The sequence below is a fragment of the Tachysurus vachellii genome, chromosome 3, assembly GCF_030014155.1.
Source record: "Tachysurus vachellii isolate PV-2020 chromosome 3, HZAU_Pvac_v1, whole genome shotgun sequence".
Taxonomy (NCBI): Eukaryota; Metazoa; Chordata; class Actinopteri; order Siluriformes; family Bagridae; genus Tachysurus; species Tachysurus vachellii.
This window is the reverse complement of record NC_083462.1, coordinates 27,264,525-27,371,094: the sequence shown is the minus strand read 5'-3', so window position 1 is coordinate 27,371,094 and position 106,570 is coordinate 27,264,525. Positions and strand designations below refer to the sequence as shown.

The following is a 106,570-nucleotide window of genomic DNA, read 5'->3' as shown; positions in this document are numbered from 1 at the left end:
ATGATGCCTAATACTTTGCCTTACAAATAAGGCTGCTGGTCATGTGACAGCGCACAGCCAGGGATGTAATACATAATCTGCATTTGGCAAAGCTGAGGTGGAGTGAGAGAGCATGTGTCTGCTTAGCTCTCTAATCTTACTTCTCACTGAGCACACTGCAACGCCAACACTGCACTGCAAAAGTCCCTTTTTTTTTTTTAAACCTTACACCTTCATGTTCCTTGTTATATTATGACTCATCATTTCTCACAAAGGCTAGAATATGCTTTTTGTTTAACCTGCATTAAAATGCAGTGAGGTTTCCCTGCCTGCATGAAACCATACAGAATAATATGTCATGTTTCACATCCCCCTCACCTCACACTCAGTGGTTACAGTACAGGATTCTGGTTTAATAGGATGCAAATGCTTTGGAGTCAGTGAACGCCTGAAGTCTGGAAAGAACAAACATCACCAGACACTGGCTTTTTGCCCTAGTGATGCCCTGTCAGGTATTTAGTGTTCCTTTTTCCCCTGCATTCTTCAGCCTTTGTTTGTTCTTGTTCTAGTAGATACACATTGCACTTATTTGCTTTAAAGATCTCTTCGGTTGGTTTTCAATGAATGCTTTAGGTTATTATCTATCTGCACTGTAAGCTCTTAAAGACAACAGAATTTGCAAAAAAACTATTTTTTTTTTAAAACATTAATCATTCCTGTCCCTTGTTTTATTATAACTCATCAGTATTTCTCACTAACACGACTAGATTCTGTTTTCTGCATAACCTACGTACATTAAAATGCAGTGACATTTCCCAGCCTCTGAAGGTTTCGGCTATGTCACCATGCAGAATAACATCATGTCGTGTGTCATATCGCCCCCTCAAACTCAACCGAGACTAGGTCAATATCCATTTTCACAATCCTGCTGTAACATACACTGTTTTTGTCTCCTTATAAAAAGTCACATTACAGAAGATTGATCTGATTTGGTTTCAGTTGTCATATTGACTTTCAAGAGTAAATCTTGATGAAAAATGAAGTGGAGCTTTTTACTGTAATTGATATTGTAGCATTAACTCTCCTCTTATTGCCTTTGTACATTCAACTTGACTAAGGTAGGTCAAAGTGGTCTCTTCTATGCAGATATGCACACATAACACTTTACAAAACTCCCATGCCTTGTAAATTGACCCAGCTTGGCATCTTCATGCCTCGTGGTTCCCTTTTATTATTCATTACTATACTGACGCTTTATGCTTTCTACTGCATTTCTATTCGAGTCACGGCTACGGACATTACAGTTACTTTAATGTCTTCTTATTGTCCTGTTTATTTATTTTTTTGCTATGGGGTATTTATGCTCTACTGACCCTCTGTATACTCACCCTTACTCTTTCTCCTACTCTCTCAGTGCATACTTTATTTATCTCATGCCAGCAATGTTTATATCATACATGTAATGTCTTTCAGCTTTGGATCTGGAGAAACCATAATTCATCACATCATACACTGCACATTACACGTATACGGCTAGGATGAAAATGAAATTGAAGTCTACTTTACCTGACTTAATACTTGTAGTGTTGATAGATTGCCTTACCTACCTAATGTTCACACTGGTGCACTGAGATACATTTTCCCATCTGCATGATTTAATGCATTCCTTTCTTAATGCTCACTTGGTGTTTGTGTCACTTTCTCTGCTGGATGATGAATCATTAACACCTTTACTCTAACGGTCAATGAGATTTGATATGCCTCCATTGAAATGGCGTTAGAGGGAGAGCTAACAGGGAGTGAGCTTCAATTTCTACTAGCACTCCTACTACACTACAATGAAGACACAGCTCCATATGCAAGCAGATTGTGTTCACCGAGAGTGATTGTCTCATTTGATCTCACACCCTGGCAGGAGACATGGAGACCTTGTTGCGTTTGGGCTCTGTGTATGTGTAAACGTAGAGATGGCATGGTTTTCAGTGTGTGCAGATGGACTGCCAGTGGGAGGCCTTTTTATTTGCCTTGCAGCAACTAATAACACACAGGGTCACTGTCTTGAATAGAAGACTGTATATGAAATACTTCATGTCTGCCATGCTTGTATTATATTAGCAAAGGCAACACAGTCAGGGAAGTGAGTTTTGATTAACTTTTACTTTGACTGTCACAGAAGAAAATAATGCTGAATATATATGCTTTCAGAAGTCTCAGAAATTCAAGTTCTCCAATGCAATGTTTCGCACAAGCGTTCTTGAAATTCTAATCGGCGTTAACTTTTCATCCCAGCAATGGTCTTTTGAATTTTTCACGTTTTCCCTGTGTTCATGTAGGTTTCTTCTAGGTTTCCTGTTTTCTTTCCACTGTCCAAAAACATACAAATAGGTGGACTAAATTTATCTAGACTAAATTGCTTGTAGGTGTGATAGGAGTGTGTGGATGTTTGTGTGTGAATGGTGCAATGGATGGTGCCCATGGTCAATTCTCTTATCTTGCACCTATGGAGTACCAATGCTCCAGATCCACCATGACAATGCCCAGGATAATTTAGTTACAATAAGATAAAAATGAACAGATTATTAGTTTACCAAATAAGATGAGGCTAGTTAACTACCTAAGGTTTTCAGTGCACTTGAATGTAAAGAATTTATAATGGCAAGTTTCATTCATTCATTCATTCATCTTTAGTTACTGCTTTATCCAGATCAGGTAGATCTTGAGCCTATTAAGATAGCTTTGGGGCTGCGCCACTTACTTGGAGAAGTAAGTTGGAGAGCTTAGCACCCTAGCACCCTTGGAGAGCTTAGCACTCTATTGAAGCTGATATTACAAATGGTAAACAGTACCATCTGAAAACATGACAAGCAATTATTGTAGCCATACACAAGAATGTAGTCTCATTTGTAGATTCATATATATGTAGGTTTCTGAGTCAACTATTGCAGATTGTACCTCTCGTCACACACACACTCGTCACACACACACACACACTCACACACACACTCACACACACACACACACACAAACACATAGTCGTTCACACTTAAATTCTCCCTCTCTCCAAATCTCCACAATCTTCAGAGACCTTCACTAGAGAGGTGAGAAGAGTTACTTGCGTACAGCCCAGACACAGAACGGGAATAACACAGTGGTGGGAGAGTGTGGTGACGTGAGAGAGTGAGGAGAAGGAGATGGAGAATCATGGAGGGGCAGATAGAGGGTAACTGAGAGGTCCTGATAAAGCCTAGCTGTGAGGAAGAGATAGTGGCGGATGAAGCATACAATATAGAGATATATACAGATAATGGCGGATGAAGCATACAATCATGGGTACACGCTGCTGAGCTCCCTTTGTCAAAGTCTCTGTCCCCTTCTGGATTGTGTTTAGAAAGCTCCAGTTTAGCAAGCTACACTGTAGCCAGATACACAGCTATGCTATGCAGCTATCGCAGGTGTGTCTAAATGTGTGTAAAAGCCTTGGCCAGAGCTTGGAAATGCCAGACCAGAGCGATTATTTGCCATGTTGTTATAAAGCCTTAAAGCAAAAGCTAGTTAGCAACCTTACTTTTTACCAATGTACTGTATTATTTGTGCTTTTTTAAATACAACTTTATTGATATTTCTTTTGTCCTGTCTCTTTTCAACTGTTAACAGACAAGACAGGTAGGACACTGTACAGATCTGAATTACAACCCTATTACCTCCAAAGCTTAGCTAATTTCTAAAACTGAGTTTAAAATTAATCATTATGCAAATTGTTAGACTGGATTGCCTGAAGTCTTGATGAAACTGTAGCTAGTAAGTTAAGCTATACAGTAGCTTACTGTAGATTTGGCCGGTGTGCTAGTTAGCACAGCTAATAAAATAAGTTCTTTAGGGTTTTAAATAAAGCTAGATTACACTGTTACACTGAGGGGGTTGTGACTAAATAAGATAAATAAAATATCGAATAAAATAAGATACTTTGCTAGATTTACATGTTACACACACTAATCACTCAAACACTACAAAAATATTGTCTTGTGTGTTTTCTTTCATGTTGTACTCCTTGATATCTCCTTCAGTAGGATTTTAGCTTCCCAGCAGCTAAAGACCTAACATGAAAAAAAAAAACATCCTCTGTCTTTGGTTATAAAGAAGAATATTGCATTATATAAGTTCTTTGATTCTATATTTCTAATAAATCTAACCTTAATTTTCAGGTAGTGTTTTTCAAAAAAAATTAACAATGACGCTATGTGAAAATGTGCCCTTTTGAACAAACACTGTTTACTTGACTTTGTGAGAAATCATCTCATTGGTTTTGCATTAGAATGCACGGCATTTATCAAAGCTAAAACTGAACCGATTTTGACTCCATTTCCTGGTCCGGCTCATTCATCCAAACACTTAATGTCGTTAGCGAAGAGTGAAGCTACTCTCTCGTCTCTCTCTCCTGAGTGGGTCTCTCACCCAGACACATCTACTCCAGACACAAAGACACGTCTGTCTGCCTGTTGGCCTGTTCATCCCCCAATCGTCTGTCTACATTTCACCTTTCGTTCTAACTTGGATGTTGTCACTGAGCACCTTTTGAATAAAATCCCATCTTTCACATATGTGTGTGTGTGTGTGTGTGTGTGTGTGTATGTGTGTGTGTGTGCTTCTATATTTCATGTGAATAGCTACATTAATAGAAATTAATCATGTTTTGAATACTTATTTCCTCCACTGTAACGGCCAACAAATTTCGAGTGCAGGTTTTCCGTTCTTAAATGGCTGAGCTTTCACATCTACTCAGTTCATTCAGGTTATATAGGACTTTCACTAATACACGCAGCTTTAAATAAATATAAATGTAACTGTAGATTCCTAATGAACAAGTTTTATACATGAGGAAGAAACCATGAGCTGGTGAATCATCCCTCTATTTATGCATCATGTAATGTATAGCTGAAGTTATGTCAAGGTCTGTCTATATGTGTGAAACAGTGATAAGACCTGTTCTTTTATATACAGTCTGTTATCTGAAGTGAAGTCTACAGAGCTGGTGGAAAATGTAGATCTGGAGCTCACTGCTTCCATGCTGACTGTGTTCTGAGCACCAGGACCAACAATCAGCTCTTGCTCAATGGGCCGTACTAAAATGCGACTGGTACATTGTCACTCTTCCCAGACTGATATCGATCAGATTCTTAACGCCTGACCAGGCGCTGGTTACCCTGCATGTCCTTTTTCACTCACAAAAAAAAAAGTGATACTAGAAATGATATAGGAACCTACATGACTGGGCATTTATTGCACATACAGCCTGGAATAAAATGTTCATAAATAATTTAGAACCAGTCCCCAGTCAAAGGTTTGAAAAGGGCAAGTGGTTGTCTGTAAAGGTCGGGAACGTGGATTGCTTTCATTTATTTCATTTTATTTATTTCATTTTTCATTTATTGTCAGTCTTTTATTTCTGACTCGTCATTCCTTAGATGAGGTGAAATTAGTTGTCCTGCTTGTTGACTTGGATGCACATCACCCTATTTGCCTGTTATCATATTTCGGTTTATATACAAATGGCATAAGCTTTGAATGAAATTGATGACTGAAGTATCTGGCATAGAGTCAGACAAGAACATGACCTCAGCTTTTTCATGAAGCTAGCGCTTGTTGTCTCACAGAATTCGAATCAAATTATTAGTCTTAATGTGTACAGTAATGTGTTGGTATGATGAACGTCAGTCAGTTGTATGAGCATTACATCGAAAAGGAGAATATTTGTTGCATCACAAAAGACATATCTAAAAGCTCTAATCACCATCAGGAGAATATATTTCCCAAATGTGTAAATAATATCTAATATCAGCTATTATTAAAGAGCTCATTCAACCATTAAATATCTTACAGTAATGAATATACAGAGGGTTTGTAGAATAGATCACCTATCAGGAAAAGGGATTTGTTTTCATTCTAAGTCAGTACTGAATTGTTACAGCATGGCACAGAATCCTAACTAGACTGCAGCAGCTGCACCTCTGTGCCAGGTTTAAAAGCATGGTGTGTCTATGACTATGTCTGTGTTTTGTCATTCAAATCCAGCTGTGGTTTTCCATGTGTCCACATTTTCCATATGCGTTTGTGTTTATGCAGTAGACTTTCACAGATGCACGTGTTTAGGCATTTACACAAGAGAGGCCTATGCGAGAGGTCCAGCTGGACTACGCTGAGGTGATCGTCCTCCAGCTGTAACCTTCACACAACACACACAGACACACACTCGCATGCACTGCTATTACAGATGGGCTCATATTTTAAGATACCTATCTTTGTTCTGTTAGTGAAATTATAGAAGTAAAGACAATCCAGTCATAATCTAGTTACAGCAATGTGTAACTTATTTAGAGCTCAATGAGACACCCATGGGACACTGTTGACATTATGGTAATTTGGAAGCAAAAAAGTGCATTGTGTGCAATACGTTAACTTCACTTGGCAGACCCGGTATTTTTTGCTTCACTTCTTATTTGATCGTGTTTGCAAACTCCAACAGCTACTATTCTCTTCCAAAGTCTCTAGTGAAACAGGAGATTTATCAGAGCACTGAAAAAGTACATTTGAGATTATGGCATTTATATTAAATCCTTCTTTATTTCCTTCTATCCATAGTGTATGGATGATTATCATGGACAAGACATTTGCAACTCTGTTTCTCTGACTATGGAAAGAACAGGAGTCCGGTTTACTCAAAAACCACTTATAATCGCAATGTTGTCTTTGAAGTAATAATAGTAATAATAAAAAAAGGAAACCTGTTGATTAAACGTTAACATCCAAGTGTATTATGAGCTAAATTGACAATGTTAATTAGCTTTGATTATGCAGGGTTTTCGTACTTTTCTCAGTGACGAGAAACAAATAGTTTTAATGCCTTATTTATTGCCATAGTTTTATATAATGTCGATAATGTGTACTCCACAGATGTGGCAGCAGAGATCAGGTTGAAAAACTAAATTTAGCATTACATTTACAGCATTTAGCAGACACCCTTAGCAGACTTACAATTTATTTCAAACTCATGACCTTCCGATCAGTGGTCCAACACCTTAACCGCTAGGCTTCCACATCCCTTCATAGTCCCTTCCCTTCACATCCCTGACATACAGTACAACATACAACACTGTTTTGATGTCCTGCTTCTTTAACCTGCACTGTATGTATTTATTTTTTGTTCTATGTGTTTATTGTGTTTTCATCCCAGATGCACAGTCATTTGCAGATGCTCTGTTATATACAGTATCTGCCCTTTATGATGTCCTGGGGAAAATAACATTTCATTCTAATATATATGAGCTATATAGAAGAATGACAATAAAAGTCACCTGGACTTGAGTTGACCCTGAACTGCATGTCTTTCTGTAAGAGCGTGTATTCCAATGTTATTCTCCCCATCTGTAGGGTATGGACGATTATCCTGGACAAGAATGTTGCGATTCTGTTTTCTTAATAAGTATTAGGAAGCTCCTTCCCTTACATCAGTTTATTTACCGTAAGAGCAACAGTAGAAACTTCACCTTATGATAAGCACCAGACATTGTGTCGGTTGTAAAATATTTGTGTACAGAGGCACAGAAACTGGAAGTGCCACAGGTTGTATCTTAGTACAAAAATGAATCAGCAAGAATGCAATATACCCCAGTATTTGTTTGAAATGAAGCCAAATGTTTTCTCATTAATAAGAACAACCATTGTCCTGCAGATGCAATATGAGGATTTAAAGCCATACTGGACTTTGAGAAGATTTTGGACATTGTTTAAAGGAGTTTAATACCAAGTTCAGCACCGGTGCCTTCCATCAGTACTGAAAATAGTATAGAGTTGTACTGAGAGCAGAAAAGTACAGTCAAATTAGCGTAGGAGTTGTTAGATCCTTAAATTTGGATCCTCGGATCATTCTGTTCTCTTTATATAACGAGTAGTTTTGCACCCTGAGTGAGAGGAACATCTGTCACAAAGTCTGTCTTGGAGTTGTAGTGTATAATGCCTGTGCCTTTGTTTACTGCATGCATCGTGGAAGTGGATATTTCACAAACCTGGCACAAGCCAGTTATATATTTTATGTACCAGTTGGTTATGCATCAGTGCCTGGTGGACAAATGACAAAGAAAATGATACATACTTATTAATTCAAGGCAGACAAATGAAATGTTGGGTTGTGGCTGGAATACACCTTGCATACGATGCAGGTCTATAGCGACACACAATGCGTTCTCATTTGCATGCATTCGTTCACACTAAGGGGCAATTTAACATATCTAGCCCACCTACTGGCATGTTTTTTGGAGGAGGGATTAAACTGGAGAACCTGGAAGAAACCCAGAGAGACAATGCGAGAACATGCACAGAAACCCAAGTTCAGGGTCAAAGCAAAGACCCTGGAGCTGTGAGAGGCAACATGACCACCCAATGCGCCACTGTGGCGCCCTGTTAGCTCCAAAGAATCGGATAAATAAATAATAAGTATGCATTCTGGATATGTTGCATGGATGTTCAGCTTAGTATCTGTATCCTGTATACATAACTTTGTGTATATATGCCTCTAGGATGTAAACCCAGCAGAATTTCACACACTGCTTGACCTCTCTGAATGACTGAGGCATATCAAATTAGGATATGTCCATTTAAAACTGACTCTTACTCCCCCCACCTGCAGCACCCACCCCCACACCCATAAGCACACATACTTCCCCCTCCAGTTGCCCCATCTGGTGCTGTCGAATGTGTTTTGGTTTCAGCCTGGCTTCTCGTCGTCATGGAGATGCCTCCTCAACACAATGCCTCTGGCTCATTACTGATTCTTCCTAAAACACCACGAGTCCTGCGTCCTGATCTGCCAGACAGCCTGGGGTGTGCGCTTGTGTCTCTGTGTAATGTGCATATAAAGCTCTTGCTAGATATATGCTTTCTGTGTATGAGTAAAGAAGAAAATTATTTTTGGCAGCCATGGAATATCTTCCATGCATAATCATGGTGTCATTTAAATTTAATTTGTTACCTTTTTTTGTATTAAAATGTATCAGTGATGAATTTTTGAATTTTTTACATTTTATTTTGAAGGCTAGAGTGTATAGGGATTTGAGGAGGGAGGATATCATGACATCATCGTACAGTGATGCTCCCGGTCATTGAGGTAACTCTACAATGGATGAAGGAAACACAAAAGCTTCCTGAGCAAGTTTAAAGAGGCAATCGAGTCCTGAGAGCCAAAGTCTCCCGTTTCAGAGTGGCCTGCTTTTGTGCTGTATCTGAATAAGACCAGTGTGTATCTGAAACCTTTTCATATGCCGCTGGACAACAACTAGCGTCCGGCCTTCAGCTAGTGCTGATCTGAGTTCAGCTTTGTGTTTTCTGTTTAAATAATCACATGTCCTAGGTGGGTTCAAAGAGGGCAAAAATGTTCTATAGCTGCCTTTCTTATGACCTCTTTTATGAGACAGCATGAGAATGCAGATCAGGGGAATGGAGAGAGCATGGTGAATGTTATACACACAAGACAGGATAGAGCGGAGGCGTGAAGTAAACAATAACACATAGTCTGATGTTTTTCAATTCATCTCGTGTTTCTCGACAATCCATTTGAATCTCATTAGCCTTTCGACGAAATGTTAATTTGTTGTTTAAGTCCTAGGCAGCGCATGCAAACAGCTCATTGCTCATTTTATATGCTGGTAGCTCATGAAAAGCTTTCTAAAAAATGATCCTTCCTACAGCACGTTTACTGTGCTGGTCTGCAGTGCTTTTATAATTATAAACACAATGACAGTGTGGTAAGAATGATGGAGATGAAAATGGCGTTTCATCCCCTGCCCTGTTCTCACTGCTCCCCGTATGATGCCGCTTCATCATCAGCTGAGATGACGTCATGAGCCTTGTCCTTCTGTGCTCTTGCTTGTGTATGATTTTAACCAACCATCTAAGTCCATTAGAGGACACATAACAGTGCCTATATATAGTTGACATGGCCAAGGTTCTCATGGTCACACTGACCTCCATCTTCTCCTATAAATCAATAATTGTATTGACGTGTAAAGCATCCGATATTGAAAGAAAGATCAATTAATTGTATAAACAAGATTACAGACATTGTGGTACATCAGAGATCTACCACAGACATTGTCTGGGGTGGACATTCAGACTAGTGGATGTTGGAGAAAGACGAGCACAGCGTAGTGACAGAACTCCAGTCGGGCCACTAAATTGAGTGTGTAATTTGCTTCGGAAGTAATTAAACTAATACATTGCTAACATGACATGACATTTGAACTTTTTAAGCTGCCAGTTTATCGTGTGAGCCCTGGATGCAGCTTCAAACCAGCAGAATTACACAGAGATGTTTTAGTTACTTATTCAGGCTCCTTTTTAAAAATTGCAAACATCCCATCCATGAGCCAGCATGTGCTTTCATGCATGACTGTACAGTAGTTGTGTAACACTGACCTTCTTGGTGTGGCTGTTCTGGTCTGACGTATTTCTTTATTTCATAATCGATTTACATTCCTTCCCAAATTCTTTATTATTATTTTAAGTACATCCTTGGTAACATCTACTCAACTGTTCATATGCATGTAATCAAAACACACACCTACACTGATTGTGTGATTGCTAAAATCATTTTTGTACAGAGATTTCATGATGTACAGCACATCCAGAATGGCTGAATGAAGCAGAGAGATGAGAGGATGCAGGATGCATACTAACACCCAGGCTGCCACCTCCTCCTCTTCCTCCTCTCCTCACAGCTTCTGGCTGACAGATGAGCCTGTACTCTTCTGTCTAATGTTTCAGCATAGAAGACATCTTGAAGACAGGACAGGGAAAGATATGTATGGACGGTGGGTCGTGTCTATATTTCGTTTGCCTGACCGCACATATAGTGTATAGTCCATGGGCATTACATAACAAGCTTTCTAAATCTACAGCAGTAAACAGCTGAGAGGAGGAGTGTGCTGTGTGTGTGTGTGTGTGTGTGTGTGTGTGTGTGAGAGAGAGAGAGAGAGAGAGAGAGAGCGAGAGAGGAGGGGAATGGGTTCAGTTTTGCAGTACAATGGAGAGTTGCTTTGCACAGTGGGGTGGGTTAAGTAATCTGGGACAGCCAAACCATGTGATTGTCGCCATGGTAATGACGAAGACTAGAAGGAGAAGAAGCTGTGTGTGTGTATGTGTGTGTGTGTGTGTGTGTGTGTGCGCATATTTTACTTGCTGTGATAAGTACACCCTCCACAGTTCATTGATGTAAATTTGAGTAATGGGAAATTGCAAAACAGTGCCAGGAAATTTAGTGTCAGCATTCACTAACATAATGACAAGCTCACTGAGGGTTACTAGTTTTCTAGCAGTTTTTAGCAGTTAATTTTGGTACAGTTAAAAAGCTGTATGCTTATGAAGATGTGTTTGTTGTACCATAACTAAGACACAGCAGCAATGATGTAAAGCTCATCACACATACACACACACAAACACACACACACATATACAAAGAGGAGAAAAATATTTCTATATATTTCTGCATCCTGTATTTTTTTCATGTCCCTGTAGACAGCCAGGCAAACCGAACATGCCATGTATGCTTACACACTACTAAATAGATAAAGTGCTATATCTGAAACATGTCTTAATGTAAGTAATAGCAAACAACCACAAGGGTGCTGAGCTATAAGAAGGATTCATCAATATTTCAAAGCATTAAAAATAATTTATAGAGTAGTAAGAATTGTTTATGGTTTTAATGGCAGTGAAACCTGAAGATTGCTTCAGTATATCTTTACATTTCTACTCCTATTACAATAATATGACAAAATGAATATCAATAGATAACGCATGATTAAATGAAGATAAATATTTTGTGTCAGTACTCAAACTGACATGATGCAAAACAACAGACCTCATGTAACACTCTCCAAACCAGTGTTTACACGAATAGAATTTTTCAATAGAAAAATATGAACTTATTGCTATGCTAAAAATAAACTAAGCCAGATTTAAACGTATTTATTCAAATTCAGTCGTGTAGCGAAAGAGTTCAGGGGTAAAAATAGGTCCTAATAGAAGAGTGATTTAAAACAAGTGGAGGTCTAAGAGAGAATTTGTGGTGGAAGAAATACGTATTATATATATATATATATATATATATATATATATATATATATATATATATGTGTGTGTGTGTGTGTGTATTTATGTATAATAAATATATTAAAAAATTATCACATAATCCCCAGTGCTTTAAAATATGTAAAAAAAGTTTTTCAAGTGACTTTGAGTGTAATAGTCTGTAGTCCATTTATGAGCCAGTTTCCTCTTCACCTCTGAAGTAAACAACGAAGCAAAGCACTCACTTTAAATTGCTGTTCATGTTTTTTCGTACACAAACACACACTTACACACCCTCCCAAATCAGATAGTTTGGGATGACTCAAGGTTAGCTCTCTTTCCTTTGACCTGTACAGAGCACAATGCTGAATCAATCCCCACTCCCATGGGGTTCAAATATTGATCACTCAGTTGCTGCCTATCAGTCCATATGGGTCCATCATAATTACTGTCCACCAACAAGAAATGGCAGGTTCAGGGGAGAGGTTGGTCTCTGTATGATCTCCTCCTCATATACATGATTACAGTAGAGGACCAATGGAATGTACATTTTGTTTGGGGTTATGTGATTTATTATTTCCTCGAATTTTGTATATTCAATGATAAAACTGTCGTGGAAGTTAATGCCATGCTGTATCTACTGCCTGCTCTGTCTGCTGTCTGTGTCTCAAGGGAACCATGTCCCCAAAGACAAGTGACAGTGATTGCTCATTGATCATTGAGCTGACAGATATGTCTATCCATCTCAGCAGTTATACAAGAAGAAATATATAACCCGTGTACAGCAGATAATCAATGGCAACCTGCTTTGGTTTGGATAAATACAGAGAATGAGTTTTATAGACACACAACGCCCTCTGCTGGTCAGCTTTAAAATAGGTTTTAGTACATTTTGACAGACTTACAGAAAATTAAAGGTAGGGTCTCCGATGTTTGAAAGCCAATGTTGACATTTGAAATCACCAAAACAAACACGCCCCTAACCCAAATAAGCCCCACCCCTGTATTGATAGCTCCGCCCACACATACATACGGAACCCAGGCAACTAATGGAAAGAAATGTGTCTTTATCATATATAGCTGAAGGGAAGAACAATACGATTGCAGATAAACAAACAAGCAAAAATGACACACAAGCATAATCATGCAAAGGACGGCATATATTAGTTGTGTGAAACAAAGCAAAACCAACGTTACTCACCTTTCAAGAAGGAAAAAAGCACCTCGGGGTCTAAAGTTATTATATATACTCGTATATTCACAGATTGGAGTTTCCAGAGTCAATAACTCCTGAGCTAAAAGCTGTTACTACACAAAACACGGTTGTATCTGCGTCTCTACATTACTACGACAGAAAAGAGGTGTTGTTTGTGTAGTAACAGCGTTTAGCTCAGGAGTTATTGACTCAGGAAACTCCAATCTGTGAATATGTGGCCAACTTCCTGCTCCTTAAGTTCTCTCCAGTGCTGGAAAGCTGATCCTATATTAACACGGGTCCTACTTCTTACCTTATCGTAAGCCTTTCTTTGCTTTCTTTCATTGTTTTTATCCTCCATGTAAATGTTAAAACCGCTTTCTGCTAATGACACACATGCGCACTGAACACTCTCTCCGCCCATATTGACAAGACCCGACCCCTTTCTGCTCATTGGCTACACGTTTGTTTTGATTTTTGTTTAGTTTGTCGCTCCGACTCATTTTCTGAAGCGTTTCTCAAACATCGGAGACCCCACCTTTAACTATATTATGCTGTCAGACAGAGACAAAATAGTGTTACCAAAATGTCGACTCGTTCTAACCGATTCGTGATCTTTAATCACACAATTATATCTTATATCTGACATTATTACCCTTTAATATATAACTGACTTACTATTTCATAATGAGGGATTATCTTAACATTGACTTATATCATAGTTATGATGTAGTTTCTTGAAATTATGACTTTCGCAAGCAGATTTTTGACATTTCCTGTCAGGTGAATTTTATTTGCTTGGTCTGAAGGCACATTTCACTGGAAAAAAAAGAGCATCAAAAATCCTAAATGTACAGCTAACCCCTGGATTTTAGCACCTCTGTAGATGTCACGTTTAGATCAATACAGAAATCATCATCCCCTGTTCCCTCAGCATGTATTAATACTAATATTAATACTATAGATATTCTGAAATGGGTTCTTCTTCTTTTACACTTTCATTTTGTGGTGTTAAGTCATTTAAGTGCTTTTTACTGTACTTGCTTTAATTTACATGATCTTTTGGCCAAAAGAAGCCGTTTTGAGGTCACTTCATGACCTGCTGGAACAGACCCAGGACACGCTGGAGGGCTTAAATGTCACGATACTGATGTGAGAAACTCTGGGTATCCCTGAGAAGAAGCTGGAATATGTACAGTAGGTGGATGTAATGTTTGGACTCAACTTGTCAGCCTGCTATAGAGCTGCTTTGAGAATTTTACTTCATAACATATAATATCTATGAATATAAAATAAAGTTTATTGACAAAATCAAACATATATGTATACAAAAAGAGAATATAATTATTTGTGTATTTATTTTAATACGGCTTCTCAGTTATTGAAGTCCATCATCCCCAGAAAATCTTATTCTTTTCTCTAATCCTTTTTTTGTTGATAATGCTGATACTATTCCACGCTTCCTTCTTGTGTGATTCCTCTAACTCCTTCTTCCCAGACTCCACACAGGCAGCTCGCTCGAGCCAGGTGAGGTGCAAAAACCACCTCTAATCGGCGTGCAGCACTGGTCTGTTCCCCTGATCTTAAACAGCGTTCCTGTCTCCTCAGCATGAGACGCACCATCACCTGATTGGCCCAAGTAATACCCAGAGCAGGAAGCACCTTACTTTCCACCAGTCTGTATAGGGCACAAACAAACAGGCACGATACATAAGCATAAGCTTTTACTACCTGTATCCACTTATACTTGGGAGAGAAAATATAGTACAGACAGAATGTATTTCCTTACTGAAGACAACTCACCCGTAATCACAGCGGCCTGGGTTTGGTCCATCTACAACGTCTGACACCTAGAGAATGGGGATAATGATTAGGAAACGTCCAATATTTTCACTCGTCAATACTGTGTCTTTGATGTGCTGCAAAAGTAGTACTTTAAAATCTAATCTCTGAACAAGGCTTTATTGTGATCAACAAAAGAAAAAAAAAATCCACCCTTTTCTGTACTGCTTGCCCTACACAGGGTTGTGGGTGACCTGGAGTCTATACCAGGGGACTCAGGGTGCAAGGTGTGAGGCACCCTGGATGGAGTCAACCCATCGTAGGGCACAATCACACATACACACACACACACACACACACACACAGAGTTTAAAGCCTACAATACATGCCTTTGGACTTTTGGAGAAAACCAGAATATCATGCAAGCTCCAAGCACACAGGTCAGAGACAATGAATCGATCCAACAACAGAGGTTCAAGGCAAATGTGCTAAGCACTGCTTATTTTCATTCATTCATTCACTCATTTTCTACCGCTTATCCGAACTACCTCAGGTCACGGGGAGCCTGTGCCTATCTCAGGCGTCATCGGGCATCAAGGCAGGATACACCCTGGACGGAGTGCCAACCCATCGCAGGGCACACACACACACACACACACACACACACACACACACACACACACACACACACACACACACACTCTCATTCACTCACGCAATCACTCACTAGGGACAATTTTCCAGAGATGCCAATCAACCTACCATGCATGTCTTTGGACCGGGGGAGGAAACCCCCAAGGCACGGGGAGAACATGCAAACTCCACACACACAAAAAAGGTGGAGGCGGGAATCGAGCCCCGACCCTGGAGGTGTGAGGCGAACGTGCTAACCACTAAGCCACCGTGCCCCCTCATATTAATTTTATTATTTACAAATATAGGATTCTTTTTTACAAAAAAAAAGTGTGTGTGTGTGTGTGACAGACAGAGAGAGACAGAGAGAGAGACCTGGTTAATGCAGAAGACTGGTGCACTGTATGTATGACTGAGTCGATGCAGTGTGGCGGAGAAGGCCAGTAGGTGACGTGCTCTCTCTATGGCCTCATCAGCCTGGAACTCACTACGAAACAGAGCAGCCACTGAGTCCACCACAATGAGGCGCACTAGACCTCGCTCCAGTAGTGTGCGCACTCGCTGTGTCACACACATCTGCAGGGCTTCCTGTAGAAACACATATACCACCACATCACCGTGATCAGAAATATTAGTGCTAATTATTTATATTATTAGTCTTTATTGCGGCATGAATATCGTACAATGTACTATAAGAGGCACAACCAGGATCACAGCTTTCACACAGAAATTGTTTTTTTTTTTTAACAATTTTTTGAAATTTGTCTAGTTTAAACATATGCTCCTTAAGCTCATGTTTAATTACAGATATTCAGAATGGGATAAAAGTGTAAGTTTACACACTTAGTGCCGATTATGTACAGAAATACTTCTCTAAGATTGAGAGAGGGAAAATTAGATTATTGAGTGGATAAATTATGTCAAAATTACTTTATCAAAATATTATTATTATTATTAACATGTGTACTTGAGGAAATTCTGCTAAATCCTGGTGACCCTAGGACAGCTCCTCTTACCAGGTCTGCAGTGTGTTCGATGTAGATGTTGTCACTGAAGCGGATGGCGCGGATCACAGCCGGTGGAACATCTGGGCGAAGCCGAGACTGCTGGGTAATTAGTTGCCTCAACCGTTTGATGGGAAAAGGGTCCTCAGTGCAGATATATACAGCTCCTGTTCACAAATGACAAACAATCAAACATTTTTCTGTCAAATTTAGCAAACATTCTTGGTATTTCTTGACTATGTAGTAATACACTGTGTGGTTGTAGTTATTTGTAAGGTATAATTTGATTTATATTCAGTGATTGATAATCCCGATCAACAACACGGTGGTAAGGTGCTTGATTTTAACTCCATTTAGATTTCAATCTACATGTTTGCATTAATATAGTCAATTTCAATATTAAGTAAACATTCCAAGTTAAATGGTTAGTGATCAGCAACCTAGCCATTATCATTCAGACAAAAGAAACCCTAAGGTTCTAGTCTTACCTGCCCCGAGTCCCCCATGCTCACGTGAATACTGAACAGACAATGAGAGCTGCAGACCGAACTGGGTCTTTCCAGCAGCACTTTCGCCTGCTAACTCTGTTATCCCATGCAATGGAAGTCCACCGCTCAAGAGATCATCCAAAACAGGACAAGCAAAGGAAAGCTTATGTCCAGGCTCCAGAGAGGGAAATTCTCCGAGTGTCAGCTGTAAAGCTGTAAAGAGCATGTGAGAACATGTACTTCAAATAGGAATATTTTACAAGCACCTGTTTGGTTTCATATAATTTAACTGTATAAAGGAATGTATTTTCTCAGAATTGTGCTGCATGACACATCGTGAGATTATAATAGTTATTTGCTCTACATCAACTTTCTTTAAGACATTTAACTCTTTGTAAACAGCTGCCAAGATCGGAGAAGCGCTAAGAAACGGAAGCAATCACCTTGCTTGAGGATTTTCTTCTATCTTAAACATACAGTAAACATTAACATCTATTCCTGTATTCCTAACATCATATAAACCGATAGGATCAGGGGAATCTAGACATGTAAATAAAGAGGGTTATGTGTACGTTCTGCATAGCGGCTCTATAAAGGAGATGACCAAACACACAAAACATGTCATGTTTTATCGGTATAGGTTTTGTTTACTACATCATCAATTCACTGCTCTTATCAATAAGCTGTATGGAGATTAAGACACTTCTGGGAGGTTTTTTATTGTTAGGAAGCAAGAAGCCTGTAAAGTCAGTTTGTCTTCAGTGTGACTAATTACTGTGAAATAAACTATACCTGATTTGCCTATTAAATTAAGTGCATTTATATGAAACTTTGGTTTGTCTTGCAGTTATAGTACACGTGCTGTTATACTAAATAGAGTATTGCAGTTACACTTAAGTGTCTGGGGATGTAGCTCAGTGGTAGAGCGCATGCTTTGCATGTATGAGGTCCAGGGTTCAATCCCCTGCATCTCCATGGGTGCTGTTTTAAAAGTAGCTCAGAACAGCATTAACTGACCTGTTTAAATCCCACTGAACACTGTAAAGACTTTCTACTGCTCAGATGTAATTCTGTCCCAGTTGGATGTCAGTCACTAAATTGATCAGATAAATTCAGTGTTCCAATATTGGTGATATTTAATAACACCACATGGACATTTCAATGTCAGTATCATGCCACATGTACTTAAAATGACAATTCTAGCAACATCTCACTACACTGAAACTGTTATTACACTCAGTACAAGCCGTCAGTCAGTCATGCCAACACACAGTGTCCTGTTCAGCTATGGCATTTTTAAATTTTATGGAATAAAAAACTGTCTGTCTTATGGAGTAAAAAAAGTAAAAGCTGTCTGTCTTTTTTTTTCTTAAAGATTAAAAGTTTATTTTTGTCCGTTACAGAAGTTTGACACTTTAATAATAGTTTAACAGAGTGCTTGTCATCCGCAAGGCCAACTGCATTGTGGATGACCCCACACACCCGCTCTTCACCCTCCTGAAGCATTCGGACCCTCGCGATCAGACTGTGTAACAGTTTCTTTCCACAAGCCATCAGGCTCCTCAATAACTCAAACAAACACACACACACACACACAATCAACTGAATGGTCTGTAAATGACCCACACCAAATACACACTCTTCCAATTTACATCCATGTCTACAGCACCATCATATCAAACTGTTTACATGCTGTTTTGCACACTATTTTTACTCTTTGCACATGCTGTCTCACATTTCATTCGAGTGCTGTTTTGCACAATACTTTACATTACCTCATGCAACTACTACTATAATATTGTTTTCATTCCAGTATTTCTGCACATGCAATATTGATTAAACATACAGTATGTACACTGGTCTGTGCTGCTTTTGTGTAATGTCTTTTATTTGTTGCCCTGCACTGTATTTTGTCCTGCACTGTCCTGTTTGTCTGTCCTGTCCTGCACTGTTTGCACCAGGTTGCACAGATGCACTTTATGTATATAGGACTAACTTACCAAGTCCTTATAGCTCTGTCTTTGTTTTATGTAGCATCATGATCCTGGAGAAACCTTGTCTCATTTCACTGTGTACTGCATCAACTATATATGGTTGAAACGACAATAAAAGCTACTTGACTTGCATCAATGCGAAGTCGTGCATTGCTTCTGAACATCTTGCTCAGACACGTGGGGATGTAGCTCAGTGGTAGAGCGCGTGCTTCGCATGTATGAGGTCCAGGGTTCAATCCCCTGCATCTCCATATGAGTGACTTTTTAAGTGCAATGGGCTGCTGGTCAGAATGTCATGAAATCCCAGCATCATTCCACTTTCTCAAACTAATAGAGAATGTGGTGCAGCGTCTCTGTGTAGCACGTTTACCTGTCACAGGTGGGAGTGGGCGGTACAGAGCGGCCACTGTACTGTGCACCAGCTGGACCTCAGAGTCACTCAGGTGAAGAAGTCTCTGCAGGTCAGGAGCAGGAAGACTCAGAATCTTTTTCGCCGAGTTCAAATTGGCTGAAAAGATTTCAATCAAAAGAATCAAATAATAACATTGCAGAAGTGAATCATCATAATAAATCACAGCGTTACTTCATTTCGTCTCACGTGTGTAGCTGGACACGTGTGTACCTTTCTTTAAAGCAATAATAATCTTTGGATTCAGTTCCAGTTTCTCCCAGTCCATTGTATCTCATGACTCTCACTTAAAGTCTGGTGTTACGCATATTTAGAGTCACAAACCTTAGAGAAGTGTGTAAAAAAAAATAGCAATAGTATTTTGGTAGTGTATTTAGTATCTCCAGGTGAGAATCAACCTTTCAAGACCCGCCAAAATAAAAGTCCCTGTACGTCTAAACTTATAAATAAATAATAATAGATAAACAAGCGTATTTACTAAAATGTATTAGAAAAAATGGTATTTCATAAAATATTGATACGTTTCTTAATCATATCTAATATACTTAAGCAAACTGAAAAAAGTGCGGCTGGTAGTGTCTTTAGTATTTCCAGGTTAGAATCAACCGTTTAACACCCGCAAAAATAAAAGTCGCTGTACGTCTAAACTTGAAAAAAATTAGAATAATGAGAAAAAAAAACTAAATTTATTTATTTAAATGTATTAGAAAAAAAATTATTTCATAAAATATTGATACGTTTCTTAATCATATCTGAAGCAAACTGAAAAAGTGCGCGGTTTACATTTTACTACGAAGTACGGCAATGGTATACGCCAGTATGGGGGTGTGTATTCTTGTTAATTCGTTAGATTGCCACATATCATCACATGCGTATAAAATGGTACTTTTACAAATAATAATGCATGTATAAGGTAAAAAAATCTATGTTCACTATTAGATTTGTTCACAACAAATTGATTCTATAGACTAAAGCTATTTCTTATACACCCCTACTGGGGCAAATTTCGCTCCTTCCTTCTTTAACTGTAGAGCTTCTGAATGAAATCAACCAACTGACACTAAAACAAAATGTTTCAACGGTATTGAATTATTCTGTTTTGAGTTCATACAGGATGGATAATCAATAAAGTCTTTCGAAGACACTGCTTTGTAGCTTTTACTTCTGTGCTTGGTGAGTGGCTAACTAACAGAAGAGCATCACTTTGTGTTCTATCATAGATAACTGTAGTGTACTATTAGCAAAAGCTAGGAGGGAAAGCTAACAGCTAACTTAACCGCTGGGGTCAGTTTATAATATAAACATTGTCCGTTAGGGTGATAAATAACAGCATAAGTACAGATAAGATACAATATAACCCATAATAACAAGTTTCTGATTGAGATTAAATCAACTTAGGTTAAAATTCCAGCTAGCTTTAACGCTGGCTATGTTTACATACACTGTTAATATTAAAGCATACAAGCAACGGTCAGAAATAAACCGTTTAAACTGGTCATAAAATACAATAATAAACCATATTGCGGATATGAAATGTATTGAAGTGCAGATAAGGTCAAGGACTAGTGAGACTTTACTGCATTAGCAGGAATATGAGCTGTGCTGTGGTGTAGCTGAGCGGCATAATAGAGCTTCCTGTGGACCAGACAGCGTGAAGGCGTCGGTTCGAATCCCAACCTATGCACTTGTTGTTGAAAAACCCCAGAAGCTTTAAAGAGGTTTTTTGTTTTTATTAGGTTGATATTAATTAGGTATAAGATTGATTACGACATATTCGTTTTAAACGTTTTCTATCTTAACTTAAAGTACAGCTCGTATCCGTTGTTTTTATGTTCTTAGATATTAAGTGTAAGGTTTGTGTTTCCAAATCTATAATCATATTTTGTCAAATATATCAGAGGAAACCCGTGATTCAGACGTACATAGCCGTAAACCGTGAACCTTGACTTGACCGTGTACTTTGCTTTCTTCTCAGGTGCCTACCAGCATCTCCTCAAGAGTCAGGATGAGTGCGAGGCAGTGTAAGAACTGTGGTGGAGCAGATATAGACATAGACCAGGCACGTGGAAGTGCTGTGTGCACCGCCTGTGGTTCTGTACTTGAGGACAACATCATTGTCTCTGAGGTGCAGTTTGTGGAAAACAGTGGAGGAGGAGCGTCTGCTATCGGACAGTTCGTGTCTGCTGATGGTACGTCACTGCTCTGTATCTTGAAATGAAACAGGCTGGTATGGGAAATTAATCAGCAGCAAGTGCAGTGCTGTGATCTACCTTAATGTGAAAGACCTGTACGACTACAATTTTCTATTAATTAACAAACACCACATAATACTCATTATTCATTTAGAATTCCTTTTAATGCTTTGGATTGATACAAAATCTGCAAGATCTGCTTTCCCGAAGACTTTTCTGTATCCGTAGGTTAAAAGTGACAGCTTTATTTCCTGTTACAAAGTTTTGACATGATAATGCTAACTTATTAGATGAGAGCATTAACATGAACTTGTGATTTGCCTGGCATCATTCATTAGTATCTGGATTTCAATCATCTCCCCTGTCTGTGGGGATGTAGCTCAGTGGTAGAGCGCTTGCTTTGCATGTATGAGGTCCAGGGTTCAATCCCCTGCATCTCCATAAGGTGATCTTTTAAGAGTTAAGTAAGGCATTGGTTTGCTGATTAGAAGGTTGTTTAAATCCCAACACCATCAGCTGCCAAGACCCTTTACCTTCAACCTCTCACTTGTATTCTACTTTAATTGCAAGTCAGTTAATCAAATGAGGTAATTGTACAACATTTAGTTCTGGATCACTAATTTGATTGTTCCACCAGTGCTGATATTTAATATACCACCACTGGGGCATTATACTGTCTGTATCATTCCACAGTCAACAGTGTGTGTTGTATAAAAGCAGTAGCACACATTGCAGTGATGTCGTTGTAGTGATTGCGGGCACTGCCGTGCTTAACCGCCTCAGAGTTGCGGCTTGCGTCGTATTGCTTATTATATTAAACTTACAAATAATCATTTTGTTTTTGAAGACCATATTATTTTCTGTTTTGAATAACGTATCGCTTGATGTGGCTGTTGTACAAAAATGGAAGCCTTTGTTTTGTCACACATACATAACAGCACAGTGAAATTATTTTTTTTTTTTGCATATCCTAACTTTGGAGGTTGGGGTCCGACATGATGCAGCACCCCTGGAGCTGAGAGGGTTAAGAGTCTTGCTCAAGCGCCCAACAGTGGCAGCTTGGCAGTGCTGAGGCATAAACCCCAATTCTCTGATTAACAACCTAGAGCCTTAAACACTCACTGAATACAGTCATTAGAAAACAAAAGGACATGACAGAACCAAAAAGTTCAATGAATATGCTAAATTTAAACTCACCCATCCTTACATGTGCCAGCCCCCGTTCCTGATACATCAGTGTAATAACAGTAAATACAGTAACCACTTACATGGTTAAGGTGAGCAATTTTCTTTATCTATCCCATTTCTTAAAGAAACCCTTTAACAATAAGACTGAGCAGCAAAGCATTTAAGCAGCCAGATCACAGTCCAAGTCTATATAATAGCCATAATCCTTAGTCATGGTTTAAGTGCAAGCCATGAGTTGATACAATTCATGAATTAAAAGCAATAAAAAAAAATCCACATTTTATTTATTAAATAAAGTAAAGCCAGGTGTAATTTTGTCTGTTTAAAGAAGGTAACCGAAAAATTAAAAAGGTTGGACAGAGTTGAACAGTATTGCATAGAATATTTGTGTAGTTTCATAATGACAAGAATCCTGGAGTCTCGCACTGGAGATGATCCTTTAACAACATGACATACCACATTTTATGAAGCAGTTAAATGACACCGTCAACTAATGCAATATGTAGACAAATAATTCTGTATTGTAACAGATTAACACTATAGTCAGATATGTAGCTAAGACATTACTAGTCAAAAGCTTAGACACCTGATTCAATGTATTGGGTATGATCTTATATGTTAGCAAAATCCAGTGCAGGCTGCTTCTATGATAACAGCCGTATATATATATATACACACACACACACACACACACAAAATATTAGAAATTTCATTTTATGTTTTGAGTCTGTTGTTTCAAATTTGCACATATTGCATATTGGAGTACAGTCAAATACTTGCCTTGCTTTTCTTGTTCAACAGCATATTGATCCACATTAAGTATAATGTAGGGAAACAATTCTGTCGATGTACATGTATTTGGTGTTGCTAAAGAAAAGGTAATGTTATGCTTGGCAGCATTAATACAGAGGAAGCAGTGACTTTTTTTTCTTGGGACTTTCTCTGCATTTTCTTTCTGTGCCTGCATTTTATTATTATTATTATTATTATTATTATTATTATTATTATAAAGCCTGTTATATACCTTGACAAATACGAGCTTTTGAGTGTAAACAGAAATCTACAAGAGATATATTTTTATTTCCCTTTTTGGTATTTTCTGTAAATCCTTGCACTTATGTAAAGACTGAGATAATTACTTAATGCCCAGCATCCTCATCATCAGCTTTAGACATTAATATCCTGATATCCATTAGTTCCTGTTACCATCTATTTTATATGCTATAATCAGAATCAGAATCAGAAAGAGCTTTATTGCCAGGTATGTTTTCACATATGAGGAATTTGTTTTAGTGACACAGAAGCTCCACAGTGTAACAGCTTAGTCTATAAACAGTCATTCCCTCTCTAGCTTTGTCATGTCACCAAAACACTGCAAAGTCACCTGTCCTGAAGACTTTCCTGTGTCCGAGCGTTAAAAGTGACAGCTTTATTTCTGACTGTTACAAAGCTTTGACGTGATAATGATCTTATTAGAACCTGTGAGCTGTTTAATGTTTAATGTTTAATGTAATTTAGCTCAGTGTTAGAGCGCATGCTTTGCATGTATATAGTCCAGGGTTCAATCCCCTGTATCTCCAGCTGCATGTTTTTAAGGGTAACTCCCACCATGTGTGTGGATGGAGTTTGCATGTTTTCCTTGTTCCCCAGGAGACAAACCCAGGCACTCACTCCAGCCCTAACCAGTCCAAAAACGTGCATTGTAGGTTGAACGGCGTCTCTAAATTGGCTGTAATGTATAAGCTGTATGCACTGACATTCTCTCCAGTGTGTTGTGTTAGGAGGCTGAGATGAAATATTACACCACTTTGTTCTACTGAGAGCCACCAGATGGAGTCAGTGCAAAAGTACAGCCTGGATAATGCTTTCCTTTGTGCTGCTTAATGATTGGGTCATGATTATAGTCAGTCTTAACACATACAACTTGAAGCCTTGAAAATCTGATCATGTTTGAGCTGAGCATGTTCTTTTGTTATGAACAATAATCAGGCTTTTTCTGATGTAGAGAATGGAACGTTTCATATTTCAGGTGTATTCTTATGTGTATAAAGAAGCATCTATATATGCTGAAATTCATACGCTACATTTGTATACTGATTGTGCAGTTAGAAAGTGGCACAGTGCGTATATTGTCTACAACAGATTATTAACATAATATGGAGGGTAATGCACTTATACAAGGATATTCAGGGACAGAGACTGATATCAATAGCGATATGATGAGTGGTCATGATAAACCAACAGACTAGCTAATAACAGCTAGGTGAATTGCTCTCTGATAAGCCAGGACGTGTGTTTTGTGCAATTTTATTCCACTGCAGGTCCTACGAAGGCCCCGGTACTTGGGACCGGCTTCCACACAAGTCTTGGGAAGGAATCACGTGCTCAGACGCTTCAGAACGGTGAGCATGTAACCCTTTAGTTCTTAGGACTAATGTTCATGCTGTTTCTGATTGGCTTTTTAACTCAAGTTTCATGTTCTATACATCACTATGTTACTATGCTCAATAATCATGTAACTTACTTACACTTCCATGCAGAAGTTTTCACCCCTTACTACACTGTATAATGAATCTGTATGTGGAATGATCTTAATTGCGATTATATGCTCAGTAAGACAGCACATCATATTAAAGTAAGTGCAACATTTATAAACATATAAAAAACATAAGTAATGTCTGCACCAGTATTCAGCTCTGTTGGTGTGAGACCCATGAATTATTATTTTGCAACTAAATGCCAGAATTAATAAGAACTTACAGAACCTAAAAATTTGAATGGAGTTTATCTCTGTGCAATGAAAGTGCCACGTGATCTTGTTATAAATTCATCTGGTTTAGGATAAAAATTACATGAGGTAGGTCATTAAAAATCCAACCAAAAGGCAGCCAACCAAGCTGGAGACATCCAACAGCTCATATGGGAGACGTTTTTAAGAAGTAGTAAATAAAAAGCAAAATTTTTCCTTTTTTGTCCTGAGTGGGTGCTCATCACGCTGAGAACATCTTCCCTTGTGGTGGTGCTAGAACGTTGAGGGAATGCTTTTCATCAACAAGGCCATGGAAATAGGTCTGGGTCAATACCAAGATGAATTAGGCAAATAACGTTCACTCCAAGGGGGCACGGTGGCTTAGTGGTTAGCATGTTCGCCTCATACCTCCAGGGCTGGGGGTTTGATTCCCGCCTCTGCCTTGTGTGTGTGGAGTTTGCATGTTCTCCCCGTGCCTCGGGGGTTTCCTCCAGGTACTCCAGTTTCCTCCCCAGGTCCAAAGACATGCATGGTAGGTTGATTGGCATCTCTGGAAAATTGTCCGTAGTGCGTGAGTGAATGAGAGTGTGTGTGTGCCCTGTGATGGGTTGGCACTCTGTCCAGGGTGTATCCTGCCTTGATGCCCGATGACGCCTGAGATAGGCACAGGCTCCCCGTGACCCGAGAAGTTCGGATAAGCGGTAGAAGATGAGTGTTCAATCCAAGAAGAAATCCTGTTCCTAGAAAGTCTAGGGCAGAGGTTCCCCTTCCAGCAGGGCAACAACTTTTAAGCCTATAAACCCCAAACTTACTGGAAAAATCTTTGTTGGAGTGGTTCAAAAAAGACATTTGGCTGCTATTTATTACAAAAGATATATTTAAGTTATATTTAGTCTAGTGACTGAGACTTTTGCTCCACTAGGAGATTCAGAAGAGAAAGACAGAGAGAGAGAGAGAGAGAGAGAGAGAGATGGCTAGAATCCAGCCAAAAAGCCAAATTTACTTCATTGTGGTGATGTAATCCACCTGACACCTTTACATGAGTCCAGGTTGCAGTGGCCGTGCCCGTTAATCCCGTGACACGTGCAGCATGAAAATCACTCAGTGCACTGGCTGGCCTGAGAAGTGTGAACACAGTAAAGTACAGGGTCAGCAAACAGTGGCTGCAGAATCCGAATAGATGGATTATGTTCTTCAAAGCTTTCTGGGTTATTTTTAGTGTTTGGCACGTTGACACTACACTTGGGAGCTGAGGCATGAATTCCACCTTTTCATCTGTCTCTGTCTATTCCACATCTGCTTTAATACTCGACTATGATACCTGATTCCCACTACCAGGAACAGATGCTTTAGAAGCCTAGCACTAAAGTGCTTATGTGTTTTTTTTATTTTAGAAGAAAACTATGCAAATCAGATTACTGACCAGATTGTGCACCATACGTTTAAATGTTCATTTCAATAAACTAATCACACACCACCATACTGTGGGATTTCTCTGGACTGTTATATTAGACGTCTCAAATGAATTACCCTGGTGTGGTGAGTGTGTGAGCAAACACGTGAATACGTTGAGAGAAAGCAAAACGAGGCTGCAGATGGTCTTACTCCAGGGACAAAAACAGCTGTCTGTCTGCCCAGAGAAGCTCAGGGAGCCTGTCTAAATGTGCACCATTCTCATGACATCAGTGCTACTGGAAAACTAAACACCTGCATGTGAAGTCATGCTTCATGTTGATATGTGTGTGCGCACACTCCTGTGTTTGACTAAAATCGTGTATGCGCCTGTATCCTGTCTCTAGGGAAACGACAAATACACAGCCTGGGCAGCCAGCTGCAGCTGAACCAGCACTGCCTAGACACAGCCTTCAACTTCTTCAAGATGGTGGTGAGCAAGCATCTGACAAGAGGGCGCAAGATGGCCCACGTCATAGCTGCCTGCCTCTATCTGGTGTGCCGGACAGAGGGCACCCCTCGTATCCTTACTCATGCTGTCAATTATATGTTATGAGCAAAACTGCATTCATAGCTACCATGTTCCGTGCGAGACGTTTACTGACATCAGGTTACAATTTACTTTCAAAGCCTGATCACCAAAAACTACAAGAGAAAATAAAGCGCTTTTTGTCCTAATCACTGCAACAATTTACCGAAGTGAAACATACGTAATATGTAACGGAACCCTGTGGGCAATTCTCAAATTCAACCAATAAACACTTAAAATATGTCACTATGAATTCATGAGACATGAGAGAATATCTTATCAAATCCTGCCCTTATGTAGTTTACCAAACCTTGTGACAGGGATTTCCAACTCAATTTCTACTGGGACCAAATTTTTATATGCTGTTAATTAATACCAATAATCTAGGCTCTGATTGTAGCAGAGGATGTTGCTAAGAAAAAGAAAGGCAACAGAAACTGTTCTATGGGCATTATTAGGATTTAGCCCATTACTATTTGTTTTTGTAAAAAATCATCAAAAAACTTGTTTAAAAAAAAAAAAAAAAAAAAATATATATATATATATATATATATATATATATATATATATATATATATATATATATATATATATATATTAATTATTAGATTATACTAATTATGATTTAAAATAAATATATATATTAAAATGAAATATTTATAATAATATATATAAATTATATATGTATGCGATTTCAAATCTCACAAGGGCTTAGTTTTGCTCTCCACCTGATCAACACAGCCATATGTAGTTCTTCCCCAAACTGTTTCCCTTCACAGGAACTAAGAGGCCCTAACCTGTTCTAGCATGATAATATCCCGTGCACAAAGTAAACACAATGAAGGTTTGTCAGGTTTGGAGTGGAGTGTCCTGCACAGAGCCCTGACTCCAGCCCCACTTTGTGTTAGGTGGAATACTGAGTGCACACCAGGCCTCCTTGTCCATATGTAATGTGTGACGGTCAGGTGTCCAAAAACCTTTGGTCTGTCTTTAGTCTCATGAGGTTCTTGTCGTCAGTCTTCAATGCTTTTGTCTCTACACTAGGCGATATGTTTAACAATGAATCACTCTAAAGGCCTCAAATCCTTTATTAGATGCAGATCTGACTCGACTCATGTGCAGCAGATAGGTGCTGATTTTTTATTGCCCAAATATGAGCCAACCTGGTGTTCGCTACGCTTTAGATATGGTGTAAATTTTAGATAATGCGAAAAGGTTTCAGTATGATTTTGTACAAGTTTGAGCAAGCTAAGTGAAATGAGGCACTGGGGAGTGTTTATCCTTCAGGCCCCAAGTACTGTATGACACCTTGTCTGTAGCTTCACAATAGAAATTCCTACAATTTCTTGCAATCAAATGGAAAATTAAACACTTCCGTGTGTAATTCGATCCACATTGACTATGATGGTAATCCATAACAAACAGTTCTTTGCTTTTAAATTAGATTTAATGTTAAGCTTGATTTTCCAGTAACGTTGATGGATATATGAGCGTATAATAAAGTGTTTTATGTGAAAACACATCACCATCTGCCCTTAGGGTTTCATCGTAATTGAGTTCATGTAAGTGGGATTATTTTTCTTTTATCAGTATATGGAAATGTAAAAATGATGGTCTGTGGCAATTACATGTATCCTACAGATGCGATAGTTTCGTTGGAAAAACACTGGCATGCTGTATTTCATTAATGATACAGGAAGAATAAAAAAATCAGTTTGTCATGTGGAGAGCCTGTGGGATGAGTGTGACAGGATTATGATTATTCTGAGTTGTTCTGCTGAGTAAACTATGGTGCACAGACCATCTGCTCAGTTTCCTCTCAGGAATGATGGCAGAGGTAATATTCTCTCTTTTCTCTGATGCACCCGAGGGTTACAACAGAGCATTTACGGTAAGAGGGTACAGGAAAATAACCCACAATGGTTATAATTCCAAATGGTACAACATTTATTAATAATAATATATATCATCATTTTATTTATTTTAATTATACAGATTCTAAGGGGCACGGTGGCTTAGTGGTTAGCACGTTCGCCTCACACCTCCAGGGTTGGGGGTTCGATTTCCCCCTCCGCCTTGTGTGTGTGGAGTTTGCATGTTCTCCCCGTGCCTCAGGGGTTTCCTCCGGGTACTCCGGTTTCCTCCCCCGGTCCAAAGACATGCATGGTAGGTTGATTGGCAATTGGATTGAATGAGTGTGTGTGTGTGCCCTGCTATGGGTTGGCACTCCGTCCAGGGTGTATCCTGCCTTGATGCCCGATGACGCCTGAGATAGGCACAGGCTCCCCGTGACCCAAGGTAGTTCGGATAAGCGGTAGAAAATGAGTGAGAGTGAGTGAGAGTATACAGATTCTTATAGTTAGCTTTAATGTTGTGGAACATCCACAAATGAGCAAGTTGGGTAAACTGATTAAATCCATTGATTATTCTAAAGTAGCTCTTTTAATGTGCATTATTCATTATTATTTGAAAGGAAAATGTAACCTTTTAGTGCCTGCATTCGAGTTATGATATAAAGTAGAGAATGATGTCTAACTGATGACATCTTGGCAGGAAGTTCAGCCACCTTACATCTGCTTTTCCTTTATTTTCTTTAGTAAAACTTCTTTTTTTTTCTGATGGAAAGCTTGTCAGTTTTTTTTTCACAATGACAACGAGCCGTTCTATTCTTCCGCTGCACACCTGCTCAGTGTTACATCACACACATCCACATACTCATATGCACGCAATGCCTTGTACTGTATCTCTGTCCCACCCCTGGTCCCTGAACTGTTGTAGTGAAACACTGAGTTGGATTTGTTTACGTCAGGGTGAGGCTGCCTGCCCCTGAGGCCTGGGAAGGGCTCATTCGATAGAAGGGCTTAACCTCTGCTAAGCTCAGCTTTAGCACAAGCCACGGTTCCATTTCAGACTTTGCTGTGTGTAAAATGCTGATAAGACCAACCCCTTATTTAAACTCTGCGAAAGGTATCTAACTCCCAGTATTTGCCTAAACATTATGCAGAATTCCATTGGTAGCTCTAAACTACTCCCTACTGAGGTAAAGGGTTATCCTTATCAAAATCTCCAGTGTAATTACTGCCCTTAGACTAATCGCCTTCACTACTTTTTGTTAAGACAGGATCAACCTTTCTTTTTTCAGTGGTACTAATCTCTCCCTAATGTCCTTAGAGGGCATTAGTCACCATGGAGACATACCACCGGTGTCTGTATGGTTTTATGAATGCGGGTCAGGTGGTGCCAGGACAGATGGACAGGAACAATCCATCCTCACTGTAAGAATCAAATTTTGCTTAAGGCCTCAGTGGGTGCAGTGGTGATTTAGTGAAAAAGGTGAAAAAGATTAAACGATTAAGATCATCTAATGTGACAATTAACAAAAGCAGTTAATTGTCACAGATTTGCATTAATGACTGGGTAAAGCCAGGCGGTGAAGACATAATAAAACTTGTTAGCCCTGTCTCTTGATTAGCAGCACTGCCTGTCTCTTCTTGTTTGCTTTTTTTAATCCTTCCTTAACTCAACTGCAGACATGCTCCTGGACCTGAGTGATCTTTTACAGGTTGGCTTTCACTTTTTTTTTTTTTTTTTTTTTATAATCCTTTAATGATGTGAATCAAAACCAGATGGGACTCAGGGATATGGTCATGTAGCTGATACATATTCAGATCTTTTAAAACACATTATAAGATGACGAGGAACAAACAAAAGAAACGATTATGTACAGCCGTGACATTAAAACCACGGACAGGTGAAGCGAATAACATTGATAATCTTGTTATAGTGGCACGTGTTAAGGGGTATGAGATGTTAGGCATCAAATAAACAGACAGTTCTCAAAGTTGAGGTTTTAAAAACAGGAAAAATGGGGATGCATATGGGTCTAAACTGCATCTCCAAATCAGCAAGTTCTGGAGTAGGGTCTGTATAATGTTAGGGATATGGTAGCTTAGTGGTTAAGGTGCTACTTAGAAGGTTGTGAGTTTGAATCCCAGGTCCACTGCTGGGTCCTTAAGGCGCTTAACCCTCAATTGCTTAGTTGTATAACATGAGATAAATTGTAAGTTGTCTGCCAAATGCTGTAAACCTTAGGCTCATGGCTGATCAGTGTATGTATTGATGGGTCACAAAATTATGCATCTCTCTTATTTCTGTATACACTTCACTTTCAATATAGAATTTTAGAATAGAAATCAAAACTAAAACAAACCTAAAAAAAATGAAATTAAGCACTGTTGACTCCGTCCAGTTTGTATCCTGCCTTGATGCCCGATGACGCCTGAGATAGGCACAGGCTCCCCGTGACCCGAGGTAGTTCGGATAAGCGGTAGAAAATGAGTGAGTGAGTGAGTGAGAGTGAGTAAGCACTGTTGATGATGACAGTTATACACACTGTTGCTACGCATGCAGCTATTTGGAAATCCTTCACAAAGCTCCTATAGATGCTGACTGCTTGTTGACTGCTTTTTTTCCCCAGAGTTATATCAGAAGAGCAGTATTAAGCAGTTAAGGCTGTGCAGTGAACGGTGCTGGTGGGATTGACTTAGCAAGTGACAGGTTGATATTACAGTTTGTTTTCAGACTATAAATAATCCGTAATTGTACAAGCAAACGACTGCTTGCCGAATCAGTCCTGCATGCACTCTACTCTGCAGTGGTTCCAGGGGGAGGCATTTCAGGGCTACACAGCTGGTGTTGCATTTATTTTTACTCTTCCAGCTGTCCTGGGAGTATGGACCCTTGAACCGTGTCTGGCACTGAAAAGATGTTAAGAGGGTGGGTTACAGCAAGGCTGAAATATGCAGTGAATCCTAAGCAAGTGTAGCCACACCCGGCTTAGAGAGCACCGCACCCTGCTGGGCCTGCCAGGCTAACTAGAGACCTGCTGCTGAGGGCTTGACCTCTGTACTTTACTGCAAAGCCCAAAGTGCTCTAAACATACCGTATAACTGTTCCTAGCCGGAGAAAGTGAACATTGTTTATAGTGTGAATATTATGGCCTATAATGTAAGACTGTAACGTGTTAGAAACTACCAAGGTCATATCATAGCCATGAAATAAACATACAGGTATATTGCCTAAAAAAAACCTTACTTATCATTTCTCTTAAGTCTCACATGCTCCATATGTTTTCCTCAGGTGAACGTGTACATCCTGGGAAAGACTTTTCTGCTGTTGGCCAGAGAACTTTGCATCAACGCACCTGCTGTCGGTAAAGTTGCATTTTATTTTACTCCCTGCATACGAGGCACTGAATTGAACTTTATCAGTCTTTTGGTAAAGTAAATAATATATACAGTATCTATAACATCTATAATTGTGTATTACCCCGACATGTTTTAGCTGCTAATTGTCTGGAACATGCTATACTAATCTGACTTGAGTTGTAGTCGTATTCTCTCCATGGGTCAGTGCACAGACCTTTATACAATTGCTTTAACTTCACCATATTAGGCTAATGAGTGCAAATTAATTACCCATCTGTTTAAAAGATTACATACACACAGTTGCAGTCTGGCTTCAGGTACATAGGGGGCACCATTATGTCTAAAATCAATTCAGTTCCATCACATAAATCATTCTGAACCAAGGATTTGTTTGCTTCTCTTCTTACACAAGAGATAAATAACGTCTGTTGTTCCTTAGATACATCAAAGTAAGCAATCCTCGTATTAACGAACGTGGCAATTCTCAGCATCCGGACTGATTAAATGTGTTTTCCATGTGTTCCAATTTTCACATTCAGCTGCTTGTCTTGACAAAAAAATCTGCCATTTTATCATCCCTCATCTGCCTTCACCAAATCCTCAATTAGAATGCAAACGACAGCACAGCAAATTCTTTGGGCTCAATTCAAACAATCTCCCCATTCAGTTGCCCCTGCAGCCTAGCAAGGAAAACGGTTTCCTAATGTTGGCTATGGAGATATTTCTCCACTTCACAGCAATCATTATCTTATTAATACTGTTCAGGTTTGCTGTGACAGTCGTATGTGTGTGTGTGTGTGTGTTAACGAAGATTTCATATACCTCAGTGTCGAAACCTAAATCCCAGTCGTAACCCAAATAAAACAGCTCAGATCTTTTATGCTAAAGTGTCTACATCTGTTTTCAGACTCCCTCGGTACAGACGAGTGGTTTTTAATATTCCAGTTCAAAGACATCACGAGTCAAAACAAAAAGGAGTTCGACCACTTTGTAGTTTAAGTCACAAAAAGTTTTATGATCTGCAGTTTAGTAAGCTGCACACTAATACAAGACATTTCATCAAGCTGTAAACAAATTAGACTCAGGTTATGTACAAAAAAAACACGCTAGTGGTAATAAACCACCAGAAGTGCAATACATCAATTTCTTTGTTTATATATATAGATTTATTTATTTGTATATATATATATATTTATAGGTCTGCATGCTGCAGCATTAAAATGAAATCAAATATACTTTTCTCAATAAATAAAACAGAGGAGCATTTTTTTACTCAAGCTTTGTCAGAGGAGAGTCTGTTTTATAAACAGCCTGTCATTCAACTGTCCTCCACTGCTACACTGAAAAGAAGGCAAAAGTGTCTCGGGACCCTGTACTCCCCCATGTGTTCATTGCATCGAAATACAGTGGGTGGAATGCACTTCAGCATCACTGTCTTTGCACCTTTCATGCGTAGAAGACCAGCTCTGGGATCTGGCCCCCCTGCACACCAGTTCCATTCGTACTGTCTGAAGAGCACTGAAACTGAAAGGTCACTTTACCACACTGCACTTCTGTCATTCCCTCTTGCCCAAAATAGCTGAGCTCATTCCCATCCAGCACAGCACTGACTGTGTAGAAAGCATCTTGCTCCACCTGAACCGGATGCTCAAACCACACTGAGAAGGTGCTGCTGGAACCATCTGAAACAAACTTAGTCAGATTCTGGGCCAGGGTGACTCCTTGGCGCTTCAGTTCGATCTTAACAGTGTACTCAGCCTTTCCGCCACTAGAGCCGTACAAGCCAAGACCAGCAATGAAGATTCGCTTGTCCACGGCAAACTGGATGCTGTCACAGCGTCCACGGTAGCGCCACTGGTTGCTGCGATAAGCCGAAGACTGAAAGCGGTGGCAGCGCTGCGGGGTCAGTCCTTTCCTCTGCGTCAACGGAAAGTCCAACTTTGGCTTATTGGCTGCCGTGTACCACAGGAAAATGTCATGTGTCTCTTCCAGAGTCAGCACGTCCGACTGCGCCGCTCCATCTGCAAACTCCTGCAGGGACATGGTGGGGATGCGAACCAAGTACAGGACCTTTCCCAGCACTGCCCTTTTGTTGCGAGCTGTTGGCCCAAGTCCTTGTCGTTTGCATTCGGCCACGGCCCATTCCAGCACAGCCTGGAAGACAACAGCCTCCCTGGTGTTCAGGGTCTCCCGCTTCAGGATGATCTCCAGTGTTTGCAAGTCAATTTCACAGAAGCCTTCTGAGCGGAGCGCCAGCTCAGCCTGAGCATCAATAACTTCCCAGCAGCGCTGTGTGAGCTCAGGCTCCTCAAAAAGCCGACTCTGAGAAAGCAGTACGCAGGCATTCTTGGCCTCCAGGCTGGTCTCCAAAAAGTTGACGCAGGCTTTGGCCAGGGCAGGCACAATATACTTTTTGGCAGCATACAGAGTGGCCAGCACAGTGTCTGCCTCCAGTTCAATCTCATCGCTATACAGGTATCTGCAGGGAGAAGATCAGGAACAGATTTGATCAACACTACAGGAATAATCGTCTGGCTCGTCACTTAACATCAAAGAGCAAACTTTCTACAACAATTTCAAATTTATAAAAAGGGCTTACTTTAACAAGATTAAAAAAGCAGCAGGCTCCACATCGGGAATATGAATCTCTGATTTGCCCTCGGCGAGATCCCCGTAAAACATGGCACCAAACACAGAGCTCCCCACAGCCAGAACATACTGCAAGAACAAAACACTGAATTAAAATCACTCAGAATGAAAATACTTCTCCATTTTCTTATAATTTTTTTTTAGTCCAGGATCAAGTATGCCACGTTCACCTTGTGCGCAGGAACTTTCTGGGACTCCCCGGGGCGACCCACGATAAAATGAACATCCGCCATAAGTTCGTTATTGAACATAAGAGCGTTCCTGAAAAACAATAAGGAGAGAACGATTGTTTACAAGGTCTGTCTGTTGGGATGGACACACCAAGTCAGGACAAGAAAAAGAAACCAAACTGCTGGGATTGATTTACCTCTCTCGGAGTGTGGGATGAGTGGATTGCCAGCTGGCAGGTTCGACGTTGTTGTTGTTGATGTTCTGCTGCGCTGCAGTGGCAGTGGGACTGGATGCTGTGTGGGTCACCTGGACGATGCTCTTTTTATTGGCAGGTGTCACTGCTGTGCTGTTGCTGTTCTGTAGGTTGGTGTTTATGCTGGCAGGGTACAGCTCTGCAGCCATCTTCTTCTTCAAGGACAAACTCACGATTTCATAGCATGCTGGCAACTTGCCCGGCTGCTTCCCACTTTTTCTAGTTCTTTTGAGGCTCTCTGGAAGCAAAAGAAAAAACGTCAACAACTTCATGATCCGGCCATACAGGCAGTCCGGGGCTGTTGGCATCAGCAAACAAATCCACGAGTCTGAGGGGCAAATTAGAAAAGACGACGTGTAGGGAGATGAGAGATGAGCCCTGCGATCTAATATCAGTGTTTATGGAGCTCGCGCGCTGCCATAACACCGACCTATTTAAAGGAACAGTGCAGAAATACACGGGGACGTGAACGCATTACTCCAAACCGAGTACTCTTCCCTCTCTCTCAGCGAGAAAAACAAAAAAGCAAAAACATCCCTTCACCCGGTCCACATCCATGGCGAGATCATCGCGCTGCGAACTCGCAGCCTCTCGGGCGGGTTTGCTGTGCAAATAAACATACCGTTGTTCGGGAATCCGAATGAAAGCTACGCTCGCGCTCTTGAACGCTGCCTCAGTGTTTCTCCTCCGTGTAGTAAAGCTCGTTTTGTATAACGAAAGCAGACGCCCAGTTCTGAGTCGACCAATCAGAGCGTCGGACGCGAATGACGTCAACGCCACCGACGCCCCACCCACAACAGAAGAAACTGCCCACTTTCGCCATAATATTCACCAAGCACAGCCCTTTAACCCTTTACGTGATTATTGACAATGTAGATAGATGCACGTCAGCATTCACACCGAGGTTATTCATGTGTATATATATATATATATATATATATATATATATATATATATATGCATGTGTGTGTATGTGTGTATAAACATCATAAACACACTATAACATATATGCAGTAACGCAAACGCATCAACAAACCCCACAAACACACCGCTTTTCGCGTTTCAGCTGTTCCAGGATTACAGACAATTTACTAAAGTTTACTTTTAAACTGCTCATCACGTGTAAACGCGGTGCACTAATGCCGCGTGTCACGTGTGAGTTTAACAACACACTTAACACACATCCGGACGCTCCGTGGTTTTGTTCACTGGGAGAAAAAACACACACACACACACATCTGTAGCGAAGTGCACCGGATAAACAACAGTCCAAACAACAGCCCAAACAACAGCCAGAGTACCGTACAGTGTACACAGGGATCAGTGTGATGCTTACCGCTGTGGATAACAGACGCTTTGTGCAGCTCGCAGAGGAAATAAAGGATAAAGTGATGAGCTGGTTTCTGTCATCAGTAACACAAGACTGTAGTCGGACACACACACACACACACAGACAGACAGATTCAGCAGCAGCACAACAACACACTGAGCTGATGGACAGTTTGTCACTCGTTACCTTTACAGAACAGGTGATAAAGACACGCACTGAGGTTCGGTGTGTGGACGCCCGATCGCAGTCAGGAGCCATGTTCACTCCGGAGACACAGGGGGTTGGGCTTCAGTCTGTTCACTCCGCTTTACTGACTTTCCAACAGAGGGCCCCGGCGTTACAGAATCACCATCAGGAGCGTTTATCCAGAGACAGACAGGGTTCAGAGCCTGTTAACTGTTATTATACCAATACATGTTGTAATGTTTTACCAGCCAGACATTTAGAGCATCCCCTTAACTTCAAACACATGCTGAAGGAACCAGAAACCTGTTTATTTCTTTATTTCTTTATCTATCTATCTATCTATCTATCTATCTATCTATCTATCTATCTATCTATCTATCTATCTGTCTGTCTGTCTGTCTGTCTGTCTGTCTGTCTATCTATCTATCTATTTATTTATTTCTATCTATCTATATTCATTTATATTTAAATAAAATTATTTATTTCTATCTATCTATCTATCTATCTATCTATCTATCTATCTATCTATCTATCTATCTATCTATCTATCTGTCTGTCTGTCTGTCTGTCTGTCTGTCTGTCTGTCTATCTATCTATCTATCTATTTCTATCTATCTATCTATCTATCTATCTATCTATCTATCTATCTATTTATTTATTTCTATCTATATTCATTTATATTTAAATAAAATTATTTATTTCTATCTATCTATCTATCTATCTATCTATCTATCTATCTATCTATCTATCTATCTATCTATCTGTCTGTCTGTCTGTCTGTCTGTCTGTCTGTCTGTCTATCTATCTATCTATTTATTTATTTCTATCTATCTATATTCATTTATATTTAAATAAAATTATTTATTTCTATCTATCTATCTATCTATCTATCTATCTATCTATCTATCTATCTATCTATCTATCCATTTTAATACCTTTTTAGAAAAAAAAGATTTGCCGACAGAAAAAGGAATGTAATTACTTACATAAGTGTCACTTTTTGTTTCACAGATTCACATAAGTAAAGAGTAAAACACGATTGCAATGGTTATTACAGGAAAATGATCAACTCGGTGGTGTAATGCAAATGAAAATACCTGTTTGTTCAGTGAAGTTGTTTTCCTTATAACTGTATGTCCCTTTATGTTTTATTCTATTATTTGAGCTATAAACACGTGTGTGTGTGTGTGTGTGTGTGTGTGTGCGTGTGTACATTTTAAGTATTAGTCTTATTTACAAGTTATTTACAAGTCTCTGTAGATGAGCTGCTACTATAGACGCGATAATGTGTTAAACAACGCTGTGGATTTAAATCTTTCATGTTTTCCTAAGGCATAAGGAGACAAGACACTGGAACATTCACATAGTTTGATTTTTATTGTTGCTCGGTACAGTGTCTTACGTAACCTATGAACATAAACAATATTTGAATTTTTAAGCAAGATGCCATGATCTTATGCTTGGAAATGGGATTGGCTTGAAATCGGATTCCATTCTGCTTGCAACTTTGAATGACACTATCATGCACGTGAACACAAATTTCCTTAAAGCATACCATAATCAAGTTTATCCCTAGTCTAGCTTTATATAACTTAACAACATTAGCTTCTAGGAAGCAATCATGATGTCAGGACCTCATCAGTACTCCATGCTGCATTTTGCTCATCACTAAGGTCTGGATAGCATTGTTTTTCCAAACATTGAAGAATAGGATTGGTGTCCCTGTTTGAGAGAATCGTGTAAGCAGTGATGGTTAAATTCATGTTTGTATATGTACGATTTAACAAACAGGAAAATGTCCTAATTGCTGGGTTCTTAGCCAGGAATAGAATGCTAATTCTGTCCATAGGTAGGAAACATAAGACATTTTGCTGTTTGTTGGTGGGTAGCATCCAGTCGTAATTCTATTATTTATACTAATTTATTTGGTTTTGTGTAATGTGCAGTTTTGAATAATTTACAAATAAAGAGCAGACTTTTTGCCACCTACTGTATACTGTGCTTCTGTGAGATCTGAAGCAGTGGCTATAGAAAGTGTTAGGGATTCCCTTTCAGCCTGAATCTCAGCTGTCCTCTTTTTCACAACTCTCACACAGACTCACGAACGTGTTTCCTTCTGTCAGGACGTGACCGTTTAAATCTCTATGTCTTTTAACGCTACAGTGCCTTCTATCTCTTCACTTTGATTCCCAGTAGTCCATGTGAAATAAAGAAGTTTAAATCCTGTCACCAGATTAAATTTTCATATCATCACAGTACAAAGTGTTGCCAGTGAGTTGTTAGATGTGGAAACATTTCTCTTGAAATCATAGTTCTTTGTTATACAGATGGTGCAGAAAGGTCAGTCTCCTCGCCGTTGGATTTCAGTTTATTAATATGATAATTTAGTGTAAAATTGCCCGTATGACTCAGAACAGCCTTGTGACATACGCAGTCCTAGGGGATTTTTGTGCAATTTTTTTCTCCTTCAAGCGCAGGTGGAGTTCATATATTATTTCTTTAGCTTCTTAGAGCTGAACTCGTTTCCCTGTTATTAGGACAGCCGTGATGGGTACTTTACTGGGGCAGCAGAGTTAGTTTATTCAAGGACTTTGAAGTAGGTGGAAGTTAGGGATGTTTGCTTCCAAAGAGTGACTCAGAGATAAACCACATGGAGAACTCCCTGTACAGAAACAATTTAGAAACTCACTCCAATGTCAAGGGGAGCCTCAAAGAGGTGGCCTTTGTGACCTGCAAAACCCTCAGAAAGACAAGATATAGTATATATGTTTAGTAACTATAGTATGGATGGGATTTCTGGACATTTGTCTGTTTAGTCATGGTTGATGTCTGTAGGCTGATTATGATTAGTTAACACAGAACAAATGTGGTGTGTGTATAAATCACATAGATGGAAGTGACTTCATGATGTACACATGGGTGAAGCTTAATATCTTACCAAATCCTCCAGAACCATTACTTCAATCTACTTCTCTCACATGTTGTTTTTTAACAATCCGTATCTTATTGCTTTGTGTTTTAAACTCGGACAGAACGCCATTTCGTTTCATTTTGGCCAGATAGGGTAGAAAAGACCACGGAAGCATCTTTACACTAAAAAAAAACTCACAACCTTGTCATACCATGGTATTTAACGTAAAGGGTGTTTTTCTACTGGTTGATTTATTGAATTTAAAATATGCTGTCATCTTTGCAGGAATATGCTAATCTGTAAAATTAAAAAAAGGACAAAAAATATCAGAGATGCTCCAGTAATACTTACACGGTTCCACCGTAAGACTTGTTCTTCTGAATATATATATAGGGGCTAATCCAACATCTATGCAAATTTACTTATAAATAGTTCTACTGGGTTTTTACCGCTTTACACACTAGTAACTACAGGGTTGTTGATTATTAGGGATTACAGAACTTTTATCAGGCTCAATATGAAGCAATTTGTTGGTGTTTTTTTGTGTGTGTGTGTGTGTGTGTAGATCCATGCTTGTATATTCCACGCTTTGCCCACATGTTGGAGTTTGGAGAGAAAACCCATGAAGTCTCTATGACTGCACTGAGACTGCTGCAGAGGATGAAGAGGGACTGGATGCATACAGGACGCAGACCATCTGGACTCTGTGGTGCAGGTACTAAATGATTCTTACACTGGCCTCTATATATATATATATACATATATAAAGATTTTTTTTTCTGAAGAAAGTCTAGCACAGAACACAATAATATGGTTATGTTGGAAATGTTGTGTATCAGTAGCGGTTTAAAACTTCACTCATTTCCCACCGAAGTGCTCTTGAGAAAGAAATGGCTTTGTGTTGTTTGTCGGGATGAGGATGAGCATTTTAAAAGGAAGCATGTAGCATCTGCAGGCAGCATTTCAAAGCATCTGCTCAAAAAGCACTGGTCGTAAACACCTAAAACATATTATTCCCCATGGACAGAACAAACATCTGTTGTCTGTTGAAATGTTTTTGACAAACCCAGAAAAGCCAGCAGTCTGTGTGTGAAGAATGAGGAAAAGCCAACAGTATGTGTTAGAGAACTCAAATAACCAGTAGTGTGAGTGTAGCAGCTGATCATGCTTCAAACCATAACTACACAATCGTTCTGCCATCAGATACGTTAGATCTATCTATCTATGTCTTATCTATCTATCTATCTATCTATCTATCTGTCTATCTATCTATCTATCTATCTATCTATCTATCTATCTATCTATCGATAGACTCTGTGTGTGCGTCTGTGTTTATGTGTGAGAAATAAATGAGCTAATTTATTGCTGCTGTGTTCATTAGTAGTTGACCTAGTCAAGTGTGTAGCTAGATATTTTCTGCCAGTTTTTATCCAGAATAAACTATTATTCGATGTTTTGAAATTACTGTCCCTCATTAATACCTAAATAATGTTTAAAATTGCAACCAGAACACTACAATTCATTACCAGATATGACGACAACGTCATTGTGATAAAGGCCCATTCCACTGAGACTCTTATCATCTGATAACGGAATTGTGTGTTTTGTAGGAAATCAAACAATTATAACTGAAACTAGACAAACGTCTGGATGCAATAAGTTTTAGTAATCTAAAAGTCAACCTATCATGAAATTTCATTCCATCACAGGTTAATTCATCACAGGTTAATTATAAAGATTAATATGCAGGTCATTCAGGGTAGACATTTCCTCAGGCAATGTAATGGTTAGCATTTCCTCATGCTGTAGAAAACAGGCTATCCTTGTTTCCAGGTTCAATGAGAAAAAAAAAACAAATTTGGTTTTCTGTGTCTGGAATATGTGCTATGCCATATCAAGTGATTTAAATGTTTATAGATAGATGGTAAACACAATATATTAACAATAGGAAAAATACAAATTAGATTAGTTACGAAGATTAGATTAAACAAACGTTGCAACATAAAACGTCATGCAAATCGGAACCTAAGTTTCAAGTGATAAAGATATCGTTACTTTTTTTTCCCCAACCCATGAAGAAAATCCATACTGTGTAAGATACAGTATAGCAACTAACACTCCTAGAAGCTCTGCACATCCTGTTTTGCTGCCCAGACCCCTGGCCATCCATCTGAAGGCCAGCATTTAATCCCAGCAATCTGCCGTCAGCAAGATGCCCTCACCCCAAAACAGGAAACAAGCCATTTCCATACATCCTTAGTTCTGTTTTCGGCCTTTCAGTGTTTTACCTTCTGTTCCATTATCTGCTTCCTAAAGAATCTGAATTAGCATTCATCATTAAAAGTATTCAAAGACATACAGTATGTTTTGATCTTGATATCAAAGATGAACTTTTCAAGTGAAAATTACAGAGTTAACCTCAAGGTTAAGTAAAAACAATCAACAATGTAAATGACCCTCTGTGATAGACCTTTTTTCCGTGTTGTCACGCCTCTGTTTTCAAACACCATCTGCGTCACCGACCACTGACCCCCAGAAAGGCACTGAATGTTATTTGCATTTTTTATTTTTTTTTTTGCTGATGAAAGCTACTGTAAATAAAGGTGTGTATTTTGGTTCTTATTTATCAGCTATGGACTGATCAAGACTTTATAAATCTTACTGAGTTTGTGTCCTTGGCCACAATAGTACTGTCTCTGTCACACATCTTTGCGTTCAATGTATTTAAACACAAGGCAACGAAGAGCTGAAAAGAGTTAAAAGTTCACTGAATTGTTATGACTGCATCACTTTAATACATGAACGAATAAAAAATAAATCCAGCGTGATGAAAGAAGCTTCCCACACAAAGCTGTTTAGTGCATTACCTCCAAAGTAATGCAAATCGTGTTTCTGATAACGTGATGCTGAAGACTAGAGTACAGACTATTTACATCCTGTATTTACAGACTCATAGTGAAGAGGCACTTAAATTAAGCTCCAGTAAATGAAAGGCATCCTGTTCAGTATGAAGTGAATGTATAAGTCAAGGGCAGTGTGAGTTAACAAGCTCGATTTGCACAACAAGCAGTCATTCAGGAAAATGTAACTAAAGTTTTTATGGGATCTGTTTTTAAGTTCAATCGTCGTGTTCAGGACTCTGTGCCAGTTCTACCTTCGCCTTTCAGGAAAGCTCTAAAAGGGAAATGGAAAACAAATGAAGACAGTTCAGAAGCCACAGCCTTTGTGCAGTTTTGCAAGAAGTTTTAAGTATTAAGAAGATAAGAAGATTTATGTAATAAGAAATCAGTTTGCTTTGTAGATTTATCCTCAGCTTTAAAATCTCATTTATAGCCTACAGATAAACTCGCTACACTACAGGGCCTCAAATCTATACATTTATAAGGCTTCATTTTAGTGAATTCTTACTAGCATTGGGAAGTCTGACAGGCTTGCACACAGGTGTTTTGGGAACATGTGAATGAAATAAGCCCATCGCTTAACAGTCCTCGTGTCACAACTAAAGCTATTGTTCCATTTGTTTTTTATTTTACTATAACATTGCTTTTTTATTATAAAAGTTTGACATAACGATCGCTTAAAACAGAACTTTCTTAGAAAAAGATAAGGTTGCTTTATAGTTATTCTACCTCTGAACACGTGGGCTAGTTGCATGAAGTAGGCACTGAAACTTTTATCGACTGAATTCAGGCTCATGTGTTTGTGTAATGCCGCATAAAGCAGTTGTGGGCACCGAGCTATAAAACTGGCAGGAGAACCAAGGAGCCTTGTGCAGGCAGGTCTTAGGGATCATGTGCTTTACATTACTGTCACGTAAAAGTGCGGCAGCACTCAGAAATTTCCTCTTATTACCTGAGTAGTATTATTATAGGAAATGGATGACATTTCAATCTTGCAGCTCTGTTGGTGGCAGCTCGCATGCACGAATTCCGGCGCACGGTGAAGGAGGTCATTGGCGTGGTGAAAGTCTGTGAGGCGACTCTCAGGAAGAGGTAGGTGTCTCCGCTTTATGTTTGTGTGGGTTTCTTTTAGACTACTGTATGTGTCACATGTTTAGGAATATCTGTAAGCAGATGTATGCAAGTGAAAGGGCATATCTGATGGTATGCTGCCAAGTTCAAATCCTTTTTTATTACTTTATTGCTGCTTTTCATTCTGACCATATATGTATATATTACAAGTAGAACTGCACAAGTAGATTTTTTTTTTTTTATTCCAGTCATTGACATAGGAATGTTTCATGGTGCAGGAAAAAATGCTTTATGAGATCCCTTATATGATGGCTAAGTGTACATATAATGGATTATTCAAATGCAGTTGTTGATACGTTTAGTAAGAGATGAATGATAGAAATGCCGTAATTTAAAGTAGCAGTATGTAATTCGGTGATACGGTAATACAAGTTCAAGACGTATGATTGTAATTAACTCCTGCTGATATTGTGGTCTGCTGAAATATTAGGCCTAGTAGTAATGAGCATTGGAAAGCAGTATAACAGCCGACAGCATGAAAGAGCACTGTTGCAAGTGAAAACTAAGACAAAGAAGGTAGTACCGCAAAGTGGAATATATAGTTTTGCTTGGGATGCAAACAATATATGATAACTAATATGAACATTTCTTACAGTCACTTTAAAAGACAAAGTGATAAAAAAACTAAGCTCCAGAACTAAGTAGTTTTTCTGACAGCCAGTCTTGCTAGTCTTGCTAATCCCCAAGTTCAAATTTATTCAATGTCTTACCTTTTGTTCTGTTCTGTTTAGCTTTCGCAACATCTGAAGAATTAGTCATTTATCACAGTCATATATTCAGGGAAACATGATAAAAAGGATCCTGATATACTGTATAAGTTCAAAAAAATGTTCCATACTACATTTTCAAAGGAAAATAGGTACACATGGGAAAACTATTTTTGTAACCTGTCATTTTACCATACCTTCTTCTTAGGCTGACAGAATTTGAGGACACACCTACCAGTCACTTGACTATTGATGAGTTCATGCGAGTGGACCTGGAGGAGGAGTGCGATCCCCCGTCTTTCATTGCTGGTCAAAAGAAGATAAAGATCCAATTGGTATTGCATGGCTTATGGTGTACATTACACCCTTACATCATCATGCCACTTGTATCCTGTTAAATGTACCATATATATATATATATATACGTATATATATATATTATACATTTTTTTTAATATTTCAGCTGGAACAGGAGCTGTCCAGGAAGCTTGATGAATATCAAGGTTAGTTTTCTCAACTTAAAAAAGACATCGATGTTTAAACGTCTTCTGAATTCAGGCCCTTGTTTTTAGCCTGCTCTCAGCAGTATCTGTCCATTTCATTTTTGTGCTTGAACTGGCATTTTAATATTCTATTGAAACAACTAGGGAAAAAAAATACATAAAGTCAGTTAGGCTTTTAGGGCAATGTTCAGTGTTATGTTAAGCATGTGCTGTGAGGATTGAATATGAAAACTGTGTGCATCAGTATTCAAATGTCATATATAAACTCAGACTTAAACACTGTTCTGAAGTTGCACAAGAGATATACACATAGGGGGATACTGACTGCGGACTTCATGCATTTCTCATGCACAAGTGAGCAGCGATATTAAGACGAGCTCCACTGTCTGGCAGTTTAATGTGAAAACAATACGCTATGCTAAAATTGATCATTTTCCTATACGTAGTAGAAATACATAAACATGACGTTATTAATTAACCTGCACATTTCTTTACAGGAAAGAACAACAAATGAATAAAAACACTGACATTATTTTAATAAATCGACATGACTTATTAAAAAAAAGAGAGAGAGAGAGAAATGTTACGATGTGCTGGATCAAGTTCTAGACATAATATTTGCTTCTCCTTTGTATATTTATTTAGTAGTCTTTTTTAAATAGAATTTTGCTTTGTTATTGAATAGTATTATGTTATGTGGGTAAAAAGGATTTGGACACGTTACCAAAATCTCCCATGTGTGCTTTTTGAACATCCCATTCCTCCTGTTGCTATTTCCATCTTCGGTCTGCTTTTTTTTAATCCCTGATTAAAGCCACATGTTCATGTTTAAAGACACTGAACTAGAAGCTAATGAAAACATTGACTCTGACAAGTCTAATTAAGAGATATCTGGCAAACCTGGAGGTGTGAATTACGCACAGGTAATTTGACTAATCTGAATTAAAAGCCCATAAAATCAATCTACTTTTCCTGCGTAAATATTGACATAACTTTGGAAATAAACTCTGCATCTCTGAATATAGCTCTTAGACATTCAATTAATGCTGCATACAGGAATCACATTATGACATTTCTAGTGCATGTAAGATCCTGCTTTAAAATGGGGAAAGTACAGTCTGCGAAGTTTGAGAAATGATGTTGTTTGCCAGAGGCAGAGTTGTGATTGAAATTCAGTGCATTTGTTTGTTTTTATAGGTGAGATCAGCTCCTATCAGGATGAGATTGAGACAGAACTGGAGAACAGCAGGCCTAAACTGAGAGGAATTTATGCCATGTATGCAAAAGAAGGTACTGTACATCAGTTTGGGGGTTTATTTCTGTATAAGTGCATTTATATTACAGTGTTTATCTTTAAAATCACAGTAAAGTACTAAGTACTGTTTGTTTACTTTTTTGTAATTAGTGTATAATTTGGAAGCTACATTAAAAAAAAATCTGACACAGACTTTTAAATTAACATGGAGAAGAAGTATAATCGCTCCTGATGATTACATTTACAAATCCCTCCTGTCTGTCTGTTAGACACCAATGGCAGTCTGTCTCTGGTGTCGGACCTCGTGGGAGATGAAGAGGAAACACAAGATGAAGAGATGGAGGCTGCAGCTCAGCACCTCACTGAGGAAATCATCAACCAGGTGTTACCTAATCTGGAACAGGGACCTCAGGGGGGCACAGAGGCACAGGAGCAGGGTAAAGAGGCAGCAGAACTGCCCAGCGACCCCACCCGTGTGCCACTGACTTTACTGCTTGGCCCGTTTCCCAGCGCTGCCAGCCTTGGCCTCACAGACTCCATCCGCCAATGCCTGTCTGACGAGGGGGAGGATGGTGAGTGGCTGTAGTATCAGTGTCCATCATGTGGTTCCTTTTTGTTATTCTGTTCCCTAATTATTATTTTTTTCTTTTAAATGCTTAATTTTGATTAGGATAAAACATTCTATTCTATTTTTATGCTTTGCATTAAGTAGTGACCCCTGAGATCATTAGTTTAGATTCTTTTACCAAGTTAGGTAACAGGAAACAGTGTTATATATTATAAATCACTCTCTCACTCTCTCACTCACTCACTCACTCACTCACTCACTCATTTTCTACCGCTTATCCGAACTACCTCGGGTCACGGGGAGCCTGTGCCTATCTCAGCCGTCATCGGGCATCAAGGCAGGATACACCCTGGACGGAGTGCCAACCCATCTCAGGGCACACACACACTCTCATTCACTCACGCAATCACACACTATGGACAATTTTCCAGAGATGCCAATCAACCTACCATGCATGTCTTTGGGCCGGGGGAGGAAACCAGAGTACCCGGAGGAAACCCTCGAGGCACGGGGAGAACATGCAAACTCTACACACACAAGGCGGAGGCGGGAATCGAACCCCCAACCCTGGAGGTGTGAGGCGAACGTGCTAACCACTAAGCCACCGTGCCCCCCTATTATAAATCATAATCTGTTTTTTTTTTTATGACTCTTTAATATTGTACAGTGGCAGATTACTTTTGGGAAACACAGTTTTTATAGGTTAGCTTCTGTTTCGACATTGCTGAGGTCCAACATAAACACATGCACTTCATGTGGATTTGGTCTGATAGCCATGGCTGCATTCAGCCGCCTTACCTTTGCTTCAACTAATTTGCACCATTTAATTTTCATTTAATCTGTTTAAACACACATATTACTTTCTGATACACTCTCTAGGCATTGCTAGTTTTATCTAGAGCTTCAGCATCTTGTCAATAGTGATTTCAGGCATTTCTTTTGGCAAATGGTCTATGCGTCATGAAAACTATCAGAGTTCATTTTACAGTCCTTCACAGAGAGGGAAAGTCAAAACTAATGGAAGCAGGAATTAACCTCATCAATAGAGCTAATCAATGCAATCTCTCCTGATCTGCCCAACCTGTAGGCCGTATATTTCAGTTCAAACTCTCAGGACTCAAATGAAGTGTTTTGTCTTGCAGCAGTACCACATGCTCTTCTGTTCTGAAGGAAGGTTTTAGAATTATAATCTTGGTATTTAATCTTTAAAGAAGAACCTGAAATATAAGTCAACATTTTATATCAGTTATGCTTTACTGTATTGAAAAGGCATGAACTATGCTAATGTACCAGATGTCGCTAGCAGCAATGATTGTTCTGTGATTGTCTGTAGCCTGTATCCTTCAAGACAGGTGGATTTCTACTTGTGGAGGTTTAACATAAAAATTTTAATCAGCTGAACATGAAGTAGTTTATGATTAGCATCTGTGCTCACGTAAAACATATTTGCATACCTTTTTTGCAAAAAGAGAGAGAGAGAGAGAGAGAGAGAGAGAGAGAGAGAGCTAAGTTTGATATTAGAATTGGTTCTAAATCATTTTTTCTTATAGTAACTCAGTTCTTAAATCTCCTTTGTCACCGTAAGGCATTTTAAGGCATCACCACTGAATATCCCACCTCCTCCATGACAAATGGTTTAGTATCATCATCTACTGCAGTTTTGCACCTTTTCTGTTTTTTTTTTTTTGCTTTTTTTTTCTTGAAGGATTTTGGTACATTTCAGAAACACACACAACTATCTGAAAGTGCCACAGAGAATTCAAAGTAATATTCACAGGAAAAAGCAAGACAAATATACGGTGCTGGTGGCTTTAAGGTTTAACACATCATACAGGTCTTTTGCTATGACGGGCTCGTGGGCATTTTGTGTGATTAGACAAGAGGAAATCGATACATAAACGAGCAGTATTTAATTATCATATGTTGTCAGTTCACTAACAGGTACAGGACATTGGCTAGTATTGATACAGAAAGCATAGATGAAATTGATCTTGACTTAGTTAGGATTGTAATTAAAAGCATGATCCACTCAATGAACATTAACCTTGAGGTAATATGTCTTTGGCTGTCATGTTTTGTTGTTTGGTAAGAGGGCTCTGAGGTGTTAATCTACCCATTATTTATTAATGCTTTCTTTACTAACACCTCAAATGCCTATCCATTCTGCTTAGCCAAGCAATACCGTGTTGCTCTCAGCACTTAGCACCTGCTGGCCGTTTGAATTCACACCATTCCCTTTTGCCCTTTGACCCTCATCTTTGCCCTGTCATTAACCCGAATAGTTGTTATAGACTCTTTGCTGGTTGTGGCTAGCGGCAGCAGCAGAGTCGTCCCCGGGGCCACCAGGAGAGCCGTGATGAAGGTGCACAGCTGTGATAAAGACGGGAGCTATCTGCTGATGGCGGTGACGAGGGAGTTTATGGGCTTTTCACTGAATGGCTGCGAGCCAATATTATTCCCCATCATCTTGGTTCTTTGTGCAAAGGGAGGCTGATGACTCTGCAGTAGCAAAAGCCTCTTAAGAGCCTCTGGTAAACACAGCGTTATTGCCATCTTCTCCACAGGAACCAATCCACCTCCTCAATAACCTCAACAATAACAACAAAATGCGCAGCAGACTGCAAAATCTCAGCTCTTGCAGACACGTGCATAATGATTTTCATGAAGAGATGAGAAAAGTGGGTTTACCTGCAGAACTTGGATAAGGACTGTAAAAAAAAAAAGGTCAGGAAATAGAGACTGTCACATTGTTGAGATGGGAGACAGTGAAAGTGTTAGATAGACAGAGGTGGAGAAAGTGTGAGCCGAGGATTGGGTAAAGGAATGATTAAGAATGTGCCTGTGTGCATTTTAAAAAGAGGTGGAGTGAGACGGATAGAGAGAGAGAGAGAGAGAGAGAGATTAAGAAGCAGTTTGTTGGACCCTTCCATCTCTCTCTCTCTCTCTCTCTCTCTCTCTCGCTCTCTCTCTTGCTCGCTCTTTCACACCCTGTGTCCCACAGCCTTTTCCCTTCTTCTCATCAGTGTCTATTTAAAGCAGCTCTATTTCTGACTGGCAGGCCACTTTTAGCCCAGAAAACGGTTGTAAGTAGTTCATGCTCATGTAATCAAAATATTTCTTAAATGCCAGATGCTTCTTGGTATATGAATGAGATGATGCATAATGGGTCTAAATGAGGCGTCGTCATGCATGAATGTGCCCAAAACCCCAGTGAGAAGTGACAAGGAAAGCCGTCTATCTTTTAGCCACGGTTCCATGAACCTTGATTTAACCCTGCCATTTAAAAGGCAGCACAGACTGAGACTGAATGGAACAGATATGATCCTTTAAAGAAAAACTCTGTCAGGCTCTTGACAAATAATTGAAATCAGAGCCCTTTTGGATATCGAGTGCGTGTAAAGGCAGTAATCCTCGGCAGAATTTAGACGGCAGAACGCATTCAAAGTGCATTATCTGTTCATCAGATCAGCATTTACCAGAAGCAACAAAACTGCTAGAGTCATTTCAGCATTCACATCGATTTCGCATTACTATTCCAGTGTCAGCCTATTGTTTTCCGTTTGGGAATAGGAGCTGCAGCTCTCAGACGCTGTAGCGTTCGCATCTGACACGTTTCACAAATAGTAGTGCCGTGCCGTTTCATTCTTCTGCTGAGTGAGTCTGACTCTGCTCCCCTCCCACCATTGCTCCCTCGCTGGCTGGGTGCTCTTCTGCTGCCAAAAGCCTGTGCTACCTCCACTAGTACCGTCTAATGGATGCCATGAGTGCTGGCAGCTGTGCATGATTTGGAGAGATGGACCCATGGCCTTAGGTAAAGGGAGAGGCAAAAAGAGAAGTGCAGCCGAGGAAGGGGGAACGTGTCACCGCAGATGACAGCTCCGCTCCGTAAACGTTCAGTGGATGACATTCAGCATGAGGATTTAAAAAAGAAAAAGAAAAAAGTGCCAAACCCCCCACTGTCCTCCACAGTGCTTAACCTTTTAGGCAGGTAGATTGAAATGATTGACAGGATGAAAATATGCTGAGGGATTCTGGGAGAATAGCTCTTTTTTTTCCCACTTGATCTTGAAATACACGGATTTTGAAAAGTATCCTCATGTAGCTCCTATCTTGCTCTCTAGCCTACTGATGTCAGAAAGGTGCCCCTTTGTTTAAAATCATGTTCCCTGCATGGCTGAATCAGTTGCACCAAAGAAATCACAAGGTATAAAATCTCACCAGTAGCTTTAATTTCTATCATCATGCATTTTTTTTATGAATATCTGTAGGGCGAAGCAAAATTTTCACCCACAACAATTTTTTTTCCCTACGGCTGTGTCAAATTTGGCTGTTTTAGCAACCAATGGTTTCAGACACGTGTGAGAATAATTGACAGATTTAAAAATGTGTTAGCCAAAAAAGCAGCGTGGATGATTGTAGTCCCTCACAGTCATAGAGCATAGGCACTGTACGGTGCAGTTGGGTGTGTGTGGGCGTATGTGTGTGAGTTTTCTGAATGTGTGTGGTGTGGGAGCGTTGCCTTTTTCTCAGAGGATGGATTCTGATAAACAGTATGCAGTAGCTGAGCTGTGACATTTAACTCATATTTTAACTCATATACCCTTTTGGCTCTACAGCACAAACATTAGGAACAAGGAGTGAAGCTGGAAAGAGGTTCAGGAAGGTGGACTACTGTATTGTACTCGCTCTTTCTCTGTGTTGGTTTGAATTTGTACAGTATGAATCCCAAACCAAATCCTTCCCTTCAATGTTAGACATGATCCATGTTGATACAAGACTTTTCTTATGTATTTCTATCAATCTGTCACTGTTTTTATGTCCTTCGGCAGCCAGCTCTATAAATAAAGTCTTTCTGAGTAGGTTAATTTCTATGTTACATCTGCTGCGATTACCCTAAATGACTCGAGCATGTTTTCAGCGCTAGTTCATCTCCATCGTGGCATTTGGCATCAAACTTATCTATTTATTTGCATAATGATTCACATGACTGTGAATCATGTAATTTGAATTATGCTAACACAAGTTCACAGGCATATCAGAGTCTCCATAAAACATTCTGAATTCCGTGCATTCAGGCTTCGACTAAGAGTTTGTTCTCTGTCTTATCATTCGCAGCATGTTTGCTGTTGTTTAAAGATATCTCCCAGCTACAAGTATCAGTTTTCTGGCTCTTCTGCTTCTTCTGCCACTCTGTATTACATGCATTACAAAAACGTCTCAAACCAAATGACACGGTTGTGAGCCAAACTCAGCCGTTCCCACTGCTCGTTATGATGACGACTGCATTTCCTCCGGCTTGCTCTTGCTCCACCTGGTTGCTCAGCCTGTGGATGACCTTCAGGTCCCTGTGTGTGGAGAGCTACGCAGTAACCCTGTTTAACTCTAATCTGCTGGAGAAAAGAAGCCTAATCGCACCGTGCTGTTTTCTTCCCTCTATTCACTCGGCTGTGGCGGTGCAGTTGCTGTTAGGAGCCGCTGTGATTTGCTCCACTGAGTTTGATGTGACAGCCACTGCAAGCCCCGTCACATACTCCAGTGTGTATATGCCAGGCCATGCTTGGGTGAGGTTGGCACCGCCAGCTCGTAAAAAGAAAGATCTTTTGAAAATCTATGAGAAATTAGCTTACCTATGAAAAAATGTTATTTGTGCTGGTAAGGAATGAAAGAAAAGTTGACAAGTAATGTATTTGTTAGCTAGTCCAACTCAGTAAGCAAAAATCTCCAGCATGCTTCAGGCTCATCTTTTGGTTGCTAGTAATTTAATCGAATATAACAAGTATGTTATCATTTTCTTCTTCTAATAAACTAGGCTTAGTGGTTAGCACGTTTGCCTCACACCTCCAGGGTTGGGGGTTCGATTCCCGCCTCCGCCTTGTGTGTGTGGAGTTTGCATGTTCTCCCCGTGCCTCGGGGGTTTCCTCCGGGTACTCCAGTTTCCTCCCCCGGTCCAAAGACATGCATGGTAGGTTGATTGGCATCTCTGGAAAATTGTCTGTAGTGTGTGTGATTGCGTGACTGAATGAGAGTGTGTGTGAGTGCCCTCGATGGGTTGGCTCTCCATCCAGGGTGTATCCTGCCTTGATGCCCAATGACGCCTGAGATAGGCACAGGTTCCCCGTGACCCGAGGTAGTTCGGATAAGCGGTAGAAAATGAGTGAGTGAGTGAGTGAGTGAGAGTAATAAACTTGCAATGAAGCACACTGTCTTTGCATCATCAAAATCAAACCATTGACCAATCCTTTGGCTGTGAGGTGTCGTCTTCTGTCTACACATTTCACATAAAAGATTATCGGAGTCTTCTAACAGTCTTCTCTTTCGCGTTTAACCAGATGGTGACTTACAACAGGAGAGATTTAAGTCGGCTTTACACGGATTTTACGCTCGGCTTCTTCGTTTTTTCCACATATTCCTGTTTCTGAGAAGACCATCTGTTATTCCTGCATGCTAATTAATGCCTGCGAAAACTGTCAAGCTTAATTGCAAATTCAGCACCGATGTGTGTAGTGCAGAAGGTGGTAGGCTTCAGAGCGTGTAGTGTGCGCTGTAGTTACAGCTCAAACATATGTCATGGAAGTGTCAAGCAAGCTTAAACATACACACCAAAAGAAGAATAAACAGGTTCTTACAAAAGTCAATAAGGTGTAGTTTTCATCCACACATCCATTTTCGGTGCTGCTTATCCTACACACGTTCAGGGGGATCCGGGATCCTATTCCATTGTGGAGGACATCCTGCATGGGGTGACAACTTGTCACACACACTCACACACACACACACACACATTCACTATGGATAATTCAGAGATGCCAATCAGCCTTTGGAGTGGAGGAGGAAAACAGATTACCTGGAGGAAACCCCCAAAGCATGGAGAGAACAATCCAGATATAACATCATCTTATCCAGAAGCTCTGGCTACTGATTTGTCCATTCGTTTATTCTTCACCAGCTTATTGGCCTGGTTTAACTAATGAGGTCAAAATGATCAACTGAATCATCACAGATCAGCGAGAATCATATGATTCGTAATATCATATGATTACATGCATCATCCCTCACCTTTGACCTTGGGAGAGTCTAGCAGCAGCTGATAATGACACTTTGTACTGTGTCAGGGGAAGCTGTAGCTAATGGTAACATTAACCAGTGCTTATCATGTTACAAAAAGGGGAAATGTATGCAGTCATTGAGGTGTCAAATGGATCTGCATTGACTGCTGCAGAGAGGCAGCACCTTCAACTGACACTGGTGGATTTCCAGTCAGCTCTTCATGGATCGGGATCTGTGGCTGTTTCAGACTGTTTTATTATAATTGTAAAGATCTTCATCGTGGGCCTGCTATCACAGGAGGACGGCAGACTTTTGACAGTTTTATTTTGTGTATGTGTGTGTCTAGCCTCTTACAAACTGAATCTGAAATGTTTCTGACTCCACACAAGCAAGAAAAGGAATGGAAGCTGTCTGACAAACTGTGACCCAATTTCCTTTCTCATCCCACTTGTAAAATCAGTTCCTTCTTTGGAGCTGCTGCTTTTTTCTAGTTCTTCTTTGACCTAGCTGGTTTTTTTTTTTTTTTTTTTTTTTAGGTCTTTTGTGTGTGTATATGTGTGTGCGTGTGTGTGCACGCATACGTGTGGTGTGTGTCATGGTGAAAAGCACCACTCAGTTTAGATAATGAACATCTGAGGAGATCCTGATCTTCACAGTCTTCTCTAATTCACAGCAATATCGCAGGTCAGCTCCCTCATGCTCTTCTCGCTGCTGTTAATTATCAGGGAAGAAGATTTTTCTGTCACCAAAGACTCGCCGGCTGAAACTGAACATGCCTTGCTATACTGAGCTGAGATGCTAAGTTTAGCCCTGTATCGTTTAGGCGTCAGGTAAAAATATATGTATAGAAATGATTACACATGCAGGTAGAATAAACTATTCAATACAACTCATCTGCGGTAGAGATATTCACAATAGGCTCCTCGCTGTAAATGCACAGGTGTATTTTAAGTAGTACGGACACACCAGTGTAATTACATACAGTTGGTGTCTGACCGATTCTGGCTTTATATTGGATCGGTGTCCGATAGGGTTGCACAATTCACTGCGATCGTTCAGGGATCATTGATTTTTGGCTTCCTCGATTAATTAAACATAAATCGTTGTATTGGGTAATCTAAAATTAGCTAACGGGTGCATTCTGGAATTTCAGACACATTAAATCTCAAGCTCGTCGGTTGTATGAAACCGCAGACAAAGGCAGAGTTTTTCTGCTTCACCGCAAAAGAAAGTAAATAATGGGATTGGTGCATTCTTAATTCTCAGAGTCAGTATTTTTGTGTGCTTGTTTGGCATTGTGTGCTTTGTGATCTGTTTTTTTTTTTTTCTTCACTCCCTTTGTACTGAAACTGAACACATCCCTCACTGTAAAAGCTAACTGTGTTTGTAGCGACAGACAGGTGTGTGCTCTCAATAGGTCACAGTATTCTATCATTTTACAGTACAGAGTTTTTTTTATTTGCCTAAATATGTAAATTGAGCCTAGATATAAATACAGCTTACAGTTTGGACAAAAAAAATCCTTTCATTGTAGTTCTTTCTTTCTTTCTTTCTTTCTTTCTTTCTTTCTTTCTTTCTTTCTTTCTTTCTTCCTTCCTTCCTTTCTGCCTATTAGGGGTAATTACTGAACAGCAATGGCAGGGCATGTGTTATTGACAGAGCTTCACATGACGCTGTGGCACTGCTTCTTAATGAAATGGAAGTCTAATTAGGACTGGAATCCTGTGACTTCCCCCGTTTTGTCGTCTCCCCAGCCTCCAATCAAGCAGACAGGCGATTCTGTTTCATTTAAAAATGAGGTACTAGGATAAATAATCTCCCTGCTAGTGTGGCCTAGTGATAATCACTAAATCATGCCCCAGGGCATTTGCTGGGTTAATGGAAAAGCGTGGCCAGGAGACCAGATAAACAGCCGCTGTCTGCTTTTTATAAATGTCATCTGTCGTCTGTCCAGTGACACCTTTCTCTTGTGCCTTCCAAAAGGGTAAAGTCACTGCTGCTGCAAAGGATTAAGGTTAACCCATGTTCTGTCCTCTTTATGCTGGTTGAACATAAATTGACAGTCAGCTGACCTCTTGCAAAATCCAGTTCACCTGAGGTATATTCCACCGTCACAGGTTTATTGTATATAGAAAATTGAAACTTAAAGAAATACATAAAAAGCTAGTGCTCATATGTAGTCATTAAAACATCAGTTTATAGCTGGAGTGAGAAAGAAACAAGATGGAGTGTGCTGTTAAAGGGGGAAAAAAAAATCACCGTCAGGATGTCTTGCTCCTTTTATCCTACAGCAAAGTCTCATTAGGAAATGAAATTAGTCTTTTGATCAAAGGAAATAAAACCTGCTATTATTAATAAATGAACTGTGAAATATGACAATGTTATTGTGAAAAAATAGGATGAAATAATGTCTTATAATAGAAACAACCTCTGTGTCTCTCTGTTGCAGACAGAGACAGGAAAGCGCTTCTTCGCCCCAAAGGCCAAAACAGAGAAAATAATCCTCAGTTTCTTCCTGAAGGCCAGTTAAATAGAACTAGGATTAGAGCTTGGGCTTTTTCTATAAATTTCTACATAATGCTGAATATACGTATAAGATCAAAATACATCATTGTTAGGGATGATTACAAAACAGCAAATCAAGTGGAATAATAAATCAGCTAATGTTACTTTAGGGCATTAACAAATATATATGACTTTTTTCTTTCTGTGTCTGCAGAGGACAAGTCAGATAACGGCGAGCTTGATCTGGAAGGTATTGACGAGGACGAGATTGAAAAGGTTTGTGTCTTGTGAAGATATGAAAGATGAAGAGATCTTCCGATTATTAGATGAAACAACGAACGCCATTTCTAAGCTCTTACAGCCTGTTGGGTGATGATTCTGTAATTTGTGTTCACAAACCTGCTAGCCCGAATGCTTAAATGGTTTACGAGTTAATCAGCTCATTAAAGAACGATTTGAGATCTTGCAGTCTTGCTGTGTAGCATTACCCTTTATCAACCTGCTCTCCCCTGTGCAGTACATTCTCAATGAGAACGAGGTCCAGGCTAAGACAGAGCTGTGGATGAAGCAAAATGAGGAGTATCTAAGAGAGCAGAAAGGTAAGAAAACAGAAAGAAGAGCTTTTAACGCACTCATTAACACGCACTTGGTTCTCGCAGTACAGATGGCCATCAAGCCAGCAGGTGTGAAGCTCGGAAACGGGGAACGTCTGGGATAAAAATAGAACTTAATGAAGTGAAGGGATTTGTTGCTTTAAAAACCCATTTGGTAAAGTGAGCGAGTCCCTGTGAGTGAATTTCAAATCAAATTTTAGGATATTTACCTTCATCAAGTGTTCAAATATGAATAAAGCCGAGATAAAGTACACTTCATTATACGTACTTAGATTTCATTTGTTACATCATTGTCGGAGTAGCAAGAAGCCTTTTTATCTTTACTGTCGTCAAGCCTACTGCTGGTTATTGTGGATTAGACAAATGTCCAGAATTATTGGCATCCTTGCTAAAGATTGTTGTGAAATAAAATTAAGTAATTCAAGTAAATTTATTGAAGGGAACAAAACTGCATTCAAAATGTATTTTCTAACAAAATCTCATGTGTCACAAAGCGTGACACCCCTAGAAATACTTATGACCATAAACTGAAGCATGTGAAACATTTATATTTAATATGTTTTAAGTTTGCCTGAATGTTTAGGTACTCAAGCAGTTCTTCACTGGTATAGTGTTTCACTGGCATATAAATATGAGTTGACACAGAGGCCAAATTCTCGTAGCCATTCATCAACATTGGGACAATTAGTAAGCACACAAATGAAATGAACCAAAAGTGTGTTGACCTTCATACATAATTCAGTAGCTATAAAAATGTCTACATGCCTCAAAATGTTCATATCCTCTGATTAATTAAGCCGTTGCAAGCAACTGGACCTATATTGAACTGACATGGAACAGGACACAAGTCTCCCCCACACACACTGAGAAGGACCATTAGGGAGGCAAAACCTTCTCCAAGGATCAGAGTTAGCGACTTGCAGAAAATTGGTAGCATTTTGGGGTCATCGAGCCTGGAATTAGACTTACCAAGAAACCACTGGGAAGATGCAGAACAGGCTTTTATCTTACCACAAACATAAACACCTGGGTGAGGATCGTTCTACAAAAAAGGCGATCATTAACACGATCCTACTCACAATAAAAGGTTATTAATCGCAGAATCAAGCGTCTAACCTGTCTGCCCCATCCTCTGACAACCCCCCCCTTTGAAAACTTGGGAGCTTTTAACGAAGAATCTAGATGGGTTGACCTAGAACCTAAGAGGATCTAGAGAGATTCGGAATCCAAAATAGTAGGAAAAAATAAGTTATGTTTGCAAATGTAGGTTGTACACAGTGGTGCTAATAATTGCGACACTAATATGTAATTCTTTAAAGGTTTTTAACATGGTTAGAATACATGTGCTTATATTAAAGGTCATATTTATACATTTTTTTCACTGTGAGATTTTAGATTTTGTTTATATATCATATCATATCACTGGCGTACAATTAAGAACGTCAAGCCTGCAGGGTGAGTGCCGTGTAATCACAGTCGTGCTGACATTCAGTAAGAACTCCATGATTGTGAGTAAAATATTGTTAGTTCTATTTACAAGAAATTAATATGGGTAAGTGACATTTATAACTTTTTTTCCCCTGTTAGCTGAAACAAGCCAAACTCACTTTATATCTCAAAAGCTAGCACGCTTCCTTTTAAATTGATTTATTCTGGTCTTTTCAGAAAAAGAAGAGAGGATAGCTAAGGAGAAAGAACAAGGGATCTATAAGGAGAAGGTGAGTTTTTCACGTTTGTGACAACACTAAGCCGGGGGTCCCAGCCCCTGCCCTGTTCTGGTGCTAGTGTTCTCAAACATATCCCTGTCTGTGGGATTCATACACTTTCCATTTGATCTAGACTACATCTCTGGTTTCAGCCCAGACTCCCTGTGCTGTGTGCACTTAACCTCTTTATACTGACATCTGCACTGCTGGACCTCTAATAAGATGCTGAGAACCTGCTGTACATAGCATGTACAGAAGTCAAGGCTGTCATGCTGGGATTTGCTCCACTCTGAAACAACTCCGGTTTTGGAGATCACTCGTGATAATACAAGCTGAATCACTTTTACAAGCTCCATCTTGATATCTGCAGGGTTTAACGTGTGCAGTTAATTTCTGTGAGTAAATATACACTGAGCAGAAAGAACATTAAAACCACCTGGATAATTTTGTGTAGGTCCTCCTTGCATAATCAGACCAGCTCTGACCTGTCCAGGCATGGAGTCCACAAGATATTGCATCAAGACATTAGCAGGAAGTCCTTTAAATCCTTATCAATTGCAAGGTGGGGCCTTTATTGTCATCAACAGAAACTGGATTAGATTGAGATCTTGTCTATTTGGGTTCCAAAGCAACACCTTGAACTCTTCAGCTGTCCGCATGATGTAAAAAAAAAAAAAAAACATGATTCATCAGGTGGGGCACGGTGGCTTAGTGGTTAGCACGTTCGCCTCACACCTCCAGGGTCGGGGTTCGATTCCCGCCTCCACCTTGTGTGTGTGGAGTTTGCATGTTCTCCCCGTGCCTCGGGGGTTTCCTCCGGGTACTCCGGTTCCTCCCCCGGTCCAAAGACATGCATGGTAGGTTGATTGGCATCTCTGGAAAATTGTCCATAGTGTGTGATTGCGTGAGTGAATGAGAGTGTGTGTGTGCCCTGAGATGGGTTGGCACTCCGTCCAGGGTGTATCCTGCCTTGATGCCCGATGACGCCTGAGATAGGCACAGGCTCCCCGTGACCCGAGGTAGTTCGGATAAGCGGTAGAAGATGAATGAATGATTCATCAGACCACTTTCTTCCATTGCTCCATGTGCAGTACTTATGTGGCCATTGTAGATTCTTTTGGTGGTGGACAGGGGTCACCATGGACATGCTGACCTGTCTGCAGCTGTGCAGACACATAAACAACAAGCATTATTTCCATCATAGCCAGCATTAAAATTTTCAGCAATTTGTGCAACAATAGCTCTTCTGTGTTATCAGACAAGACGGGCTAGACTTCGCACCGTAAACTCTCTTCTCTCGTCATTGCACATCGATGAGCCTTGGCCCCTCACCCCACCAGTTACTGTTTTTTCTTTCTTGGACCACTTTTGGTAGATACTAACCACTGCATAGCAAGAACAGCCTGATGTTTTGGAGATGCTCTGACCCAGTCATCTAGCAGGGTTCCCACGCGTCCTGGAAAACCTGGAAATCCTGGAAAATTAATGACCAATGTTCCAGTCCTGGAAAACGCATGGAAAATGAGAAAAAACCTAAATTGTCCTGGAAAAAATCTAGTTGTCCTGGAAAATTATTATTTTTAAATGTTCTTGATCATTTAAAGAACAGTTTACAACTGGTCGAAACAATTAACGTTAGTAACAGAAAGCGCTCTGTTCAGGGACGCTGAGTTTTGACGGGTTTTTTGTTATGCTGTTTAATCTCGCTGTGACGGATGACGCTGTCTTGTGTTGGCGGTTTCAGGTGCTATGAATGGTTTAAGTGCTCGCATGTTTTCAGCAAATGTTGACAGGTAAGCAGGTTATATTAACCTTGTTAATCTGAATATCATGTGCAAGGGGAATGCACAGCAAACTAAAGCATGCATGACGGCATTGGCCTGAGAAAGGAAAGGGTATTAATATGTGCGGTCTTTTTATTTTATAAATGTTGAAATTTCATTCACATGACAAATTGTCTTTAAAAGTATAGTTAAGTAATAGCCATAAAGTGTACGCTGTTTTTAAGACTTCTGGAGAGACGAACATATTACTTTAGGCCGTGAATCTGTGATCCTTGTCTTTTTTGGCTAAATTTGAAATGTCCTGGAAAAGTCCTGGAAAATGATCTCTGAAAAAGAGTGGGAACCCTGATCTAGCCATCACAATTTGGCCCTAGTTAAGTTGCTCAGATCCATATGCATGCTTTCAAAACATAAAATTTTGAGAGCTGACAGTTTACTTTCTCCATAATACAGGTGCTGCTTTAGCACGATAATTAGTGTTATTCGCTTCTCCAATCAGTGCTTTTAACATTCTAGTTGATTCGTGTAGGTTTTAGCTTTAGAATCTTATCTATTCAAGGTGTGAACCTAAATGTGGTTCTTTTTCAGTAAGTCAGAGGATTGTCAGCAGTGCAGAGCCACTATTCTGTGCTGATTCTTTATGTATTTTTTAGTTCAGAGCTTTGTTCTTCCAGCTCCTCTAATTCGCTCTCTTTGTGACTGTGCAGCCAAAAAAGCCATCCAAAAGGCGAGAGCCCATTCGGGCCAGCACTGCAGGAGAGGCAATAGAGAAGATGCTGGAACAGAAGAAGATTTCAAGCAAAATCAATTACGATGTACTAAGAGACCTGAACAGCAAAGGCAGCAGCAGCCCAGCAGATAAGACAGAGGAAGTGTCTGGTATCGTCCCTGGACGTAAGAAGCTCACTCGTCGTAAGAAACAGCCCAACAAGAGCAATCTGGGTCTGGCCAAGCCTGCAAGCCTCATGGGGAAAAGGTGAGAATTAACAGAGTTTCCTTTCAACACAGCAAGCTGTTTAGTGATTGCTGTTTTATGAAATAATAGGTTCATTTGCTGTGAAGGAGCTTTCCCTCATTGTCTACAGCCATGTAGTTTGTAGTAGTGCTTTTATTGCAATCTTCTATTGAAAGTTTTGAAATACTTCTTTTGTACCTCTGACAAAAGACAAGATCGAAAGGTTCTTACTGTCCTTGACAGGGTACTTTCTCCTTGTCCGTCTTTAATATTATTTTGTCTTGCTTTGGCTGACCTTCAGAGTTCTTTCTACCAGGAGGGACCTCGTCATCAATTCTAGGCCAGTCTTTTCTGTTTGCTGTCACCTGGCACCCTGCGGTGCTTTTTCTAAGCTTTCCCCCTCTCCAATTAATAGTCCTCTAGGGCTCCAAATGTCTCTGTACGAAAAGTAATGAATCTCTGCCAGACACTTTCACTAAAGGTTCTTATTATGTAATTTCGTATGTTTGTTTCATAAATAACTCATTTACTAATTTCATTCTTGTCAAGAAGAAGCAGAATTATGAACTGTAGTCCAGATCGTAAAACATTAGCGTAAAACATTATCATTTGAAATAAAATAAACATGTTTAGAGGCATTATAAAAATAAAATGATAAACACGGCTTCTTTAGCTACTGGAATTAGCTATGAATTTTTAAAAAACATTTTTGTGCGAAACAGAAGCGGTTTTACTGTTAAAAACATATATAATGCAAACTCACTTTAGCCCCTGCCACTGACTGGCTAAGGCTTATTAAAAGGTATTAAATTATGTCACGGATGGCACGTGGAACAAATCTGACAATAAACTCTTATTAGGTTACAGCTTTGGTTGAGAGAAAAGGTCTCGTTTCTCTCCTGCCGAAGCATGGGAAAACATTTAATGAGCTATTGTGGGAGGACAATTTGGCCTTGGTGCCTTAATTTCATATACCAATCAAACTTGGCCATAGTCTATTGACAAAACACACAACTGTTTTCTTCCCTTTTGCCTGTGCAAGAATTAAGTTTTGAAATAACTAAAAAGTATTTGTTGATACGTGTCACTCTCTCTTGCTGAAGAATCATTTGCATCAGCTTCATGTTAATGCGTTACATTTCTTAACCTCTGCATATTTATTGTGCATATTTACTCTGCAGTCTAAGAGCAGAGAGAAACAAATCTGTTTTTGTTTGTATAAGCCGTTCTTTACACCGTTCCTTAAACCGAATGACCCCACACCTCTCTGAAAGTGTACCCAAGAAAGCTCAACTCCACCATCCGTCACCCACACACAGACACACACACACACACATTGCCAAGCTCCTACAGAGGATGCCAATCCCAGCCCACTGCATGACCTCTATACTGACAGAGGTAGAAAAACAAAGCACTTCTCCAGGAAGACTACAGCATAAATGCCATACAGTACCTTTATTTCATTCTTTTTTTTGGTCTTTCATCCCTCCCTGTATACACCCCTGCATGTTGTTAAAGGTTCTGAGTCTTTAGTACGCATAGTTCAGCTTTTGAAGTGCAAATCTAAACTTGTTGAGGCAGGAGGAGCTGCTTCTGAATCCTCTACACACATATCTCAAAAAGAGTGACAACGCATCCTGACGTGTCTCCTCCCAGAGTGCTACGTGATGCTTGTCTGATCTTCATCTTACAGTACCTCCTCCTGCTTTGAAATCATTGCCAGGCTTTTGCTATTTAATTGTAAAAATAGAACTCTACTGTATCTGTGAGGCTTTCTTGCCTAATTTCTGGAGGTACTGTATAGATATATTAGCCAGAAGTCAGAAAATAAAGGTAAGTGTTGATGTGTGTTTGTTTTTCAAAAGGTGGTATTAAGTAAGTTTTGTACTACATTAACATCACACTGACGTTGCCAGAAATGTCCCAAGTACTGAGTTACCCTGATGAATTTCACAGACTGTTACAGAGGCTCCTTATTCCCAGTGGAAATGCAACATTTACCACAGCTAATGTCATTGTTTCCAGTCAGCTCAAGGTTTTCATCCAGCATTGCTCATCCTACATTATGGGTTTGGCTATTCATCCCCTACAACTGCAGATTCAGCACAGAGCTTTCAGCCATTAAACTCAGACATCATTTCCCAGCAACCATTAAAAGAGCATGCCACATGGTTGATACTGGTGGACCTCCATGTCACCAAATCCCTGAAGCAACTGCCTTAGTAACCAGAGCAGAAAGGGTGCTGGGTTTTCTTATAGTCTGGTCATGTTGAGCCAGAGACAGCGTGGCCTCTAAGATACATTGAGACTGTGACAGATTATGTCTCAGAAGGCTTTTCCCTCCCCTCGACAAAGACTCTGCAGCCATGCTTGCAAGCGTGAAAGGGATGATACACAAGAAAATTCCTCTTGGAAGAGGCAGGCAGGGAGAAGTCCAGATTAGCATGGATTACAAAGAAGAAGAGGCACAAATAATGCATAAAGGAATGCTTGGAATTTTGGTCCCACAGTTTAACTAGCTAAACTTTGTTATGTGGTCATGTCCACTGGCCAAGCCTTATTCTCTGGGTCATTTCATGCTTCATCTCTGACCCAAAAGGCTTTAGACCAGATTTCAAAACATGGAGTCTTCTATTGTTTAGGGTCGTGATTTATCAGTGGGCTGTGGTTCGGCTGACTAGAGGATGCATGGTGGTAGGAATCAGGGAGCCACTTCCTGCTGATGGGAACTACATCCCTTATAACAGCTGGATGTTGCAGTTTTTCTAAGCAGTATTCTCAGGGGAACTTAAACATGTAGATTGCACATTGTTTTCTATGGTGACTAATGACCCCATTGCCAGCAAGCTTATCAAGTAATGAAAGCAAGATATAAACAAATTCACAAGGCCCTAAATGAATTAGCAGTGACTAAGTGAATTACATGGAAACAATAAATTCTGTCCAATGAGGACCAGGAAGATTTATTTCAGTAATGCTAACTGGGATCCCCAAAGCTTTTAATTATAATCATTCTTTTGATTTCACTTATGTGATTCAAATTTAAGTACATATTCCTCCAGTTCTCAGCAGAGATGAAATGGCTCGCTTCAGCAGCAGGTTAGACGCATGGTGAATAGTTAGCACTGTGGCACCGAAAGACCGTCTTGTAAACCCTTTGAGCTTTCTCGCCTTGCTTTTCCATCTGCTCTTTAGGTGCTGAGGGAGGTTGAGTCAGTCACATTTCACATTGCTCAAGCTGTCTCAGCAGGAGCCCTCTCCCACTCTCTTCTCTACTAAGCCAGACTAGACCTTGTCTGTTAATGGAGGCTTATGTCTCCTGGTGGCATCAAGAATGTGTATGCGCTCTGACATGAGCGGAGGTGGCAGGACAGATCTCTCCTGCTCTTCGGGTTTCCCTGTCGTTCTGACCAGATGCAACAAAGGGCATCATGATGACAGCAAGAGCTGTTACCAAGCTGCACAGCCGCACACGAAGAGAAAATTGGTACTTCCTTTACAGCTACCCTGCACCATGTCAGATTCTTTGTGTGATCAGTTTAGGGCATATTTACTCCCCCACACTGTTTTGTTCACTGGAAGGCAGGGTGGATTTAGCAGCCTCCACAGTACATGCTTATGAATGTATGTGTGTCAGTTAGTGATCGAGGAGCAATGGTTCTCAGCCTTTTTTGGCAGGTGACGCTATTTTAATGGTACAAGTTTCCCCATGAGCCATGTTTTATACAGGTCTTCAACACATACAGTGGTGTGAAAAAGTGTTTGCCCCTTTCTGATTTTTTTATATTTTTTTTTTTGCATGTTTGTCACACTTTAATGTTTCAGATTATCAAACAAATTGAAATATTAATCAAAGATAACACAATTAAACACAACACGCAGTTTTTAAATGAAGGTTTTTATTATTAAGGGAAAACAAAATCCAAACCTATATGGCCCTGTGTGCTTGCCCCCTAAACCTAATAACTGGTTGGTCCACCCTTAGCAGCAAGAACTGCAATCAAGCATTTGCTATAACTTGCAATGAGTCTGTTACAGCACTGTGGAGGAATTTTGGTCCACTTACTGTATCTCTGCAGAATTGTTGTAATTCTGCCACTCTGGAGTGTTTTCGAGCATGAACCACCTTTTTAAGGTCATCCCACAGCGTCTCAATAAGATTCAGGTCAGAACTTTGACTAGGCTACTCCAAACTTTTCATTTTGTTTTTCTTCAGCCATTTAGAGGTGAACTTACTGGTGTGTTTTGGATCATTGTCCTGCTGCAGAACCCAAGTTCGCTTCAGCTTGAGGTCACGAACAGATGGCCGTCAGGATTTTTTGGTAGACGGCAGAATTCATGGTTCCAGCAAGTCTTCCAGGTCCTGAAGCAGTAAAACAGCCCCAGACCATGATACTACCACCACCATATTTTACTGTTGGTATGATGTTCTTTTTCTGAAATGTGGTGTTACTTTTACACCAGATGTAATGTAAAGGACACACACCTTCCAAAAAGTTCAACCTTTGACTCGTCAGTGCACAGAGTATTTTCCCAAAAGTCTTGGGGATCATCATGATGTTTTCTGGCAAATCTGAGACGAGCCTTTATGTTCTTTTTGCTTAGCAGCGGTTTTCGTCTTGGAACTCGGCCATGCATGCCATTTTGCCCAGTCGATTTCTTAAGGTGGAATCATGAACACTGACTATAACTGAGTCAAGTGAGGCCTGCAGTTCTTTGAGTGTTGTTGTGGGGTCTTTTGTGACATGTTGGATGAGTCGTCGCTGCGCATTTGGGGGTAATTTTGGTCAGCGGGTCACTCCTGGGAAGGTTCACCACTGTTTCATTTTTTCGCCATTTGTGGATAATGGCTCTTACTGTGATTCGCTTTAGTCCCAAAGCTTTAGAAATGGCTTTATAAATTTTTCCAGACTGATAGATCTCAATTACTTTCTTTCTCATTTGTTCCTGAATTTCTTTGGATTTCAGCATGATGTGTAGCTTTTGAGGATCTTTCGGTCTACTTCACTTTGTCAGTCAGGACATATTTAAGTGATTTCTTCATTGTGAACAGATGTGGCAGTAATCAGGCCTGGATGCGGCTAGAGAAATTGAACTCAGGTGTTATAAACCACAGTTATGTTTTAACAGGGGTGCAAACACTTTTTCACACAGGGCCATGTGGGTTTAGATTTTGATTTCCCTTAATAATAAAAACCTTCATTTAAAAACGTTATCTTTGATTAATATTTCAATTTATTTGATGATCTGGAACATTAAAATGTGACAAACATGCAAAAAAATAAAATAAAAAATCAGGAAGGGGCAAACACTTTTTCACACCACTGTATATTCCCACACATCCAAAGCAACACATTACTTGTTATGCTTTCGAAGATGGCATGTTTTCATTTTTTTACAGAGTTAAAATATCTCTCTAAATCACTGTGTGTAGGATTAGGTCGTCTAAACTCACAAAGTCCACTAAGGTTTGGTTTGTGACTCATAGCAGCTTATCACAGTCATGTAAATTTGGGCTGTTATAGAAACATTAGATCGGTACTTTAATTTGATCATTTGAAAAAGGTTAATTTCGTTAATTTAATTTGAATAGGGCAAAGCGGCAAAGCGTATCAGTAGTTGAGTTAATCACTTTTCATGTGTAAAGCACTACAGCAGATGCAGTCTGCACGCTTCAAGTACATAAGATGCGGTGCATTTATTTTTGTGCTTTGTTGAACCAGATTAATAATTATTACCCGCAGTCAGAACTGACCATCAGAGTGCTCTAAATATGCATTATCACAATATTTGATCATATAAAGTTTGTTAAAGCTATTATGTCTTCCCCTGTATTCTCTGTGGCAGGTAGACCTCTCATTAAATTTGTCTTTTTGACCAGCATGCATTGCTGCATTAGTTTCCAGCCTGAAATATATTGTGTTCTCATTATATCATGCGCATACACTGCAAAATATGGCAATTAATATTGTTTTCTAGTGATTGTAAGACAGACCACTCCCACATAGCAGACAGAGCAATAAATGTTTAATATTGTACAACTTAATGTATCCAGTAACACTTTGATTAATCTGGGAGTATATTGGATACTGTGCAGCAGAAAAAAGAAGATCAGTCAATAAAAAAGTCTAGGTTAATGAAATTAAGTGGTGCCAACTTGTTACTTCAACCATAACCAGGACACACAAATTAGTGAAGATGAATGAATAAAGAAATGCATGTTAGATTAGAAACCGTAGTAGTTATTATTTTAATACATTAATAAGTATATATATATATGTTGCTCTAAACAATGTCTTAATTTTTATGTCCTTGCCAGTATGGTAAAGTTGGCATCATAGGGTCACCGTCTGCCCATTTCACACAGAAGGCATTCTGTGAGAAAATTGAGTTTGCAGAGGTATGAGCTAAGCACAGTTATAACAGTAGAGGACATCCCCCTTCTGTACTTCCTTCCTGCTGAACCACTGGAGAGGAAGATAGCAAGAGGATAATCACTTCTTCTCTCTCTGCCCTGGATCCCTCCCGACCAGCCTCCAGACTCTGGGGGGTTTCCTCAGTGGTCTGCAGGACGTGTGATAAGCTGTCTTGACACCAGGAGGTGTGGAACTCACCCAACTCTTAATGTATGCATCCTTCCAGTATCTTTATCATCGCTTTGGAACTGAGAGCGTGAGCTGAATTTTTAATGGCTTCACGCTATGTAAGCGAGCTTTTCTCTGGTCTGCATTAGGTATTTTAACCTCTCATCCCCTTCTCTATGTGTGTGCGGTGTAAGCGTGAGCATTGATTTATGTTTCAAGACCGTCTCATCCAGTCATATTACTTCCTCAGTGCAAAGTATTACAGTACATTTGACTTACTCGTGATTGACCTTTATTATGTTTTAGTCAGACAGACCACTCTTGCTGTAGGCAAGACACGATGGCAGGCTCGTTTGCTATGTCTCATATATCATATGGGTGTGTCCTGAGCAGAGGCTTATTGGAATTCCATTATATCCTGCTGGCTTTTCTGAAAGATCTTTCTTTCCTGCATCATGCAAAACAGCTCTACTGGTCTTTTCAGGGTTCTTCTAGAATGCTCAGTCAGATAGGATTAATGTATTATTACTGCTCTGCATTCACACCATCAGCGATGTGAAAATGCGGCCTGGAAGCATTTGTTTGAAATACGATTGTCTGAGTTCCAGCCACAGGAGGCCAGGCATTTATCACTGTGTAAATTTGGGCTTGCAATGCAAAAAATAATTGTAGCTTTATGTATGCAACAGGCAAAGTGATGTGACCAGTGGGAGTGAGAAAGGCTGATATGACACCTCACCAACTCCCACCTGTGAACATCTGTATATTTTAGTTTCATACATTTATTTCCAGCTCACAGCTGGTGATGTTCTTGATGCTGCTAGGGAGTTTGAAGTGCTAGATAAGCTGTTGATAGTCACTGTCATCTTTAGGTACATTTAACATACCAAGTCTGTTAAGTAAACAGTAGAAATTGTGAAGAGCATCGGCATTGTTTTCGGCATATTCTAACACTGGCAGATGGTGATAGAATATTCACAGCATAAAAACAATGTATGAACATACAAGTATTTACCCATTTACTACAAATCTAACATATATTGGAGGGAATGCAGTAGAATTGTTATCAAAACAAGCAAGATATCTTGTTTGTGCTGGAAGATACTGTCTTTGAAGGCAACAACCTCCTAATCAATACACAATTGTCAGACTGTATATTTATTATCATACCCTCTAGTGTCACCCAAATAAGGATGGGTTCCCTTTTTATCTTATCTTATCTTATCTTATCTTATCTTATCTTATCTTATCTTATCTTATCTTATCTTAAGAGTCTGGTTCCTTTCAAGGTTTCCTTCTCTTCCATCTAAGGTAGTTGACATTAAACTTGCCACAGTCGCCTCAGTCACCTCAAGCTTGCTTATTGGGGATAAATACAAACTTTTTGCCACTTCCTTGCCACAGTCGCCTCACTCACCTCAAGCTTGCTCATTGGGGATAAATACAAATACGCTTAAATATAAGTCTATATCGAACTTTTGTATAATATTAATCTTTGTATAATACAATTTTTTTGTATTATGTTTCTTATGTTCTGTGAAGCTGCTTTGAGACAATGTTTATTGTCAAAAGCGCATTACAAATAAATGGATTTTGTGGCTAGCTGTGTTGAGGGAGTGGCTCTTTGGAACTAACTAGTTGCTAGCAGTAAAACCAGATCAACTAGCCGTAAATTAAAGATAGTAACTCATACTGTACTACCAATCAAGGTAGAGTGATTTAAGTGACATGGGGTTAGGTAGCACACATGGTTCAATATATCATTTTCAATATCAGTTGGAGTTCCATCCTAGTCATTTATTATGACCTGCTGTTTTAGGGTCTCCTTCAGTCTGCATTTAGTCCTGTTCTGTATTCATGCAGTCCCAGTATTGGATCAGCAGAATTACTTCCCCCTGTCAGATTTCATTGACATGTCTTATTGACTGACTGGCTAAATGGATCCTACAGGGGTTCAGAGCTCATCCACAAAAGGCATTACAGCTGTATCAAGCATTATAAGCTCACAGAAAAAGTCACTTGAAAGTGTTTGTCCAAAAGTTTAGAAGAGTTTGATCTTGATTCTTAAATCCCTTCTACAGTGACACTGAACTCTTATATTACTACAAAGATAGATGAGTGACTGTAATGTTAATGACTGTTTTGTGGTTAATGTGACACTGTCATAGTGGAAGGACAAGAAAGTTATTTCATTTACACTGACCATCAATTAAACTTCATAGAGAAAGTATTCAGCTGCCTACAAAAAGTGCAGTCACGGATTCTGTAATATGTTGGTATAAGAAACTACTACATACTTTGTCTTTTTATCATCTCTTCCTGTCTTTATCTCACAGTATCTGCCGTTGTGTGGGAAATTATTGATGATAAGGCAACATGGGGATTGATTGTTAAGTGGATAAATTTATCTTGCGTGAATTCACCCCATTAGCCAGCTCATCTGCCATCTGTTTTGGAGTGGGAGCAAGCAGGCAGCCTGGCATCAGGATGGCGCCCCCCCTCACCAGGGCAGCTCAGCAAGCAAGCCTTCTGCACTCTCTGTGGTTCTCCCGATGCAACAGTCTAATCATAGACCAGACACACAAAATGAACCTATTTCCCTTTTTGAATAATCTCTCATTGTGGTCACTGTAATTTGCCCTTGGTGAAGATGTTTATTTATTATTTTTTTAAATACGTTTTATTTTTTAAAGTTTGGATTTTTCATTAGTTCCATGTGATGTCTTATGGTTTAAAGAGCAGTTGAACAACAATTACCAGATGCTGTATGATGTTTTAGTGTGGGGCTTTCCTGGCATTACATGGGATAACATGGAGTGTTTAGCTGATCCATGTGGAAATCTCACTGACTTTGTTGAGGAAGGGTAATCCATTAGATCTTTGTGGGCTTTTATGTGAAAAATTGATTTAACTCTCTCCCTATTGTAGAGACTGTCTTTGAACTGAAATCGATGTTGAACCGCTAATTATCTAATGAATATAATACTATATAAAAGCACAACGCAAGGCTTTATGCTCATTGTTTGAACTAGGATTTTCGTTTAGTTTGACCTTTGCATGCTTCACAAGAACAGTCTGACAAACTCTGATTTGCCAAGGTGTCCTTCACACTCCATTGTCATTCACACCTAGCTCAAATGTTGTTAATGCATCCACACTGGCAAAAAAAAAACACATAGCAGACCGCCACATGGGAGTTGGCACAGAATGCTATATGGGATGTCATTCCTGGTTGGCTCTATTTTGTGTGAGTTGCCAGCCCACAGGGATTGTGGGAGCTCACATGCGGATGTGCTCATTCCCAGCCAAACCCTGCTGGCACAAGAAAATATAAACCACAACAATAGAAAGTGTGTATGCTGAAGGGTCAGAGTTCAGCAGTCACATTTGGAGCCTCACCCCAAGATGCCATCTAAACACAACACACCTACTCTTTCATTTCTCAAGAATTACGGTGGCTTTATGCTCCCAGAACAAACATCTTGCTTCTGTGGCCTCGCTCCATTAAGCACATAAAAGAACATTTGCTGGATAATGGGTTGTGTTTTTTTTTTTTTTACTGAGCCAACCAGCCATGTCCATGCATCAGCGGCATTCTAAATGTAATTCTGGCTCTAAATCTAATGTGTTTTCAGTCTTACCTGTGCTTAAAGCTGTCTGACCTTTTTCACAATGTGCTGTCATAGTCTTTACACTATACTGCCATATTAGACATTAAGCAGCAGGTTGAGATAAATACCAAGCAAAAGGAGTACTATTAAACTTGAGGTTTTAGGAACAATCAGTGGTGTACGTTTACTTATGAGGAATGTAGTTTTCAGGTACCGAACAGGACCTTAAGGACCACTATCGTATCTTTTGGAATTAAAGAAACATTTTTCCTTGTTTGTGCCTTGGGAAACAAAGTCTACCTTTTTTTTTTTTTTTTTTTACGTGTACATTTATTTTTTCAGTGGGATTTTTTAAACGTGATTTCCATATCAGAAAGATGAACAAATTAGATAGACGTGTTTGTATGTGAAGTTATTCTAGATAGTCACAGAACTAAATTTGAAAATGAGATAAATTACACCAATCAGAGTTTGATTGCATTGGAAGATGCTCTCACTATTTTTCAGGCTTTTTCAGATTCCATTATGATTTTGTAGACTCAGGTGGATTCTTATCGATTCTTCCTCTACTTCCTTTACTCCATAAAATGGAAGGTCATATAAAAATAACTGAAAGCAATTGCTTAGCTTTTCCATTCCCTTGCAATACCCAATGCATTTGCGTGGTACTTCCATTTGCTTCGTCCTGGGCTATCTTCAAGCCCAGTGCTAAAAGATTGTATACACCTCTGACACCCTCTAAGAAGAAGCAGTCAATAGATATTCTCCACATTCTGCCCAGAGGCCAACTGCCTGCTGTCGCTTGCTCATGCTGGTAATTGTGTTAGTCGCAGACAGCTAGAGAATCCAGGTCTCAGTCTAAGCATTTTGCAGTATTGTGTTGAGTAAACTTAAAGCCCCAGTTACAGTAGAGATCAGTGCCAGACTTCCACACACCAGCAGCAGTTGACAGAGTAGCCTGGGCCAATGCAGGCTAGACTAAGCTTGCTTTGTATCTGGCAGATGGCTGGTGCTAGCTGCCTCGCTTAATGAATCACAAGGAAATGGAAGCCCCTCTGCTCGTCGAGCAGCGAGCCCTCAGTCTGCATCTCGTCATCCTCCTCCTCCTTAAGCTGATTAATTACTGGCACTTTCGTTTATCAGCCAGGAAAGCACTCTCACATGTCCTCTGGGAGAACTCAGCAGGGAGGCCCAGACGCCGCCTAGGCTTACGCTGTTGTTGGGTTGTGAGTAAATGTAGAGGGATGGATATGGAAGGTGGCCATTTTATATTTTTGAACTCAACGTCAGGAACATTGTTGGTACACTGATAATAATTGGATGCATTAGCAACGCATAATGCTGATTATATCAAATCCTTTATATTTCAAACACAGTAGCATATCTCTTGTATTTTTCTTTAATTACACCTTCCGCCGTTAATCTGCAGGTGATTGACTCATAAATGACTGCACTATGTACAATGTCGTTCATTTGCTAACCAATTTTGTCTTGACATTTAACTTGTACTTATTTCGACACCACTAGGTGCTAGAGGCATTGTGTTTATGGGTTGTGTCTCCATTCATCTGTCCATCCATCTTAGATTGTCATTAACATGGTATCTCAAGAACAGGTGGTTGAATGTTTGTTATGAATTATTAATTGAATTATTAATATGGTTTTATGATTGTAACCAGCAGATGAACTGGTCAACATATGAACTGGAGTTGACCCAAACAAGGTCAAGTACACAGTAACTTTAAATGTCTAAAAAATATACATGTATGTGTATATAAAATAGCTTCCATATATTAATAACCTGAAGGATGAGAACCTGAAGTGCATCCACAACAGTGACATCGAGTATTTCATTTTTTTACTTTACGCTTATCTTCCTTCTCTCACAATGTATCAGTGTGTCATCCTTTTCCCCAGTAATGCATCAGGCTTCTGCTTGCATCATCATTTTGCAGAAACTGCTTCTAAGTTTAAGCACAGCTGATCTCATCGCAGAAGCAGATGAACAATTTACACTTCCTTTAACATTTGACCCCTTCCCGGTTAACGACTATTTAATTTCCATTTGTTTGTCTCCTGTGTGAAAGACACACGTGTGTGGATAACGGTGGTGTGTATTTCTTAATTGTGTATGACATTTAACCATATATTAAATTGATCCAGTTTCACTTTATAATTCTCTTTAATTTAAATGTATTTTTTGGTATAATTTCCCAGCATAACTCTTTCTATCACTGCTCCTTTAAGTGAATTTAGCAGCATTGCATTACTGACTACTGCTGTTTCTCTCCACAGTCCTTACACTAGTTCTATTTAGGCTTCATCTGAACTGAGACATAAATTGTATGTTCTCTTCAGAGGTCTCTTTGCTCTGCACACGCAGAAGCAGCACAGGCGCACATCAAGGTCATTGTCTCCAGATCGTTCCGTCATTTCCTGCTTCCGTTCTCCCACAAGACTAATTAACTTTTCATTACAGTGTCTTTAATATTAGCCTTAAATAGAGCAGGATGTTTGATGTTGAAATCCGATTCCTGGCAGCTGTAAGCTAAGTATTTCATCAGTGCCACGGGGTGTCTTTTCACCCAGTGGTGCAGCTCTTGGGCTTAACAAAGTGCTAGGCTTGAATAATCTGCAGTGCAGGAGGAGGCAAGGGATAAGACTGAATGCTTAACTTCGTTTTGAAATGGAGTGCACAGCCGGTGATGAGAAACCGAATCAACTGCTGCTGTGTTTATTTCATGCATTCAGTCCGAAATGGGGCGCAGTCCGGAAGATTCTGCCAGTGTTATCTGTTTCCCTGGCATGTTTACAGTACCAGTGCTAAAATTATCTCTTTGCAAAATGTGTGTACAGTTGCATGCGGTAATTGAAACATATTCTGGATGGAACACAACCAGTGTGGTTGTAAACCGAACCCAAATTGAACACAGTAGATGTGCATTTCACTCTATAAGAATGTGTCAATAATAAGTTTTATCTTTGCACTTTTTCAGGCTCCGCCCCCTAATATCGTCAAATCACAAGAAGAAAAGAGCAGCTATACAGGTGAGGAAATATTCAAACTGAGAAGCAATGACATGAGGAGTAATCGGAAATGTTTCACTGTACAATATAAAACAATATTACATTCCAGAATAGTTCATAAGCATATGTGCTATGGTTTGTAATATAGGCAGTTTCTTATATTTTAGAAGCTAATCTGTACATTAATATGATAACAGAAACATCCCCATGTCCTATGCTACATCTTTCTCATTAATCATGTGGCACTTTATGTGGAATTCATGTTTATTCTGAAGCCAGGATCTTCTGTCCTGGATTGATTATTTAATTGGTTTACTTTGAGTGCATCTGAGACTTACGTTCAGATTAGGATCTGCTTAACATGCATTTAAGTCTGACGCAGTGCTGTGAGAGACAGAATGAGAGGAGAAACGGGGAGAGGTACGTGCAGGCATAGAGAAAGAGAGCACACACACACACACACACACACACACACACAGAATGCTAGCGGGGGTCAACTGGGCCGTCGCTAGGCAACCTCCCAGTCCTGTCCTGGTTGCTGTGGAGTAGCTGCTCTGATTGGCGGAAGAGAGACAGCAAAATGAATTGGTGTTACATAACTGCATGTGTTCCTGTGAGGGAATCGGAAAGGAGTCACCATCAACAAACAATCAGGAGCATTTATCTGACTGCTCTCTTCAACCCAAGGAAAGGTCTAGAGGGAAAATGTACATGCAATGTGACTCACTATGAGAAGCTCTCAAAGATATTTATTATTGTGTTTGCTGAAGTTGTAATGTCAACTTTGTGACAGTGGTACGCCTGTACACAGTGGGAGAAAATGTCATGCCACTAGAGCTGTTTCTACAACATACGAGACAAACAGTGGCCTTCTACACACTGACTACATATAGTTCAAAAGCTTAAAGTTTCACATTTGTTTAAGTTGAGTGTCTAATTTATTCACTTAGATTATTTTCCATGCACATTCTTTTCATGTTTGATTTAATGAGTCCCAGAGATTCTATAGCTGCCAAGCTTCTCTATTTGATTGATCCACGTTAGGGTTAACTCAGTCGGGGACTGACCCATTGCAGAGCGTCAGGCTCACTTTGAGGCCAGCAGAAGGGCTGCTTCTGAAGCTGTGCACAGTTTTTCCCTCCGACAGTCAGTAGAACCCTGCTGCTGCTACCAGTCATACAGAGAGGCTGCCTCAAGAGAACCCTCATGTCATATATGCCAGCTATAATTAGCTTATACTTCCATACTCATCTTTGCTTTTCTACAACATGATAATTAATTAGGTCTCACGAATTCCCCAGGCAGTGATTCCTCTCAAAATCTTTCCCTTTGTTTTTTTTTTTTTTTTTTCTTTCTACTGTTCCTTATGGCTATTAAAGGAGTCAATACTGAATACATATATACTACATAATTGGCAGAGATCCAGTTTTCCCATTTGTTTCTTTTACACTTTATTGCTATCTTGCTCCCCGTCATTGATTTTTAGTGGATGTTTTCTCAGAGTGCTGAATGAAATTGGCCTCAGTCTATCATTGATTAATGCAAGGCTTGTTGAAGGTCAATATAAGCATGTCAAAAATCAACACAGGCTACTCTCCTTCCTGCCATTTTTAGATTGTGCCAAAAGCTGTGATACTGCCCTCAGAGACTCCTGAGACTCCCCCTGACCCTACTCCTCCTCCAGTCGTTGAGAGTGGCCCTGTGGCGTATGAGGAGCCCACCGAGGAAGAGGAGGATGAAGAGGTGGAAGAGCCCTGTGTTAGTGCTCTGAAGCTCATGGGAGGGAACGGTCAGTATGAGCAAAAGACATGGTCAGCAGTTCCAGTCACGAAGTCGCAGTTAGTGATTAAAATGGTTCCATTTTAAGGCAGTTTATATATATATCAGTGTTGTATTTTATATATATATATATATAGATACATACAGTATATATATATGTGTGTGTTTATAGATGTAAGTTAGATGTATTATTTAAATAGATTTACAATGAAGATCTTAATTATAGAATATGGAAACTGCATAGATACATAGAGCTCAAGGCTGTAGTTTAAGACCTTCAGTTTTTTAGACAAAACTAAGGTCACAGGGCGATACAGACCGAGTCAATAATTCAATAGACCTAGTGCAAATAAAAGTGAAACCAAGATCAAGGCAAAAGAAAGGACTTCTCTTGTTTCTGTCATAATTTCTCTAATGGAGACATTTGAGAGTCAGCTGTACACCTGCACACTCACTCTAACTAATGGATTTAAAGTATGCAAAAGCATATCAGCAGTTGTTCAACAGAGAACATATAGAGCACTGCTGTTAATCTACATCTGAAAAGAAAATAAGAGAACATTCATTTATGCATTATGCATTTATGTAAAGCCTTTCTAATTTGGGTAATGGTCTTTTAGGCACACATTATACATGTATTATGAATAATAGTTTATGTTTCAGTGTGAGTCCTAAGATTCACAGTCAAAGGTTAATGTTTGTTCTTTTCAATATAACTTTCATTAAAACTATACATTCATTCAGGCTCTTGTGTAGGTTTGGAAAATTGGATGGAAGTATGGATTTTGGATGGAGGTTTTGTAGATAGTAAACAAACCAATAACCTTCTACCCATAGAGTTAAGGACATATTGACCCAAAATAATTTTTTTGCCTGGACAAGACTATTACAGTCCTAGTAAATACAAAGCTCACTCCCCTTTCATCCCCCCTTAACCTCAAATAAGATGAAAATCTGAGGGAAATGTTCAATTGAGTTCAATTCACTTTATTATCCACCTGGGAAATTTGATTTGAAGCTTAGTGTGACAGCACATACTGTGACAACACAATAAAACTACACATGATTTATTAAAGTCGAAGAACAATAAATACAATTGATTTTAAAGTGTAATTTCAATTTCATTGCCAAGTTCTTTTTATGAAAATGTATCATATTTGTCGCCTTTATTAAAAAAAAAAACCACACGGATATTTGTATCTGTATGTGTTCATAATGAATGTTATTTCCACCTGCATGAGCTCACAGATTAACTGACAGGGGGTAGACTGCATGCCATCCCAACTTTTAAATCTAATATTATTAACCGTTTTTAATCCTCTAAAATTCAATTCATGAAATCTGCCACTCTTTCCAGAATATGGCTGTGAAGTCGAAGAGGAGGAAGTTTTTTAGTGCGTAGCGTTTGTCGTCCCACCAGCAAGCCATGATTTCATCAGCCACAGAGATGCTTTCTCTCCGATATAGAGACAGGAGAGAGAGAAAAAAACAGGGCCTCATCATGTGAGTTATTGTCACTACCATGGAGGAACAGTCATGCGTCGTTGGACGTGTTTAAACTCCTGCAGCGTCTGAGACAATAGAGAGACATCTGAGGGTGCATGTGACATGTGGAAAACACATGACTGAAGACCAGAAGTGTAGATTTAAACCAAAAGTGTAGACCAAAGCATACACATGTTAATAGGACGCCTAATAAGCTGGTAAGTTTTCGTTTAGGAATTAAAACCACTCCAGTGATGTTTTTACAATTTTATTGACAATTCTGTATAATGTTTCTGATGTTTCTAGTTTGACAGCAACTGTTTTAAAAATGTCTGAAGGTGCTCTGTTAATAGATGCTATGTTTTTACTGGAACAAATAGTAATGTTAAGTACTGGATTTTATTCTTGTGTCGTTTTAGTCTGGTCAGAGTTTCAGCTATGTTAAAATCTATAATACTGGCCCTCATGTGCATAAATGTACATACTGTAATGTCTAGCTTGCTTTGTTTCTATGAAATATTTATATTTCAGTTTGTAATTACATACATTGCAGTAATGTATTATGCATCATTGTGCTTATTACTGTGATATTCTCTTTTTGTTTAGTTTTTTCTCTTAGCTAAGGTGAAACCCTATTAAATTTCAGAAGAAAAACCTCACAGGGCTCAGTGATGTACAGGAGGTAGCCTGAGAACATTCCTAGGTGTAATTAAATTCACAATTTCCATGAGAAACAAAAGTGTATTCAGCCAACTGTCAAGATTTTATTGTGCATGTTAAAAAGGAAAAAGAAATCTAAAATGGAATATTTGCTACGGGACCATGTTACCATGTTCTGTTCATTATTATGTTTTGTTTTTGATGAATGCTATTTTCTTTTCTTTTCCAAATCTTATTGTTTGTCTTAAACGTGTTTGACATAAATCAGTGTCTAAATGGATGTAACATGTAAAGATTCTTTGTTTTATATAATATAAAGCCTGTACCATGATGGCTGCCTTTTAATGCTGGTCTCCCATTTGTCACTTTTTCATCTGGAAGACACACAACCATTGACAAATCTGTCAGTGTGTAACATGAGATCACCCCCAGACCCTCAGGTGTGCGTGTGTGTGTGTGTGTGTGTGTGTGTGTGTGGGCAGCAGATGGTGAGCACTCTGTTCTCCTTGTGATATCCACCGTCAGCTCGCATCACTGGATTGCTTCATGAGTTGCATACACAGTTCCTTACACGTCCATGTAGCATTTCCATTTTATTATCACGGTGCACACTTAAAGAGCACTGAAACAAAGAGCTCACCTTGTTTAAATACATCTGGTGGTACATCGAGTGAAGCAAAACGCATTGATTTCTTTTTTAATTCCTGGGTTCCAATGAACACCATAAATATGGATAAAGTAAATGTATTCTTTAAAGTGTCTTCTTCGTGTTTTGCTCAGGTGTTTCTTTGGGACAGAGGTATGCTGGTGTAAACTCTTTTATGTGGCAGATTCCCTCACACTGCAGGTGCTGATGGAGTAGATTGCCGTCAATCCACCTGCCTCCAACCATGAGGCCTTTGGGTAATATGACACTATAATGGTCTGGCACTGCAGCACTGCTGCCTGCCAATCATGTCTGAATTTATTTGTTAGCAGATGCTGACTCTTTCACACTTCAACTATATCAGGTTCTTCAAAGACTGGATTAAACAGCACAGCACGGTTTCCCTCCCTCTGACTGAAAACCAGGCTCTGGTTTCTACTCATAATTCCCATGCAACATGCTAAGCAAGGTCATCTCAGTTACTTCACCAGATTTAAGTCTGGCTTAGATCAGGGGATTCTTCCTAATTAACATCCATAATTGATTTACTTAGTTGTGTCATTTCAATGTCAGAAGGTAGTTGAGTATATGACCCAGTTTGCAGTTGAAGATAGAAATGATGCACATTTTATCACAAGGAAAAAGTTTATCTTTTGATTTGGAAAAGTCCATTTTGATGATATCACTAGCATCAGCATGATGATGATGATGATGATGATGGAGCAAATCTCACCACAGAGTGAGCCTCGTTATTTTTTTAAAGTCGTGTGTAAATGTTTACCAAACCGAACTAATCATTTCCACCAGATTTACAAAAGTTTCTTAAACGCTGATTTTCCTCATACTGTTCCGTGTGCATGTTGATTACCTTTTAATTGCAAAGCGTTTTCCCAACACAGCTCATTTACATTTAATGACAGCCACAAACAGAAACATGAAATAACTAAACGCTGACAGAAAAGGCTGAAAGGTAGAAGTGGCAGTTATTTCGATTTACTTCTATGCCAAAAATATTTAGCAGTTTGGAAGCACCTGAATAGGTCAAACTCTAGAAACAAATGAAAGAAAAAATGAATTAAGTGTGAAATTAACCTGAGGTGTAAAGAAGACGGTTTGACATTAAAACAGAGAAGACTTATAAAAATGTACAGTGTGCTTAGGTTATCATAGACACTGAGACTGTCACACAAGGAAGCTGCTATTTTTAAATGTGTATATATATATATATATATTGTCATAACTGAATGACTAGTGATATTTATCTTCATTTATAATTTAATGTTGCCACTCTTTCTTTATTTTCCATATTCTATAATTAACGATAATGAAATAAAATGATGTACAAAAGTTTCTCAAAGCTATTTTTAGTCCCTGACCTAATGAAGTAGCATGAGGATGGGTTTTTCAAAATATAGAAGCACTTCTATAAGTCGCTCTGGATAATCTGCTAAATGCTGTAAATGTAAATAAATAAGCTATTTAAACCGGACAGCGGGGGCACGGTGGCTTAGTGGTTAGCACGTTCGCCTCACACCTCCAGGGTTGGGGGTTCGATTCCCGCCTCCGCCTTGTGTGTGTGGAGTTTGCATGTTCTCCCCGTGCCTCAGGGGTTTCCTCCGGGTACTCCGGTTTCCTCCCCCGGTCCAAAGACATGCATGGTAGGTTGATTGGCATCTCTGGAAAAAATGTCCATAGTGTGTCAATCAAGGTGGTTACACTAGTAATAGGATACGTCCGTCTTTCCGAAATCAAATGATTTTAATGAATACCAAATTTCTTGTGTAAGTGCTCCAGCTTGATAAATGAGACCATTGTCTCTGTCAGTACCTAATCATGTGCTGTGAGTGTCATACAGAAGAGGATGGATTCTGTTTTTAAATCTGGTTCCCCTGTAGTTTCTTTCCTCGTGACATCTCAGTGAGGTTTTTTTTCTTGCCACTCTCACCTTAGGCTCTCTCATTAGGGAGCTAAATCTATACCTACATCTGGACTTCTGTAAGCTACTGTAAGAGTAAATTAAATGATACCGTGTGATGACAGCTGTTCTCAGCAGCTGCACTGTTAGCTATTACATGTGAATTAGCATCTAAAAAACGAGAGGTTTTGTACTGTATGTGGTGTGAGACGTGGCACATCCAGGTGCACTCAAGGTTGTTGCAGTCAGAGTACTGATTATATCACATATGCTCATATATCTCGAATATAATAAAGGTTCTGTAAACTTTTAGGTGGTGGATCACTTAACCAGAAAAAAACTAAACATTTCAGATCAGCTCATTCCAAAAAACAGTAGAGTTTGTTTGTTGCTGTTAGTGTTGTTTGATTATTGGCTATGATTGAAGGTTAACTTGTGAGAAAATCCCATTTCTCCCAAATTTGCTGCAGATGGAAACTGATGCGTCAGAGTTGAGTCAGCTATTTCAGGATACTCAGTTTGAATGTGGATCCAAACTATTCTATAGAACGTTGCTCATTGAAAGTTGTACACTGAGAATAACTTTCAATGAGCAACGTTCTATAGAATAGTTTGGATTTGCAAAAGCTTGTCACAATGTTGTTGTGTCTTGTCCTCAAATGGATTTCTGATCCACTTAAAGCCATGGTCTGATTTTGGGAAATGTTTCTCCAATTGCAGGCTTATATGTGTGCTTCCAAGGCTGAAATGATGTCACTATTCAGCTCACTTTCTGCTGTAAAGAGAAAATCCTGAAAAAAAAAGCGTTAGGAATGATTTTTGAATTCTCAGAGATCACTGAAGGCCTCCTTTATATTTGATCTCAGATTCAAAATGACCATTGCTTCATTATCCAGTGTGTTGTTGCACAAAGTGTTGACTGAAGATCTGATCCGGATGGCTACATATTTTTCTAACATGCATACCTTCATTACTGCAGGTTAGCATCCTTTTTTTTCTTAATAAATTGTTCCAAGCTGCCTAGTCACTGTTTTTTACTTATTTTTTGGTAGCATGACAGGTCCTTGTTGGTGGAGTGGTAGGATCTCTCGTTCTCTGAGCTACTCGATTCTCAGGCAGGGATGCAACCCAGTCAATGATGGGTTAAATCATCGTGCAGGTCCCAATCCTGTATTAAATTGGGAGGGTTGCTTCAGAAGGGTCATCTGGCATAAAACCTGTGCCAAAATCAAATATGTGGATCGGATGATCTGCTGTAGCGACCCCAAACGGGGAGCAGCCAAAGGACAACAAGAACATTAACAACATTTTTGGGTAAAATGGTGCAGCACTCACTGTTACTCTACATTCATGCTAGCACACAACAAAGCAACGAATGTCCATTCTTTTACAATATACATGTGCGAATGACACAAAGCCACAATTTCTGTGCCTGGCACAAACAACAAAGTTACATTTGAAGTAATATTTTCTCAATTGTATGCAAAACATCACAAAGCAAAAACAGCCTCAAATGATTCCTTGTCAGGCCTGTGACACATATGGTTCATTGATCTTTCAGTTCTCCACTCCCGTGCCCACTCACTTTAGATTCTACCTGCAGTTATTTCTCAGTTACTGTGTCCCTATAACGATGATTTCATTTTATCTTGTCATATAAAACCTCTCATTAAACGTGTACAGAGACAACACAAAGATACTGTAAATAAAGCTTGGAAAGGAGTAGCAGAGATGATTGGTGTCTCTGGTGAGAGTATGTCGCGAATCAAGTAAGCTTGCTTTGTTCATTTTCACTAGAAAAATCCACTGGACAGTCCACACCCACAACAGACAAAAGTATCACAACAGTCACACAAAGTACAAGCGACACGAGCGACTTGTCACTTGCTAGTGTGAACACAGGGTTACTGTGAGCTCAGTTCCAGCTTCTTTCTCACTTGGCCACATTGTATAAAGCCATGTGCCAAATGAATAAATGTAATCTGCTCTGATTCTACACACACACATAGCCGGGCACATAGAAGATTTATGAGTGGCTTGCAATATGGCATTTGGCTGCTTTGGAACAATTCTTACTTACTGCAGCTTCAGTTTTTTCTCACCTTTTCCTTTACACAACCGCCATGTGTATGCAGCACTGTGATTTTATGTCTGTTTAATGAAAATATAAAAAATGATATTCTGTAAAGCTGCTTTTAGACAATGTCCATTGTTAAAAATGCTATACAACTAAAACTGAATTGAATCGAACTGTCACATGATCAGTTTCCTTAACAGCTACATGCTAGCATTGTTTTCTGCCACATTTTTTGTTTTGGATAAAAGCATCTGCCGAATGAATGAATACAACATGAAGATATAACATATTAAAGCTCACAGATGCTGTAATTCCACACACATGCATATTCCTTCCTACAGAGAAATGATTGGTGCCTAGCTTTGTGATTGACTGCTTTATGACAATATTTCTGAATACCAGCACTTATTCTAACTTGTGAATTCGGTTACGGCTTTCTCTCTCCTTCACACAATTGTTTTTCACTTTGTTAAATTGGTGGAAATTTTGTCTCACAGCACTGTCACCGTCAGCTCTTTTAACAGCTACATGCTTGGATTGTATTTCTCCTCACTTTGTCGCTTTGGATAAAAGCATCTGCCAGATGAATAAATGTAAATATAACATACAAAACCTCACAGCTGCTGGGATTCCACACACACATACCCATGCATTTAAATGGAGAACTTAGTGGGCTCTTCGCTGTCTGTCCAGCAGAAAACATATTCTTTAGAGCTCCCAAAGGATCTCCACATAGAGACTATTATACTTGTGTGTTTCATGCTTAGTGAGTTTATCTTAACAATGAGATCTGTTTGGATGTAAAACATACACACCAACTAATGCATGCAATGACTGAGGACATGTGACAGAAGCGATAGGCATAATAGTGAAGGGCAAAGCATATTGGATCCATTAAGAGATGGGCATTGGGAAGGTTGCGGGGTAACTCACAGGGGCTCCATCTGAATGATCTATTGGAATGCAGACAGGAGTCACAGAGCCTCTGAGAAGGGTAGAGTCCCGTTACCCACAACCCCCTCCATCTCTGAGCCATCTGCTGCTGCGCCGTTCCCTCTGCCTCCTCTCTCCTGACTCCGATATAAGCGCTCTGTGACAGGCGGCACCCACATGCTATGGAAAGCTGGCATGTGCCTGTACGCTGATCCTACACTCTTTCCACTCCAGCATTTCCATGCAAGGATTTGAAGGAGCTTCTATGTATAAATACGCAGACATTGTATATTTATAGGGATTATAAATTGACCGACTCATTTTATACTTGACTTTATAACCTGGCATTGGATGATAATGCTGTATAAATGTCTATTTTTATCTTAGCTCGTGATGTTCCTTGTTATTTAAATCTCTCTCTCTTTCTCTCTCTCTTTCTCTCTCTCTTTCTCTCTCTCTTTCTCTCTCTCTCTCACTCTCTCTCTCTCTCTCTCTCTCTATTTCTGTAATGTCATTCATGCCTTATAAGAAAGCCCCAGTCTTGAGTAATTACCCCATGATAATTCCAGTAGAGTTGACCCACTTTCTCAGGAAAGTCTGTGTCCTACAGCCAGTGCCATCACACCATCATAAACACCCACATCTCTCCTTCTTATATCCTCTCAAACGTTCTCCTCAAACAGAAGGCAGAAATTCTTTGTATTTGTTAGCAAGATGCAACCAAGCTTTAATTTCTTGGATAGTAAGTTGTCACAGACATTTTGATATATTTTCAAAGGTTAAATCTTGTGCTTGGTTTAACTAAACAGACAAAACCTTGATGTTATCCAGCAACTTTATATATAACCAGAAAGAGATTTAAAATCAATCATGCCCAGCTTTGGGTGTTTTAGTCATGTTATCGCTTCGTTCAGTTGGAGCTGTGATAAAGCTGCAATATCTGTGTTTGTGGAAAACCACCTCACCTACGTAGGCGCCCACTCATCTTTGATACATTTCTAGTTTGCTTTATGGAACAGTTTCAACATGCACAACACTGCACCAGATGTTCTTCCTGTATATGTCAGTCTGCTGAGAATATGACTCAGAGCACCAGAGCAAGACTAGCGAGAGGGGAGTGAGATACTGCAGACAGATTTATGTAGACCACACAAAATGGAAGTGTTGATGCAGTGATAGATGGCCACTTAAAATCCCATATACACAACAACACAGCAAGCACAAACAACGCAAACCGCGGCATGATGCCGCTTCTCTCTGGAGCTATTCTACGGCAATAAAGCAGTTCACTGTACAAAAAAAAAAAAAAATGAATCCATCTCCATAAAGACTTCCATGATCAAGCACTTTATTACGACCTTTTTTGTTTGTTTTGTTTTCCGAAACCAAAAAAGTTGGAATGTGGGTGTATCCTGTATCAAGTCCACTATGAAAAACAAAATGGAAACGTAAAAATATTTTGAAAAGAGGAGTACAAGTTATAGAGAAATAATTTAACATTTAATGTAACCTTTATATTTTCACCATATCTGAAGCAAGTAAAGTTAAAGCATTCACTGATTACAAACAATGGTGTTATCTTGAAACATGAAAGCAGAGGCCACAAAGTATGTTGTAGAAAGAAATCCCTGAAAGTCACTGTTGCACGCTTCTACATACAATCTTAAATAATGGACAAATGTTATAAATCCACTACCGTTGTGTTAAATCCATTGTGGCTGAATTTTGGAGATTATAACATTCATTGAAGAAAATAAAATACACAGGCATACATACGTGCGCACACACACCCGTGTATATTTATGGGTAATGTTATTAGGTCAGCTGTTTTTTTCTCACACACTAGGATATAGTGATGAAGAAACGATTCTGTTGTATCAAACACAGTTGTGTAAACGGATGTCTTAATTAAGGTGCTAGAGTGTGTGCTAGATCTCTCTTTTTGTCAGCTCACAATTTGCTATTAAGGGTCACTCACACAAACAAAATGTAATAGATAGCATTTAAATGCTTAACTCCATTGTGGTAAGCTCTTAAACCTTTAAGGTTATGTTGTTGTCTGAGGTTATGTTTTCCTGCCCCACCAAAATCTGTGGTCATGACAGATTTTTGGTGTAGGGACAGTGTGAGACTTTGTGAGGAGGCAATGTTAGAAGATGCTACATTGAGAGACCCAATCCATGCAACATCCGTTCCTGTGGAAAACATCCACGTCACTGTGTGTGTTTACTGTTCCAGACACACTTGATTTAATCTGCAATTGCAGTCAGACCCAATTGTGTTTGTCCTATTCAGGTATGCAGTTCTGTTGACCTTGTCAGACTGAGGTGCTTTGGAAAATAAAATAAATGGTTCGGTGTGAAAATTTCTTTGGAAAGACTACTGTATGGCCAACAGGTCAGAGATGGACAAGTCAGGCAGCATTGAAACTCATTCTAGTGTTGACGTAAACACTTGAAGACTCTTGATTGCGTAGAGCCAACATGTGTCTTGCTCAATTTAGGGCATGTCAATAAATCAATGGTTAGTTTGGCTAAGGTGTCTGAGAAGCTGTGGCTGAGCATGTCTACCTGTGCTAATGTGTGTGTGTGTGTGTATTTTGTGTACCATTTACAGTTCTCTGAGCTCTCTGTGCTAGTCATTTGTTAGTTCTCCTCTAACAGGTAAACACTGGCATTCAAGATGCCTGATCAAATCAGTTAGACAGTTTTATTGAAGGAAGTTCAGCTGTGTAATGCTGCACAAGATAATCAGTATTTCAGGCTGACCTGTCAGTGAGGATGGAAAAACACTCCATCTAGATGTACACACACACACACACACACACACACACACTTGACCATGCACATGTTCTAGTGCAGCTCTGTATACTTAGAAGTCTGTAGCATGTTTAAATCTGAATGAGAAAGTAAGATTTAATCAGATTCTCTAATGAAAATCCACCCGAGGAAAGAAACTGATTTTAAAGGCTGTGCAAGGCACTAAGCTTTAGTGGCTGAATATCTGAAGAAATAAATATCCAGGATGAAGGCTCAATTCTGTGAAACTTCAGTCAGTCGAGAGAGATTCATATATTTATATGCACTAGCAATTGAATGCAATCAAAGCAGGAATAGATTGTGAACATAGACCTTACTCTTTTTCAAACTTTAATGCACCCAAACACACCCAAACACACAAGGGAGTCAAATGCTGATAGATGATTGTAAGTGTAGGCCATAAGGGTGCCATTTTTACCTGTCAGGGGACCTTTTAGACGTGATTACACATGATTAATACCTTTCTCCATCATAGCTATTCATTACCCTCCTCTCTGTCCCTGAGGAGCCCGATCACACTGGAACAAATCACTCATGGCCTATTTCAATTTTGGTCTCAGCAAAAGGCATTCGTAACAGCCCCTGCATGCTGCGATTTAATGACTTTTATGTCTGTCTGCTCAAATATGTTGTGATGAGTGCAAATAGCCCTTTTGTGACGGTTCATTCTGCCGTGTTTCGCCACGGATCAGCTTTTTCACGCTCAGATGATAAAGCACAGTCTGAGAGCCGTAAAGCCGAGACAGTGGACTGTGGGAGCAGATGGTCGCTTTGAGCATCTCTGGTTTGAGCATTTCTGTAAGATAGCAATTTAATGCTGCACTGAAACATAGAGAGGACAAAAAATGTCAATCATTGTTTGCATTTATTATGGTTGAGCGAGTTTGGAAAGATTCAAATCCTGTCAGAGATTAAAACTTTTGTTTATTTTATTTGCCTTATGGTAGTCTCAGGGGCGTTTTTTGTGTCATTTGTACATTGATTGGATGTAGGTTTAATCTAATTACATTTGGTTTCTCCAAATGCATTTTGGAAGAAAAAAGATGAGGGAGTAAATAATCTTCAAGAACAAGTAAACTTGTTCTTGTTTGCTTTAATTATTCCCAAGACTGTATTTCATATGCTTCTTCTCAATCACTGATTCAGATTTGATAGCACAAATATCAGCCCAAACAGTAGCATTTCTCTCTTTGTAATCAACAGACATGGCCATCACTGATAGGCTTCTGCAATCTTGGCTGAAAGAAATCAGGCTGAGCCTCGCTGCTTTATACCATTCTGCAAATTTTTCACACGACTGTGCATTGCTGGTGCTCTGATGCTTGGTTCTGCAAAAGTCTAGTGTCACCTTAATATTTTATTAACGGCAAAAACGACACATTATTTTGATTTAACTAGTATTGTCTATCAGTAAAAGAAAGAGGGCTAGAAGAGGGCTTCTTATCTGTAGTCTCTTGTAGGCCAGGCTCTGTAAACAAGAAAAAAAACAACAAATGATCATATAACAGGACATGGAGGTGTGTCTATTTACCTGTAAATCATGGTTTGTGTACATGGCCTTAGTGGAAACCTGCTAACCTCAGCTATGTTTTGCCAGAAACGCTGACCTTACTCCTCTAAATAATAAACAACTGCAGCACTTGTACTCTTTCCCAGTAATGCAAGTGTTGGACACACAAACCAGCTGTACAACGCCACTTAATGTCGGACTTACTGACTGTAGACGTGGCATTATAACTGTGCTTGTCTGTGTATTTCTAGTTAATATTTTAGTAGCACAGTGCAGTGAAGTTTCTTATACAAAGTGCCATGGCATAAGCAGCGTCAATTCTGTTGACAAAAAGTATGACAACAAATGTTCAATTACAAACAAGCTAAATAATTCAGCCTTCTACTTAAAGTAGGTACGAAACATAATAAGATTTTCTTCAATTAATCAAAATGTCACAACTAGTTGAATGGACAAACTAGTTTTCACATTTTAGTGTTCTTACTTTACAAAGGTGATTAGATACAGGAATTAATGAGTCTTTTGCAGTGAGAAGCACCGATGTGGTTGTGTACACTGCTGCCTGTCTTTTCTAAAAGACGATTAAACAAGATTCAGCCATATACATTAAAAACCCATTCAACTAAATGCTATGACAAACTGTCTTCACTATGTGATCCTTTCAGCCTCGTTCATTTAGTCGCAACCCTACTTAAAAATGCAGCAACAAATTATGTTAAAGAAAATGACAGTGATTCAGGTAAAAAATTCTCAAGCATTTACTTATTATTTTAATCATGTAATAGGTGACTGGAAAATAAATTACCAGTTTGTAAAAATGGTTTTGGCAGCTGGTAGCTGGTCAGATCAAGCTGGAGGAAGAAGTGAAAAGCTTTAGTGAACATTCCATTTAAGAAGGAATAAAATATATATATATATATATATTTTTTCATTTGTATTTTGAAAATTTTAGGAAAAAAAAATTCACAAAATCTTCAGGTTTGTTGACTAAAAGTGCTGTGTAAAGTAAATTGTCAACTAAATCGGGTCTAAAATGAAAAATGACCAAAGTAAAATATAATTAAAAGAATTCTTAGAAAATAAATATTAAAACAATAATTACATTCAAATTAGCGGTCCAGATTAACACTGATAGTAGGATACAAAATTAATGTAACGTGATAAAAACTATGCCTCTGTGGCAGAATATCACTTCATGTAACATAATAACCTTGTAATAGTGACTCTGTGCAAAACACTAGCATTGTACAGCCATGCGTTCATGATCACACAAACGGAAATATGGAAGAGTGAGGGTGATGAGACAAAGAGTGAAAAAGACTTCACCATTCATAAAAGGCCCACCACTATCTATCAGTTCCTGACCTGTCTCACAGCTCAAGGTTGGGTTTTCATTTTGGGTCGTGCTTAGGGCTAGCTCTGCCTGAGCAATGAGGAGTGCTAGAAAGCTGCTTCTCACTTGTGTTGCAAAATAGAATTTTTTTCCCCCAGGTATCAGCACACATCCATCAGCTCTCAGCCCTCACTAGTTCAAAGCCACTCTAAGCCTGGGGAGACAGTCCTGCTGGAAGTAGTGTACATTTCTAAAAAAAAAAAAAAAAAAAAAACAACAACAATGAGACCTCTGGACACACGATACCTATAGTGGGCTTATGGGTTAATGGAAAAGTTCAGCCTCACTAATGTATTGAACACTCAATGGATGCCACCAGGGACTAAGATCATTGTTTGACCCAACATGAGTTTCACTGATTGCTGTACAGTTAGAACCACCTCTATTATACTAAATCTGTAAATACTGTTAGCGTATGTAAACCTCAGGCTTCCACATGATACAGCATGATTTTGATTCGTAAGGCAACAATTGATGATACCACTGAATCTGATAAAAATATAAAACTTGATTTGATTCCATAGTCAATATGCAGGTTCATCTGTAAAACATGGTGGTGGTAGTGTTGTGGTATGGGTTTGTATGGATGTAACTCATAATGGTAGCAGCAGAATAAATTCAGACATTTACTGGAACATTTTGTCTGCTATTTTATCAGATCTATATCTGTACATGCACAAGTACATCCTTCCTGTCAGCATGAGCACTGAGACCTTTTTATGCAAAAACCTTTATTAGATCAGCATCAGCAAATCCAAGATCAGCAGTTTCTGAAATACTCATGCCAGCTTATGTGATACCTACAACCATGTCAGGGTTAAAGTTACAGTGATCACATTTCCCCATTCGGAGAGTTGATGTGAAAATGAACTGAAGCTCTTGGTCTGTATCTTCCTGATGTTTTGCATTGTGTTGCTGCTTCATGATTAGCTGATTGGATAACAGCATAAATTTGCAGTTTTACATGTGTTTCTATTAAGATAGATGGTGAGTGTATTTTATTTTGTTCCTCACCAACCTACAGTATATAAAAAAGCAGTAACCTCGGGTGACAACAGAAAGCCCACAACAGAAATTACTTTTCCACAAAAGGTAAATTAATATTCAGCACACCCTTGCTCTTTCCACATCCATTAAGGAAGTAATTATTAGCCATGTGTTACTAAAGAGATGCACAAGACTAGTTAATCTTGAAGAATCCTGTGACCTCTGGGTAATAAAAGAAGAAAAGGGGCAGTTTGGTGTTCTGTAGCACTCAGGTGCACTCAGGTGCACATCATGGCAAGAAGAAAGAACATCAGCCATTGCTGCTGCAGAGTTATGCTGTACAGTAAGTTCATTTTCATCATTCTACAGTTTAAAGGATGGTGGTTTACAAATGAAGAGTCTTTTAGACAGAACAATCTTGCCATGAGTACTGTAGGTGTCACAGTAAACTCATTCCAAGGTCAGATAGTTTAATGATCAGAGATGTAAAGGAAAGCCCAAGAGCTACATCATAAAGGGTTCACTAGGCACATAAAATGCTTATGTTCTTGAGAGCAAAGTCAAAAATTAAAGAATGGCTTTCATGGAAGGGTGGCTAAATAAAAAGTCTCTTTCTCCTAAAAGAATATGGCAGCATGACAAAATAGCATGTTGAAGAAACACAAAAGTTATGGAACAATATCCTTAGGACCGATGAGACCAAAATTCACCAAGCACTCACATATTGACATATTTATTCACATATTGACATCTAAATGGATTAAGAAGGGAAAAATCAAGGTATTAGAATGGTCAAGTCAAATTTCAGACCATTGAGACATGCTACAGATATCTTACTGACTTGCACCTCAATACTTTGACTTCTGCCACTCACAAAACAGTAGCAGGTTACACAGCTGTCTGTTTGTCTTGGCATGTTTCTATATTCTATATATTATATATCGCAGTAAATAAAACATTATAAAATGGAATTAAATGCACGGCTAACTGCATGGAATAATATATGAAGGATATGCAGCTTATAGATTAAAATGATACTAAATATGCCTTGTTTTAAATTAACACCATACAAAGTGCTGAAAATTGAAATGTTATTTATGCTGCAGCAAAAAAATTCTCCTCAAAATATTATCCAAAATTGTTTGTGTATTAAAAAAACATTGCAGCAAAATTTTGTATTGTTTAATATCGATATGGTAACCAGTAAATACAGGAAATTTCATTGCATTCTGTGTACATGGAAATTTAAGGATGTGCCCTGTTCTTCCCTGTCACCCACCTTAGCATGGCACAACTGACATGACAGTGGAAACTCATCCGTTATATATCTACAGGTTCGCCTTTTTACTTGCAGTACAATTCTTCAAATACTGAGAAATTCCAATCCATATGCAGTGAGAATGAGATGTTAGTTAACACCAAGAGAAATTTGTACTCTCTTATCATCCTACTAATAAATCAGTGTCTGAAATGCTAAATTAAAATAATTAAAACTTCAAAATCCTCAAGGATGATTTTGTGACTGCTTTCCTTTATAAAGATCCTCCACTCACATCTCTTGACATGCTTGTCAGGAGTAAATTACCACTCAAGATGTTCCACTTGTAAATTTATTAACACCGCTGCTAAAATCACAGGCTCTAAAAGAGGAGTTTCACCAGTCACACCTCATGCATCAATGTGGGAGTTATTTACTGTCTTACCTCTATAAGATCAGTTGTAAATCAGAGAAGCCATAAGAAGTCTGGCTGATTTTATTGAGCACCTTCATAATATAGGAATGAAGGATTTCCCCTTTTACATAGCAAAACAGCTCAATAGGTTAATGATTTCTTTTAATGATTTGCATCATTTGCTGTTTTGTTTTCTGAAAACTTTGTATAATACACTGAACTGTATATAAAACATGACATGCCACGCTATTATAGGAAAATAATCAACAATGTACACAAAAAGTGTTGTTTTTCTTTTCCTTTTTATTCAGTTATTTATGTTTAATGTTGTGGAATGTCCATAAAATGAGTTAGCTCTTAGTTTTTATTAAATTATGCTTAAGAGGGTGATTCTTCATAGTTTTCTTTAAGCCTCGTCGTGTTTGCGGTCTTTGTCTAGCCCTTGACCTTGTTGTCTCCTGCAGGTTGCTTGTGGACAGTGTGTGGGAGTTGTTGATTGTTTTCTTGTCTTTCCAGACAAAACGTCCTGTCACTGTTGGACATCACTCATCCTTCTATGCCAGAGGCCGCCACTGCTCTAATTGAATTCATTAATGGATTAAGGGGCCTGGACAAGAACACCCCCTGAGGCAGGTGGCTCCACGCTAGTTTCTTTGTCACTTGATCCTGTGGAGGAGGACAAGCTACAACGAAGCCCCTATTCCCTCCCTAGAGCTTCTGGGCATTTGGTAGCCTTGCTCAGTGTCTGGCTGCCTTGATCTCCATCATTTAGCTCCATGGCAACACCATGTGCGGCCCGTCATACTCTGTACAGACCGTCCAAGCAACAAGGAAGGGTTGTGACCTTGCGTGAACTTTGACTTTGGACTCTCTGTTGACATGAAGCTGGGTAATAAAAATCAGATCACTTGCCTTTATGAAGTGCAGGTGGAGAGACATGCTGCTTAATCAAAGGAGCACACATCAGGGAGTAGGAGGCCTGGAGAGGGCTGGACAAGACAGATGGACACAATTAGACAAAGACCTGGACCTGGACTTGCACTTTACTCAGAAGTCCTCTGAACAGAATCCAGATGCATATAGATAATTGCTAATGTGTATTTAACTTTGTAAACATGATATGTTCCTCCTACTGTATTTGTTTGTAATTCAATTATGTACAGTTTTCACAATTTTGAATCTGAAATCATGTATGAAGATAAGCTACAGTTGGGTCCAAAGGTCTGAGACCACAAATGTTTCTATTTCATATTGTTTCTGATTTAATACAACAGTTTTCATTACAAATGATATAACGCGAGAATGTTTGTAATACTTATATGACTTTCAGAGTTTCTTAGTATTTAGTATTTTTTTGCTTTAATAACATTGTGACTTGAAGCCTTCTGGTGGTTCAGTGCAGGATCCTGTGCTCTAATTGCCGCACCCCGGTTCGATTCCTGGGCAGGGAGCTAATCCTGCCACTAAATGGCTAACTCTCATTGCCAGTCACAAGCCCGTATAATATGGGAGGGTTGTGTCAGGAAGGGCATTCGGCATAAAACCAGTAACGAATGCTGTGGTGACCCCAAACAGGGAGCAGCTGAATGAAAGAACAACAATGACAGTGTGACTTGAGCTAGCATGGACTCCACAAGTTTGTGACCAAAGCTTATGATCCAATTCAGATTAAATCCACATGCTTCAATAGAAGAGATTAGATATGAGGAAAATCTGACCTTTTATTCAAAGCAGATAACAAGGTCAATATCACACATTCACTTGAATTTAAATAGGGATCTATAAATGAATTTATAAATAATCACTAGTATTCATTAAATATACATATTAAAGGTTTCTTGGAAATGTTCTTTTTTTTTCCTTCAATTTTTAATCCAAAAACTAGATTTTAGAATGCAAAAAAAGATTCTTGATGAAGATTATATACCATGTTCTTCATATCCTATCTAATCATCTGGCTTACACATATATTCTATTAATGTGCTTATCAATATTCATCAGTCGTAGTCTATTATTCATGAAACCTCACACACTGGACATTTTATTTAAAATCCATATAGAATGCAGAAAGCATGCTATCATCATGGCAGGGTAATATGACATTAGAATGGCAGGGTAATATGACATTAGATAAATGAAACTCCAACCATATAGATGAATAAATAATCACTAAATGTTCATAAAAATGCAAATTGCATTCATGTTAAATATTTTTAAAAGCATTACCCTGTGGTGTAGAGTATAGATGAGAAACGTCTTTTGTAGTAACCCAATAGCTGTTAAATGATTGAGACTCTATTAGAGCATGCTAATTATATGAACGTATGGAATAGACTATAATAGGTTTTACACTTCACATCAATTATTGAGCATATTTGTAGGGATGAACAGATTGTGAAAGTTTCATATGACATGTTTTCACACACTGTTGCTAGCTAGTCTGTCAGTCTAGTAAGAGAAAGCATGAGAAACAGAGATAGCTGTCAAATATTCAAGGCTGTGTACATTCATAGCACAGCTCATTGCATGTGTATTGTTTTATATATTTTTAAAGAATCAAAGACACATTTGTGATCAGGGTTTGATTTCATCTGCTTCCAAATGACTGTAGCACAGACATTATGAGCACTAATGTGTGAGCGTAACCGCTTGCCAGAGGCTGAGTGGGTGTTTGTTGATCTCTGGGTAGATCTGCATGCCTCAGAGTAATTATAAGCTTTGAAAGCTAGTATTTAAGCGTTTTGATTGTGTGGGATATTCCAGGTGTGTTTGTAGGTCTTAGCTGAAATGAAGAGATATCATACCTGTGTTCATAAGCAGTGTGAAATGTTACTGCACCTAGGAGAGCATCCAGCACCTACTGTAAAGGTTTGTTGTGTCTCATTTTTGTGTTTCAGAAGCTGCACTACTAGGTAGCATTTAATGTATAGATTTTATTTTAAAATTAGAAATATAGCATGTTGACTTCTGAAGAATAGCTCTGAGGCTTTGATTCATGCTGAGGTGAGAAAGTGATCACATTGCTGAAATGTTTTTTCTTTATGTACTATTTTAACATTCAGGTTATGTTTTCCAACATACACAGTATACCGTTGTAGGTGTGCCGTCGAAGAATGATTTTCTTTCTTTGCCTTGATAAATGTAGCAAGTTGTTAAGTCTGACTCTTCGATGGTGTATGTCGTGACAGTAATATTGATGCTAATGTTACACTTGATTTTGGAATAACACGATAAATGATTTCGGATCACAATGAGGTCAAGGTCAAGTCACCTGCACTGGAATACAGTGAAATACAGTGTAATACTTCAGTTCAGCTATAAAAAATTGGAGGATTTCATCAGGAAGGGCATCTGGCATAAAAATCTGTGCCAAAATCAGAATATGCAGATCTGCGGTGGTGACCCCAATCTGGGAGCAGTCGAAGAACAACAGCAACAAAATCAGTTGAGCTAGTTACAGCTAAATAGCCTGCTAATGTTCCAGTTAGCTTACTAATGTTACCTGCACCAGTGGAGCTGGTTTGTATGTGATGTTTATAGCTAGCAAAGTTTCCCCAGAACTAATCTAGTCACACTATTATATTGTGTAATGAAAAACCGCAGACTAATTTGCTTACAAAATGATCTAGCTTTATCCTGTAATATTGTGTAAATAAACTAGAGGCAAGTTTGCTAGCAAGCTAACAATCTAGGCTGACTACTATAGTTAAAAAAAAACAAACTAAGCAATAACCAAGTTGGTCAGCAAACTTGACTTTAAGTAAACACATTTCTTTTTTCACCCATGTTGAAAGCCTCCATTATTTCTTGACAGCTTGGAAAATAGTTTGGTGACTTTTGTTCTGTTCATAGTTCATGTTCTGTTTTGTTTTTATCATTTTTACTTTGTCACATTCACCCACTTGGATCAGAAATATTATCAAAGTGGGACGAGGAAGCAAGTAGCAAGTGTGTTTCGGTTTTCACAGGGACTTATGGAACTGTCTGTGTCAGAAACAAAGTCCTTTGTGCCTCAAGCACATCAGAACAGTATTTTCAGCCACCATCTGGCTCACTAGTATTGTGCAGCACAAGCAAAGATTAAGAGAGAGAATGAGAGCACTTGCTTGTGTTGGCATTTTTCACTGTCACTCTGCCCACGATTCCCAGCCAGCAAAATCAGTTCCGCTACCAAAACGGTCTGGAGTCAAGGAACCATGCCGTTAGAGTTTGTGTCAGTGTTAATAAAAGGACAGCACTCCCAAAGTTATTTATAGTTCTTTCAACTACTCTGAACTGTTTATTTTTTTTTTTGCTATGTCCATGGAAACATGGAGGATATATTTATATAATAATTGCTATGATGGCTAGCAGGTGGCTAAATGACTGCACATGAAGCTTTTAACCTTAAAAAATACATAAAATAATGAATTGTTTGCTTATTGTTTGTAAAATACCCAAGAAAGAATGAAAACGAATGAGGGACAGCTCTACATGTTTACCCTAATTAAAAATTTGAAGAATAGGCAATTTGTAAAAGTCTTCCTGTTCTCCTGTCATGCCAAGTAGCTTGTCAGCTAATTAAGCAGCGAGAACCACTGTACCTCAAATCTGTCAGAGCTCAACAGTACAGTCTTCACATCACATTTTTGTTTCAAATCTCTCCGCATACACATCAGCATAAAACTCAAGAAGTTCATCACTAATATTTTTTAGGTTAACTAGCCAAGGAAAGTGCTAGTAAACTTCTCACTTGTTACAATTTGGCACGAGTGGGATCTGAATATAGGAGTCATTTGTGTTGGGCAATTTTTAGGAAATTAATTTATTTATTGACCAGTAGCCAAACCTATTAAATACATTGAGTGTTAACAGCCATCCAAGAGGAGATGACAAATCGTCTTTTTGAGCTAACAAATTTCTAATTTCTTTAAAATATTTTAGATACCTATATAAGTAGATTCTTTTTGCTCTATTTCAAACATGTGTTCAGTGATGTCTTAAGTTTAGGCTTGCAGGAAATGTAGAATTAACTGGTAATTATTAGAGACATATAAATTAAATTTTTCACGATGAAAATTCATAATGGCCATAATTCTATTTTAATGAGGTGAGTGCACTATTATATGACTGCATTTTAAAAATAAAACAGCATTAGATGTGAAGACTTACTAAGAACCCCCCATACACCTAAAGCAATATTTATCATTGTGAATAATCTTCATCACTGTTTCACTGGAAGCTGAGATGAACTGCATGCAGTGGGATTCACAATCGTGCATGCAAAAAGGGAAATTTTCACATAATCATTATATTTTTAATTGTGTGGTCACTTTTTGACTGGTCACTTGAATTGCATGAGTTTAATTCAAACCTTTAGAACTCAAAAAAAAGTCGGCCTATAAATAACAGCAACATGGTCCAACCATGTCTTCTGTTGAAGGAAAGTTTGTAAAAAAATGTAAGGTATATGGTTCCAAAAAGCAGGCAATATATTACTGTACACATTTACAATAATGAGAGTAAGTGAATGAACGTGAGCGATATGTGAACAGCTTTTCAAAATGTGGACAGCTGGATTATGTTTCTAAAAGAAACCCGTGCACGGGTCTGTGGAATTTATTTTACAGATGAATGAGTACAGAAGATTTTTAAAGCCATAAAGATGGTGAAAGATTTAACTTTGGTTGTTAAAGACAGCTCCCAAACCAAGCAGTGAGATCATTAATGCTTCTAATATCTTTTACACACAATATTTAGACAGTCCTCCATTAGATTAAATAACTTTGTTCTTACACTGGTGGAAGTGCGGGCTATTTATTTATAAGGCTGTATGTTATTTATAATGAGCCACAACTGTCTCCTTTTCTCCATCGTAAAAAAAAAGCGGTTTTATGTATGTAATATGAATATGGGTCAGGAAGGTCATTTTAGTCTTTAGTCAAAGTTGAGCCTCCAGGTACATGATAAGACTCATTAATGCTGTGAGTAGCTCATGGGAATCACATAGTGGCCGACTGACTGACATCAGTAATTGTGTTGAACTGTGTCACTGTTAGGGTCAGTAGTTTCCAAATATCCTCTGCTGTCAGTAAAGGTGTGTATTGGCAGTGGGCGATTAATTGAGGCTGCTGGAGGACAGCAGCAGCAGATGGTCTCTCCCCTGAAGCGGTGTCATTGCAGCTCAGACAGCAGAGACTGGGGATTCACTTCCACAGACAGACAAGACTGTGTACAGATTTGAGAGGAGAACAGAGAGCCATTTTCATCACAGGTGGCGAGCTGTCAGGTGGCACTTTGATTTGTTTTGTGCTGCTCTCCGCAAAAGGCCCTATTCCTCTGTCACCAGGGAGACAGTGACTCAGGTGCTGGGTAAATGATATCAGAGCAAATCCAAAGGTAGCAAGGGAGCGGGTTTATTACATCAACAAAATCATGTGTATTTTCAATAAATTGTGGCTTGCAGTTTTTCTTATCTCCTGTCACACCTTCTTTTCCTGAGAGATGGCTTTAATTTTCATTGAGGAAATAATGTGAAAGTGCTACCTTTTTTAGGTTTAAACAAGATTTGTGAATTACTTTCATGGGCTTTATCACCACATTAATGTCCTAGAACTGGTTATATTTTCCTTTTGGTGATGATTTAGTAAAAACATATATGGCATGCTCTTTACTATGGTGTTTCCTGCATTGTGGGTGTCAAATTAAGGGATTGAATTGAATTAAGGGATAGAATTGAACAAAAAACCCTATACATCTTTAAAAGAAAAGTGGTCAGCAGTGGAGCACTAAATAGCCTAAAGCGCAGCAACACCAACAAACGACTGTATGTTTTTGAGGGTTCCCCCCTTAATGTCCGTCTGTATTTTCATTATATATCTGCCAAATCATAATCCATATCCTTCATTATTATTCTTCACAATAATGAAGACATCTGTCTGCTTTGAGTGGAGTGGCGAGTGTGTTTGCATGCCGCCGTCTGCTGCCGACCCACTGCCAGGCATCAATATGGGGTTGCTTTTGGGCACGGGGCCTGGTCGAGAAGCTGCCAGACTAATGCCAACAGTTCCCTACAGCTCCACCCACTAATCCTGCTGCCCGCTGGCACAACCTCCATCACCCCCTGTCCACTACTCCTTTTAGATCCTTTCATAGGACCAGGAAGTAAGGAACAGAGGCCTCAGACAATGAAGCATATATCCTGCAAGGTGCTGACTGGCGTCTTCGTTTTCTGTTGTCATAGTTCTGTTTATTCAGCTTGCATTGCATGTTTGTTTTCTCCACTGTTGGGGGTCATTGCAAACTTCCTTTGGACCACATTGTTGCTTTCATTTTTTTTCTTCCTCTTTTTTTGTGTACTAAAGCCAGAGCCAGTGAAGTGTTGATAGCCTACTGATGGACTAGCATCCCATTAAGTACTGTATGTATTCCTGCCTTACAGGTCAGCACTGTACTGTGAACACTGTTGTATTGTATTAACCTGTGTTTCTTGCACACTAGTACTTTATGTAGTACTGTGTCGTGTACTTAATTCTGTGTTGCTTTATGTAGCTCTGTGTTTTATGCAGCAAAATGTTCCTGGATGAACCTTGTTTTATTTCACTGTGTACTCTATATAGTTGAAATGGCAATAAAAGTTTCTTGACTTCATCCTGTTTTTCTGGGATAGATTCAACCCTGACCAGGGTAAAGTGTTTACTGAAGATTAATGAATGATGGAAAAAGATATCATCTTTTGTAAACTCTGTTTCTCTTTCCTTTACTGTACACTCATTCATTTCTACTGCACACTCATTCACTTCAGAAGTGATTTAGTATTCCCCTGTCTTCCTCACTTTATAAAGGCATGTTATCACGTACTGGCAGTGCCACTGATATACTGTATGTGAGAAGTAAAACAACCGAGAACATTTCCATCAGTTTATACCACAATGGGAACCTCAGCCTTTTCCCCCTAAACCTGTGTAGCACAACGATCTTAGTCTCCTTGGTGATTTATTAAACACTATATGGAACTCATGTAGAAACTCAGCAGCTTCACTTGCTGTTATATGTTTAGCTAGAGAATAATTACATAAAAACATGCTCAACAAACTAAAGAGTATATATATATAATATCTAAAGTGCATGGCTTTTCAGCTAATTCAATACTGCAAGTGTCTACATTTGCAAAACAACTTACTGCATGCATGTGGTTTAATGTTTAACGCCTATGAAGGATATCCTGTATATTGTATGTAGACCCACATCCTATGTTCTGGTAGCCAGGGGAAAAAATAGCTAGATATGGGATAAAGTGCAGTCAGTCTCCCTCTTCCTTCCTATACCCTCTCCATAACTGACAGTGCTTCCTTTCCCCAAGGAGAAATAGCCCGACCTTGTCCAGGCCAGCGCTGATGGATCTGCTGCTCCATCTGGCCTGCAGTAGGGACATCACATCTCCCACGTGTGTATCCCATAAAGCCCCTGGCTCCAGTGGGACCGACTGTCACTCTAATCAGATCAACCCTCCCCAAGACAAGAGTGTCCACCTACCCTCTGTCTGTCTTCTTTTGTTCCCATATCCTCTGTATGGCCAGAGTCACAGGAGACATACAGGCACCAGGAATAATCTGTCACCATGTTGAATAAGACTGAGTTGTGATTTTAGTGACACGCTCTTATCAACAAAACCGAATCTGCCAATACTGAATGTCCACTAAAGACTGAAAACTGAATGTCCATTAAAGGACAATAGAAAAGAAAAAAGAGAGAAATCAATAGAACTCTATCTATTTTATACATTTTCTATAAATAATATAGCAAACATACAAATACAGTAAACAATTAAGATTGCCAGAGTACTGGTACATGAATTGCCCAAATTGAAATTAATTATTTTTTTTTAAATCAAGTTTGCTTTAATTAAAAAAATATGACTTCCATGCTTATTACTATGCTGATTATAATTATAGTGTAACTTGATCAATTTTAATCATAAAATTATAAATTGTGTGAAGCTGGACCTGACATAGCTTACATTTTACAGTATGTACTTATCTTTTGGTCCTGAAATCACTGGAAAAAACTAAGGTTCACAAAATAAAAAACTAGCATTAAGCAGAATATAACTTTATTCAACTTCTTTACTCTCATAATCAGTTCCTAGCCTCAATCAGGCTGCATGTGGAACTTTCTAGCAAGCTTTCTACCTAATACTCTGTTTTGGGTTTGTTTGATCGAATGCAAAATTTGTGTCAAAATTCCTGCATCATTTTCCAGCAAGATTTTCCATTAATAATGATCGAGAAAATTCATTTAGAAATGACAGAAACGTGCAAGTTTTTGTTTAGTTAATTATTTATTTATTTGAATTTTTTTAAGCAGACATTTGTTGCCCTGTGCACAGAGTGAACCGTGTGAGCTATGGATGACTGGCTCTATAAATTTAAAGCATACGTACATCTTTCATAATTGTTCAGGATGGTTTTTACTTATATTTTAGAAATATGATTTATTTTTTTTGTGTGCTCAGAAAACGTGTTTAGATGATTGTCTGTTGTCTGTTCAGAGCACATCATGTGTTCATTCTGAATAGTTCATTTATATTCAGTTACATCCCTAATTTACATCTCAGGCTGACATATTGTAGTTACAAAAAAAAAATCCCCAACTGACATTGTGCAAGAAAATAGACTTGTTCAGGAAACTCCACCTTAACATGTTTGTTTAGATGGTTCTAAGTAGTTGTTCAGAAGTATGAAGCATTGTGCACAATATTATTTCCTCATGCATGTAACTCAACTCTGAACATAGCTCTGTATGGAACAGTTTTCAGATAGTGTCTCGCTAAATCCATCCTTATGTACGTTTATCAGACATTCAGTCAAAAATCAAATCAAAAAACTTTTTTATTTACACTTTTTTACTGGAGGTTTTGTAGTACAGTCAGACCCTCACAACTACACAAGCACAGTGTCTCGGTTATTTTTAATTGGTGCTTGATTACCCATTAACCCCTGCATGTTTCCTTAATACATGTCTAACAAATCACTCTCTTTTTTCATATCGTCTTTAAATAGATCACTAAGTTTTGGTTTGTATGTCACATGTTGATGTTGTGTTTTGTTTGTTGCATTTCTTTCCCAAGCCTTGTTCCTATTCTTTGTTTTGCTATTTTGGCTTGTGTTTGCTATTCATTTGCTGAAGTCTGCACTTGTATCCGCCACCTCTGAGTATCTCTGACACATAGCCACACATTTTTAGCTCTGAAACTTAATGAATGGATTTTGCAGTTTAATTTTACAAGCAACTAAAGAATTCATGAAAGTGTTCTACCAAACCTTGTCTCTAAACCAGATCCTTTTAGGCTGAGATAAAAACAATTCCCCTGGCACCATTACCAATGGGTAGTGTTGTGGGTAATTTAGTAAACTGTGTAAAGTAAAAAAATAGAGCCACATCCACAAAAGAATTCCATTACAAACTAAATCTTGAATGCCATTGAATTTCACATATTAATTATAAATGATGTACAAAATGTTGAGGGTTAATTTTTCCTTAAGGATTGGCATGTGGTTATGACTTGTGTGTGTGTGAATGTGTGTGTGTGTGTGGTGAGGTCATGTGTGAGGTGATGCTGGTGGAGGGTTGAGTTGTGGGTTCAGATGGTCCAGAGGGAGAGACTGATGGCTGGACTAATCGAGTGGCTGTAAGGCCTCGGGGTAAGAAGAGCTAAAGGTGGACAAATGCAGCAGAAATAAAAATTGAGTTGTTGATGGCTGGGGAGATACAGACAGAGCTTCTAAACTTTGAGGACGGCCAGATGCGGTTGTGTGATGTGCTTCAGAGAGAAACAAAAAAGAACCCATGTGGGAAAATATAGTGTATGTTTATTTAGGCAACACCTAGTCTGCAAATAAATATGAACACGTGCTGTGAACACAAGCTGCCTCCAGTGAAAATATGACTGATTTCCTGTTTATGAGAATTGAATTAAACTCTTATTGCTTTGGTTTCAAGCTACATACTACAATGTGTAGTAATTCAACATCTTAATCCAGGGTTAGTGGCAGCTTAATTAAAGATTTGTCATTGAACTGAGATGAATGCAAGTTTCATGTTAGCGCTTTTCCAAATCTACTTGTGCTTTTCACATTAAATTCATAAATACTACAGTATGTGTGACGGCACAGCTACAAACCTTTGGTAGGTTTTTATAATCAATTCAGCAAAAACATGCTGAAAACGCTGTACAGTAGAGATTTGAAGATAAGTTCCATGTATTTTGCAGCACAGTGTTATGATCCATAGCTGAGTTGCTATTGTGAGACAAACTGTCTTTAAAAGGTACAAAAATCTATACAGCCTTCAGTTTCCACACTGAAATACTGTACTGTATGTTCTGTTCACTCTGTTTGTAACCAATCTGTATTCATAGTTAAATTTTTTATTTTTAATAAATGTTTCCCTTTTCTTTCCTGTATAGATAAAGCATTTCTCTGGATATATGGTTGTGTATATGTCAACCATATACAAATCTTGAATTTAATAATTCAAGGCACCACTAGTACATATCAGTTCATTTGCCAGGCACCACTAGTACATATCAGTTCATATGCCAGGCACCACTAGTACATGTCAGTTCATATGCCAGGCACCACTAGTACATGTCAGTTCATATGCCAGGCACCACTAGTACATATCAGTTCATATGCCAGGCACCACTAGTTCATATCAGTTCATATGCCAGGCACCACTAGTACATATCAGTTTATATGCCAGGCACCACTAGTACATATCAGTTCATATGCCAGGCACCACTAGTACATATCAGTTCATATGCCAGGCACCACTAGTACATATCAGTTCATATGCCAGGCACCACTAGTACATATCAGTTCATATGCCAGGCACCACTAGTTCATATCAGTTTAGAAAGTGTTTTATTTAGTTTTTATTCTGTTTAATCTGAACTGCCTGGCTTAACTATCCTTATCTCAGATGATGTTTTGGGTCACATTTCGATTTAAGGGCAGCGTTCAAAAACCTGAGTCAACACCCGAGTCAAATAACGAAAATTCTGTGTTATGAACTTTTCCAGAGTTGTGTAGATCCTTGTGACAATTTTATATTTTAACAGTTGGGTGCAATATGGATATTAAACTCATAACACTGGGCTGGACAAATATACAGTTATTTATAATTTAGCTCAATGGATCAGATTTCTAGCGTGTTGCCCAGTGCCATGTATTGGTTGCCCAGAAAAGTGACTTGATTAAAATGTGGTAGCTAACATTAAAATAATGACAAATACGGCAACATTTTGGCTAGTTAAATGCATAAATACAGACTACGGGAAACAAATAAAAAACATGATCATGCGACACAGTGCATTAGCACTCATAACAAAGTGTCAGTACATCACTAGCCTTTCAGATAGGACATTTGGTGTTGTGTCCTCATGTGGATATGTTCAACCTAAAGCAGGTGCCTTTAAATTTGTTTAGGAATGTTTATGCTTATTGGTCGTAGGTTCCAATGATAATTTCATACATATATACAGCTCATAATTGTTGCATTATATAAATGTCTAATTATAAAATAATCATTATGTAATCAATTAAATAATCAGTGTCATCAAATTCTAAAACAATATCATCTGAAAATGAAATCAGACACTAAATACAATATTATAATAAGGTATATAACGTACTATCAGCCTTATAAAATAGTTTGGATGAATACTGATTCATATAATTTCACTCATATTATGACATGACATTAAAAGCAAAGGAAAGCAAAATGTTATTCATAATTATTTTGGCTGTCATCATGAAGAATGCCTGTTTATGAGGAACGTCTATTACTTCACAGACCAAATGAAAAGTGTAGGTATCAACCGAGGATTGGAAGAGCTCAAGACAAAGCAATTAAGCAGGAAAACATGTAACAGACAGAGGAAGGAGAGTGAAGTGCAATCACAACCAACCTTTACTGTGCTAATAACACTGCTGCATGATCTTCAGTTGTCTGGATACAAATTCGTTTAGATCTTTGCGTAATGTTCGGTAGTTATGGTGTAACACAGTTCAGATCTAGCACACTTGCGTCATCTAGTTCATCATATTAGTTTAACAGCTCCTTGATTTATAATCTTATGGCGTCCTGGAGGGCTGTATGCTTTGCTGATATTGTTAACTGATGTAATTGTTTGGCCAATTGGCCCAGTGACCATTTTTTCCTGCCAGCCCACTATATTGGATTGCTTTGATAATTGAATGAGTTCAGCAAAAGAAGTGAGTCATTTCCCAGAAACATGGAGTATCTGAAAGATTTTATCTTGATCTTAGTTGAGATAAAACAAAACAAACAAACAAACAAACAAAAAAACCCTATAAGGTTAAGTTGTCCTTAATGT

At 39.1% G+C, this 106,570-nt stretch overlaps 3 protein-coding genes and 3 non-coding genes across 10 annotated transcripts; 4 read left to right on the top strand and 2 right to left on the bottom strand.

Moving 5' to 3' along the window:
• Positions 1-14,573: 14,573 nt before the first annotated feature.
• xrcc3 (X-ray repair complementing defective repair in Chinese hamster cells 3) lies at positions 14,574-20,124 on the bottom strand. Its single transcript, XM_060866548.1, has 7 exons — positions 19,815-20,124; positions 19,563-19,700; positions 17,199-17,411; positions 16,723-16,877; positions 16,082-16,294; positions 15,095-15,141; positions 14,574-14,969 (listed from the first exon to the last, which is right to left on the bottom strand). The coding sequence occupies exons 1-7, from the start codon at positions 19,867-19,869 to the stop codon at positions 14,741-14,743; spliced, it is 1,050 nt and encodes a 349-aa protein (XP_060722531.1). The 5' UTR covers positions 19,870-20,124; the 3' UTR covers positions 14,574-14,740.
• On the top strand, positions 18,102-18,173 carry trnaa-ugc (transfer RNA alanine (anticodon UGC)). Its single transcript has one exon. It is a non-coding gene; the product is annotated as a tRNA-Ala (tRNA).
• trnaa-cgc (transfer RNA alanine (anticodon CGC)) lies at positions 19,372-19,443 on the top strand. Its single transcript has one exon. It is a non-coding gene; the product is annotated as a tRNA-Ala (tRNA).
• Positions 20,125-20,616: 492 nt separating the features above from the next.
• Positions 20,617-79,362, top strand: brf1b (BRF1 RNA polymerase III transcription initiation factor subunit b). 2 transcript variants are annotated; one of them, XM_060866542.1, is made up of 19 exons: positions 20,617-20,774; positions 21,577-21,790; positions 25,303-25,383; positions 27,530-27,703; positions 31,242-31,273; positions 32,851-32,923; positions 40,984-41,133; positions 44,317-44,410; positions 45,365-45,488; positions 45,617-45,659; positions 46,857-46,949; positions 47,184-47,486; positions 57,249-57,310; positions 57,552-57,633; positions 59,314-59,366; positions 61,846-62,114; positions 75,285-75,336; positions 76,930-77,104; positions 78,452-79,362. In XM_060866542.1, exons 2-19 carry the CDS (start codon positions 21,607-21,609, stop codon positions 78,487-78,489), a joined length of 2,082 nt encoding a protein of 693 aa, XP_060722525.1. In that variant the 5' UTR covers positions 20,617-20,774; positions 21,577-21,606; the 3' UTR covers positions 78,490-79,362. The 2 variants fall into 2 exon arrangements, with proteins under 2 accessions (XP_060722525.1, XP_060722524.1); XM_060866541.1 differs by having other exon boundaries at positions 45,365-45,491; positions 45,620-45,659.
• On the top strand, positions 22,163-22,234 carry trnaa-ugc (transfer RNA alanine (anticodon UGC)). The gene has a single exon. It is a non-coding gene; the product is annotated as a tRNA-Ala (tRNA).
• btbd6b (BTB (POZ) domain containing 6b) lies at positions 33,934-37,659 on the bottom strand. Of its 4 annotated transcripts, XM_060866546.1 has the most exons (6): positions 37,508-37,558; positions 37,328-37,414; positions 35,935-36,229; positions 35,738-35,828; positions 35,518-35,636; positions 33,935-35,397 (listed from the first exon to the last, which is right to left on the bottom strand). In XM_060866546.1, the coding sequence occupies exons 3-6, from the start codon at positions 36,138-36,140 to the stop codon at positions 34,365-34,367; spliced, it is 1,449 nt and encodes a 482-aa protein (XP_060722529.1). In that variant the 5' UTR covers positions 36,141-36,229; positions 37,328-37,414; positions 37,508-37,558; the 3' UTR covers positions 33,935-34,364. The 4 variants fall into 4 exon arrangements, with proteins under 4 accessions (XP_060722530.1, XP_060722526.1, XP_060722529.1 ...); XM_060866547.1 differs by lacking the exon at positions 37,328-37,414 and having other exon boundaries at positions 33,934-35,397; positions 37,508-37,659; XM_060866545.1 differs by lacking the exons at positions 37,328-37,414; positions 37,508-37,558 and adding an exon at positions 36,614-36,839.
• Positions 79,363-106,570: the final 27,208 nt, after the last annotated feature.

Coding starts and splice junctions, on each gene's coding strand:
- xrcc3 (XM_060866548.1), bottom strand. CDS start 19,869: ATGGACTGGGAGAAACTGGAACTGAATCCAAAGATTATTATTGCTTTA. Junction 17,412..19,562: donor CCCACTCCCACCTGTGACAG/GTAAACGTGCTA, acceptor TGCTCTTTACAG/CTTTACAGCTGACACTCGGA. Junction 16,295..16,722: donor TCGAACACACTGCAGACCTG/GTAAGAGGAGCT, acceptor GTGTTTCTACAG/GAAGCCCTGCAGATGTGTGT.
- brf1b (XM_060866542.1), top strand. CDS start 21,607: ATGAGTGCGAGGCAGTGTAAGAACTGTGGTGGAGCAGATATAGACATA. Junction 45,660..46,856: donor GAAGCTTGATGAATATCAAG/GTTAGTTTTCTC, acceptor TTGTTTTTATAG/GTGAGATCAGCTCCTATCAG. Junction 77,105..78,451: donor GAAGCTCATGGGAGGGAACG/GTCAGTATGAGC, acceptor CACTCTTTCCAG/AATATGGCTGTGAAGTCGAA.
- btbd6b (XM_060866543.1), bottom strand. CDS start 36,299: ATGCCAACAGCCCCGGACTGCCTGTATGGCCGGATCATGAAGTTGTTG. Junction 35,829..35,934: donor CATCCCACACTCCGAGAGAG/GTAAATCAATCC, acceptor ATTGTTTTTCAG/GAACGCTCTTATGTTCAATA. Junction 35,398..35,517: donor GCTTTTTTAATCTTGTTAAA/GTAAGCCCTTTT, acceptor TTCTCCCTGCAG/ATACCTGTATAGCGATGAGA.